The sequence below is a fragment of the Equus quagga genome, unplaced genomic scaffold (genome assembly GCF_021613505.1).
Source record: "Equus quagga isolate Etosha38 unplaced genomic scaffold, UCLA_HA_Equagga_1.0 146_RagTag, whole genome shotgun sequence".
Classification (NCBI taxonomy): domain Eukaryota; kingdom Metazoa; phylum Chordata; class Mammalia; order Perissodactyla; family Equidae; genus Equus; species Equus quagga.
The window spans coordinates 9749906-9894084 of NW_025796728.1; the positions used below are offsets into that span (position 1 = coordinate 9749906).

The window sequence follows — 144179 nt, forward strand, 5'->3', positions numbered from 1 at the left end:
CAGCCTGAGAAAAGTAGAAGCCCAGTCCTTTACATATGCAACCCAGCCAGACAGGCTAAACATATCTAAACGCCTCTACCAAACCCCAACATAACTGATACAATCATTAAACTGGACACCACCAAATAAAATGCGCCAATCTGCTTTCACTGAAATATTAAAAGTGAATCTCAAAGGTGTTCCAAAAAATAATTAAATCTTTCAGTTGTAAACATGTAAAAAATACATTTCATATCACTTATTATCTAGTTCCAATCCCTTTCCGATGCACCAAAGAGGAACTAAAGTAGAAAGACATCATTGATCAAAATGAGGATATTTGAAATACGGTTGCACTGTCTTAAATGGACCGTGACACATTAACTCAATCATTTAAGTTAATGCATAACTTGATACAACTATTGAACAGGAAATGATCTCATTTGGTAGCATCTGGCCAAAAAGATACAGCCGAAATATATATATAGTCAACAATTTCCAATTAGAGCACAAAAATGGATGAGGTCTGCTGACCTCATGCACGTATCCTTACTAGAAGTCTATCTAGTTCATTTTCTGTTTTATCTATAATCTTTAAATGTATTACCACAATGAACACTTACATTGGGGTGGTAAGTTTGTATAAGTGCATGAACCAAATGAAAAATACATAAAGCATTAGCTACCAGGACTCTTGATGAAGTTGTGCCAGATTCACGGGCTAATTTCTGACCTCTAGTGGTAAAGTTGCAATAAGGTCCTCGAATATATCATACTCCACTCTAAATTGCTGCTGACACTGGGGAGAGAATCCATCTATAAAGGACTAAAAGGAAGACAGTCACCCACAATTTCAGAAGGAATTGGTCTCTTTGACCCTGGGTGGTTTGGGACATTAGTGAACTCCTTGGCTGATGTCCACTTAAATGCTGATTTCAAGCCTCATGCAAGCAAGACTTATTCAAGAACTCCAGACAAAGCAAAGCAACAGTACTCGGGTTTGCATTCAGACTCTTCTCTTCCTCTCCCCAACCTCTTCAGAGTGCTAGTGATTAGGAGAAAACTCAAAGCAAGCAAGGAGAGGAAAGAAAGGTGTGGATAATTGGTACCCATACATGAGCTAACAAATGTAGATATATCACTTAATCACACATAATAAAGTATTTCCAAAAACAAAAAGCAATACTGATACATCAAAAGGAATGTAGTGTTTAGATATCAGAAAGTAATCCTTCCATTATCATTTATAACTAGGTACACTTAAAATTTTTAAACCATAAAGTGGATGTAACCAATTCGGACGTTGGCCCCATAAGTCAGAGATTACACCACTAAGGAGAAAGATTGCTAACACAATATTATTTTTAGAATAATAGCAGAGCAAAGATAAAATTCAGGGAGAAATGTGTTTCAAGAAAAACAAAATTATCTTCCCTGATGATGACAGGATTATCATTTTGAGTTGTCTATTTCTGTTAACGTAGGCAATGCAATTGGTAATTCCCCAATCTTAATGAATTACAAGAGCTCCATAGAGATAATGCAGCTTGTAAAGCTCACTGCATCTGGTCCATATCACAGCCTTTTCTATTGTTCTAAATTTTGTTCTTTAGAACTCAGATACACATGCAACATTGCCACACCCACTTTCCATATTTTTATCTACTAGCACTTTCTTGTATTTGTATGTATGTAGGTAGGTATGTGTGTACTTTTATCTTCTTGTTTATCTCTGGCCTCCATCTAGCCCCTCAATCTCAGTTAACTACCTGCTGTTTATCTTTACATAGCCTTCTCCCTGGTCATATAATCATAAATATACACATACACCAGAGTTGCCATTAACTGTTTAATCAGTTAAAACATTTAAGAGTTTGAAAAGGTATATTAATGCATTTCCTGATAGTGCTGGATCATCACAGACATCAGCTAAACTATCTGACTGTAACATTTGATACTAGAAAGTGGCCTAAAGTGAAATATAATAATATATACATAATTTGCACACTAGATAATTCACGCTATCAAGTATGACATTTTTCACTATATTTTAAAATATGCATCTATAATTTAATTATGTCTGTTAAAAAAAATAATATTCGGAAAGCAATGCACACAGTTTTTTAAAAATCTGTCCAGACAATGAAAGTAAAATCTCCCTCTCCTACTTCTGACTCCCCAGGCCGACCCCTAGGGTCAACTGCTCTTCAGAGTTTTTTATAGAACCTTTCAGAAATTCTTCATGTGTAACAGGGACAAAAATGATTACTGTGGGAGTATTCATAGCTTCTTTCCATCCTCCTATCTACTAATAAAAAAATTCTGACATTTGTACCCTTGACCCCTTCCCACCTCCTACCTTCCTACCTCCCACTGCCTCATTATGCAGATAGGACAAATGGCGGAGTGGGGGGGCTTTTAAGGGAAGAAACAAAGAAGCTGAGGTAGGAGATTTATATCCAAAAAGCCCAGGCCTATTCATTATAGGGGAAGAAAAACAGAAATGGAAAGAAAGAGGGAGAGGTGACAGATGAAGCCTGTCACTGGCAGAGGTATCAGGGAGGGTTTTGGTGAAAGGGGGCAAGTAAGAAATATGGTGCCAGAGGTTTTGGGGTATCTACAGAATATGAGAGAGTGGGAGACAGAAAGACTATGTGGGAATGCAGACGTAAAGAGGTGTTCATACAAGTTATGTTTTATATAACTTGTGTTACATAAAATACAAGTGTTTCATATAAGTTCTTTGAGGAATACAAATAAAGAGTAGAATTACTTTTACTGTCTTCTGAACATGATACCCTCTGGGGCTGAGTCATTAGGAACCTGGGATCTATTCTGTCCACTTCATGTGTGGGTTTGCATTCATGTATGTATGTGTGTGGGTGTGTGTACACGTGTGTGCAGAGAAAGAGAGAGACAATATATAAGTGGATCTATCTACATATACCCCTTATAAAAAACACGAATGGGATCATAGTGTAAGTACCCTTTTGCACCCTGCTTTTTTTCCCTTAAACATATAGATTGATTTATATCCTGCCTGCTTCCTAAAAACATTTGAGTTAGTTTACAGTGAAATCTCAGGCACATGACCTAAAATTGTTAACGTGACTCCAAGGATAGGAATCAAGAAATATAATGGCGAAGGGAGAAACTATATTCAGAAATTCTAGTTAATAATTTCATTTCACAAGTGTAATAAAAAATTAATAAGGTATTTTAAAAATAGATTCCTAAGTAACCAAATGCCAGACATTAATTTTGAAGGGAAGAAATTAATTTTACCTAAGAAAAGACAGAACAATGAAAAGAAAAACTTAGCCTAGAGCTTAAAATGACAGTGAGCGCTTCTTACTGTACAGCTCCATCCACTTCAGAATCTTAACAAAGAGATTCAGGAGAGCGCCATCAATTCTCAGTTGTTTATATAAACAGAGAAACTGAGATAATCCAAAATAATGGGTAATTTCTAATGTATATTTCATTGGTTTTCATATATTCAGAGGGGTAAATGAATAGGAAGTGACTTGAACCATAACAGTGAAATCCCACTGCAAAGAATTGTTTCAGAAAGGCCTGAGAAACTGTCCATTTCCCACAATCCTCTCAGCTCCTCCCAATGACTGCATCCATCTCATCCCTCTAGGAGCAAAACAGTAGATTAAGGCAGAATAATCCTTATAAATCTTTCCTCAAAGTGGGACTGTGTTGAGTCAGATCCTATCAGTGTGAAGGATGTGGGACCATGCAAATAAAGAAAACATTTTTTAATTCATCCATATTTTCAGCAGACTGACTTTCAATCTTCCTCTCCACTCCATTACCTATCACCCTCCTGGGCTATATGTACATAAAATGTCTGATCCAGAAATTTTATATCAGTTCTGTGACCTTCTCCACTCTGATCACCATCATCTCCATGCTCAGCCACAAATCAAAGTCTGTTGGGAACAAATATCCACAACCCTAATATCTTGAACTCTGAAATTCTCTCCCTTCCTACAACCTCCTTCCACTTTCCCTCTCCCTCACACTTTCTGAATCTGTTCTTTACCCACACTGTACCTTCACTATTCACCTCCATTTCCCCAGTCTATCAGCCCCCTCTAGATTCCACTTGGCCCCTTATCCAGTCTGTATCTCTGAGTCAACCATTATGTCATGCATACAGCACCATAAATTCCTTCTCCCTTCTTTCCCACACTGATTTTCTTCCATACGTTTGCCAATCACTAACCCAGTTTAACCCAACTGATGTCTCTGTTTCTCATCCCTGACTTCTGAGAATTGCTAGGGAAAAATCACTTAAATGATACAATAAACAAGCGACACAATAACAATAATAACTATAAACAAATTGATATGGTAAACAGGTACAATAAACAAGGTAGAATATACAGATCACAATCTGGAACCTGGTTCTCCTATTCATTAGCTGGGATAGTTTGGGCAAGTGACATAATCTCTCTGAGCATCTGTTTCCTAATCTGTAAAATGGGGTATATGCACTAGGATGCTTTCAACTGTCAGTAACAGAAAATCCAACCAAAAGTAGTTTATTGTCTCTCATAATAAGACAGCTAAACGTCTGTTCCAGGGTTAATTCAGCGGCTCAATGATGTCATCAAGAACAAAAGTTCTTTCCTCTTTATGCGCCACCAATCTTAGCACATTGGCTTGGGCCTTAGGTTTATCTTTTCATTGTTACAACATTGGTGACTAAAATTCCAGGCATCACATACAGACATAAAGTCTTGCTGAAGAAGGGTACACTTCCTCTCACATGCCTCTTTATATTAGTAAGGAAAACCTTTCCTAGAACCCTCCCAGTAGAATTCTCCTCAAGTTCCTTTGGTTTGGTCATATATCCACCTTTTAACCAATCACTGGCAAAGAGAAATGGGATTGTCATGATTGCCTTTTCAACCAATCATAATTCACCCTCTGGGGCTAGAGAGAGGTCAGTCTTTCCTGAGCACATTGCCACCAGATACGAGAACAAACAGAGTTGTTATAATAAGAAGGAAGACTACCTGTCGGGTAAGCCAACAACCTCTGCCATGTGGGCAATAATACCTACCCCAAAGGGTGGTTATAAAGATTATTTTGGATACATTTGCAAAGTACCAAGCGGTACCTGGCATATGGTAGACACAATGGCTTTTAAAGATGTTCACAAATTCTTTGACATTCTTTCCCTTCAAAAGGTAGAGCTAATTCCCCTACCTTTGAATGTGGACTGTACTTAGTGACTTGCTTCTAACAAATAGAATTTGGCAGAAATAATGGTACGAGACTTTCAACACTAGGTCATAAAAGGCATTGCAGCTTCTGTTTTGCTCTCATGGATTGCCCACTCTGGGGAAGGCTGCCATGTTGTAAGGACACTCAAGCAGCCTGTGGAGAGGCCCATATAGGGAGAAATCAAGGATTCCCACTAACAACCTGCACCAACTTACAAGCCATGTGAGCCACCACCCTGGAAGTGAATTCCCCAGCCCCAGTCAAGCCTTCAAATGACTGATGTCCCAGCTGACATCTTGTCAGCAACCTCATGAAAGACTCCATCCCAGAATCCCTCAGCTAGGCCACTCCTAGAATCCTGGGAAACTCTGAGGATAATAAACATTTATTGTTGTTTTAAGCCACTAAGTTTTGGAGTAATTTCTTACACAGCAATAGATAACTAATACAGATTTTGATACCAAAAGGGGGTTCTGCTATAAAAATAACCTAAAAATGTGGGAGTAGCTTTGGGACTTGGCAGTGGACAGAAACTGGAAGGACCATGAGGAGGAAATTAGTGAAAACTTAAAGGGCCTTGAAGAGACTGTTAAGGAAGCCTGATGGGCTTTGGGGAGACTGCCAGTGAGGGCAGTAAGGTTCTTTAGCTTACTATGACAGTCCAGGTAAAATGTTTCATGGTTTTCTCCTGGACAAATTGTAAGTCTGAGCTTCTTGGACCATTGCTGAGAGGTAATACACATCACGGTTAAATCACAGACTATAGAGCTTGATTGCCTTGATTGGAATCCTAGTTCCATCACCTCTTATCTACGTAATCTTAGTCAAGTTGCTTAACCTCTTTGTGCCTCAATTTCCCTCCTTGGATTGTTATGAGGATTAAATAAGTTACTGAGTGTAAACTTAAAGGAGTAAATACTTCTTTCTATCTCCCGTGGCAGAGTGGATTACAGCTGGGGACCTGCAAACCAGGATTGGGGTAGAAGCCAAGGAACGGTACCTTGAATAGCTAAGAAAAGGATAAAGCCTTTGTGGCAGGCTATCTCAATAGGGTAGCATTTCTTAAGGGGTGGCCCCCCTGCATTAGAATCATCTGGGGTATTTATTTAAAATTCAGGGCCGAACCTTCTGAGATTGAATCAGGAAGTCTGAAGGAAGGCAGAAATTTGTATCTTAGCTGAGCATTTGGTGGATGATTCTTGTGTACACTAAAGTTTGAGAACCACTGCTCTGGGGAAAGGCAGTCCAGGTAAACGGCCTGAAGATTAATCTCTTTGAACTCTACTTTATTTTTTATTTATTTTTGAGGAAGATCAGCCCTGAGCTAACATCTGCTGCCAATCCTCCTCTTTTTGGTCAGGAAGACTGGCCCTGAGCTAACATCTGTGCCCATCTTCCTCTACTTTATATGTGGGACACCTACCACAGCATGGCTTGCCAAGCAGTGCCACGTCCATACCCGGGATCCAAACCAGCAAAGCCCAGGCTGCCGAAGCAGAACATGTGAACTTAACCACTGCACCACGGGGCCGGCCCTGAACTTTACTATTTTATCTTAAAAAATAAGGCAAAGTTTTCCATTCTTCTCCACAATTTATTCATTTTTGTTTTAATATGAAATAAAGTATATAAAATAATAATATGCATTATTTGCCATTGAGTACAATTAATGCCCCTGAAACATGCTAAGTTGACCCTGGACTTGTGGTACTCCCTGGCATACCTCTACATACCTCAGTTGACATGCAAGTCTTTTGTGATAAATACATCAACCCATTTTATTTCTAGTGCTTGGTTTGACAAGTACCATGTGTCGTAAATATGGACATTTGATAACTCATCCTCCAGCTCCACTTTTTTCTAATGAAACTTTTTGTATGGTAGAGGCTGGAAAGTTTAAAATTACATTTCTTAGACCTCTCTGGCATGTAAAAATCTGGATATAAAATAGTTTCCACCAATTAGATACACTCTTACGAGATTCAAGAGGCAGAAGCAAGTTAGAGGCCATCTATCTGTTGCAATGTCTCATTTTGCTAAAAAGTCAAGCTATGGAGAGGTTAGGTTTTCTTCAACACTTTCCAGGTGCCTAGTCACCAGCTCTGGGTGTGTAGAGAGTGAGTTGTGGCAATGGTGCCATGGTGGCCTCCTGATTCCTCACCTTTTAATTATGGCAGAGGCGGCAGCTACTACGGCAGGTTTATTCTGCAGTGTTCTGGAAGTCATACCCAGAGCCAAGTCTAGAGTCCACCTCTCCAAGCTTTCTACCCAACTTTTTAAAAATGCTTTCCATTATAGAGTTTTAAATATATTCAGAAGTAGACATTATAGAATAATGAACCTGCAGCTTCAATATTTACCAACTCAGACCAATCTGATTTCCTAAGTAGCCTGACTCACTTCATCTTATTTTCAAGTAAACCCCAGACATCATATCATTCTATGTAAATATTTCAGCATGTATCATTTTCAAAAAGTAAAGACTCTTCTAAAAATATAACCACTGTGAGATAATAGAAAATATATACTGGTCTCAGGCCCTGGTTCCTGGCGCTGGGCTCCTGAAACTCTTGTAATTCCCTAAGTGACAAGAACACTAGGAGCATCTCTCGTTCTAAAATTTGACTTTGACTGCATCCCTGACACAGGGCTCCCAAGTCCCCTGTAAACTCCTCAGTGGTAAGAGCACTCGGAACGTCTTTCATTCTACTCAGGTGACTCTTGATGGGCTCCAAATGGGGGCTAATCACCAGAAAGACCAAGCCATGATTAGAAGATTGGAATTTTCAGCCCTACCCCTCATCCTTAAGAGAAAGGAGAGGGACTGGAAAGAGTAATAATTGATCATGTCCACATGAGGAAATCTCCATAAAATCCCAATAGTATGGGGTTGAGAGAGCTTCCAGGCGGGTGGACACATCCACACTGGGGGGTGATGCACTCCCAACCCTTCACAGGACAGAAGCTCCTATGCCCAGGTTCCTCCGAGACCTCGCTCTAGGTATCTCTTCAGCTGGGTGTTCATTTGTATCCTTTAAGAAACTGGTAAACATAAGTAAGTGTTTCCCTGAGTTCTGTGACTCGCTCTAGCAAATTAATCAAATCTGAGGACAGGGTCATGGAACCTGATTTGTGGCCCAGTTAGACAGAAGTGGTAAGTGGGGATCTACTACTTACGATTGGCATCTGAAGGGGAGGCACAATCTTGTGGGACTGAGTCATTAACCTGTGGAATCTGATGCTATCTCTGAGTAGACAGTGTCAGAATTGAGTTGAATTGTAGGACACCCAGCTGGTATTGTAGAGCATTGCTCAGTGTGATGGGAAAACCTCCACACATTTGGTGACCAGAAGTGTAGGATTCTGTATAAGCGGTAAAGGAGACACAGAGGAAAGAAACACATAGGAGGAAGAAATGGGTTTTTCCCTTTACAGGAGAGAAAGACATAGGAGAAAGACTAGTTTTTCCTAATACAACCAAAATATCACCATCCCTAAAAAAAAAAAGTCTCTTGTCATAAAAGTTTTCTCTTTTTTTTGTTGAACCAGGAAATCAGATCCATAGATTGCAAAGGGCTAATATATTTCTTAAGTCTTAATGTATAGGCTCCCCTTCCGTTTTTGTTTTTTTTTCCCCCTTCATAATTTATTTGAAGAAACTGTGTTGTTAGTTTCCTGCAGTCCATATTGTGGTGATTGCACCCCATATTCCTGTGTCCTCTAATTCCGATCAATTGGCTATTGGATCTACAGGCTCAATCAGATTTAGATTCAATTTGCTTTTGTTTTTGGCAATATAAGCTGATTTTCACTGATTTTTGAGTACCTAATTCTATATATTAGGTACCTTTCTGGGATAGTAGAAGCTATCAGAAAACAAAACAACAAAAACAAAAGCCTAATATTCAGCATTCAATCAGATGAGTCCACATGTAAAGAGTTAACGGGGATAAACAAACTGGCTCATCATTTAGACATCAAGGGCAGGAAATCTTCCCTAACAGTACCATCCAATTTGAGCTTTGTAATCCACTGTACTCTAGAGAGGCAGTATTCCAGGACCCACTTAAAGAGAAGCCAGGTCATTAGCTTACTATGGCAGGCCAGGTAAAATGTCCCTTGGGTCTCTCCTTGATAAATTCTAAGTCTGAGCTTTAGTCTTCTTAGACTGTTGATTTTAGCTTATATAAAGCTGATAATAGGAAACCTCCCAAAGGCCACCTGGATAACAGCTTCCACAACTTTACTAGTCAAAATTATAACATGTGTAACTACACCCAAAAATCTGTTTTCATTGCTGACTGCCATGGCCAAACACAGGTCTCCCAAGAGATATACTTACCCGTCTTCTTTGTTTTCTGGGCAGCATGAAGTTTCCAGTAAGATTTAAATATCTTAAGATCCTGGATAACCTCTTCTCTATTTTATTTCACTTTACTAACCTGAGTAAGAAATTTGTGACCTCGTTGTATTAGCCAGGGTTCAGTTCCGGGAACAACAATTCTAGGTATTTTTCCCAGAAAGAGATCTCAACTACTGTAACCATTGGCTGTACCATGCAGTTTCAGCATTAGCAGATGCCAGTTGATTGGCTCTCCTGAAGCTGGGCAAAGTCAATCCAAAGCAAACTAAGCATCAGTTCCTAGAAAGAAGCAGATTTTGGCTTCCCTCCATCCCTAGCCCACCAAGTTACTTATTTAGCGGATTTCACAGGAAAGGGTTGAATTAATCATCCTCCCTAGTTCATGGCACACTGTCATCATAGGTCTGTGCAAGGTCCCTCTCATTTTATTGATTTATTCCCTTTTTGCTGCATTCCTCATTTTCATATCCTTTCCCTGCCCCAGGCAAGCTTTAAAATATTTTCCATGTGTGTCACTGTTTGTATGTATTGTTGTAAAACATACATTGTCGTTTTGTCTGCACAATTGACAAATAGTACTGTGCTATAGATCTCGTTGTTTTTTCCACACAGCACTGCTTTTAAGACTTATCCATGTTGCTGTGTATACATCATGCCCGTTGCTGCTAACTCCTGCATAGTACTCAATAGTGCGTATCAACCATTTCACACTCCTCCAGTGACGAAGACCTACGTTACCTCCAACGTCCTGCATCATCCCTGTGGACCTACGTAAAAATTTCTTTGGCATATACCCAGCAATAAGATTGCTGAGTCATAGGATATATAAATACTGTTGTGCCTCAGTACGGGGGTGGGAGGGACTGGTTCCAGGACCCCCAAGGATACCAAAATCTGCAGATGCTCATATCTCTTATATAAAATGGCATAGTATTTGCACAGAACCTACATACATCTTCCCACATACTTTAAATCATCTCTAGAGTACTTATAATACTTAACACAATGTAAATGCTATGTAAATAGTTGCTATACTGTACTATTTAGGGAATAATGACTACAAAAGTCTGTACATGTTCCGTACAGATGCAACTGACCTAGGCCTTTCATCCGCCGTTGTCTGAATCCGGGAATGCGGAACCCCCGACTGGGAGGGCCCACTGTATTTAACTAAGTACTGCTCTCCAGGTTTCTCACAAGTTGCTCTCTCACGAGTCTGCACTCCCATTGCTGGTGCATTAAAGTAATGTTTGGCATTATCCAGGTTTCCATTTTGCCAGACTGAGTGTGAGAGAACATCTCATTTTTATTTTAATTTATTTTTCTCATTAGGAATAAATTCTCTTTATTAGCTTGTTGCCTTTTGGAGTCTCCCTTTCTGTAAATTGCTTCATCATATTCTTTGACCATTTTCCTACTGGGATTTAATTTTACAGGAGTTTCTCTTATATTTAGAATTAGCCTCTTGGCATTCAGACATTGCAAATATTTTCTCCTATTTTCGTTCATGATGTTCTTCATTGGGCAAAAAACTTTATGAAATTCACATTTTTGCCTTACGCTTTTGTTTCTGGGGTTTTAAGTTGCTCCCCACCCCCAGGTCAAAAAGATGCTTTCCAAAATTACTTATAATATTTAATGAAATCCCAGATGCCATGTATAAAGATGCATAATGATTTCAGGTGTTTAATTGTGAAAAATACAGCCAATGGCAACTGTAAGAAATAACCTACAGTAAGGACCATCTCGATTTCAGAAATAATACATTGTGAGTCTTAAAGTTGATCACATACACGTACTATTAATTTCATAGCTTCACCTGTCACAACTGTCTTTAATCCTTCTGGAGTCCACCTATGTATACTGTTAGGTAAGCACCCAGATTGACTTTTCTTCCTATATATCCAGTTTCCCAACCTCAGGAGGCAAGATTTCAATAAATTTACCTTTAAGTATGATATTTGTGCTTTAAAAAAATACTGTTTATCAGACTAAAGAAACTCCTTTCTATTTCTAGGTATCTGAGATATTTTATCATTCTAGGCATTATCATTTTAGGTATTAAATTTTATCAAATACTGTTTCTTTATCTATGAAGTTAATCAAATGACTTTTTTTCTCCCCTTCAGTTAAAGTGGTAAATTATATCCTTGTATTCCTGGAATAAACCTACTTGGTTGTGATACCTTATGCTTTTTATATACCACTGGATTTGTTTTTCCAATATTTCGCTTGGATTTTTGCATCTATGGTCACTAAGAAGATAGGATATATCTTTTTATGGTTACGTTTTAATCTATGTTTGAAAACTCCTAATACAGTTTTTTTAGGTCTGTTTCTGCTCTTTTGTCTCTGGTGGTTACCATTCTTGGTGAATTAGATCTTCGTGTGTTTGGTTATTTTTTATTTTAAACTACTTGTTTTCCTTGGAAAACAGTATGTGGGACTTCTTTTTTTAAATCCTCCAAGATGAGGGTGTATTGTCTCTAAGATTTGTATTTGCTTCTGCCAGGCAGCTAATGGTGGCATTAGCAGGCTGTGACTTCTTTAAATTCAATTCATAACCTGATGTTTTTTAGACTGTGTAGGTAATATAATTTTGGCTGCTAATCTGTGAGGGCCACTAGTGATTATAAATTTTACTTTTTTTTTTTTTTTTTTTTTTCTCTCGCTCCGCTCAGTGCCAAAGCAACATTCCTTGAAGTCTTCTGGGAGTGGGAAGGAGGGCAAAATTACTTCTGATCATCCCCACTGAGGATAAAGCCCTTCATCTTTATGGAGTCTCTCTTATTAGTCTCCAGGTATGCTGGCCTCTGTCTTCTGTTGCTGCTCCCCAACAAGACTGAAAACTGAAACCAAGGTGAGTCAGGACCAGAGGCACCTTTTACAAAGGTGCCTCTAAGTCCTTTCACTCAGATTTTTGGCTGAAGCCCTCACTATCTTATAAAATATGCAATGCTATTAGAATGTTTTAAATATTTTCATCTGGAATTTTTAGTCTCCCCCATGTTCCTGGTGGAAGGGTCACTGTGAATATCTAATTAAGAAACATATACACAAATATGAGATAGCTATATCTTATATTAAATAGGTCAGGCTGACGTAGCAACACCAGAAACACGCTTTGACTGAGGTACTTCCTCCCATGACCACTGATTGAGCTAGTCTATGATACTGACTTTCTTTCCTAAGTCTTGAACAGTGCAGACTGATCCTTCCCAAATAAATTTCCCATCTTCCTCTCCTGTTCAGCATGCTGCAAGTATGATTTGTCCCAAATCCAGTGGTTATAGTGATGCTATTAATGGTTTTTGTTTTCCTTAGAGGGCACTCCAGATTTCTCAAAATTTCATAGGACAATATTCTGGAACCTCATTTTTAATAGAACCTCATTTATTATACCACTGGTATAATAAAACACAATCTACGTACTGAAAAGTTAATGTTGCAATCAAATAAAGGTTATCTATGTGTGTTTTCATAGCTCCCGTTTAAAAGGATATTTTCATCTGATGGCTTTCAATCCAGAGAAGGAAACCATATTCAGTATACTGTTTTGTGCTGTCTTGTAAATAAGTGATATTAGCATGCTCCAGTGTGCCCCCACCCACAGGTGAAGGTCTTTCCTTACCAAAGTCAGCCCATAAAGTCTGGAAGAGAAACTGCTTCTTCAAATGTGCAAACACCTATGCAAGGCTACAGGGATCACAAAGAATCAGAGAAACATGGCAGCACTAAAGGAACACAGTAAATTTCCAGTAACTGACCCAAAGAAATGGAGATACATGAATTGCCCAACAAAAATTCAAAATAATTCTTCTAAAGATGCTCAGGGAGCTATAAGAGAACACATAACAAAATCAGGAAAATAATACAAGAACAAAACTGTAAAGAGACAGAAAACATAAAAAAAAACACAAAACAAATTTTGAACCTGAAAGAATACAATGACTGAACTGAAGAATTCAATAGAGAGCTTCAACAGAAGACTGGACCAAACAGAAGAAAGAATCAGTGAGCTCAAAGACAGAGCATTTGAAGTTATTTAGTCAGAGAAGCAAAAAAGAAAAAAGAATGAAAAGAAATGAAGCAAGCTTATGGGACTTAAGGGACACCATTAACAGAAAATCTATGCATCACTGAAGTCCCAGAAGGAGAAGAGAGGGAAAGGGGCAGGAAGTTTATTTAAAGAAATAATGACTGAGAACTTCCCAAACCTGGGGAAAGATTTGGACATCCAACTTCATGAGGCTAACAAGTCACCCCATAATGTCAATCCAAAACAATCTTCTCTAAACCATATAATAAAATGGCCCAAAATCAAAGACAGAGAAAACTTTTAAAGCAACAAGAACAAAAAAAAAATTCTCTCATATAAGGGAATCCCCATAAGGCTATCAGTAGATTTCTCAGCAGAAACCTTGCTGAACAGGAAAGCATAGGATGAAATATTTGAAGTGCTAAAAGAAAAAACTGCTACCTAAGAATACTTTACCCAGCAAAGCAGTCCTTCAGAAATGAATTTGAGATAAAGACTTTCCCCAAAAAGCAAAAGCTGAGGGAGTTAACCCCCATTACACCTGCCTTACAAGAAATGCTGAAAGGGGTCATTCAAGCTGAAACAAAAGGCGCTAATTAGTAACATGAAAACATATGAAAATATAAAACACACTGGTAAAGGCAAGTATATAGTTAGATTCAGAATACTCTAATACTCTAATATGGTGGTGTGTTAAGTACTTAACTCTAGTACAAATGTTAAAGGACAAAAATATTAAAAATAGCTATAGCTACAATAATTTGTTGGTACACAATATAAAAAGACATAAATTGTAACATCAAAAACATAAAATGCGAGGGGATGAGTAAAAGAATAGAGTTTTTGTATGCGATCAAAATTAAATTATCAGCTTAAAATAGACTTATATCTATAAGATATTTTAAGTAAGCCTCAGGGTAACCACAAAACAAAAACCTGTAAGAGACATACACAAGATAAAGAGAAGGGAATCAAAGTATACTATTATGGAAAATCATCAATTCACAAAGGAAGACAGCAAGAGAAGAAGAAAGTTATAAAGGAACCACAAAACAGCCAGAAAACAATTAACAAGATGGCAGTAAGTCCTTACAAAGCAATAATTAAAGTGTAAGTGGATTAAATTCTCTAATCAAAAGGTGGAGAGTGGCTGAAAAGATTACAAAAGATCCAACTATATGATGCCTACATGAGACTCACTTCAGCATAAAGGACACATATAGGCTTAAAATGAAGAGATGGAAAAAGATATTCCACGAAAATAGAAATGAAAAGAATGCAGGGGTAGCTACACTTATATCAGAAAAAACAAACTTTAAGTCAAAAACTGTAACAAGAGACAAAGAAGGTCATTATATAATGATAAAGTGGCCATCAAGAAAATATAACAATTGAAATACATACACATCCAACATCAAAGCTTATAAATATATTAAGCAAATACTAACAGATGTGAAGAGAATAACAGACAATACAATAGTAAGGGACTCCAATTCTCCACTTTCAACAATGGATAAATCATCCAGACAGTAATAATTAAGGAAATATTGGACTTGTACTATAGTTTAGACCAACCAGATGTAACAGACATATATAGAACATACTGTACAAGAGCAGCAGAATATACATTCTTCTCAAGTGCACATGGAAGAACCTCTGGAATAGATATGTTACATCTCAAACAAGTCTCAAAAAGTTTAAAAAGATTGAAATTATACCAAATATCTTTTCCAACTACAATGGCACGAAACTGGAAATCAACAAGAGGAAAATGAGAAAATGCACAAATATGTAGAAATTAAACAACATTATTCCTGAACAACCAATAGGTCAAAGATGAAACCAAAAAATATCTTGAAAGAAAGAAAAATGGAAACACAAGATACCATACTTACGGGATGCAGCAAAAGCAGTGCTAAGAGGGAAGTGCATAACAGTGCATGCCTACATTTAGAAAAAAAAGAAAAGAAAAGAAAGATCTCAACTTTACACCTCAAGGAATTAGAAAAAGAACAAACTAAGCCCAAAGTCAGCAGAAAGAAGCAGATAACAAAGATCAAAGCAGAAATAAGTGAAATATAGAAAAACAATAGAAAAGGTCAATTAAACTAAGAGCTGGTTTTTTGAAAAAATAAATAAAACTGAAAAATCTTCAGCTAGACTTACCAAGAAAGAAAGAGAGAGGACTCAAATAAATAAAAATCTAAATGAGAGAAAAGACTTTACAATTGGTACCGCAGAAATACAAAGGATCATAAGTGACTACTATGAACAATTATACACCAACAAATTGAACAATCTAGAAGAAACGGGTAAATTCTTAGAAACACACAACCTACCAAGTCTGAATCATGAAGAAACAGAAAATCTAAACAGACCAATAACAAGTATGGAGATTGAATCAGTAATCAAAAACCTCCCAAAAAGAAAACCCAGGGCCAGATGGCTTTGTGGGTGAATTCCACCAGACATTTAAAGAATGAACGTCAATTATTCTCAAACTCTGACCAAAAAAAAGAAGAGGAGAGAACTCCCAAACTCATTTTATGAGGCCAGAATTACCCTGATACCAAAACCAGATAAAGATACTACAAGAAAAGAAAACCAAAGGCCAATATCCTTGATGAATATAGACGAAAAATTTGCAACAAAATACTAGCAAACCAAATTCAACAGTACATTAAAAAGATCATATGCCATAATCAAGTGGAATTTATCCCTGGGATGTAAGGATGCTTCAACATACACAAATCAATAAATGTGATAAACCAAATCAATAGACTGAAAGACAAAAATCATATGACCATCTCAATAGATGCAGAAAAGCATTTGACAAAATTCAAAGTCTTTCATAATAAAAACTCTCAACAAAATGGGTATAGAAGGAACATAGCTCAAAAAAGGCCATATATGACAAACCCATGGCTAGCAAAATACTCCACAGTGAAAGGCTGAAAGTTTTTCCTCTAAGACTCAGAACAAGACAAGGGTACACTCCTATTCAACACAGTACTGAAAGTCCTAGTCAGAGCAATTAGGCAAGAAAAAGGAATAAAAGAAATCCAAATCAGAAAGGAAGAAGTTAAACTGTCTCTGTTTACAGATGATATGATTTTATATATAGAAAATCCTAAAAACTCCACCAAAAAACTGTTAGAATAAATAAATTCACTCAAGTTGCAGGATACAAAATCAATATACAAAAATCAGTTGCATTTCTATACACTAGCGATGAACTATCAGAAAAAGAAATTAAGAAAACAATTCCATTTTCAATAGCATCAAAAACAATAAAATACTTAGGAATAAATTTAACCAAGGACTTGAAAAGTATGTACACTGAAAACCTACAAGACAGTGATTAAAAAAACTGAAGACACAAATAAATGAAAGATATCCCATGTTCATGGATTGGAAGAGTTAATATTGTTAAAACTTCCACACTACCCAAAGCCATCTACAGATTTCAAGCAATTCTTATCAAAATTCCAATGGCAGGGGCCGGCCCAGTGGCATAGTGGTTAAGTTCACACATTCCACTTCGGCGGCCCCAGGGTTCACCAGTTCGGATCCCAGGTGTGGACATGGCACTGCTTGGCAAGCCACGCTGTGGCAGGTGTCTCACATATAAAGTAGAGGAAGATGGGCATGGATGTTAGCTCAGGGCCAGTCTTCCTCAGCAAAAAGAAGATTGGCAGCAGATGTTGGCTCATGGCTAATCTTCCTCAAAAAAAAAAAAAATTCCAATGGCATTATTTCACAGAAATAGGAAAAACAATCCTAAAATTCACAGAGAACCACAAAAGACCCCAAATAGCCAAAGCAACCTTGACAAAGAACAAAGCTAGGGGCATCACACCTCCTGATTTCAAACTATATTACAAAGCTACAGTGATCAAAACAGTATGGTATTGGCATAAAAACAGGGACTAACAGAACAGAATCTAGAGCCCAGAAATAAACCCACTAATATTAGACAAGGGAGCCCAGAATACTTAATGGGGAAAGGATAATCTCTTCAATAAACGGTATTGGGAAAACTGAATATTCACATGCAAAAGAATGAAACTGAACCCCTATCTTACACCACTCACAAAAACTGACTCAAAATGGACTAAGGATTTAAACGTAAGACCTGAAACTGTAAAACTTCTAGAGGAAAACAGAGGGGAAGCTGCTTGACATGTCTTAGCAAAGATTTTTTAGATATGACACCAAAAGCACAGGCAAAAAAAGGCAAAAATCAACAAGTAGAACTACATCAAACTAAAAAGCTTCCGCAGAGCAAAGGAAGCCATCAACAAAACGAAATGGAAACCCTGCAGAATGGGAGAAAATATCTGCAAATCATAAAGGGTTAACATCCAAAATACAAGAAACTCATACAACTCAATAGCAAAGAAAGGAGACAGATCCAATTAAAAACTGGACAGAGGCGTTGAATAGACATTTCTCCAAAGACATACGAATGGGCAACAAGTGTGTGAAAAGGTGCTCAACATCTCTAATCATCAAGGAGATGCAAATCAAAATCACAATGAGACATCACTTCCAACCTGTTAGGATGGCTATTATCAAAAAATAAGAAATAACAAATGCCGGCAAAGGTGTGGAGAAAAGGAAACCCTGATATACTGTTGGTAGGAATGTAAATTGGTACAACTACTATGGAACAGTATGGAGATTCCTTTAAAAATTAAAAATAGAACTACCATATGACCCAGCAACCCAACTTTGTTTCAAAGGAAACAAAATCAGTATTTCAAAGTGACATCTGTATTCCTATGTTCATTGCTGCATTATTCACAAAAGCCAAGCATGAAAACAACCTAAGTGTCCATAACAGATGAATGGATAAAGAAAATGTGGTGGAATATTATGCTGACATAAAAAAGAAGGAAATCCCGCCATTTGCAACAATATGAATGAACCTTGAGGGTACTAAGTGAAATAAATCAGACAGAGAAAGGCAAATACTGTATGATCTCAATCTCACTTATATGTGGAATCTAAAAACATTGAACTCATAGAAACAGACAGTAGAATGGTGGTTGCCAGGGGCTGAAGGGTGGGGGAAATGGGACAATGTTGGTCAAATGGTACAAACTTTCAGTTACAAGATGAATAAGTTCTGGGGATCTAAGGTACAATATGGTGACTACAGTTAACATACCATTGTATACTTTAAAGTTTTTATGAGTGTAGAGCTCTAATGTTCTCACCATAAGAACAACAAAAGGGTAATTATGTAAGGTGAAGGATACATTAACCAACCTTTTTGCAGTAAACATTTCACAATATATACACATATCAAATCATCACATTGTGCACCTTAAGCTTACACAATGTTAAACGTCAATTAGATCTCAATAAAGCTGAAAAAAGGGGATAACTCCATCACCTCATTATTTTTTTTAAGATTGGCACCTGAGCTAACATCTGTTGCCAATCTTCTTTTTTTTCCTTCTCCCCAAAGCCCCACCAGTACATAGCTATATATTCTAGTTGTAGGTCCTTCTGGTTGTGCTATGTGGGATGCCACCTCAGCATGGCCTGATGAGTGGTGCTAGGTCCGTGCCCAGGATCCGAACAGGCGAAACCCTGGGCCACTGAAGCAGAGCACTCAAACTTAACCACTCGGCCATGGGGCCAGCCCCCATCACTTCATTCTACATCCTGACCTCAAATCCTGCAGCTGCTCCTATATGAGACCACAAATAGAACTGCTGATTGATCACATTTTCTATTATTTCTCTACCTCCAAATATAGTCATTCCTTGGGTTAAGGAATTAATTTAAATTCTGAAACTTCTTTAAAATTAAAATGCTAACGTTTAATTAGCTATTAAAATTAAATAAATCTCTAGCAAATTAAACTTAAATAAATCAAGATTACCCAGAGGAGTGCTTCAGAACCTATGAAGGGTACAATTGTATGGTTATATATGTACAAATCCATGAATTTGAAGTGTTTAATCTTTTTTCTACAGAAAGTCATTTAAAGATTTCAATCATGAAAGCAAAGCTCAAAGTTACCACCTCCAAAAAGAATTATTCCTCTCCAGTGCTTCCACAGTTCTTTCTTTAAATGCAGTTTCTAGTTCTTAGGACATACACGTTTATATCTCCCTAAAGTTTACTTAGCTTTAAATCACTTGCAACAAGTATTGAGCTTTCAGACATGGATGTGATTAATAAATGTTTAAGAAAACACAAAAGTCAATATGCAAATATATTAACTAAGCAGTATCACTAGAAATGACTTACACACCTAATCTAGGTGCCACCACCAAGTTATCAGATCAAAAGCAATCTCATTAGCAGTTAAGTCATCAACTGAAAGCCCATTCCATCAGCCATGTTGATGACTCATTTGAATATTTAAGTTAAAACATATGCAACTGTGATTTCCTTTTTATTCTTCCTAGCACATAGTAGTCATCAACAAAGATCTCTGGGAGGAATGTATCAAAAATTAATTTTCACATTATGGCATTCAGTGATCAAAAAACATGTAATCTCCTGCAGCTAGATGTGACCATGTGATTAAGTTCTGGCTAATAAGATGTAAGTGGAAGTGTCCTATGGCAGCTTCCAAAAATCTTCTATAAAAGATCACTGGCACTTGCCCATTGCTCCCTTCTTCTTTGTCCTTCCTCCAATAAAATGTAGACAGGATTAGAGCTCTAGCCACCCACCCTGGTCTAGGAAAATGAGGGCCACACTTCAGGTATGGTAGAGTAGTGAGCAAAAAGGATCTTAAATCCCAAAAAACTTCATGGAAAAGAACACATCCATAAGTCCTGGACTCTGTCTCTGGAATTTTATATTGAGAGAAATAAACTTTTATCTTTGCCACTGGGAAAATCCATAATATCAGGTTCCTTTGGATAAAGGAGGAAGGTAGATTTATAAATGGCAGATTTTCATAGACATATATTGTGAAGTCAAATCTCTCTGAGATGGGAATATTAGGATATTCTCTCTTTTTAAGTAATTATTCTTACTCTTATGAGATATGAAGTTGCTCTATACTAGAAGTCAGAGAATCCAGGTTCAAGTCTTACCTCTGCCACTAAGTAACAAATCAATCAAATTCTCTAAGCCTTTGTGTCTTTACTTGTTAAAGTCGGTAGCACCACTTATCTAATAAGATTCTTGTATGACTTAAAATACAACGGGTATGAAAGTGTTCCATAGTATAAATCACTATACACAAAATAGTTGATGAGAATAATTTTTATACCTGTGGATAGAAGTTCTGTCTTACACTGCATCCTCAATAGCAAGTGCTCAATAAATATTTGTTAAATAAATATTTTTAAGTCCTTGTTAAGTGAATGAAATTATTCCGCTTTGGAGTTGAATAAAGTTCAAAGGTCTTTAATATTAACTAAAATACTACTTGAGTCCCTTAGAGAGACAATTCTTAATTTTGATAATAGCTATAAGCTATTTGCTATAGCAAAATAATTTAAACTAGAAGAAAAGATGTGGCACAGAAATGAAATTTTTAGGATCCTTTTCCCTTGAAATTACCATGTAACACATAAAAATATATTTTAATATTTAAACAACTAACCCTACCACATCAAATGAAGGATTTCCTCACATTGGACTGTGGCTAAAGTATTTTATTAAATTAAGCACGTAATTTGCAAATGGTTTCATAAGAAATTTAAAAAGCAAAGCTATAAAACATTTTCAATAAAAAAGTACAGCGTTAACAGCAAAATTACATTTTATTTATAGTACAAATAAAAACAATTCGTTTCTGATACACTGTCTGAAAATTTTATAATATATTCTCCATCTGATAGCTGCAATATTGTATTTTAATGCGAAGTCTCACGGTCAATTCAACCATTTGTTAATAACAGGTTCATCATTTGGACCATGAAAGTCAATTACTCAACTTTAAGGAAAGTAACAAAATTTGTCAACATACAATGTGAAGTTATAAAAGGCTCTTCAGGATGTAGATGTATTCTAGCCTTGTTTCTCTATTAAATTCTGTGAAGAGGCATTAAGTAACACTGTAAACTTGAATTACATTTTAAAAATAAGCACCATTAACATACATTCTACATAAACTTTACTTTTTAAATGACACTTTTTGTTTGGCCACACAAACATTTAAATCTGTTTTCTTTATCATGTAAATAAAAATAAGCAATATTTTAACTATTACACAGAAAGATTATCAAATTTCACCTCATTGCACAATGGAAAAGCACTTAGAAAAAGCACTTGGAAAAAACAGCACACGTTATTTTCGTGTCTTTTTTATACACATTTGTCATTTTCTTACATTGAGAGCAGTTAAACATTGTCAGAGCAATTTCCTGAGTTTTGAAGTTTCCAATTTCCAGCTCAGAAATAACGAATCTTGTTATTATACATGTTCTTTTTTTTAAGCATACAAAATACTTGAGTTCAAAAAGAAAAAGATGAAAATAAAGGCCTGGAAACAATCCAACAGAACTGTTTAGCTTCTCAAAATGTGTTGTAATACACAAGACACTTCAAAGGATGTCAGGATTTCTAATAAGTAATATATCCTATAGGTAAAGGCCACAGAATTGCAAACAGTATGGAAATACTAATACGTTGAAAAACTCTCAACTTGAAAATAATATAGAGATATATTGACAGCCAATAAATGTAAGACAGCATGCTTCCACTTCTCATCTCAAAGTAAGGAAGTGGATGGATTAAAAGTACTGTTAAGAGTCCCCTCCAGGCAACCCCACTTCCCCTGTGAGTGTCCACATTAGTTCTCTTTTTCCCACTGGTAAGACACTACTGAAAGGATATAACTGTCACTAAAACCTTCCAAACTACACAAGTGTTGTACTTTTAAAATATTCAGATGCTAGCAAAGAGCCTTTCTAATGACTCACGTATTAGCACAAATACACCAATACATGAAAACTTTGATAATCTCCACACTATCTTTACCTTTGGTATTTAGGACTTAGAAATGGGTAAAACAAGAAGGAAGAGATTATAAAATTCTCTCTCATAATTATATGTTGCTTAAACTATGCTAGACAGTGGAGTAGAAGGCAGGTTAGGATTAAACAACTTCATAAAAAACACATACGATGCTCAAAATTTGCCTATATATTTATGAATAACGATTAAGAAGAAATACTACGAGATTTACCAAAATAAGGCATAAAATTAAAGTTGATACAGCTTGGAAAACATAGCTTCTTTCATTTTGCTTCTGCTCACAAAATACCTCACCTCTTGTTCTTTTTGACTGCTCCCGATTAATCATAATTACATTAATATTGAAATAAGTCTAGCAGAAGTGCTCAAAAACGGTGATTTTTTAAACTGGGTGAGGAAATACAAAAAACAGAAAAATGAGTATGCAGCTGCATACATTCAAATAAGTCCAGGTTTTAGTATTGTTATTCACATTTCTTGAATCATATTAATTTATACACAGAAATATTTTATTTCATTAACTAACAACTGTAGTTTATAATAAGTTATTGAAAGGAACTGCTTTATTTTTAATGCACACAACTCTTCCAGACATTACAAAAAAAATGTATGTTAAACTGTTGGCATTTTTTCTTTTTTTAACAAACTACTACAAACATAAGAATGTGAATAATACTTCAATGCCAGTCACTAACCATTTCTAAGTAACAAACATATTTTTATTTCTGTGGAAATAAAATTCAGTGATATGGCTCTTCTTTTAAAAGCATGCTTTCATGATGTATAAAAAACATGTTTTTGAGTTTTATTTTCATTAAAATGTTCTTTTGGGGAAATGATGCTATAATTCAGCATTCTTTCAGCTCAATCCTATAATTCCTGATCCAAATGATTTTTTGTATCAAAAAGCAACAAAGTTGTTTGCTAAAATCATATACGTTGAAAATATTCTCCACATCCAAAGTCAAATTTATTTAAACCATTGTCCCATATTGGAAAATTACACTTTACCACATTAAACCTGTATAAAGGAAATAACAACATACTAACAGGACTTTTTAGCTCACCAAAAAACAGAAGTTAATGAGTTTCCTTTTAGAAAGTTGGCTGTTTTTAAAAAAAAGGTAAAAAACCTTTAAATTTTACCGATTTCTTTTATGATTATATCAAAAATGTTTTCTATCTTTGTTTTCAGTTAATAGGATTTTGACCTACTGCAGTTTAGAGATTACATACCTCAAATATAAAACATAACTCTTTAGTACTGTCTTAAATACCACTTACACAGACCATTCTATAAGCAGTTCTATGAGACAGCAACACTTGGTAGATATCTAACAACTTCTTCTTCTCTGAAAACTTTTCTGCCTATGGAAGTACAAAACTGCAACATAATCTCAGAACTCAACTTTCCTCCCGGAAAATGCACACACACACAAGAAAGGAACAAGAAGTAAGAGATCAAGATCGTATAAAAAGCAGAAGAAAGTGCAACAGCATGTCTTCCTTCCTGTGGGATACAGCAAAATGAAATAATTTTATATTTTTACTTCTGAAATCAAAACACATTCAAGCATTTTGCTAGATATCCTTGCTTTTGTTACCACTATTTCTAAGGAGCGATACCACTGCTTTTTCCTCTTTTAACATAAGCCTTTGGAGAGCAGGAACCAAGTCTCAAAGCAATTGAATGCCTCTCAGAGAAGCCTTTAGGACTTTATTCAACGTCAAACAACAATTAATACAAAAGTAACATTTTCTCTCTGAGAAAGAATCAGAGCACTTCAAACTTTAAAACTGCAGCCGATATGTTTCTTCGACATTTGTAATCAATAAAAATTCTCTTTAATATTTTTAACAGACAACATATTTGGCATTTGATTCAGTAAAAAATTAAACTTCTCTTGAATTGTAAAAAACATCATCATAATGTTTTTCTGTTTTATAACTGGACATTATTTCTAATAAAACACGTTTACAGTAAAACTAATTTACTGCAAATAAAACTAATTTCAACCTACAAACCTTCACACTTCTAAGTCAAGGACGTTTATTTTACTTTAGCATGACTTTCAAGCACCCTGGTTTAATTTCAGAGAACCTGCAGAAATGAGAAAAGAGTTATTTTAAAGAGAGAGATTTCAAACTGGTTAAGGAACGTATCTTGTAATCAATTCCAAATGCCTATGTTAAATATAATATTTACTATCAAAGTACTCTCCTTTACTAAGCCACCATCCAGGACCATTATCTATACTTAGGTGTCTTTTAATCTATTGTCTAAATAAATAAAATCCTAAGGGTGAGGGTTACTCCTTAGTAGTTATAATAATTTAAGATTTTTCAAAACTCTGAAGCCTGAATTTGGCCCTCACGAAGAAGAGCCTGATGTATAAAGGAAAAGATGATGTCTGCATTACATTATTTCTGTGCATTAAGTCAGCACCAAGAAGAAATCTCTAATAAAAGAGGTAAGTCTCCTTCATCAGGCTATGAAACGCTTTCAACTCCCTCAGCGTAAAATTTAAAGAAACAGTAGTCTCTAAAATAAATCATTAATCCCAACATGATAGTATTCTGGTCTATTACTCTTTTTGTAAAACTACTCTGAACCGTCATCTGTTTGCATGCTCAGAATTAATGCTACCATTTTCTATAATGTAGTCAAACAACACGTTACATGGCATAAAAAAATATGCCATACTAATTAAACCTAGAAGGAGGTTTTACTTAATGGGGAGGAGGGTACTTAATGATATCCATCCTCAGGGAATCTTTCCAGCAACAGATCTTTATGCTTGGACTTTTCTTTTCATTTTCTGTTATTGAATTATAATCACTTAATGAAAAAGGACATTTCATGTTTGCCAGCTAAGATCATTAATGGCATTTAACTCATGAAGAGGTATAACTTCATACTGACTGGAGCATTTCCACTAAAGTTTAAACACATTCAAATTACAAGCATATTTCAGGAGAAACTCCCAATTCTTTCCAAAATCTACAAGTACATATTTTCTTTCAAAGAAATAATTAAACAGCAACCTTACAGTATGATATGTATAATCTAATTCTCTTAGATAATACATTATCAAAGAAACACAAATATATTTACTTTCTTTTATAATTTTAAATTTATGATAGAAATAGTTTTTATCAGATGATTACTTCAACAACAAACACATTTTTCTTCATTTCTGGATTACTGAATGTCGCAAATCCTGCAGGGAACATTCTATCACAATTTAAGTATAAATTTGCGGCTAAAATCAGATAGCTAAATTTAGTTTACTATTCTAACAAATTGCTCTGAGCATACCATTAGTGTTTACTCTCTATACAGGGCAATTGCCATTATCATAACCGAAATCTATACCCACCTGAAGCTGTGGCTTGTGAGGTATTTAATGACAGCTGGTTTGATGCGAGCAACTCCTCCCTGGCTGTGACTCCCTCTGCCCGTAATCACAGAGAGATAGGGCTTACCACCACTCTGCTCAAATTCTGTTACAGCAGGAATTGGAACAGTTAAAATTTATTTATCTACATTCTCAATAGAAAACAAACTTCAACCACTCAAACACATACAAAATTATTTTCATGGGGATTAGAGATTTATTACCTCAAAAAGCCCCAAAATTAATGTTTTAAAATGTATGTTTCATCTACACTGTAGGTATGGAAGTCTCATAGCAATTCACCCACCTAAGGACTTAAGAGGGGTTTCTTCCCCTGTAGAGAGGGATATTTGTGTGTGCTACCAGAAGTTCTCTCTGAAATAATGATAATGATATAATAATATTTAATAATACCAAGCAATTATTATACGCATGGAATCAGGTATAGCTTTAAGTGACTTGTATTTATTAACTAAGAATCTTCACAACAACCCTATTAATGAAATACTCTGAAGCTGGCCAGCTGGTTCTGATTAGCAGCTCTGCCACTCAATGACTGTGAGATGACCATGGACAAGTTACTTAGCCTATCTGTGCCTGTTTCCTCATCAGTAAAATGGGATATAAAGCAAGTGCTTTCTAGAATATCCCTCCCAGGAATAGCGATTAGCAAATCCACTAATTATAGCACAGACTGCAGTCCTACTATTAAGATAATCAATTGTTAACTTAAGAAACTCTTCTACATAGATGATGCTTAAACATCAAACGAATCTGAGCCTCTTAAAAGCACCTGCTTTGGATATGATTTTCTGAAAATCAAGTACATAAATAAATCCTGAAACTCAATAATAGCTGTAATAGAATAAAAAAACTGTTAATAATGAGCTGATGTAATGAATTTAATAAATACTTGTTCCTCAGTTATAAATAGCAACAAGTTTTGATCTTTAGCATAAAATATATATACACATAATATAAACATTCCATGTTCTGATCATTAAGTTGCCCTAAGACTCCAGCAGATCTACAAACAGATGGCTTTTCAAGTCTCACATCTCCAGGGCAATATTTAGCCTGGAATTTTAAGAGGACATGTTGCTCTTGCATTTCTAATTCCTTCTTTGCTTAAGATCTCCGTTTCTACTCTAAACCATATCCATTCCTTTAAGCAATACGTCATTTAAAATTCAACTCTCCCTAAGTGCTGGCTACACAAGGGTATTCACTTTGTAAAAAGTTTTTAAGCTAAACAACTGTAATTTACGCATTGTACTTTACATATGAGATATTACAAACAAGTTTACTTTAAAAAAACTTAAATCTCTTAACTAACCATAATTTATTCTCATTGCTCTTTCTCTACTGCTCCCCTTGTCAGGTAGGTCAATCCTTTATACCACTTCACCTTTCCATAGTTCATTTATTGCTATGAAATGTCCTCTGTGCGATTCAGATGCCTCAAATAAAGTAGGTGTTCAAAGGATGTTTGTTGAATGAATGTATATGTTTAGGTTCCCAAATTTCAGGCTGTTCCTACCATTTATCACCTTTTAAAAAACTGTTTAACTCATTTTTAAGCATATCCCAGATGTTTTTATCATTTCAACCATAATATTTCAGTATTTCAAAAAGATATGGACTCCTTTAAAAATATATAACCACAATGTCACCATCATTCTTACAAAATTAAAAATAGTCCCTTAATACCATCAGCATCTTAAAATAGCTAAAAATTGCCCCCAATAGTCTCAAAAAAATGTTTTTTACAAAAAAAATTATTTGAATTGGAGTTAAAAATAAGCCCACATGTTGCATTTGGCTGACACATTTCTTAAATACTTTTAATCTAAAGGTTCTTCCTCCCCTTGTGTTTTTCTTTACAATTTGTTGAAAAAATTGGATCATTTATCCTAGATTTTCACAGTGTGTATTTTGCTGATTGTATCCCCATGGTGCCATTTAACATTTTCTTCTATTCCCTGTAAATTACTATAAAGTAATAGTCAGATCTAAAGGATTGATCTGCTTCTGGTTTATTTGGGAGCAAAAAGACTTCATTGGTGGTGGTGGCGTATATTTTAATCACAAGGCACATAGGTTCAGATATATTTTTTTAATTCATCCCCAATTTTGACAATCCTTTCATCTTATAACTAAAAGCAACACAAGGCACAGCTACAGATTTTCCCCTGGAGACATCTGCATTCAACAATACTACCATCTGCTGGTGACTTCCAGTAACTACAGATGGCAGCATACACAACATGGGCCTTGGCTTCTAGAAAGAATTTGTGTCTTGGGTCTGACCAAGGATCACATTACACAAGTTATTTAACTCTTTTTTTTCTTGTAATTTTTTTTATTGAGATAAAATTCACATAACATAAAATTCACGATTTTAAAATGTATAATTCAGTGGTTTTTAGTATTCTACACTGTTGTGCAACCATCATCACTATCTAATTCCAGGACATTCCATCATCTCAAAAAGAGATTCTGCACCTCTTAGCAGTCATTCTTCATTCCCTCCTTTTCCAGGCCCAGCAACCAGCAATGTGCTTTCTGTTTCTATGAATTTGCTAATTCTGGACATTTCATATAAACGGAAATCATACAACATGTCGCCTTTGTATCTGGCTTCTTTCACATAGCATAATGTTTACAAGGTTCATCCATTTGTGGCATCAGTACTTCATTCTATTTCATGGTTGAATAATATTTCATTGTATGGATATACCACATTTTGTTTGTTCATTCTTCAGTTGATTGGACATTTGGGTTTCCACTTTTTAGCTATTATGAACATTCATGTACAAGTTTTCATGTGAAGAAAGCATGTTTTCAATTCTCTTGTGTACATACCTAGGAGCAGAACTGCTGGGTCATATGGTAACTCTATGTTTAACTTTAAAGGAATGCCAACTTTTTCCACAGTGGTTGCACCATTTAACATTCCCACCAGCAATTCCAAGTCTCTACATCCTTACCAACATTTATTATTTTCCATTTTATTAAACTTTTTAAATCATCAGTTTCCTCATCTATAAAACCAGAGGAATACCTACCCTTTATTCAGTCATTTATTCAACTTTTTTGGGTGTTGAATGAAAGGCACTATATACAAAGATGATTTAATAATCATCACTGACTCAATTCTTGGCCAATTAATAATCAATTACACAATAAGCTTTTTATAAAGACTGTGATACCTAGGAAGACTATGAGAGGCTATTAATGGGTAGCCCAACTTAGTGTGGAGGTCAAGAAATGACAGTGTAGCTAAACATACAGATAAGGAAGAGGAGCACAACACAAGATGAGAATGGAGAGGCAGGCCAAGGAACAGATTATGTAGAGATTTTGGAAGTTACGCTACATGCACCATGGCAACCTGTACTTTCTTACCACAACGGAAATTATTTATGTTAACTACTTGTTCACTCTCATCTACTCTACTAGACAGCACACTCCATTAGCAAACTCCATAAAGACAGAGATTATGTGTCTTTTTCACTGCTTTATCCTTGAATCTAGAATACAGAAGATAATCAAATTTTATTGCATAAATGATTAACTCATCCTCTATAGACAGAACGTTCTCTTATAATACTTCTATATGAGAGTTTTTCCTTTCTTCAGATTAAATAATGTATTTAAACTGCTCTTAAATTTTCTCTTTTCTAATCTCTATTCTTATTGTTTTCTAGATTTTCTCCTACATTTCCAAAATTCTATTTAAAAAACTACCGGGGGAGGGGAATCCCCTACTTTATTGAAGAATGCCTGCTAATAAACATAGAATGAATACAAATTATAAAACATCAATATGCAACCACCAATATAATAATTGATTCAGCTAAGGATCATCAATGGATGCTAAAATCATCAGGCAAAATATTGTAGAACAGTTATTCACACAGTCACAAAGTATCAATCACCAAAAATTACTAATTAATTACAAAAAGGTACATTTACATAGAGAAATCTGATAAAGTCCTACCTTAGCTAAGAAATCAAACTTAACATCACCAATATTGGGGCAATCTGACCATGTAAGTCTCTTGATATAGTCACCAAGGGCAACTTAACATTCCCTATGTTGTATTTTTACCAAGAAAATTTTAAACTGAATCTAATCATAAGGAAACAATCAGACAAATTAAAACTGCACAACACACTAGCAAACAACTGGCTTGGAGTCTTCAAAAATGTCGACACAGAAGACAAAAAACAGGGAGAAGAACTATTCTCTATTACAAGAGACTACAGACATGGGGCAATCAACTGAAAATGTGATGTCTGACTGATCCTGGACTGAGGGGGACAAAAAGGCACAGCTATACAAGACATTATCCAAACAACTGGAGAAATTTGAATATGGCCTGCATTTTAGATAATATTATTGTAACAATGTTTAATACATGTCTTAAAAGTGATAATGTTATTGTGATCATGTAGGAGAATAAATTTGCTCCTAAGAGATACATATGCTGAGGTATTTAGAGGTAAAGCACCACAATGTCTAACTACTTATTTTCAAATGGTTCAGCAAATTTCAGAGAGATTAAGCAAATGTGGCCAAATGTTAACAACTATCTAGGTAAAGGATATACGGGTATTTATTCATACAATTCTTTCAGTTTCTCTGTAGGTTTTTGATTTTTCAATATAAAATGTCAGAAAAAAGTGATAAGAATACACATGTTGATATACAAAATAAAGCTCAATGTAATATTACAAGTAAATATCTGTCGACAGAGGAATGGATACATTACGATGCATTCACAGAATACTATACAGCAGTTACAATAAAAGACCAGATCCACCATGATAAGTAGATCTTGAAAACTGTATTGGGTGAAAATAAAATAAGTGACTTGGCTGATGATATAGTGTGATACCATGTACATTCATTTTTTAAAATTCACAAAAGGAGTACTATAGACTTATAGTGGACGAACATACATATAGTAAAGGTATTTTAAAAATTGACCAGGAAGACTGTAGACCAAACTGAAGCATGTTGATTTCCACTAGAAAAGGAGGGAAGAAAGAGAAAAGGATTGGGAAGAATACAAAGAGAAGAGTAAAAAAAAAAAAAGATATGAGGCATATATGGACAAATGCTATTATCACTTGTTACTTGGATTCATGAGTGATTAGTATATCCCTCTGTAACCTCTTCAACATGCTTTTCATGATACATGAATTTTCAACCTTTTATATCAATCATACTTAATCAAATAATTAATTACAAGTGATGATGTGTTGAATTGATAAACCTATATAAAGTATAGTATAAAGCTTTCTAAAATGTATATAAATCAATTAATCAGAACAGTATAGCTATCAATGAGAGCGTGGAGCTATGGAGCTGCAAGGTATAGCTCTGGCATGTACTCTACATCTCCGCAATAAAATGGAAGAGAAAGCCAAGTTGAAAATTCAAAAATACTCTAGTAGTGGTGAAAGGAGATGACTTCTAGTATTAAGAGTCTAGGGTAACTAAAACAGAATGAATTTTTCTAAGTGTTACTATCTGATGATGAAAAGGAAACAAGATGGTAAACCAACAAGATACTTTCATGTATGTGAAGTACAAGATACTGAATGGAAGCATGAGAAAGATCCTCATCCAAAGCCCTGGGAAGAGGCAGAACTTAGACAAGAGGCAGGCAGTGGCCCTTCCTATTGATCTGCAAAGAAAATATAAGCAGAAAGGGAGACGGGAACATCACCATACTGTAAACACTCAGAAATCCTGCCTTTTGTGATAAGTCTGTAAAAATCCTATCACCTTATTTACTTCTGTATTTTATTAAACATCTATTGAACAATTGATATCTAATAAATATCTGTTAGGGTTTTTCTTAATGTTCTTTTTTTTATTATTATTTGTATTTTTCCTTCTTCTCCCCAAAGCCCCCAGTACATAGTTGTGTATTCTGGTTATGGGTCCTTCTAGTTGTGATACGTGGGACGCCGCCTCAGCATGGCCTGATGAGCAGTGCCATGTCCATGCCTAGGATCTGAACTGGCGAAACCCTGGGCTCCCGAAGTGGAGTGTGCGAACTTAACAACTCAGCCACAGGGCCGGCCCCATCTGCTGGCTTTGATAAATGTCTACTGAACAAAGACGTATAATTTCTGAAAGGTCCCATTTATAAGTAAGATGATTCTCAGATTACACCATGCCCTCCCTTTAGTAAATACAACAAAGGAATACAAATGACTGAAACAGGAAAATTTTTTTTAAATGCTAATGGTCATGCTAATGAGAATTCTTTCCCAAGGGATCCCTTGAAGAATGAGCCTAATACAAACATCTATAAATGTGGCACAGATATCCTCAGGCTGCACATTCAGAATTTCCTGAGTTTACAAGTTATATCAACATAAGCAAAGACATATTTTCTATTGAAAATTTGTCATTATCACAGTCCTACCTTCAGTTTTCTGCTGTAAAACTGTCATCAAATGTTCTATAGCTTCATCCACATGCAGCCCATGGAGATCTAAAACATTCTGTGGCAGCAAGGAGGCATTGACCTTCTCAAAGATCTCCACAGCAGCAAGGTGATTGGCTTCTTTCATCTTCTGTTCATGGAGACTACCCTTTAATTATGAACACATCACCAGTAAACACTTTTGATATTTGCTACTTGGTAGGCAATGAGGAAACAAACAGTGCCCCAAACAAAAGACAGAACAAAAGAGGGAACAGTAAGGGCCAGCCTGAAGGCACAGTGGTTAAATTTGCATGTTCTGCTTCAGCAGCCCAGGATTCGCCGGCCTGGATCCAGGGTGTGGACCTATGCACCATTTGGCACAGCCATGCCGTGGCAGGCATCCCACGTATAAAGTAGAGGAAGGTGGGCACAGATGTTAGTTCAGGGCCAGTCTTCCTCAGCAAAAAAGACGAGGATTGGCACCATATGTTAGCTCAGGGCTAATCTTCCTCAAAAAAGAAAATAAATAAATCTAAAACTTTAAATAATGGAATGGGCTAATATGCAAGAATATGCTGAAATTAAGGTGAATTTTGGTGGATTAATAATACAGTTCTTAAACAAGTGAATCATCATTCCTATATATTTTCTGAAGCAAAAATCAAGAAGAGGGAAACTTAAACACCACCCATCTCAAGAAAAAAATCCACTGGTTTATCCTTTGATAATCCTGGGTCTCATCCCTTTCAACACCTTATAGTTACCCCTGAAGCCATCCCTCAAGGTGTGCTGTTAGGGCTCACAGCATTAGAACAGTTTGATACTTTTCTCTGCTCTCTCATGAAAAAGTAAGCCACATGGAACCACAAAAAGTAAATCAGGCAGGTTTCTTGTAATACCATGCCAAACGAGCCCAGGTAGAAATTTTACTTTCCTGAAAGATATTAATGTAATTTTCTGTTTCTCACTATAAAAGTGATACATTACTAAAAATTAAAACCTGATGGAAAGCACAAGTCCCCTGTAATCCCACCATAAGATGGCCAATATTAACATCACGCTGTTTTTCCTCCAGAAAACCTGTATCTGTTTAGAAATAGTACTGAATGATGGAATCTAACTTAAGAGAAAACATGGACTGTCAGAGTAAACTGCAGTTCATGTATGCCATAAAGGCAAAAGCAACCACAGAAATGGGGCATTTCAAAGGAGATGAAATTCTCAGAACCATACATTTCTTATCTATTAGGATACCTTATTTATGTCACTTATATAACTTACATTTCCCAGAATAACTTAATCTTGTCACAATATGAGTTTTATCTGCTTTAAGACTGTTCGGACAATGTGAGTGACAAAGAAATAATAATAATCGGTTTTCTACTTTACCTGCTGGGCATAAAAAGTGGCAACGTTTTTCTTCCCCATCCGATAGGCTTCTTTTGCCTTGCTGTAGCACTCCATCCTCTTCTGCTGGTGCAGGAAAGCCTCCGCCCTGTAGTCATCATACTCTGGGTACTCAAAATCCTGGAAAGATGGTTCACTTGGTACATCTTCAGTCTCTTTCATTTTCTTTGTCTATAAGAAGTTACAAAATAAGTAAAATATGAAGAAAGTAGGAAATACAGGCTTTATCCTCAGAAAATGCATATGAAAATGGGGCAGTACTATTTTTCATCTTTCTTCTCAGAAAACAGATTCTCCTAGTGTCTACGTAGTAAGTCATGCACTCAGCAACTATCATTAACCTTTTCATGCCATACGGGTACCCCTTCTTTAACCACTCTTACCTTAGGAAATGTTGAAAGTTCTCTAAAGCTGCCAAAGTATAATTAGGTCACAAAATCAAGCCAAAACAGAGAATATAAGATTTTCAAAGAATAAAACATTTACCTAATGCAAAATTTTCCAAATTTTAGTTTGAAAATCCATTCAAAGGGTCCAGTCATTGAAAGCAGTAATGGCATATTTCAGTTTATATTTTTAAAAAACCAATCAATAAAATAATTGAATAATATTCTCTTTAAAACAGAAGGGCATGTGGAGTGATCATGCCTGTAGTTAATAAAAATCATAAGTATGTTTATGGACCAGTTTTCAATCAGTTGACTACAAACTATCCACTATGGTAGTGTTGACTATTACATAATTTCAATAAGATTTGTGAAAAGTCATCTATCAAGTAATTGTTACCCAAAATGGATACTTAAATCTCAAAGCAAAAATGACTCTAATTCAAAACATAAGGTAATGAAAATAATTATTATGTAAATTTGCCTCACTGCTCTCCACCAAATAGGAAAATTGCATTTTTCTGAACAAAATTCTTAGTACCTCCAGATGTCTCTAGAATATAAAGTCTATATTAAAAAACAGCAAAATATAATGACTTCTATATCCAATATGGCTTTTCATTTATCCTATTCTCCAAAGTGTTATTTGCAGAAAACTGCTTGCAAACAGCAATCTGGTATGTTTCTTAGCATGTCTTTAGGGGGGAAAAATAGCTACTATGATTTAAGTTGATTTTCTTAAAAGTTTAAAAGAATTTCAGGCATTAGGAGCCATACCAAGTAATTTAATGAACATTTTATAAACATTCAATCCCAAAACTCCCCAAAAATATAAACTTCAATTTTTTTAACAAATCATGCTTTTTTGATATAATTAATTGAAAGTACATTAAATAGTATAGGTTGCTTGTTAAATTTATAAAACCTGAAAATTGTCATTAAGTTGGAAATATTACCAAGGAGTATAACTATAATGTACTCTATAATACCTTTAATAAAATACTGATTTGAACTTTTATATAATATAATATATACTAAAAATTATATGTATATATTTGACAAATAAAAATGGCAAGCAATAGGATATATTGGAGTATATGAGGAAGCCATTTGGTATAAACCTAATTCGGCCTGACTTCTTTTTTTTCCTCCAAAAGGGCCTGACTGGCTATTGAGCACGCACTGCATATCTGCTTAGACATTTCCTATGGCCAGAACAAAGGCCCTTGAGATAAAGATGCAACTTCCCCCCGACATTAGCATTTTTCCTTAGGCTAGGAACTGATTGCTGCACTCACCTCCCAGCTCACCTGTGACCACTCAGCTGGAGACAACAGACTGCCACCCTGCTGTGTTCACCGAGACAGACCTATCTGCTATTTCCATCAATCACTGTGCCGACAGAGTAGTCTCGCGACTATTGTAAAAGGGACATTCCAATCATATGTGAAACATCCTCTTTGAGGGTATATAATGACCCTGTATACCCCCCCACCTCTTGGGAGTGCTCTGTTCCTTTGTGGAAAGACTCTCCCGGGTTATAATCCTCAGATTTAAGCTCAGAATAAACTCAGCCAAATTTTCATTTATAGATTGGATATGGATTATTTTTGTCGACATATTATATATGTATTGCTGACTGATAAAAAATTTTTTTTTCAAATTTCCTGCCCATGAATGGAGTTCAGAAGACAAGAAACACTGGGAAAAACTGATTTAAAATATAGTATTAGTTGGTTGTGTAATTTCTCCACTCATTACATTGTACTTACTTAGCACCTAGAACTTTAGAGGCTTGAAAGAGTTGAAGAAAAGAATAAAATAAAGGCATCACCATACTCCTAACTCATTACCAGAGCCAATTATCTGTAAAACTGAGACTATACAGTCAATTTATCTTTGCAACAAATATCCAGCTTATTTTATGAAAGAACACAAGGCGCTCTCTCATATATGAATATTCATAGAACCTACAACCTTATGTCACTGTAGGCAGCACTTAATCACAAGCTTGTTTCATATTAATGTTTATATTATTCTACGAGTGTATGGTTTGCATCACTGACAAAATCAAAGACTTTCGGAGGAAGGGATAATAAAAAAGCTTTCTATGACCTCTGAAAAGTCCACAGTGCCTAACACCATAAAGATAAATTCATAAACATAAACATAAATTTCTTAACATTAGAGTCTCTGTTGGTGTTCCTACTAAAAAACACAGATGATAGATGTTTCTCTGGGAAGAGATCCTTCACTTCTTATTTTTAAAAAAGAAAAAAACAGTATATAATGAGAAATGCTTTTTCAAAGAGCTACTCTCTTTTAAAATAAAACTAAGATTTATTTTTATATCCATTTCACAGTAATGTGGTTTACTATAACTTCATTAACAGGAGCCAAGTGAAATATTTGCTTCCTAGGAATTCACCTAATTAGTACCACTTATTCTCTTGAAAGCATGATGTACTATATAATACCAAAACCATTTCCGATGTTAACAATCTTACAAATTTTATTAAAGCCTAAAGAAGAAAAGTATTAATAAAACAGTTTGAAATGTCAGTTTCTTGAAAACAGATAAACCAAAATGTTCCTGGTACCATGATACTCCCCTTTAGTATCTGTGGTCCCTTAGGGTCCTGGAATATCAGAGACAGACTATTCTGCTCACACATCTTAGAAGATGTTTATCAGTGTTGTGACACCTGCCTACATTTTGTGAGAAAGGCTAAGAAAAATTTCCAGAGTAACTTAAAGTTTACATTTTGGCCAATGTTTACATAACTCACAAAATCTCCTTTTCTGATGACAGCTTCCAATCATCTCCCACTTTGAGCAAGCCCCTTTCCCCATGACCTCCTCTATCATCGTAATGACCCACCATGCCTTCCTCTATTATCAAGAGAGAGAAAGAATAATCTTCATTCCCAGTTTGACCTTAAAGGACTCATCATCATCTTGTACTCTCTCTATATCTTATAATACCATACCTATCTATCCATGTTGAACACAGGCATCAGTGGTATCACTTGGTTCCTGCCCCATGTATAGCACTAACAGATCACATAAACACCTAAGTCCTATATATCAATCAACAAATTGATGGTGAAATATTCAAAGAAAAAAGGGAGCAGATCAAGCTATTCCTGAGTGGTCTTATTAATAAGTAAGAATAGCAGGATGATAAAGTTCTGTTTAAAAATAATGTGTAAAGCTAATACAAGATTACTATACAAAATCAATTATATTTCTATGTATTTGCAATGTGCAATCTAAAAATAAAATTAAGAAAACAATTCCATTTACAATAGTATCAAAAAAAATTAGAAATAAATTTAACAAAAGACATGCAAAACTTATATTCAAAAATACAACAAACACACTGTTGAAAGAAATTAAGAAGTCCTAAATAAATCAAAAGATACACCATCTTCACAATAGTGTTAAGACAGCAATACTCCTCTAATTGATCTACAGACTCAACACAATCCCTGTGACAACTCCAGATGGCTTGTTTGCAGAAATTAACAAGCTGATCCTAAAATTCACATGGAAATGCCAGGGGCCCCGGAATAGCCAAAACAATCTTGAAAAAAGAAGAACATAGTTGGAAACTCACACTTTTTGACTTCAAAACTTACTACAAAGCTACAGTAATCAACAGAGTTTAGTACTGGCATAATGACAGACATATAAAACAATGAAACAGAACTGAGAGTCTAGCAATAAACCCAAGTCAACTCAGTTTCAACAAGGTTGCTAAGAAAATTCAACAGGGAAAGAATTGTCCTTACGAGTGGTGCTGTAACAACTGATATTCACATGGAAAAGAACGAACTTGGACCCCTATTGCACACCATACACAAAAATTAACTCAAAATGGATTAAAGATCTAAACATAAGCACTACAACTATAAAACTCTTAAAGGAAAACAGGCGTAAATCTATGACCTTGGATTAGGCAATGGTTTCTTAGATATGACACCAAAAGCATAAGCAACAAAGAAAAAAGATAAATTGCACATCATCTAAGTTAAAAACTTTTGTGCTTCAAAGGACACCATCAAAAAAGTGAAAAGATAACCCTCAGAATGGGAGAAAATTCTGCAAATTATATATCTGATAAGGGACTTGTATCTAGAATATAGAAAGAACTTGTACAACTCAAGAGTAAAAAAGAAAAATTTAATGGGCAAAGGATATAAATAACATTTCTTCAAAGAAGATATAAATGGCCAATAAGCACATGAAAAGATGCTCAACAACACCAGCCATCGGGGAAATGCAAATCAAAGCCATGAGACAGCACTTGTGTATTAATCATGTCTTTTATTTCCTGTATTCTGATGCTCTGACATCTGGGGCCTTGCTAACCCCTAGAGAGACAGCCCCCACCACCCCAGGGTTAGCTAATTCCTAGAGACAGCAAACAACTTGCCTGCTAGAGCACCTTAGATAAGCAAACCAACCAATCTAGAGCCTATACCCCCAACTACTTCCTTTATGGGGTTCTCACACTCCAGGCCACCATCCACATACCCTTAATCACCCAGGCCAGGTAGAAGAAAAGTAAGAAGAGTCCCTATGCCCCAGAGCTTGCTGAAATTATTCAAACCATCCAATTCTATGCCTGCTTACCCTGTCTCATCCATTTCTTCCCACAGAAACCACAATAAAGGCTCTTGCCCACATTTTCCCCTACTCTCTCTGCCTCCTGACTGATCCTGGGGCTTCCTCATGTGGCCCTGCGTAGTGGGCCATGCCTGTTTCTAGGGATCTGTGCATATAATGAACTTCTTCCTTTATGACATCTCCATGTCTGTGTGTCTTACCATGCCTGATTAAAACAAATCCCAGGTACCCTTAAAACAACTTCACACCCACTAGGATGGCTATAATAAAAAAGACAGATAATAACAAGTATTAGAGAGGATGTGAAGAAATTGTAACCCTCATACACTGCTGGTGAGAACATAAAGTGGTGCAGCCATTTTGGAAAAAAGTTTGGCAGTTTCTCAAATGGTTAAGCAATTCCGTCCACATATTTACACCATAAAACACATCATATTACCACCCTACTGCTATTCAATTAAACCTCATACTCTACTGTCTAGAGTCTACACAGAAAAATTCACAGAAATTCAAGTGTTTGCCATGCACAATGACATTGAAGAAAAAAACAATCATCTATAAATTCATTATTTTGAGTAAAGATATTCTAAACCAAATTGGTTAAATTTCCGATCTAGTCAAAATGGTAAGAAATAATCATTAAATTATCTCAATGAACCAACTATATTTTCATATATAATTATTTTCCATTATAATAAAAAATGAGTAACTCTATACCTTTTTCTCCTTAGACTTCTGTGCAGTATGAGAAGGGACATTCTCATTTTGGTGAACGAACTCTTGTGCTACAACTGTTTTTACAGGGTCTCCTTCAAGAACACAGTTTAGAAATTGCACTGTGTGTTCTAATGAATAGCTGTAGAGAGTTTAAGTACAAATATAATGTCAGTAAACGAAAGTAAAAGTTATGTGGAAACATTAACATAAGCAATCCTTCAAACATTTTAGAAGAATATGAAAAACTGGCTCACTTTTAAGTTTTAAACATTGAAATTAAATGCTAATTGCATATCTGAAAGACTCAAGAATGAACAGAGGGTAAGTCAAGTATAGATTCTCACCAAACTAATTTTTAGAAGGAATACCAAAAGGTAACATATTGATAATTAATTCATTTTCTGATCTTTTATTCCAGGTAGAATATCCACAACAAAGCTTTCTTTCATCTTATCAGCTATACCTCTTAAGTCCCTTGGTGGATTCACACATGGTTTCAGTTTCCTTCAAACATCAAACACAGACAATAGATCTTTAAACTGACATTTATTGTGCCAAATTTTACTTTTTACTTATACCACGGGGTTCTAGTCAAAGAAATTCTAAGTGCGGATACAGAAAGGACAAAGTAGAACAGTATCTACCTCTCACCCCTACGTTATTCAGGCACATTTTCATGGTGATACTACATTATCTGCAATAGGAAATTCTAAAAATTGACAAATATCTGATACACTCATGTTCTAATATCTAAAAAAACTCACTCCAAAGCAAATTATAAATGATTTTATACTGCTCATTATTTCAGACCATTTAAGCCTCCCGATCTCTCTCAATGGTCAGAAAACGAAGAGGTGACCACAAAGGAATATTTTTGAAATGTAATAATTAGTTATCCAAAGTAGTGTGATATTTTGCTGTTCTTCAGTTTGTTAAAGAGAATCCTTAAAGAGGAACCATTTGGGACTACCATTTCCACTTTAGCCCTCTCACCCCACTCCTCATATATGCTCAACACATAGGGGTTCCTAGGGGCTGGAAGCTACCAGCAATTATCTACATCCTGTCTAGCCCTTAAAATCACCAAGCTTGCTCACTCATGGGGCTAGAAGCCAGTCTCCACCACTGGTGTTGTTTGAGGGAAATTATACCTCAGGCATATACTGCAGTAACCGAATCCAACTACCCTTCTTACCAGGATGAACTTGAAGCTACTGCTAACTGAGAAAATTATCCAGTGGTTGGCAGACAAATGGAGGGAATCAACCACCTACCCTGAGGGTCCTGACCGATCACTCTAGCCATCCCCAGGAAGAACTCACTCAGCCCCCTTACATTACCTAGAGAACCACAATTCTGGGTTATTTCACATCAGGCCCTCTTGCCCTAGGTCCCCATAGAAGAGAGCTGCCATATGCCAGTACCAGCCCCTAACCCCCAGCCCCTGGGGAGATTTTAACACATATTTCGAAGAAAACAGCAAGTTAGTAGCAAAAAGAAATAGGGAAATTATGGATTGCAATTATACCATTAAAAACCTGATTTAAACGATCCAGCCATCCCACTACTGGGTATTTATCCCAAGAGCCTGAAATCAGCAATCCCAAAAGTCCTGTGCACCCCAATGTTTATTGCAGCACTGTTTACAATAGCCAAGACGTGGAAGCAACCTAAGTGCCCATCAACAGATGAATGGATAAAGAAGATGTGGTACATATATACAATGGAATACTACTCAGCTGCAAAACAGAACAAAATCATTCCATTTGCAATAACATGGATGGACCCTGAGAGAATTATGTTAAGTGAAATAAGCCAGCGAGAGAAAGATAATCTGTGTATGACTCCACTCATATGACGAATTTAAAACTATGGACCAAGAACAGTTTAGTGGATACCAGGGGAAAGGTGGGGTGGGGGGTGGGCACAAAGGGTGAAGTGGTGCACCTACAACATGACTGACAAACATTAATGTACAATTGAAATTTCACAAGATTGTAAGCTATCAATAACTCAATAAAAAAAAAAAACCTGATTTAAGTGACATATTTATTTATTACTGCTGAGTATGCAGAGTTCTATGTTTTTCAAAAGCACTTTCACGAAATATTTATAAAAACTGATCATGTATTAAACCACAAAGAAAAACTCAAATTCCAAAAAGAACTCTTACAGGTCACATTCTTATACCCCAATACAACAAAACAAAATAAGCAAAAGTCCTCCTCCCTCCCCGCCCCGCCTCCACCATCAAAGCCATCAAACCACTTAGAAAATTTAAAACTCTTGGGTAAATGAAAAATCAAACTGAATTAGAGATTATTTAGAAAATAATGAAAACGAATGTACTATATGTCAAAATCAAAACATTATACAGAGAAAAATTCATACTCTTAAAAGTATTTGTTACTAAAGACTGAAAGGAAACAAACTAAGCAAAGAGTTGAAAACATATCAACAAATTTCAAGCAAAAAGAACCATCAAAAATAGAAAAGAATCATCAAAAATAAAAACAAAATTAAGTGATTAGGGAACATTAAAACAACAGACTTTGATCAATAAACCAAAAGCTTGTTCTTTAAAAGGGCCAATCTAATAAAGAGTAAAAACAGAGAGAAAACAGAAAAGAAATTAGGAAAAAGAAAAGGGATGTGATCAAATACAAAATAATGTTTTTAATTATAAAAGAATATTATATACAATTTGACAATAATAAACTTGAAAACCAAGGTAAAACTGATGATTTTCTGGAAGACTACCAGAAAAGCCTCGTGAAAAAAGCAAACGTGAATAAAGTAATAAGCTTAAAAGGTTCTAAAGATCCCCTCCTTGAAGAGGCACAAGCCCAGAACCTTCAAGATACTAAGTCATTAAGCTTTCCAGAGCATAGAGAAGAACGGCAGTCTTGCCAGTTTATTTTATGAAGCCTAATACTAAATAAAACCCTCAAACCAAAATCTGACAAAGATAGAACAGGAACAGAAAAATCACAGACCAATCTCATTTAATTACTGTTACAAAAATCCCAAAATCAATTCCTACACTGCATTGAAGGAAAAAAACAAACAAAAACATAAAGGCAGGATCCAATGTCAAGACGGCAGCATAGTTGGACTCTGAACTCACCTCTTCCCACGGACAGGACAAATTTACAACTATTCTTGGAAAAATTACCCCTGAGAGAGAACGGAAAACTAGACAAAAAGAACCTCCCAAACAAGGACAGTGCTGACCGAGGTGGAGGAGACAGAAATTCCTTTCTGGAGAGGGAAAGCCATGTTCTGGCTGCGGCACTTCATGGCTGGCCAGGAGCAACCTTGAGGTACGAATACTTCCCTGGAGGAGTTAGGGATCTGAGCGGCAGAGTGTTACCACAATAAGCAGCTTCTGGACTCAGCACAACCGAGACAAATGTCATAATATCTAGCTTTGCCGGCTATTAACAACAATGGGGATTAGCCCCAGAAAAGCTATCAGGCATAAACGGAAAAAAACCTGCTCTTAAAGGGGCCACGCACAAATTCACCCATTTCAGAAAGCAACCTAAAATTACCAGAAAGGTGTACAGTCCTTTTGAGAAAAGAGACTCACATGATAGGTTCTAGGTACACCTTAGCAAGAGGTGAAACCGCCCCAGGCTGGGACCCCCTCCCCAGGGACTCAGATATTGGTGGCAGCCATTATTGTGACCTAGTACAGGCATGCTGACACAGATGTTTGCAGATGCCACTGGAGCTCTTAGCCCAGGAGTCTGACCCACCACCAGAGCACAGATTTAATCCAGCTCAGCCAGGGCAGGCAGCCTGCCTTAGGTACAGGCCCCACCAAAAAGCAAGTCCTGGGGCAACGCATGGGCCCACAGAGGTGGGGTGTCTAGAACCTCTGCAGCCAGGTGAGTGAGTCCACCTCTGTGGGGCAGGGCATGCATAAAGGAGTGGGCTTGCATTAGTGGTGTGTGTAGGGCCTCCGCAGTGGGGTGACTGAGTGTGCTTCAGTGTGTCAGTGTGTGTGCACGGAGCAGGACTGTATTGATGCAGTGTGTGGCCCTGCAGGCAGTGGGGCTAGTCAGCTACAGAAGACTTGTATTTCTCAAACAGCCACATGGTGCTCCCACGCCTAGGGCTGGCCCTACTCAGCTGCACTCCTTAGAGAGCTGACAAAAGCCTTGCAAGGCAGAGGCCCACAGTAATTGTAAGCCCCTGAGCCTAACAACCAGCCACGCTGGGGGCCTACTCACTTAAGAGAAAAACTGCAACAGAAATGTGCTATTCGACCTTGGGGCCAACTGTGCTGGAGCTCCCCATGTACAGTAAGTGACTGAAGGGACTGCAGCAGCCACACACAGCTAAGCATTACAACCAGCTTGCCATAGGGACAGCCTCGCCTCCCCAGGCACCTGCAGCAAGAACAACACTGCCACAACAGAAAGACACAAGTAGGCCACACAGCGGTCACTCCTAGAACATTTGGTGATGAGAGGGAAGCACACTGCTGGGCCTCCTAAGGCATCTCTTACATAAGGCCACTCCTCCAAGAGTGGGAAATATAGCTAATCTACCTAATACACAGATATAAGCACAGAGAAGAGACAAAAAGAGGAGACATAGGAATACATTCCAAATAAGAGAACAGGACAAATCCTCAGAAAAAAGAACTAAACAAAACAGAGATAAACAATCTACCTGACAAAGAGTAGAAACTAATAGTCATAAGAATGCTCACTGCTCTTGGGAGAAAAATGGATGAACTCAGTGAGAATGTCAACCAAGAACTGGGAAATATAAAAAAGAACCAATCAGAAATGAAGAATATTATACTGGAAATGAGAAATTCACTAGAAGGACTCAACAGCAGAGTAGGTGATACAAAAGAATGGATCAGCGAGCTAGACAAAAGACTGGAGGAAATCACCCAAGTTGAACATAAAAAGAATTTAAAAGAACAAGGACAGGGGCCAGCTCCATGGCCAAGTGGTTAAGTTTGCGCGCTCTGCTGCGGTGGCCCAGGGTTCAGATCCTAGGCGCGGACATGGCACCGCTTGTCAGGCCACGTTGAGGTGGCGTCCCACATCCCACAACTAGAAGGACCTGCAACTAAGATATACAACTGTGTACAGGGGGGGTTTGGGGAGATAAAGCAGAAAAAAAAAAAAAAAAAGAATGAGGACAGTCTAAGAGACATCTGGGGCAACATCAAACACACTAACATCCATATTATAGGTGTCCCAGAAGGAGATGAGAGAGAGAAAGGGACAGAGAATCATTTGAAGAAATAGCTGAAAACTTTCCTAATCTAAGGAAGGAAACAGACATCCAGGAACAGGATACACAGAGAGCACCAAGCAAGATAAACCCAAAGAGGCCCACACCAAGACACATTATAATTAAAAAGCAAGAATTAAAGATAAAGAGAGAAACTTAAAAGCTGCAAGAGAAAGGCAACAAGTTATATAAAAAGGAAACCCCATAAGGCTATCAGATGACTTCACAGCAGAAACCTTACAGGCTAGAAGGGAGTGGCATGATATATTTAAAGTGTTGAAGAGAAAATATCTACAGCCAAGAATACTCTACCCAGGGACTGGGTACAGTGATCAAGTTCACACATTCCGATTCTCAGCAGCCGGGGGTTCACCAGTTCGGATCCTGGGTGCGGACATGGCACCGTTTGGCAAAAGCCACGCTGTGGTAGGCGTCCCACATATAAAGTAGAGGAAGATGGGCATGGATGTTAGCTCAGGGCCAGTTTTCCTCAGCAAAAAGAGGAGGATTGGCAGTAGTTAGCTCAGGGCTAATCTTCCTCCAAAAAAAAAAAAAGAATATTGTACCCAGCAAGGTTATCATTCAGAATGAAAGGAGAGATAAAGAGTTTCCCAGACTGGCAAAAACTAAAGGAGTTTATCACCAAGAAACCAGCCTTACAAGAAATGCTAAAGGGACTTGTTTAAATGTAAAAGAAAAGATGACAAATAGGAATAAGAAAATTATGGCAAAAAAACAAAAACAGGGGCCAGCCCTGTGGCCGACTGGTTAAAGTTCTGCGTGCTCTGCTTCGGTGGCTCAGGTTCACAGGTTCAGAGCCCAGGTACAGACCTACTCCACTCATCAGCCACACTGTGGGGGCATCCCACATACAAAGTAGAGGAATACTGGGCGCAGATGTTAGCTCAGGACCAATCTTCCTCAAGCAAAAAAAAGAGGAACATTGGCCAACGGATGCTAGCTCAGGGTGAATCTTCCTCACACACACAAAAAAGCACAATAAAGTCACTGGTAAAGGCAAATATACAGCAAAGGTAGCAGATCAACCACCTATGAAGCTAATATGAAAGTCAAAAGATAAAAGTACTAAAATTATCTATTTCCATGGTAAGAGGGTAACAGATACGTATGCACAAAAAAGAGGTTAGATATGATATCAAAAACATAAAATGTGGGAGGAGGGGAGTGAAAGAGTAGAGCTTTCAGCAAGAGGTCAAACTTAAGGGACCATCAACTTAATATAGATTGCTATACATGTAGTTATTATATACAGATCTAATGGTAATCACAAACCAGAAACCTATCATAAATACACAAAAAATTAAGAGAAAGGAGCCCAAACATAATACTAAAGAAAACCATCAAACCACAAGGGAAGAGAGCAAGAGAAGAAGAAAGGAACAGAGAACAAACTACTAAAACACTCAGAAAAAAAATAACAAAATGGCAATAAGTAATTCTTATCAATAGCTCCTTTAAATGTCAATGGACTAAATGCTCCAATTGAAAGGCATATGGCGGCCAAGTGGATAAAAAACAAGACCCATATATATGCTGCATACAAGAGACACACTTCAGACCTAAAGACACTCACAAACTGAAAGTGTAAGAAAAAGATACTCCACACAAAAGGCAGTGAAGAGAAAGCTGGGTAGCAAGACTTAACATCACACAAAATAGACTTTAAAACAAAAGCTGTAACAAGAGACAAAGAAGGGCACTACATAATGATAAAGAGAACAACCCAACAAGAGGATATAACACTTGGAAATAACATAGGAGCACCTAAATATATGAAGTAATCATTAGCAGACATAAAAGGAGAAATAGACAGCAACACAACAATAGTAGGGGACTTTAACACTCCACTTACACCAATGGATAGATCATCCAAACAGAGGCTCAACAAGGAAACATTGGCCTTAAATAACACATTACACCAGATGGACTTAGTAGATATATACAGAATATTCCATCCAAAAACCACAGAATACACATTATTTTCAATCGCACATGGCACATTCTCCAGGATAGATAATATATTAGGCCAGAAAACAAGTCTCAATAAATATAAGAAGACTGAAATAATACTAAGCATCTTTTCTGACCATCACAGTACGAAACTAGAAATCAACTACAGGAAGAAAACCAGAAAAGCCACAAATATGTGGAGATTAAACAAAATGCTGCTGAACAATGATTGGGTCAATGAAGAAGTCAAAGGAGACATCTAAAAATACCTGGAGAAATATGATAATGAAAATATGATGTGTCAAAATTTATAGGATACAGGGAAAGTGGTTCTAGGAGGGAAGTTTATAGCAAAGCAGGCCTACCTCAACAAACGAGAAAAATCCCAAATAAACAAGCTAACAGTGCACCTAAAGGAACTAGAAAAAGAAGAACAAACAAAGCCCAAAATCAGCAGAAGGAAGGAAATAATAAAAATTAGAACAGAAATAAGTGAAACAGAAACTAAGAAAAAAATAGAAAAAAATCAATGAAACTAAGAGCTAGCTGTTTGAAAAGATAAACAAAATTGGCAAACCTTTAGCTAGACTCACCAAGAAAAAAGAGAGAAGGCTCAAATAAAATCAGAAATGAAAGAGGAGAAATTACAATGCATACCTAAGAAATACAAAAGACTATAAGAGAATACCACAAAAAGCTATACACCAAAAAATTGGATAATCTAGAAGAAATGGATTAATTCTTAGAATCATACAACCTTCCAAAACTGAATCAAGAAGAAATAGAGAATCTGAATAGACCAATCACCAGTAAAAAGATCGAAACAGTAATCAAAAACCTCCCAAAAAATAAAAGTCCAGACCAGACACTTCCCTGGTAAATGCTATGAAACAAAGAAGACTTAATACCTATCCTTCTCAAACTCTTCTAAAAAATTGAAGAAGAGGGGAAGCTTCCTAGCCCATTCTACAAAGCCAACATTACCCTGATACCAAAAACAGACAAGGACAACATAAAAAAAAGAAAATTACAGGCCAATATCACTAATGATCATTGATGCAAAAATCCTTAACAAAATACTAGCAAACTGAATACAACAATACATTAAAAAGATCACACACCATGATCAAGTGGGATTTATTTCAGGGATGCAGGGATGGTTCAACGCCTGCAAATCAATCAACATGATACACCACATTAACAAAATGAAGAATAAAAATCATATGATCATCTCAATAGATGCAGATAAAGTACTTGACAAGATACAGCATCCATTTATGATAAAAACTCTGAATAAAATGGGTATAGAAGGAAAGCACCTCAACATAATAAAGGCCATATATGACAAACCCACAACAAATATCATTCTCAGTGGAGAAAAACCGAAAGCTGTTCCTCTAAGAACAGTAACCAGACAAGGATGCCCATTTTCATGACTCTTATTTAACATCGTATTGGAAGTCCTGGCCAGAGCAATCAGGCAAGAAAAAGACATAAAACGGACCCAAATTGCAAAGGAAGAAGTGAAACTGCCAATACTTGCAGACAATATGATTTTATATAGAGAAAACTCTAAAGAATCCTCAAAAAAACTCTTAGAAACAATAAATGAATATGGTAAAGTTGCAGGATACAAAATCAACATACAAAACTGTTGCATTTCTATACACTAACAACGAAGTAGAAGAATGAGAAATTAAGAATATGATCCCACTTACAATTCAACAAAAAGAATAAAATACCTAGGAATAAACTAGACCAAAGATGTGAAAGATCTGTACACTGAAAACTATAAAACATTGTTGAAATAAATTGAAGAAGACACAAAGAAACGGAAAGATACTCTGTGCTCTCAGATTGGAAGAATTAACATAGTTAAAATGTCCATACTTCCTAAAGCAATCTACAGATTTGATCCAATTCCTATCAAAGTTCCAACGATATTTTTCACAGAAATAGAAAAAGAATCCTAAAATTTGTATGGAACAACAAAAGACCCCAAATAGCCAAGGGAATCCTGAGAAAAAAGAACAGAGCTGGAGGTATTACACTCCCTGACTTCAAAATATGCTACATACTGATAGTAATCAAAACAACATGGCACTCGCACAAAAACAGACACACAGATCAAAGGAACAGAATCGAGAGCCAAGAAATAAACTCACACATGTATGGACAGCTAATTTTCAACAAGGGAGCCAAGAATATACAACAGAGAAAGTAAAGTCTCTTCAATAAATGGTGTTGGGAAAACTGGATAGCCACATGCAAAAGAATAAAAGTAGACCATTATCTTGCATCATACACAAAAATTAACTCAAAATGGATTAAAGACTTGAATGTAAGACCTGAAACCATGAAACTTCTGGAAGAAAACATATGTAGTATCCTCTTTGACGTTGGTCTTAGCAGCATATTGTCAAGTACCAAGTCTGACTGGGCAAGGGAAATAACAGAAAAAATAAACAAATGGGACTAGATCAAACTAAAAAGCCTTAGTTTTAGTTGCACAGCAAAGGAAACCATCAACAAAACGAAAAGATAACCTAACAATTGGGAGAAGATATTTGCAAACCATATATCTGATAAGCAGTTAATATCCAAAATATATAAAGAACTCATACATCTCAACAACGAGAAAACAAACAACCCCATTAAAAAAATGGGCAAAAGATCTGAAGAGACATTTTTCCAAAGATATACAGATGGCAACAGGCACATGAAATGATGTTCAACATCACTAATTATTAGAGAAATGCAAATCAAAACTACAATGAGATACCACCTCTCTCCTGTCAGAATGGCCACAATTAAGAAGACAAGAAATAAAAGCGTTGGAGAGGATATGGAGAAAAGGATACTCTGGTACACTACCAATAGGAGTGTAAACTGGTAAACCACTATGGAAAAAGAGTATGGAGATGCCTCAAAAAATTAAGACTAGAACTATCACACAATCCAGTTATTTCACTGCTGGGTATTTATCCAAAGAACATGAAAATACGAATGCATAAAGATATATGCACCCTTATGTTCACTGCAGCATTATTCACAATAGCCAAGACTTGGAAGCAACCTAGGTGCCCATTGAGGGACGAATGGATAAAGAAGATGTGGTATATGTACACAATGGAATACTACTCAGCAATAAAAAAGGATGAAATCTTGCCATTTGTGACAACAAGGATGGACTTTGAGGGTATTATGCTAAGTGAAATAAGTCAGAGGGAGAAAGTCAAATACCATATGATCTCACTCATAAATAGAAGACAAGAACAACAAACAAACAAACACATAGAGAAAGAGATCAGATTAGTGGTTAGCAGAGGGGAAGCAGGGAGAAAGGAGGGCACAAGGGATGCTTAGGCACATGTGTATAGTAATGGATTATAATTAGCCTTTGGGTAGTGAACATGATGTAATCTACACAGAAATCAAAATACAATGATGTAATACCTGAAATTTATATAATGTTATAAACCAATGTTACCACAATAAAATAAAAGCAAATAAATAAATAAATAAGAAAAACATTATTTTGGCATCAAAATACCCAAAAAAGTTAATTATATTTACTGTAAAAAAATATCTAAAGGTAAAGTAGGTTTTATTCCAGAAATCTATTACTGTGACTGACACAAAATATACTAATAAACTAAAGAAAAAAATTCATATGCGAATTCTCAAAAGATTCTAAAAAGGCAGCTATTTAAAGTAACTCTTACTAAAATAAGAATTTAAGAAAAAGATAAGATCAAAAGTATATGTATGTTATTCAAACTAGAAGCACTCTTAACATATCAAACATCAAAGCACACAATAACACAGTAATTAAAACAATATGGTAGAAACTCAGGACCAAACAAATAGCTCAATAAAATCAAAGAGTCTTTAAAAGAAAATGTATATTTGGGAATGTGGTAAATATTAGTGGTTATATTTTGTATCAGTGGGTAAAGACGATCTCTTCATCCAGTTAGTTATTTGGAAAAACAATTAAGTTAAATCTCTACCTCATAATATACACATAAAAATGCCAGATAAATTAAACACTTTTTAACTATTAAAAATACTGAAGAAATATTTTTATAATATTGGGGTAGGACTTCCTAAATGAGACATCAAATTCAGAAACAACAAAGAAAAAAGATTTTATGGTAAAGTATATGAATTAAAACATGTATATGACCAAAGAAATGATACCAGGTTAAGAGATAAGTATCACGACAGGAAAAAATAATTATAATCTATATTAATAAAGATTACTATAGATAATATACAAAGAACTTTCGCAAATCTAGAAATAGAAACAACCAAAAAGAAAACAGGCAAAAAGTAAGCAACTAACAGAAAGAGAAATAAATGAAAAAAGCTCAACCTTACTAGTAATCAGAAAAATAAGAATTTAAACAACAGAATATCATTTTTCCCATCAGCTTGACAAAAATTTTAAAGATTGTTAATACGCAGAGTCAGTTACACTATCAGTGCATACAACCAATAGAGAAAGCCTTTATCAAATGAAATTGGGCATTAGGTATAAAATTTTAAATGCACTCTGACCTAGCAATTTCACTTTTAAGGAACAAGCCTATAATAGCATTCACCCATGTACACAAAGATGTATGTTCAAGAATGCTTGGTGCAATAGGGTTTTCAATTTTTCTTACAGTCAAAAAATCCATAAGCATGTTTAAATAAACTATAGTACTTTAAGAAATCATTGTAAGAAAACTATAGAATATTCTGTAGACTTTAAAAAGAGAAGAGCAGATCACTAAATACAGACAGGAAAACTAAATACCAACAAAACTACAACAGCACATAAAACACAACCTCTTTTTTGGTGAAATATATATTTATATATATACACAAAAACAAATAGGCACATGCGTTAGCATACATATGAGAAAAAAATTGAGGAAGAATATAAACCAATTGCCAGAAACTGCTTTCTATAGTACATTTAAATAGTTTATAATATACCTATATTGCTTTTATCAGAAAAATAAAAATAAGAGATTAAAATGTATGATATATGCTTTCAATGACATCACAGTAGAAACTACAGGCAATCCTTCCAGCACTCACTTGTGGTCCTTGAAAATGTCCACCAGAAAATTTTGGTTAATGGCAGGAAATATCTTAAAGAGTTGCTTCTCCTTTAGTTTAGTGGCACAATCTTTTTCAAACATAAGCGACTCCCTTTTCTAAAGAAAAAAAAAATAGAAAAGGCAAAAATCACCCTTAAAAATGGAATCTATAATACTAATTATGCTGATCCAAAAGCATAGCTATTTTGTTGCAAAGACTATTAATGTAAAAGCAATCACAGATTTTCTTCACTGATTAAAGGCAGAAATTAGTAATATAAGTATTCTTGCACTATTTATTTATATCCCATTTTTTTGCAAAGCACTTGAAGCTGCTCAAAATATACACACACACACAATTATACTTCTACATATATGTATGTGTGTGCGTGTGCATATAAATACATACATACATACATACATACTCATATATACACAGTCAACACATTCAAGCATATTATATAAAAAAGGATGAAGATATACATATATATATACATATAAGTAAACAGGATATAAATAAATGAAGTCAGAGAGTAAAGAAAATAAAGGTAAGAATATGGGATATAGCTAGCAAGTAAAATTAGTATATAAATGCATGCCATGAAATCCTGTACAATTGCTAAAGGTGGGCCACAAATTGAGTTCTGAGCTTCTTCGTGGCCAAAGCAAAGGGGGAAACAGAGATTCTCAGTGTCCATAAAATATAAACAAACCAGTTGCTCAGGAGAAGTACAGCTTTTTCTGGTACTGAGACCTGAGAGAAATTTCTCCCATGGGTCTTCATAAAAGGGACACTGTGTGATGCTGTGAACAACGTCCTCAAAAACATATTCTCCTCAATGGGCAGAAACTACAATTAACAAATAAGTTGCAAATTCAGGTTGACAGAAAATCTTAAAAGTCACAATTTAAAAAATTTTCACAAACATATTTACTCCAAAATAACTGTATGAGAATTGTTACTAATTGTTCTTTTTTCACAAGTCATATTTGGATCTGTTCAAATTCCCACACCAAAGGAACTCTCCTAAAGTTTATTTTAATTCTAACCTAGGATTATAGTATACATTGTTAAAGTGATTTCTAACCCTAAGACAATTTGTTGACATTGTGATGTAAATAAATAATATTTTTATTTGCTACAAAGATCCTAACGTCTGAAAAATAACTTCCTACCAAATTTCAAAGGTGACTCTGAAAATTCTTAAACATAAAAATTACAATAATCTAGGACAATCCTAGAATAGTTATTGGTTTTGAAGCCTAACCATACTTAGGCCATTTATAACACCAAACAATAATAGAAGAGGAACCACAATAGGTGACAATCTGACCAGTACAACGGACTGGTAAAGCTGAACACATCACAAGAATGATGGAAACAAGCCACTTCACTTCAAGAATTAAAAATATCTCATGTTTTATTAAGATATGCATTATACTCTGAACCTACTAAAAAATTCAGTGATCGGATTTACTAGCAATCTACCAGGTCATGGAGTTTCTAAACTCTAAATTCTAAGGTCTCATCAATAAACTGAAAACTCATGACCTTAAACATCTTAGTTAATTACTCTAGTCATACATTATGCCTAAAGTATATTTTATATTTTTTGCTTTAAAAAAATGCGAAGTGTATTTCCCCTTTGGGGACAAAGAGTGAGGAGAAGGCATCAAGAAATTCACTGAGGTTCTAACTAAGGCGGAGTCCTGGGGACCAAAAGAGTACAGCTTCTATTACCCAAACCACAGAAAGACAAGCAAAAATCACTGACAGAAAAAAATGCATTAAATTGGGAAGTTAAAGATGCTTATTTGTTCATTGTTATACTGAGAAATTAAAAGGTAGGTTAGAACCATAAAGATAAGTTTAAGTAGTGGAAAATGACATTTCAACAAAAATTGTGACACTATTTGGGCATAAGTTCTAGGCTTTCCTTATTTTTCAAGAAAATCCATTTGTCCAATTTACTACACACATAAACTGAAGAGGATATTTGAAACAACAGTAAATTACAAGATGCTACTGAAGAGACTGGTCCTTGGATTATATGAACACACAAAGATGGGAATGGCAGCATATTCGCAACTTAATTAACAAGGTAACAGGGGAAAATAAATACGAAGGTGGTGGAATCCCATCATTCTTCCTATGCCCCAGTTGTACATATTTCTGCCAAAAATAAAAGTGCTCCTTCGAGCAGACAAATGAGCAGGAAAAAAGTAAAAATGTTTTTAAGATCACCGTCTAAGAATTCCGGTTTTTTCCTTGAGAATTGAACTAAATAACCTCTAAGATCTTTTCCCTTTTGATTTTGAAATTCTCTAATACTAATTTTCAGAATTCCGAAAAAGGCTAAGAAGAAGAAATGCAAAGGAAACCAAATTCTCTAATGGCTTCATATAGTTAGATATGTTGAACAAGGAACAAAAATAAATAGAGCTCAAAGTGAAGTTTCTGTTTGAACTTGTTTAATTGAAAAGTTAGAAGAAAAAGAGTATTTAATTTTTTAATTCAAATTCTTAAGTTTCTAAAATTTTCTCTAAAAAATTTTGTTTCAAAAATGGACACCTCTTACTAGCAGGACATTTTTTATTACTAATTTATGAATGAAATTGTCTTTAAATAAAAGATTTTTGTCATGTTTCTAGAATTAAAAAATTACAGAAGTAAATGTCAAAAACTAAGAAACATGCAGCTCAATCACCTGCAAAATTAAATCTAAAACAGATTTAACATAGGTTGGCTTATTGTTATAGAATATCAACTAATTTCCCAGAGGCAAAAACCTCCAGCTTTAAACTATATGTAAAACAATTTTCAATTTTAACATTAACTTCAATCAGATTAAATACAGATTGCAGACTAGGAAACAGAATCAAACAAAAATCACAAAGTAAACACACATAATCAACCTAGAGTCAGAGACAAAGGCTTAATATTTATACTAACTCATACCAAATTGTGTTTTTCCTGTAAGGCAATTTCTTCTGACATTATTTCTCTGAGTGATACTTTTTTAGTTTGAGTATTCCAATGATCCAACAGGGGTAGCATTTCAGGTGCTGCTAAAGTCTTCAGTAATCTTTTGCCTGTTCTCTGAGATGATTTTTGTTCAGGATTATCAAGACCAATATGCCCAACCATGGAAGGATCTACAAAAGCAGTATAAACAGTGTCAGAGCCTCAACAACAAATGTACAAAACAAGCGTAATTCAATCTGTGACATCTACCTCAGAGAGACCCAGGAGACACGGTTTTTTACCTTTAGCTCATAAATATAATGCAACTCTGAAGTTTCAAAATACATCTTCACCTAATTGCAAGCAAGAAATGATACGTGTAAATGCAGGACTATTTCAAATGAGCTATGATCTGGGTATCACTGTAAATCGACTCACTGCTTCCCACTCTTTTTCGTATCACAACAACACACAGAAAACAGTAACACATGTATACGCTGGTAAACAAAGCAAGCTGCAGCCAGCCAGAGCAGCTCCGGTCAGCTCTGCCCAGTCACTCCAAGGACGGAAGGATCAATATTTTGACAAACCTGTAACCCACTGAAGGCACACAATAAACATTGAGCAAATGACATTCAACATAAGGAAGGAACTGAACATTCTAAGAAGTTCACAATAACAAGTTTTAATGTGCAACCTTTCAGCATCTCTAATGGATATCAACACATTCTGATACAGTCCTTTGCTGGAGAGTGAAGAAACAGCAAATATTGCCTTCGCACAACTCTGATATTTGGGCACCTCCAGCTCTCAAACAGCTTTAGCTCTTGAAGCTACAACACAAGCACAGATCTGAACTAAAGTTCATCCTAAGAATCTTCAACCTGGAGTCCCAGTGTGGAGTGGACAAAAGAGGTATATGAAGGAACTCATGCACAAAAGGAGGACCCTTACTAACAGGTCTGCCACCCTGCACTAATCACTGAGGACAATGCTATCTAAGAGAACTCTTCTGGAATCAAATATTTTCAATTTGGCAGATGAATCAAAAAAATAACTGATTTTTGCACTCTACTAATATAAACATCAATAAAAATTTTGAATAACCAAGTAGTATTTCAATGATGTTCTCAAACCAGAATAGTTTTCTTTCATTCAGAGCAAAATCTTAACAGGGAACACCTTGACTACATGGATTAGAGCAACCTTAGGTGTTTCACAGCACCCATGAAAGCTAAATAATATTATAGGGGCTTTTTTCTTCTTTAAGTTTTATTTTATATCAATAATAAATGTTAAGTGTTTTTAAAGAACTTTTATTTGCAAATCAAAATTCTGGGATAACATATTTTGTGGAAGTATATTTAAAACGAGTTAAAATCCATACATGCACACCAAGTGTCAACATCGAGACAAGAACGTTAGAAGTAAAACTATGAGCTTTACCTCGCATAACCTTGCCACAGGATACCTCTTCTTGTCTTTGTCGCTCCTAAACATAAAAGCAGAAAATGGGATTGGCAAAGGAGAATGCATTAGAAAACAAGATTATTATAAACCAAAAAAGAAAATGAGATTATATTATTTTTCTCTAGCAATCATTTCTCCTTGTAAAACTATCAATTGTTCTTGCTAAATCTAAGTAAAACAATAAACTTAGATAAATAAAATTATAAAGTATGACTACATCTATATATTTTTTTCCACTTAAAGAGCTCTTACGCTGTATTTTCTTAAACACTGTTCTTGAAATTTAATCAATCAGCACTGCAAGTCTTTAATTTAGGGAGTAAAAAACTATTATTTTTTTCTCTTAAAAAAAAAAAAATCAACAATCATACTGAGCTCCATCATTAATTATATCATTTAGCCAGTCTGGAAATAATCTAAAATACTAGAAAGAGACAAAAAAATCAGTAATCTGTTAAGTGGTAAAGCTCATTCTCTCTCAAAGTCAAAATTCAATAGAAGCCTTTTGTGTAACATAGAAGATTTTATTGAAGAGCAAAGGTGACAAAATGGACACAAACGGAGCTCTTTATAAAAAGAAGCCTACCAACCATTACAGATTCTTTCCATTTCTCATGAATCACTTTAGCCAGGTTCAGATCTATATGAACCACACAATCCTCAACTGTTAGAGACCCTTGTGAGGGGGAAAAAAGAAAAGAAAATATAATCATTACTCATTATACATTTGCAGAAAACGTACTCAACCACCTTATGCATCATAAAACTAATCTGTATTATTAATTACTAACCTGTTTCTAGTTATTAATCTCTTGGAACATTTTTGTGTATGTAATATGTCATTGTTATCACACTTTTTGGCTGCTGCCATTATACAGTACTTCATGTATTTAAGTTATTCATGTCCATTAATCTAAATATATTTAATTTATTCATTTCCATTAGTTGAGAGTTTTCAACAAGTGTGTTCTAAGAAATTAATCTTGCCTTAAATGTATCTGGAGAAGCACCAAATGATTCAAAAAGGCTCATCTGTGCAAATAAGTATGAGGTAAATACTAGAGAAAACTTTCAATATATATGCACCGAATGAACAAACTCCATATAAATACTCTCTATTTCTTCAAATTACTTTTTTTTTTATTGAGGAAGATTAGCCCTGAGTTGACATCCACCACTAACCCTCCTCTTTTTGCTGAGGAAGACTGGCCCTGAGCTAACATCTGTGCTCATCTTCCTCTACTTTATTATATGTGAGACACCTGCCACAGCATGGCTTGATAAGCAGTGCATAGGTCCACACCCAGGATCGAAACCTACAAACCCTGGGCCTCTGAAGCAGAGCACACGAACTTAACCACTATGGCACTGGGTCAGCCCCTCAAATTACATTTTTTAAAATCCTCTACAAACACGTTGTGTCAAAAATACAGCAAGTAATACAAATTACTTTTACATTTTGGTTAACATATGAAATAATTTTTTAATTGAAATAGAACCTTCTATCTATATTCTATTCACACAAAGACACACATATAGGTAATTTACTTTTCCCTTACCTGAATCAATACCAACAGGGCCAAATAATTCACTGAGCTGAAAAGCCAGTTCAGGGGGTAATGCCAATTCCAGACAGTCTATGGTCAGAGATTTGGCCGTCACTGGCATTGGATTCAACATCTCAGTTTTATCTTCTTCACCTACTCCAGCTGACAAAGTACTCCCTGCCATTAGAATTTTTTCCATTTCCCGTTCATCTTCATTCATAAATTCTTCTGTGTTTGGAAATTTCAAATAATCCTTTGGAAGATTTTCATTTTTCTTTATTTCAAAAGAGTCAGTAAAATAAAATTCTTCATTTAATTCAAGATTTGAAGTGTTCGATACAGAGTTTACAACATCAGACAAATTCAAAGAACGTATACTGTCTCCAATCTCTGTGACTTCTAGATTCTTCTCCATTTCACTCTCATCTGGAGTGGTAGTGACTTTTAGAGTACCTGGAAAAGACTGCTTACTGTTATATAAACCCGAAAGTTCTGCCTGACTATTAGGAAGCACTTCATTAGTATTCTTTAGATCTACAGTAGTAGTAGGAAATATATTTGTTATTAATCCAGGTTTTTCAGTAGTTGTAATTCTTATTTCTGCCTGCTCTGAGTTTCCCTTTTCTGAATCACAGGTAGACTGCATATTAATGCTACTGATACCACTTCCATGGCTAAATTCTGGCACAGAAAAATCAGAATCCTCTAAAGGTCCTCTTTGGCTAATAATTTCCTTCAAATTCAATCCCAGAGAAAATGGCCCAATTTGTGCTTCATCATATGATTTTTCGATATTCTCAAATTCAGTATCCTCACACAATTTAGTTTCAGAATCCAACAAAAGGCTTGTGGCCCAAATAATATCTTTGTTACACCTCTCATATAAGTCTTTTAGGGCTTCTAATGAAAAGGATCCAAATAGTTTACAAAGAATGTTAAGATTTTCAGATTCATCAGCACTGGTAAGCTCACTTTCTTCAACATACGTGCTTTTATCATACATTACCCTATACGGAATTGTTTCTTGAACATCTAATTTTCTGTTCATATTCAAAGCTTTTGGTTTAAATCCATCTAATCTTCCTGTTAATACTCTCAAAGAATCGGAAACACTAATTTTATTTTTTTCTATTTTCCATAAGAGAGCAAAATCCTGTGGTTCAGTCTGAGTACACACACCTACTTCTACTCCAGGGACTTCTTTAAGCTTTCCTTCTTGAAATTCAGCTAAAGTCTGTGGTCCTACCGTTCCAGGAATAGTTGGCGTACTATCAGTAAAAGTAAGAGACAATGTGTGCTGCCCATGGATCTTTTCACTTGGACAAGTCTTATCTTCGCAGGTCATTTCACTGGACAGCATTTCAGAACCTCCTAGAGAGGCGCTACCCAATGTTTTTAGTTCTTCAGGGCTTGTGCCCCAACAGGCCTCACGTGCCGTGTATAAGGATATTTCATTCATATTGTCATTAGTTCCAAATTCTAGGTTGGGTTCTTTCAAACCAGCCTTTGGCATTCTTGTTCTGTGCTCTCTCTGAGCTAAAGAATCAGATGAAGGCCAGTCGCCCACAATGTTAAACGAGTTTTTTTCAGTATTTTTATAAGTATCATACATACTGCTATTGAAGGATTCTGAAGTATCATCACACTGTGACTTCTTGTTAGCCTCTACACTTTCATGTGGAGATCCTCGTTGCTGGATACAATCTATATTCCCAGACAGACTATTATCTAATACTTTCTGTGATGGAGGGCAATTATACTTTTTGTCACTTTGTACAGAGGAAGCTTTTTCAGTTTTTCGGTTCCTTTTCATTCTCTGACCAATAGTCTTATCAACTGGCCAGTCACCAACAAAATTTGATAGCTCCTGTCTCTGGAACTTTTCCAAAGCTGATTTGCTTTTTTGTTTTCCAAAGGCTTTTTTCTTTACCATTGCTCTTTCTTCCAATACTTCATTAGCTGAAGACTTTTCATTTTGAAATGGCACAGTATTTGAAAGATCACAGTCTTCTTGATTATTTTCACCATAGCAAATACTCGGTGACACTCTGTCTACAAAACTATCTACATTGGTTTTACTATACTCTTGTTCAGAAGCCATTTCTTCTTGCTCTTCTTTTTCACTTTTGTCTGTTACTCGTAGTCTGCTTTCAAAATCAGAAAAACCCATGTCGGGAACTTCCTGAATGAAAGTACTCTCAACTTTAGGATTCATACCACTTGTTTCTTTTCTTCCTTTGTTTAAATCTGCATTAGGGAGATAAGTAACATTCTCAAGTAACATAGTTGCTTTGGTTACTTCAAGTTTCTTCTCTTCAATTAACTCTAGGTGCTTCAAAGATGAGGATAAAATATTTTCTTCTTTTTCAGAGGTAATATCTTCATTGTCTCTCGGGCTGTAAGATTTTTTTAAAAGTATTATAAGGAAATCTCTTAATGTTACTATTAATATCGTGATTTAAATTAAAGAAGGACTCAACTGAAAGACAGGGCACTTAACATTTATTTATTCTAAAAATTCTAGAAATAAACTACATTAAAATTACAAAAGCTAACCTTGATCTTTCTTTAACGCACTATGAACACATCCCTTTGTTGTAATCCCAATACCCAGCACAATGCTTGACATATAGGAAGCACTCAATTTTTTTTAAATTGCATAATAAACATGAGATTTTCAGTTAAGGTGCTGATTATGCATGAAATATTAAAGTTTAGGTTCTAAATTTGCTCCTAGAAGAAGACATCACCCCCCTGGCTTCTTTCTGACCTATTTAAGCTTAACGTATTCATGAAACCAGGTCTGCCTCTATACCACCTATCTGTCTTTGCTACAGAGGAAAACACTTAAGCTTCATTTATTAACAAAGTCCTAAAGAGTCAACAAACACGATTTGCACTATTAAGAAAAATGAAAGAAAGGGAGGAGAGCTCTCATTTGAGACGTCACTTGTCAAATTTTTAAAAACCATCCTCCATGTTAATTTCAGACTCAGAGCACTTTTGCCTAATCATTACACTTTGAACTTCAGTGCTTTTCCTTATTCAATTTGTCAACTCATCTTCCTTCCTTTCTTTCTTTCTTTCTTTATTCCAGGACCTCTCAAAGCCCCAACTCTCCCTTGAAGCCTTCCTAAGTGAAATCACATCTAACATTAAGTTTGCTATGGGCCAGATGCTATTCTAAGTCCTTTACAAGTGTTAATCATAATTCTTATAAGATCCTTATGAGCAAAGTGTTATGATTGCCATTTTAGAAATGAAGAGCTGAAGTAAATGCTCAATAAAAGAACATTTATCAATTTTCTCTTCCTAACTCTCAACTCCTTTTTAACAGAGTCTTTCCATATCTTAGCATCATAAAATACAGGCAATTCAGACCTCTATATGTATTTAAGGTTCTTCTTTACTCACTTATTTATTCAATTGTTTATATGTCCTAAATGTTTTGTTTTTTTTTAGGAAAGTTAGCCCTGAGCCAACATTTGCCACCAATCCCCCTCTTTTTGCTGAGGAATACTGGCCCTGACCTAACATCCATGCCCATCTTTCTCTGCTTTCTATATGGGATGCCTACCACACCATGGCTTACCAAGTGGTGCCATGTCCACACCCAGGATCCAAACCGGTGAACCCCGGGCCACTGAAGCAGAACATGTGAACTTAACCGCTGCGCCACCAGGCCAGCCCCAGTATATGTCCTAAATTTTTAACAGAATCAGTACTATCCCGAATTGCAAACTTTCAAAAGGCTCTAACTTGTATTACTTAGTAAAAGTTTACCATTAATAATTAATTTTTATGATATCAGCTTGAAAGAATATTTTTACTAATACCTAAGGAAATTAAGAAGTGATGTGACTATAGTAATAACAGAAAGGCAATAATATAACAGATAAATACTGGAATAGCAGGAAGTTACATAAAGAAGGCAGACGTATTCGTAGTATAAACATGGACTCACAAAACCCTGAGGACAATGAATAAACTCCCATTTCATTGCATATATAAACTTTTACTCCTCTTACTAACCATATACATTCTTCTTCAGATAAGACTATATCTAAACCCTACAAATAACAAATATCTACCTTATTTTTAAAGTTATTTGGCAGTGATTTCACAGTATTTTAAAAATCATATTTTTTAAAATTATGTTTCAAATTGAATTTTTGTACATAGGGATTTTAACCTACCTAGTACTTCTGTCCTCAGAAGAATATGCACACAACTCAATACGTTCAATTTTCTCGGGAACTGAAGAATTCATGATTATTGGCACTGAAACAAAACGTTGATAGTTTTCCAACATTCTTGTTATTTTTTCTTTGCTTATCCCATGAATATTGCGCCTAAAAATTCCAGGGAAGAAAAGGGTAGAAGTAATATTGGTAATTAATTTTTTAATCAAAACATATAATATCAAGAAAAACAATGATATGTTTCTGATATATTTCTAGTACATAAAAATATCAAAGCTGGTTTATTATGACATAATATATACTACTTGACTCTAATTTTCATTTTATTCAGGATTTCTTAAATTACCATTTTCTTAATCATTCCATACAATCTTTTCCAAACATCTTTTATCAACCTGGAAAAAACTAGCAGATCCTAATAACTTTAAAAGAAGTTATTCTCAGGCTGCAAAAAAATCTCATAAGAATATGACTAGCATTTCAAGGCTTTAATTAATTATTAACTAGTGAGTAAAACATTCCTCTACAAATGCTTCCATTTATGCCATTATGGCAGACTAGATGTCCCAAAGGGCCCTCCTGGTACAATAAAAGTGGACCCCAAGTGAATTAAATCAAACATACATTTTAAGTTCAAGCAAAGAAAAAAAATTTCCAGTATTTGAAGTCTCTAGATGACTAAATATGAAATTATATTTGTACTTTCAATCATGGTGGCTTATTTCTTTGTGTGGTTTTGTTTAGGAGCTCATATTTAGTTGAACCTAATATATGGGAATTCTCAGGCTTTAAACTGGGAGTGCTTTCATTCCTACAGCATCTGGATTTGCATCTGCCAGAAGGCCAGATGGTATGTGTTAGTCCCTCAAGGGTCTTGTCTCAATGAAAACATCTCAGTTGCAACTTTTCTATCTTGGGTTGGATCCAAGGCTTAGTGTCTGGATCCCAGGGCTAATATTAGCATTTGCCACCTGGGCAAATCTGGCTTTCATATTTACCTACCTCGATCTTGACTGGTTTCAGATCACAGAGAAGCAAAGAGATAGAAAATACGAAAGAGAGGTTAAGAGACATAGACACAGAAGACAGAGCAAAAAGGTCTACTATACATCTAATCCAAGTCCCAGAAAGAGAAAAGAGAGTACATGGGACAGAAGCAATTTAAAGAAAAATGGCTGAGAATTTTTCAGAACTGATAAAAGACATCAATTCCCTGATCTCAGAAGCCCAGCAAATCCCAAATAAGATAAATAATAAGAAATCCAGAACTAGAAACATAGTACTAAAAATGTCATTCACCAAAGATAAAGGGATGATATTAAAAGCAACCAGAAACTTAAAAATAAAAAAACTATTCATCTACAAAGGAACCAACTATTAGAATTACAGCTGACTTAACAATAATAATGGAAGTCAGAAAAGAGTTAAATGTTATCTTCAATAACAGAAATGTCAATCTAGAAAATACACAATACCTAGCAAATACATCTTAGGAGAATGGGATATAAAAGGATTTTCCAACTAAAAATAAAAAAGAGTTTGACATGAAGCAGGCCTACACTGTAAAAAAAAAATCCTAAAAGATGAATGCAGGCAGAAGGAAGTTCCCAGATGAGAGGTTTATGACGAAAGAAAAATTAAGCACAAAGCAGCAACTTCATGAGTGAAAACAAACACTGTCTGTACATTCTAGACAATCATAGCATGTATGTTGGTAAGTATCAGAGTCAAAATATTTGAAAGTCCTTGTATTTGTGAGGAGGAAGGCTAAGAAAATGGTTTAACTTTAAATTTAAAGTTAAATTTAATGTAACTGCATGGTAAAATTTTTAATGTAACCATTAAAAGAAAAATACTGTATATAATTTCCAAATTAGTAGAAAAGGAGAAAATAAGAAAACCTGCATTCAATCAAAAAAAAAATCCAAAATAAGGCATGACAAGAGAAAAAGAATTCAAATACATAATATCTGTGATAGGAGAAAAACTATTGACAGAAAAGGTGAGATAAATAGAAAGCACATAGAGTATAACGGTAAGAAACAAGACCAATTATATGAATAACCAAAATAACTGTAAAAGAACTGAGCTTATCAGTAAAAAGGCAAAGATGGACAGAGCGGATTTTTTTAAAACCCAGCCAATACTAGTTACAAGAGAGACATCTAAACATAAAGATACTGAAAGATCAAAAGTAAAAGTATGGAAAAAGATATAACACTCAAACACTGACTAAAAGGAAGCTGGTGTAGTTCTATTAATGTTAGACAAATTAGACTTTACAACAAAAATTAATATTAAGGATAAAAGAAAATCACTAGATAAGGATAAAAGGTTCAATTAATTAGTGATATAAAAATCTTAAGCTTATATGCACTTCAAAAAATATCCTCAGAATATATAAAACAAAAATAGGTAGGATTATAAGGAGAAACTGATATATTGAACATAACAGGGAGATTTTAACATACATGTCTCACGGTAGATTTCCTCATCCCTCTCTTAAACATTAATCCATCAAGCAAATTTTTTTAAAAAGTAAAGCTATAGGAGATGTGAGCAACAGAATAAATATGCATAATTTAATGATATATTAATACGCTATAACCAGTATACATTCTTATCAAGCAAACATGAAACACTGATAAAAAACTGATAATGAACTATGTCATAAAACTTGTCTTAAAAAAAAATCAGACTTAGTTATCACATAAACCGTGATCTTACCTACTGCAGTTAAGTTGAAAATCCATTTTTTTAAGAAGATAAATTTAAAAACCATCTGCTCAGAAAGTTTAAAACATAGCTCTCAATAATTCAAGGGTTAAAGAATAAAATCAATCATAATGCGAATTAGAAAATAAATGATAAAAAGAAAGTATTATATATTAAAATTCTGGCAGCAGCTAACATAGGACCCGGCGAAATTTACAGCCTCAAATGCTCATGTTAGAAAATGACCTAAACTTTCAGGTAAAGACTTCTAAAAAAACAGAAAAAAACAAAGCAAAATAGACTTTTAAAAAGCAAAGAAAGTAGAAGAGATGAATTAAACATAAAACAAATTTACAATACAAAGATCAATCAAGCAGACATGTTTATTTGAAAAGGCTAATAAAAAAATCTGATCTCTGGTGAGACTAAGCAAGAAAAAAAAGAAGGAAGATACACATAAACCTATTTGGATTGAAAATGGGAACTTGAGTATAGATGCTGCAGAGATGTAAACAGAGAATAACTACTTTAATAAAGTCTTAAGAAATTTGAAAACTCTGGTGTAATGGACAAATTCCAACTGAACCTTCTCACAAAGAAAACATCAGATCCAAACAGTTTCGTACGTTAATTCTATCAAACATTCAAACTTACATAAACTCAGAAAAAGAAGAAATACTTCCCAACTAAATCTGTAAAACTAAAACCATGATACCAAAGCCAGTCAAAGCAGGGCAAGGAAGAGAAAACTGTAGATCGATCTCACTCATTTATACTGATGCAGAAATCCTAAACGAAATATTAGAAAACCAAATCTAGTAATGTATCGAAAGGAGAATAAAAAGGAATGAACTACTGATAATATGCTACGACATGGATGAACCCTGAAACATGCTAAGTGAAAGATGCCAGACAAAAACGCCACATATTGTATGATTCCATTTATATGCAATGTCCAGAATAGGCAAGTCCGCAGAAACAGAGAAGCAGATTAGTGACTGCCAAAGGGAGAACTGGGAGTGACTTATAGCAGATATGGGGTTTCTTTTGGAGGTGATGGTTGCACCACATTGTGAATATACTAAAATTAGGTTGTCCTTTAGTTAGTATAGAAATCACTTAAAATTACCTCTTAAGAAAAAAATACCCTGACCAGAATTAAGTTAGGGCTAACTCTAAGGGAATCCATAGCATGAAGCAAAATACATTTTATGTCCATGATCTGAGTAACATTTTTATTCAAGTCAAACAATCAAACAAATAAAAACGTTTAACCTTGGGGGAAAAAAGGTGGGGGGGCGGGGAGTGAAATATCTCAACAGCTGGACATTTGCTACCTTTTCCATCTATACATCCTCACCTCCTTCCTGTATTCCAAGTCACTAGGCGGCCACAAGAATTTGTTCCTCCCAGGAGTACGTGGTTCAGGTATGCCAAACCCTAGAGTCTGTTCTACTTTCAGATATTGCCATTATAAGTAATAAAGTTCTGACTATATAAGACAATTGGGATTTTTCTGTTAACTCAACTTTAGGAACAAAAAGATACAAACTCTTCATAAACTGAAAAAGAAAAGTCTATAGGCAATACAAAATTTGTTAACAATTTTTAAGTGACAAAGCTGCAATCTAATCCATTTTGTTTCCTTCATTATTTATAAGGGGAAAAAATCTAGATGGACTTTCTATCACTGTCATGAAATAAAAAATATGTTAGATAGCCTTCAAGTGTTACCTTGCAAGTTCCTTTGGTTTGAACTTCCACCAGGTGTCTGGTTCCCGAAAAAGAACTTTATATTTATATTTTTGCGACTACATGCAAAAAAGACAAAAACATTTAAAAATAATTACTTCCATGAAATTAAATTCACTGTATTCAAATTCAAAGCATGTTAAAACTGGAAGAACCTAAAAGATTATCTAATCTTGATGAGTTTGTTAAACTGGTAAAACGCAATGTCTTTGACCCAGCAATTAACTTCCAGAAACTCAAGCTACTGATAAATACTTACGTAAGAGTGCAAAGATATATACACCAGGATATCCAGTTCACCATTATTTGTAACAGCCAAAAAATGCAAACAACTCAGTGGCTTTTAATATGGAACTGGCTAAATAAGTGAAGGTACAACCAAACAATGAAAATATTATACAGTAATTTTTTAAATTCTATATGTATTAACAATTAGAAAAGGTCCTTAGTATAAATTATTAAGAAAGATACAGAATTTTCTCTAGGGTAAAAAAGGATTATTCACATATTTATACATGTATAGAAAACTTCTGGAAAGATTCTCAAAAATAATATTGAAAGCATCTACTCAAGGGAGTAGGACTTCAGGTGTTCTTTCTTATGGTTTGAATAATTATCATATATATGCATGACTTCTATAATTTTAAAACTACTTCAAATAACAGCTCACTCCATTTTTCAAAACTCTAATATGACTATAACCTGAAAACCAAGCCCTACACTTGTGCACTAGATCCATCTCCTCTCTCCATCCCCAGGATAACTGGGTTCAGCAATTTCTCCCTCCCTCCTGAATCAATCCCATCACATTCTGTTTCTTCTCCCATCTTACTCTTAACCCTACTTCCCCTGCCAACTATCTCCCCATTCTCCTGCTCCTCTTTGCAGGAAGATGTCTAAAAATAATTACTGTATTCTCTGTCTCCAGCTCCTCTCTTCTAGCCTCTCTTAAACCCACTCCAATTGTCTACTCTACTGAAACTGGGGGCACTGAGACCATGAATTACTGCCACATTGAAAACTGCTATGTTGAATTCTCAGTCCTCTCTTACTTGACCTTTAGCAGCATTTGTCACAGTTCATCATTCTCTTCTCCTTAGACTTTTCTTCCTTACACACTATTGTTTTTCCTCCTACCCCACTGGGTAAGTGTTCTCAGTCTTTTTGCTAGTCCTTCCTTTTCACTCAGATGTCTCACAATGGAATGCCCCAAACTTAGTCCTAGATCCTCTACTCTTGATGTATACTCACTTCTTAGGTAATATCACTCCCTTCCTTGGCTTTAAATATCATGCATATGGTAATGACTCTCAAATACATATCTTTAGCCCAGAATTCGCTTCTGAACTCCAAAGTCATAGATCCAATTACCTATTCAACAAATTTAACATATCCAAACCCAGACTTCAGAAATCCATTACGCCACCCCCACCTCAAAACTATGCTATCAGAATCCTTCTCCATCTCAGCTGATAACAGTCTCCGGTTGGATAGGCCAAAAACCAACCTTGATGTCATACTTGACTCCTCCTTTCCTTTCACTTCCACATCAATCCAACGAGAAATTCAGTCGGCTCTACTTTCAAAATATATCCAGAATCTAATTACTATTGTCACCTTCACTGCTACCATGCCTTGGTGTGAGCCACATGATCTCTTACTTTAATTACTGCTATAGCCCTCTAACAAGTCTCCCTGTTTCCACGCTTGTCCTCCCAAGTCTATTCTCAACACTACACTAAAGTGATCCTATTAATAAATAGTTGGATCATGCCACCACTCTGCTTAAAACCCTCTGCTTTGGATTGATGTTTGTGTCTCCTCAAACCCCATATGTTGAAACCCCATTCCTGTCATGTGACTATATTTGAAGATAGGGCCTTAACTATGGAAGTAATTAAGATTAAATGAGGGCATAAGGTGGGGCCTTGATTCGATAGGATTAGTGTCCTTATAAGAAGAGACACCACAGAACTCACTCTCTACACCATGTGAGAATACAGCAAGAACATGGCCATCTGCAAGCCAGCAAGAGAACTCTTACCAGAAACTGACCCTGCTGGACCTTGATCCAGGACTTCGAGCCTCCAGAACTGTGAGAAAATCAATTTTCTGTTGTTTAAGCCACCCAGTCTATAATATTTTGTTATGGCGGCCCAAGCAGACTAATACATCTTACACGCCACTCAAGGTAAAACCCAAGGTCCTTACAGTGATCTGTGAGCCCTCACACAATCTCTCCAACCACCACTACATCTCTGACTTCACCTCCTCTCTCACTACGATCCCCTCAGTTTTATGACAAGATGCCCAAAGTGGTCACTACTATAATCTGTCATTACTGACAGAAAAGCCCAAAAGTCAACCCAGACGCCAAGGTAGAAAGTGACATAACAACCTGTAATGAGCCTAGTCACTTCCATCTCCTCACTACAGCACCAAATTTCATCCAACTTATTCAGGGCCTGATAACAGCCCAGGTCTTTAATTACCTAAAGGAGTGTCATGTAGCTCTTAGGATCAAATTCATTTTAAATGCACACACACACAGAGAAAAACAGAGACTATGAATTTAAAGACTTTTTCAACTCCCCTATCAATATGTAAACCTTAATAATATGTTATATCACTTGAGAGGATTCTGATTTACTTACGTCACGCTATATGATAGCTCACAAGGGAAGATATATATATTTATATTTTTATATATAGATACATATTTAAAGTAAAGTAATAAGTTTTGCCAGTTGCCACTAAGATATCTGACTGTCCCTTATTTATTCTCAATTTACTACTTAGCTACTTTTGTAAATGACAGTCAAAACAGTAATAGACAGTTATCTCCAATCTATTCAACTCCTCCAGAGCTCTTATTATCTTGCTACTAAAAGAAGCAAAAAGTGACTCTCCTTCTCTATAGTAATTCCTATATCTACTTTATGAAGAAAAAACTAGTTTGCCACTCTACAATAATTATGACTCCTTTATATTTCTGAGTTGAGAAGAGCCAAGGAATCAATAATGGAAAAATAGCTTTATATTTTCAATTATTATATAAGAAAAAACGGAAAGGAAAACATTATAGAAGCCTGAAGCAAAATGAAAATCAGAAAGAGTAATTCGAGGCCTTCTTTATTCTCTACACAGGAAAATAAAGTGTCAAAGAACTTTCTAAGATGACAGCAGGAAGCTAAGGAAAACCTACAGAGAAGTCAAGTAAGGTTAAGGGGGAAAGCATGCCACCCATGGTAAACATATTCACCTAGAAATTAGGAACTCCTAAAGCCAGAAAGCAAACCGAATTCCAGCTCCCAAAATACAGTAAAATCGTGTCTTTGTTTCCTCTACTGACACTGCACAGAAGTAAAATCTCATTTGCTTTCAAAAGACACAATTTTCTTCAGAAGGTGAAGCATCACACCATCAAAACAGTACAAGTGCACTAGGCACAGCAAAGGAGGTAGAGGCTGGACGTATCAAGGACATAGAAGAGGAAGTACCACATTCATTCACTAAGGCAAAAATTGAGGTCCCATGTCCAGGCATGTGCTAATCTTTGGGGAATAAACCAAACAATACCCAAAACTTACAAAAGCTTCATTCGTCAATTTACTCAATGAATATACATTTAATACATGTCAAGCATAGAGCTATACCCTGGAGATTTGATGACAAATAAAACAACAGTTTTACCTCAAGAATATATAGATGGCCTAGAGCCAAATTCAGCCAGTATTGGGATAGCCTAGCAGCTAAAGATAGTTTTTATGTCTTTAAAGAATCGTTTGAAAAAAGAGAAAAAAAAGAATATGCAAGAGAGACTGTACGTGGCCCACAAAACCTCAAATATTTACTATCTGGCATTTTACAGAAAAAAGTTAGCCAACCCTACTTGATAAAAACAGTATGCTTGTGGCCGGCCCGGTGGTGCAGCGGTTAAGTGCGCGTGTTCCGCTTCAGCGGCATGGGGTTCACCAGTTCGGATCCCGGGTGTGGACATGGCACTGCTTGACAAGCCACGCTGTGGTAGGTATCTCACATATAAAGTGAAGGAAGATGGGCACGAATGTTAGCTCAGGGCCAGTCTTTCTCAGCAAAAAGAGGAGGATTGGCAGCAGATGTTTGCTCAGGGCAAATCTTCCTCAAAAAAAGGAAAAAATCAAAAAAACAGTACGCTTAATGCTATGACAGAATAAAGCCAGGGTGCCATAAAAGTAGAAAGAGTACTCAACTCAGCTTTTTAGTAAGTTAATGAATGCTAACTTTCTGAAAATGGTGACATCAAAGCTGTGCAAAAAAGGACTGTGACAAGTCTGGAGAACTGAAAATAGTTGAGTTTACAGAATTCTGAATTTCTCAGAATAGCAAAATTTCAAAAGAAACTTGAGGAATAACAAAGAATCAACAAATTGTGATTCTGCCAAATAAGAACAATAAGAAAAAGAATCATATATATATATACACACACAAACATAAAATTATTATATACACACAAACAGAATTATAATTTAATACCACTATTTTTTCATAAAAGACATCAAAAAACAAAAATAATCTTAGAATTTAAAAACTGAATCTCAGAATTTGAAAACTGAATAAATTTAGCTTTATGGAAAAAACTATTTTTATTTTTCTCATTTAGCTAAAGACCAGAGAAAATTCAGTTACAGACAGTCCAGGGACTGTTTGCTTGAGATTCACTTGTGTAAATAACACCTTCCAATAATTTTACGCCCTCTATTATAGACTTACGACAACTTATGGTACAAACCAAAGCAACATATGGCTTCATTTCCCATGCCTGTAGGTTTGTATTATCTATTATTATAGGAGATATCTTCTTCTCAAAGGCTTCTTTTGCTGAAAAACACACACAGAAAATGACAAATCATTTTTAATAACAATATTAAGCATTATCTTGATATTTTAAAAATCTGATCTTGTTTTCATAATTTGAAAATCATAAATGTGCTAATTTTTTCACAGCCCTACTTCTAAATATCACTTTTGTGTACATGAAAAATTAAAGTACAGGTAAATGTTGAATAATAAATACTAAATAAACAAATACTAAGGTTATAATCAGAGAAAAGTATTAACTAAAACTATCTGATCTAAGTTTTGCATGTGTGTTACAAGCATAAACAGCATAAATTTTTAAAAAGCTATCACTAAAAACAATATCATGCTGGGACCAGCCCAAGTAGCATAGCAGTTAAGTTCATATGTTCCACTGCAGCGGCTCCAGGTTCGCCAGTTCAGATCCTGGGTGCGGACCTATGCACCACCTATCAAGCCATGCTGTGGCAGCCGTCCCACGTATAAAGTAGAGGAAGATGGGCATGGATGTTAGCTCAGGGCCAATCTTCCTCAAAAAAAAAAAAAGAAAAAAAGAAAAACAATATCATGCTAAAAGCAACATGGTATCCTGGATAAGACTCTGGAACAGAAAAGGACTTTAGTAAAACAACTAAAATCCAAATAAAGTCTGGAGTTAGGTAATCGTAAGGTACCAGTGGTAATTTCTTAGTCTTGACAAATGTACCATGGTTATATAACATGTTAAGATTACGGGAAATTGGGCAACGGATATACAGAAACTCTACATTGCCTTTGCACCCTTCCCATAAATCTAAAATTATTCCAAAATAAAGCTTAAAAACAAACAAAAAATATGGACAAACACCAAAAAATATATATATAATGATTTGAAATAAAGAAAATATTATATACTTTGTGCAGGAGAGTTTCTTATAAAACTACCTTTTTCCCCCAAGGAATTAGACCATTCAGGAAATTAATGATAAACCACAATAAATAAGCTTTACAAGGAAATTATTTGGAAGTTTTAAAAGTTCTGTCTACTCTCTTACAACTCAGTAATAAAAAGGCAAATGATCCAATTTAAAAATGGCAGAAGACTTGAATAGACAGCTCTCCAAAGATAAACAAATAGCCAAAAAGCCAAAAACATGTTCAACACCATTAGCCATTAGGGGAATGCAAATCAAAGCCACGCACACCAGGATAACTATAGTCAAAAGACAGATAATAACAAAGTGTTGGTGACAATGCAGAGATGTTGGAAAGGTCATAAAGTACTAGTGGGAATGTAAAGTGGTGCAGTTGCCTTGGAAAACAGCTTGGCAGTTCCTAAAAAGGTTAGACTTAGGTGTGTATATTCATAGCAACATTATTCATAACAGCCAAAAAGTGGAAACAAGCCAAATGTCCATCAACTAATGAAAGGATAAATAAAATGTAACATATCTATGCTATGGAATATTATTCGGCCATGAGAAAGGAATGAAGTATTGATGCATGCTACAACATGGATGAGCTTTGAAAACATTATGCTGAGTGAAAAAAAATTCACAAAAGACCACATATTATATGATTCCATTTATATGAAATGTCCAAATAGGCAAACCTATAGATAGAAAGTAGGTTAGTAGTTGCCTAAGGCTAGGAGTGGTTGGGGAGAAATGAGTGAATGATAATGGGTACAGGAAATTTTTGGAGTGATAAAAATGTTCTAAATTGTTGTACAACTCTGAGTATGCTAAAAACCATGTGAAATATCTCTCAATTAATCTGTTTAAAAAAGATTTAATACTATTATTTAATATTATTATTGCTGTGGTTGTTGCTGTAGTAAGGGCATGTTGAACCATTCCTAAGCACTTCTCCTTCTCATTTTTAACCTTTACAACAATCCTGGGGGTTAAGCATTATTATGTCCTTTTACAGATGAAGACACTGGGCCTTGGAGAGTATAAATACAGTCATCCGTTGTTTAACGATGGGGATACACTCTGAGAAAGGCACTGTCGGGTGATTTCATCACTGTGCGAACATCATAGAGTATACTTAAACAAACCTAGATGGTGTAGCCTACTAGACATCTAGGCTATATGGTACCAATCTCACAAGACCACCGGCATTTATGTGGTCTGAAATGTTGTTATGTGGTGCATGACTGAAACTTGCACAAGATCACACAGCTAGTAACTGACAAACCCAAGATTGCTCTTCACCACATCATACTGTTTCTTTTATTTTTAGCTGTGTTGGTATTTTCATATTCCTGAGTTCTCACTTTAACATTTAGTTCAAGAAAGAATATTTAAAAATTTAACAATGTCTGAAGACAGCAAACTCAAGAATCATCCTGACAGTGCATTTATCATAAAAGAAAGGCTAAGTAAAATATTGTCTATAGTCTTCATAAGAATTCTCCATATAAAATTCAAACTATTCATATAACTAAACATTTCATGATAAAACCATCTTAAGTAAACAAACAGTTGCACTAATAAAGAAATTAAGATTTTTACCTATGATCTTCCCACAGATTCAGTTTGAGAGCCTTTTTTTTTTTTTAAAGATTTTATTTTTCCTTTTTTCTCCCCAAAGCCCCCCAGTACATAGTTGTATATTTTCAGTTGTGGGTCCTTCTAGTTGTGCTATGTGGGATGCTGCCTCAGCATGGCTCGATGAGCGGTGCCATGTCCGCACCCAGGATCCAAACCGGAGAAACCTTGGGCCACTGAAGCAGAGAGCACGAACTTAACCACTTGGCCACGGGGCCAGCCCCCAATGAGAGTCATTTTTACTCTCCCATTATCCTCCATAAAAATTAAAATTAAACCAACCTAGGGAAGACTAGTGGTTAATGATGCAAATTCCATTTTAGGAAACAGGAACCAGAGAATACCAGACAACTGTAACCATCTTAAGCTACGCTGTGACCCAAGTAGAAAATCTTATTTGCTTCTGACGACATTGATTAAATGAAACTTAAACATGCCATGCAATGATCTAAGCATTTTACAAAAATTAACTCATTTAATCCTCACAACAACTCTATGAGATAAGGTTACCTCTTACTATATAACATAAAGATTGTCATAGTTATAATTTTACATATATAATAGTTATAATATAGAGTTAAAGTTAATTATAACTTTTTTAAAAGTTATATGTCTCAAAATACAAATATTAAGCAGATTTTTTCTTTACATTACTCTTTTTTTTTTTCTCCCCAGAGCCCCAGTACATAGTTGTATATCCTAGTTGTAGGTCATTCTAGTTCTTCTACGTGGGATGCTGCCACAGCATGGCCTGATGAGCGCTGCATAGGTCCACGCCTAGGATCTAAACCAGTGAACCCCAGGCCGCTGAGGCGGAGTGCACAGTTTACCACTCGGCCACATGGCTGGCCCCCTCTTTACACTACTCTTAATATTATTCCAGAATCCGATGTCTATTCTTACCACGATTCTGGTTCCACTCATGTGCTTCTCCTAAGTACTTTACATCAAACTGGTACTGTCCATTTATGTAAAAATAATCATCAGTACTAAGAATGACTCCATTCGGATTATCCTCTTGCAAAGTCCTGTGAAAGATAAATGGAATTATTTTCATAAACTTTTCTTCAAATTTTCTCTCCTAATTTTTACAAGGTCATAATCCAAATAGAAAATTCAAGTATTATTATTTAAAAGAGCGAGAATATTGTAATATTCAAATGAATCATATTGCAAATCCTCTAAGCAAAAGTTTGACTCCCAAGAAAACTGACCTAAGACAAGTCTATTTTGCTTTATGTAAATTATTATTTCAGACACTTGTTTAATGTTATAAAGTCCTTTATCCTTAACTACAAAGGTTTGAAGATTAACAAATTTTTTTAGTTATCAAGAAAACCTGGTAACTGAAAATGCTTCAGAACTCCTGTCAGTCACAGGTTCCCCCTCACCTGGTCATTTGATACACAGTGACCTACTTCACCCACTCTAAGTGGAAGGTCACTTCAAGGTAGGCAAGTAGCTTGATATTCAACAGATCTCCAAAAGCAGATAAAGCTCTACTGCTATAAATTTAGTGAGTACGCCAAAAACATCCAACAATATAATGTTAATAGACTATTAATCTGTTAAACTATACACAGTTAAGATAGTTTTGGGGGGGGGGGTTGACACCTCTCTTTCCTGATTCTGGAATTTATCTTCTACATAATTGAGATACATGTAACGACTAAGCAAATAGAATCCACAGAGACATAATGCTACCATTCTTGACCATTTGTAAAATATCACCATTTATTGTCTCCTCCTAAAATAGGTATAAGTGTATCTAAAGATAAAATACATCTCTTGAATGTAATTTTTATTAGCATCTACTAAGTGCCAGGCACTGTTTTAAGCACTGAGCACACAGCAGTGAATAAAAAAGACAAAAATTCTTGCACTCATGGAGCTTACCTTCTAGTGAATGCTCACTTGATGCCACCTTCTATCCTCTATTTATCCTCGTCTCCTTTATCTCTTACATTTCCCCTTCTCTGACACTTCCTCTTTTCTCTTTAAACATGGATGCATCTCATCTATCTTTAAAAATTTTCACCATGCTGTAAGGACCCCTTTCAACTCTTACCCAGCTTCTCTCCTTCCCTTAGCCGCTTTGTTATCAACGCTTCATTAACCCTTTGTCTTCTACCTTCACCGTGCAACAAAGTTGTTTTTAAGATATCCACTCATGACTTTCTTTCCAATAAATCCAAAAGCCTTTTTTCATGCCTTATTTTCCTTAGGCTTGCACACTAGTTTAATACTATGGACCATTCTAAGAAAACTCAGCTTCTATGTCTCTGCACTTCCCAGTTATTTCTCTCTACTCATTCAAAAAATATTACTAAGTTCCTACCTAATGACAAGCACTTCTTTCTCTTCCTATTCTCTAACTGCAGCTGCCTCTGGCTCCATGGCCCCTGAAACCTAGTTCTTCAAACCTGTGTCACAGCTCTATTACGTTTTAAGGTACCACCTTTCATTCCAATCTCTTTCACAAACTACAATATCATGAAGGATTGTAATATCCATAACATTAAATTAAAATGGTTCATTATTGTTGTTATTAAATCAATGAGAAAGTCTACAGAAGAATATGTTTATAACTGAATGAGCAGAAAATGTGGAAATTTACTGGAAAATAAACCCAAAGAAAGCATATCAGAAAACTGAGAATGAGCTCATCAAAGACATTCCCAAGTATATATGCATATTCACTAATATGCATATTCACTAAGACTAGACATACCCATGATCAAATAAAAAAGACCCAGCTAAGAAGAGAAGAAAGCAAAAACTTAAAATTTGGAAGGAAAAGGAAAAAAAAGAACTGGTAAATAAATATATTAGATGTAGACCTTCTGGAATTTAAAGAATAAGTGGGGTAGGAGAGACTCTGAAAATAATACTCTTTAACATGTGCTACTGAAAACACAACAAAGCTGCTCCCAAGCCTGACTCTAGTCTCCCAGACAAAGCCACCCACAACATACCGTAACTACAAAAGGGACACAGATGGACATATGAGACAAAATAATTGAGAGTATCATATTTTGTAGCAAATAAATCAGTGAAAACTTAAAGTTCTCTGACTACCAGTGACTCATCCTATGCTGTCTTCCTTCAAATCACACATTTTTAAAAGCATTATTTAACAACATGCTACAATTACAAATTTCCAACTAGCAGTAGAATTCTTGTATTTAAGACTTCCTTGAATTCAAAATCGATTATGGCCCTTTAACTCTATAATCAAAGATGAACTCATCTTTCTCCCAAATTAGTTTTCCTCTACATAAAGCTATTTCTGTTGATTTCACAAGCTCACAATCTTGAAATTATCTTTAATTTCTTTCTCTACTTGTCTCTTAAAATAATAATCTAAGATGAAAGAATTCAATAAAAACTGGAGAAAAGAGTGCTATTAGCTACAAAGTTAGAAAAAATTAGTAAAAAGAAAACATTTTAGGGGTTATTAACATCTCTATTAAGCAAAAGCATTTCACATATTCATACTATTACAAATGTACAGGTTCATGAATTATACTCTTTTTTTAAAACTGAATTAAACCTCATACCTTGCCAAAAAAGATTTTCCTGATCCCGGAAGCCCTCTGAGAAGAACAAGAACTAGTCCAACATAAGATGATGTCTTCTTTCTTACAACCTGCGAAACTGGAGTTTCTTGTACTTGATAAGCACTTGTTCCCTCTTTATTTCTCCATACCTTTGTTGGGGAAGTGTGAGAAATACCTGGGGGTGGAAACGTATAGTTGACAGGTCTCCAGTGTGCAGCTGTGGTTACAACAGGAGCTACAAAGCCATGGTTTCCTTGAAAGAGGTCAAAAGTAGGAACCATTGGATTCCACATTGGTGGAGGTGGAGGCGGCGGCAGGAGTAGAGGAAGAGGGGTGAGTATTGGGCAGTAATTCACATCCTTCCCCTTTGGCGGCAGTTCAGTATGTTTGTGTGACTTGAAACTGAATTCTTCAGAAGGTACAAACATATCAGGTACAGAAGTAGATTTCTGATTCTCACCTCTACCTAGCAAACCAAGCCCTGGATTTTCCACAGTGAGGTTTAAAGGAGCCTGAGATTCACTGACATCCAAATCTACAGGAGCTTGAGAGAACTGAGCCTGAAGACACCCCGATTCTAAGAGCTCTTTCTGTCTTTGATTGAGATTGCTACAACCCCCCCTGGTGTCACCTGCTACATGTAAAGAACTACTGAGCAGAGAATCTTCCAGTGCCAATGTGTTATTCCTTATAACACTTTTGGACTCATTCGAAACTGAATACGAAGTTAAGGAGTTTGAATTTAATGTAGAGGCGGAATTGTCTAAATTTTCACTGTTCAAATCCATATTTTGTGTAGAAAGAATGGGAGCCATACTATTTGAATCTGAACTTATAAATTCACTCGGGTCACTAAAACTACTAACATCTTGCAAAGGCAAAAATGAGTATACTTGGTCACTGGGAGAAGAGTTCAATTTCTCAAAAGCATTCTGTATTAAGGAATCCAAGTCTTCAGTTAGCTGCATGTCCAAAAATGAATCCATTTTTGAATCTTCACTCTCTCCTTCAGGAGGACACTTTTCCATTATTTCATGTCCCGCTGCACTTACTTGGTTCTCAGAAGCAATGAAGCTTTTTGAAGATGATTCTTCTATCTTGGCATCAGTGTCAGATAATTCTAATAGACAATCCATGGCATTTTCAACTGTACAATAACAAGAACAACAGTAACACCAACAAAAAAAATATATATATATGTACTGAAAATAGTAAAATATGATTTGATTAAAATCTACTATAATCATACTAGATTCTGCATTGTAGAGAAATTTATAAATATTCAAGTCATTTTTTTAAAGTAATATTTTACTAACATACCAGTCTGTATCAGTAAAAGTTCTGAATGAATGATGGAGACATCCAATGTTGTTACTTTCAGACAAACAGTAATAAACTAGACTAATGAACTGCCATCAAGTAGATATTCTCTGATAAATTTATTAAGTGGAAAAATATCTGTAATTGCATGCTATTAATAAAGATCCTAACTGGTTGATTTATTCAACAAATACTTACCTACTGCATGTTCTTTAAGGATTAAGTATTTAGTAAACCTAATTTGTTTATATGGTCCATGCTATTAATTTCACTTAATACAAAAAATATGTATGAGCATGTACTATATATCACATATCCTTTGTACACAGATGAATAAGACATTGTTTTACTATACTCAAAGAATTTCTGCAGTCTAATGGAGGCTATTAAAGATCTTTACATTAGAAGACAATACATTATAATATAATATAGATTAAACAATGTACACTTTTAATAATCTATAAATGCTATAAGCAGCCTTATAGGAGAGCAAGGGAAGATTTCACATAAGGTGATACATGAACTGGGACTTGAAGATTAAAAAGAAACTTGTAAGACAGAGGGGAAAGGCAAAGCCAGTCTTGAAAACACAAAGCATGTTTACGGGATTAAGAGAAGCTGGTTCGAGCGTGGGAACACAGTAGTACGGCAGATAAGAAAAGACGAAACTGGAAAGGGGGATGACGTGAAATCTGGAAGGGTCCTACACGTCATGGTAAGAAATATCAATTTCATTTTCTAAGGGAATTTGAAGGGAAATTACCTGTCATAGCATTTAGGGTAGAGACTTTACAGATATCACCTCACTGAATCCTTAAATAATACTGTGAGGTACACAAAGTATTCCCAGCAAATAGATGATGAAAATGAAGCTCAAAAAGTACATAACTTTGGGGGCTGGCCCCGTGGCCGAGTGGTTAAGTTTGCGTGCTCCACTGCAGGGGGCCCAGTGTTTCGTTGGTTCGAATCCTGGGCGTGGACATGGCACTGCTCATCAAACTACACTGAGGCAGCATCCCACATGCCACAACTAGAAGGACCCACAATGAAGAATATACAACTATGTACTGGGGGGCTTTGGGGAGAAAAAGGAAAAAAAATAAAATCTTTAAAAAAAAAATACATAACTTTGGGGGAGGGTGAAAAGGGTAAAGGGGCACACATGTATGGTGACAGATAAAAACTAGACTACTGGTGGTGAACACGGTGCAATCTATACAGAAACTGACATATAAAAATGTACACCTGAAATTTACACAATGTTATAAGCCAATATGACCTCAATGAAAAAAATAAAAAATAAAAAAGTATATAACTTGGCCCAAGTCACACAGATAATAAGTGACAGACCCAGGACTGGTATGTCTGACTCCAAAGCTGAGCTCTTTCCATTATAAGACAAATAAGGAACCATTAGAATTGTTAAGCATTTCAAATTGGGGGCTTTTTTGTTTTATCTTGTTTTGTTTTATGGAAGATAAATATGGAAACAGCACAGCACAGTTGGTAACAGCTCTGGTATAGAGTCAGAAACCAGCATTTAAATCCCTACTTGCTGGCTATGACACTTTGAACAAGTTACTTAACTTTCCTAAGCCTTGATTTTCTCATTTGCAATATGGGGATAATAAAAATACCTACCTCATAGGGTTGTTCTGAGGATTAAATGAGATAATCCATGAAAAAATGCTGTGCACAAGGACTGGCACCTAGTAAGCACCCAATTAATGTTCCCTTAAGAAGAAAAACAAAGAGGGATTGGAGGGGGCAAACCTAGCAGAGACCAGTTAGGTGATTATAGCAATACTACAAAACCAGATGCCCTAAATGTGGAAAAAGGGGAAAAAAAAAAAAAAAGAAACAAAGAAACAAAGCAAATACAAGAGGCATTCTTATGAAAAAAACTCTACACAACAGAAAAACCACAAAAGAAAAGATCAACCAAAAAAATTAACATGTATATAATGAAAAACAGTATTAAGTAAAAGTAAGTAAAAGATCAAGACACATATTACACAAAAGAAGAGTCCTTACAGAGTTTTGGAAAAAGTTAAAACAATGGTATAAAACAACAAAAAACACATGAATGAACAAGTCACACGAGAATACAAGAATTAATGAACAATCATACACAAAAATGTATTCCTCTTTATTTTAAAAAAATTCAACATTCCTCTCTATTTTAAGAAAACACAAATTAAGAAAAGGTGTCATTTAATTCCTATTAAAACCTTAAAAATAATACTACACAATGCTGAAAAGGCTGTGGTGAAACCACTAGACTAATACTGTGCTGGTGGTATTACAAATTGGCACACCTCTTTGGTAGGCAATTTAGCAGTATTGTTTCCAAGAGCTGAAAACTGTTCTCACCCTGTGACACAAGAAAATAAAACTTTGGGACTAAGAAAAAAGTCAAAAGAAGGAAAAGGTTATTTATACCAAGATGTTTTCTGCAATATTAACTATTCATGAAGAACTCAGACATAATTAAAGCACAACAACTTAGCGGAATATTAGAAAGCTATTAAAAATAAATATGAAGATTGCAGCAACACTGAAAAAATGCTTATGTTAACTTAAGTTTAAAAAGTAGAATATACAATCTCATCAATGCTATTATTCAAACTAATCAAAATATCAGTATTTATGAACAAGGTGTAGAGAAGATCCTGGAAAAGAGAAATATATTTTTTGTTAGTATGTGAAGGTAATATATTTTTCTTGTAATTCCTCATGGCTGTGTTAGTGAATGCGAAACAAATAAATTTTAAAGACATCAAAATTAGGAAAAAAATGTTGAACTCACACTTACAAAATTCTACACACTATCATTTCTGAGCATCAAGTGGACTACTGAAAACTGGTTTACTGCATACATATCATAACAGAATAAAGGTATGCTCACATCACAGACCACATAATGAATAAAAATGGAAGGTTATCATGCATTATCAAAACTTCCCAAATCTAGAATAATTTTATCCTACACTAACATGGCCAATAGCAATACTAAGCATCAACATTTAATTTACTCATCCAGTCAACTTTGATAGTTTCCCTTCTGTCTACAAACATATTTCTAAACAATTTATTACAAGTTATAAATAACATACTATACTGAAGACTTTACCAAAAACAAAACAAAACAAACCACCTCAAACCTTATGAAAAAAGTCCCATGAGGTACATACTATTATTTTTCTCATTAATAGATTAAAAAATTGAGACCTAGAGAGCTTAAGTGGCAGAGCTAGAAATCCAACCTAGGTTTCTTGACTCCAAAGTCAATGTTTTAAAACCATACTACTCTACTAGCCTCAACTCTCAATCAGCTCTCAGTCCCACAATTATAATTACCTCTTCAATCAATAAATATTTACTGAGGTCCTGCTATGAGTCATTTGCTATTTTAGGGACTGGGGATACAGCAGTAAAACAAAACTGTTTTTAAAATTCATCTTTATGGAGCTTACATCTAGGACTGTGGTTCTCAAGCAGAGATGATTTTGCCCCCTAGGGGACATACGACAATATATGGAGGCATTTTTAATTGTCACAATTTGGTGGGAAGAGTGCTACTGGCACCTAGTGGGTACAGGCCAGGGATGCTGCTGAACATCCTACAACAAACAGGAGAGCCACTCACAACAAAGAACTATGCAGTCCAAAATGTCAAGAGTGCCAACCTGTTCTAGAGGGAAGGTAAAAAAAAATAATAAAACATAGAATATGATATCTAGACATACATCTTATATCTAGAATTATATATTTCTTGAAAGCAGAAACTATGTTTTATTCTTCTTCAGATCCCTCACAATACCAAACTTAGTAGTTGCCCACGCAGATGCTCCATAAGTGATGAACAAAATAGAAACCAGGCAGTCATTTTTCTATATTACTACTGGTCAGGGCATAGTACATGAAGTCTTCTTATAAGATGCAAAGGGTTCAAACTAAACTTTTTCTCACCTTTAAAATCACATTCAGAAAGCATCAAATACACTACATCAGGATCCAGATCAGAAAACATCTCTGAGATAACGGTGAAGAGTTCTTCCTGATCAACTTTTGTCTCACACATGGAAGGAAGAGTAGTGGTTGGCTCCTCATGACTAGCAACACTGGATACGACAACTTCCTTAGAGTTTGCAGTCTTCCGAAAAGGATTTCCCCCAAGATTTTTCCTTCTCCTTGGCATTCTGACTTCCAAAACTAAAATGTTTCCCTTTTCTTACTTAAGATGTTTGATATTTAAGTCATACCTCAAAGAAAACAGGGTTAAGTATCTTGCACAATCCAGCAGTAAAAGGACCTAAAATAGAAAGCAAGTAGAAACACTCAGACTATATAGTTCTATTTCCATTTCTAAAATCGGAATGACATCTTTATTTAACTCTAAGAAAGTACTATCAACTCTGGCGGCAAAGCCAAGAAGCAGTCAGACAATTTCTCTTTCTCCAAAATATTCAAGTTTTGCCAGGATTGAACATGTTAAAAATTAAGATATTAACAAATGCAACATATTTTCAGAACAGTGAGTACACTGTTTTAATATCATTTTTCATAATTAGAATGCCTACTGAACACCTTCATGTGGATGTCTAATAGGCATCACAAACTTAACATGTCCAAAACCGAGCTGCTGCTCCTCCCTTCACAGTCTTACCCATCTCAGCTAAGGCAGCTCTGTCCCTCCAACGGCTCAGGTCAAAAATCTTGGAGTCATTCTTCACTCCTCTCATCCCACATCCAATCAGTAAGCCAATTTTGTCAGTATAACCCTTAAAATGTATCCAAATAGGATCGGTCCTCACCATCTCCACTGCTGCCACAGCCTTTTGCCTGGATTACTGTAACAGTCTTGTAAAGAATCTCCCTGCTTCCACCCTTGCCCCTTCGGTCTATTTAGCACAGCAATTAGAGTGATTCAGCTAAACTGTAGGTCAGATCACCCCTCCTTCTGCTAATCTAACCACCAGCTTCCCATCTCACTCAGGGTAAAAAGAAGAGCCCTTAAAACGGCCTATAACCCAGACATTTCTGTTACCTCAGTCCTGTCATCCCTAATCCTCTTTCCCTTGCTCACGTCACTCCAACCACACTTCGCCTCCTTGCTCTTCCTCAAACACACCAACCATGCTCCCACCTGGGAACCTTTACATCCTGGTTCCCTCTACCTGAACTACTATTCTCCCAGGTATCCATAAAGTTTTATTTCCTCACCAGTTTCCTATCATTACTCAAATGTTACCTTCTCAGGAAGTCAGTCCCCCAACACCACTTATCCTTCTTCCCTTACTTGAATTTTCTCCATAAGACTTATCTTCTAACATAGTATATGTTTTATTTATTTGTTTTACTTACTTATTTATTTATTATATTTACTACTGATATTCCAGTAAAATGTAAGCTCCACAAGGGCAGGGACTCGTATATATGGAGAACTCCAGACAGTCTATGCTTGTCTATTAAATATTTCAAACTTAACATATCTAAAACTAAGTGTCTGATATTTTGCCCAAAATCTGCCCTAACCATTTGGGTTGGCTACCATCATCTTTCACCTTATTCCTGTCTCCCTGCTTCCAACCCTTGCCCACTATAGTCTATTTTCAACACATGAGTCAGAACGATCTACATACAGCACTAATCAGAATGAATTAGGGTCTCCTCTAAATCCTCAAGTGGTTGGTTCTCCATGTCACTCAGAGCAAAACCTAAAGTCCTTACAATGGACCACCTCCCTGCTGGCCTGTAACATACTCTCCCCAAGATATCTGCACTGCTAACTCTTTCATTCTTTCAAATCTTTGTTCAAGTGGCACATTCAGTGATTTCTTCCTTGATTACCCAATTTAAAATCATATCCTCCACTCCCTCTGCCCCAATTTCCCTCTCCTGTTAACCACTCATTGCCCTTAACACATTCTAACATACTATAAAATTTGCCTTTTAAAAAAATTTACTGTGTCATAGCTCTATCTTCCAGAACTGCACTATCAATATGGCAGCCGCTGGCCACATGTGCCTATTTAAGTTAATTAAAATTATATTTTTTATATATTAATATGAGATAAAGTAGAATTTAGAGAAAGAAAATTATCAGAGACAGAGAGGAACATTATACAATCATAAAGGATCAGTCCACCAAGAAGACAGAGCAGCCCTAAATGTGTATACACCAAAAAACAGAGCCACCAAATAAGCGATGCAAAAACCGATAGACTGAAAGGAGAAACAGACAAATCCACAATTATAGTTAGAGACTTCAATACCCCTCTCTCAACAATTGATAGAATAACTAGACAGAAGATCAGAAAGGATACAGAAGCACTCAATAACACCATCAATTAAGGATCTAACGAACATTTATATAACATTCCAGCAAACAACAGCAGAATATACATTCCTTTCAAGTGCCCACAGAACATATACCAAGAGCGACCATATGCTAGGCTATAAAACAAACCTCAACAAATTTAAAATAACTGAAATCATACAAAGTATGTTCTCTCACCACAACGGAATCAAACTAGAAATGAGTAACAAAAAGATAACAGGAAAATCTCCACAAACACTTGGAACCTGAGCAATACACTAAATAACCGGTGGATCAAAAAGGAAGTCTCAAGGAAAACTAAAAAATACATTGAAGTAAATGAAACTGAACATATACCATATCAAAATTTGTAGGACACAGCTAAAGCAGCAATGTCAGAAAATTATAGCACTACATGCATACATTAGAAAAGAGGAAAGTCTCAAATCAATAATCTAAGCCCCCACCACAACAGTCCAGAAAAAGAGCAAAATAAACCCAAAGCCAGTAAAAGGAAGGTAATAAAAAAGCTAAGAGCAGAAATGAATGAAATTGAAAACAGAAAAACAGAGAAAAATCAGTGAAACAAATTGATGGCTCCTTGAAAAGATCCATAAAATTGACAAGCTTCTACCACAAATGACAAAGAAAAAAAGAGAGCAGACACAAATTACCAATATCAGGAAGAAACAAGGGGTATCACAACAGACCCTGCAGACATCAAAAGACTAACAAGGGAATACTGTGAACAACTGTACACACACAAGTTTGACAACTCATATGAAACGGACCAGTTTTCTCAACAACCACAAATAACCACAATTCACTCAACAGGAAACAGACAAAAGCTCTATGAAATTTAATTCACAATTTTAAAACTCCCAAAAAAGAAATTCCAGGCCCAAATGGCTTCCACGGAGAATTCTAAGAAAGATTTTTAAGAATTAACACTAACTTTATATAATCTCTTCCCAAAATAGAAGAGAGAACACTTCCCCACTCATTTTATGAGGTTAGTATTATCCCAATACCAAAATCAGACAACGCCAGTATAAAAAAACTATAAACCAATATTCTTCATGAATACAGACACAAAAATCCTTGACAAAATATTATCAAATAGAATTCAGCAAATTATAAAAAATATGAGGGATGCAAGGCTGATTCAATATTCAAAAATCAGTGTAACCCACCATATTAACAGGCTAAAGAAGAAAAATCACAATCATATCAATGAATGAAGAAAAAATACTGACAAAATTCAACACCTATTCATGACATAAATCTCCAGAAAAACAGAAATAGAGGAGAACTTCCTCAACTCGATTAACAGCAACTACAAAACCTCTATAGCTAACATTATATTTGATATTAAAAAACTAAATGCCTTCCTCCAAAGACTGGGAACAAGGCAAGGACGTCCACTCTTAGCACTCTTATTCCCTTAATGCTGGAAGTTCTAGCCTGTGAAGTAAGGCAAGAAAAGGAAATAAAAGGCATACAGATCAGAAAGGAAGAAATAAAACTGTCCCTATTTGCAGATGACATAGTTCTCTACATTGAAAATCTCAAGGAATCTACAAAATGTCCAACAAATAAGTGAATTCAGCAAAGCGCAGGATACAAAATAACTGTATTCACATTTTCTCTTTCATGAGATTGCCATTGATTGGAACTGCATTTCTGGTAGGTCAATATCAATGTAAGAATGTGCATAGAGGTAGTAAAAGCAGCAAGAGGTAAAATCTCAGAGGAGTTCTTATCACAATTGTAAAAAATAAATAGGAGTGATATCAGCATCACAACGGAGTGAGTTCTCCTGACAATCTCTCCCCTCCATGATACAATGAAAAAGACATTCACGCTCCAACAGAGGACATCCACACAACACAAAAGACATCTGAGAGACCCATGCAGCCACACGTCAGAGGGTGGAGAGGCTGAAGCCCCCCTCAGAGGAGGTGGAAGCAGGTAAGAGAAAACCTCACTGCCTCCCCAAAAGACTGCTGTCTGGGACTGCAGGCAGCTTCCGAGATGGAAGGAAGGGGGCAGGGGACACCCATTCTTGAGAACATCAAAGATCCCCAAGGTCCCTTGCAGCCTAGAGGAAGCCCCCAACCAGGGTGAAAGCTATCATAGGGGGTGACCTCATCAAGCCAACACCCCAGGAGAGTAGATAGCAAGAGCAGAGCGAGTAAGCCCACAAGAGCACACAGAAGAAAATGCCCCTCCCCTCAACCTGCCCAGCACTGGCTCCAGTGCCTGGGATCTCGGCAGAAGGCAGAGGGCTCAGAATACGCAGTTCTTGACCCCAACCCAGTGGCAATACATGGTAACTGCAACCAAATAATACCAGGATGTGAAAGAACAAAGCCACGCCCTCTAGCAGTATCAAAAATTATATTAGATCCCCAGACCACAGTGAAAATGACAAGTAACCAGAAATCAGTCCTGAAAACACAGAAACATGTAATCTAAATGACAGAGAATTCAAAATAGCTATCATCGAAAAACTCAACAAGTTAAAAGAGAATGTAGAGAAACAATTCAAGGAGTTCAGGAGCTACCTCACAAAAGGGACTGAAACTATAAAGAAAGTTCAATAAGAAATATTGGAGATGAAAGGCACAATCAATGAAATAAAACAAAATATGGATTCCCTGAATGCTCCAGCAGACATCATAGAGGAGGAAATCAGCATAATCGAGGATAAACATGTTGAAATGCTCCAGATAGAGAAGAGACAACTAAGACTAGAAAGAAATGAACAAAGTCTCTGAGAAATATCCAACTCGATTAGGAAATGCAACATGAGAATTATAGGTATTCCAGAGGGAGAAGAGAAGGAAAAAGGAGCAGAAAGTCTGCTCAAAGAAATAATAGCAGAGAAGTTCCCAAACCTGGGAAAGGAAGTGGAAAACCATGTGGAAGAAGCTATCAGATCTCCCAAATATGTCAGTGTAAAAAGACCTACTGCAAGGCATATAGTAGTCAAACTGGCAAAAGTAAAAATACCAAGGGCAGCAAGGCAGAAGAAAATAATCTGCAAAGGAACCCTTATCAGGCTTTCAGTGGCTTTCTCTGGAGAAACGTTACAAGCTAGGAGAGACTGGAAGGACATATTCAAATCTTTGAAGGACAAGAACTTTCAGCCAAGAATACTCCATCCAGTGAAAATATCCTTCAGATATGATGGAGAAATAAAAGCTTTCCCAGATAAACAAAAGCTAAGGGAGTTAGTAGCTATGAACCCCCGCTACAAGAAAGGCTCAATAAGGTCTGCATACCTAAGAAAAAAGGGGGAGGAGAAAAGGGTTACAAAGCATGGAGTAAGGAGATAAATAGGTAGACAAAAATCAGAAAATTGTAGCTATACATCAGAGCAGGTTAGCAAATACTCAAGAATAACATTAAATATAAAGGGAAGGAAAACATCAAAAACAAAGACAATCTTGTCCTTTTAACCACAAATTCACAAGACAAGATGGAACTAAGATGTGAGAAAAACAACTTAGGAGGGGAAGAGGGTAAGGAATGAATCAGTTTAGTCTGAGAAATAAGAGCCCATCAGAAAATGGACTATCTTATCTACAAGATTTTGAATACAAACCTCATAGTAACCACTAAACAAAAATGCAGAACAGAGACACAAAAAATAAATAAGGAGGACCAGCCCGGTGGCACAGCAGTTAAGTGTGCATGTTCCGCTTCGGCGGCCCAGGGTTCACCGGTTTGGATCCCCAGTGCGGATATGGCACCACTTAGCAAGCCATGCTGTGGTAGGTATCCCACATATAAAGTAGAGGAAGATGGGCATGAATGTTAGCTCAGGGCCAGCCTTCCTCAGCAAAGAGGAGGATTGGCAGCAGTTAGCTCAGGGCTAATCTTCCTCAAAAAATAAATTAATTAAATAAATAAACAAATAAGGAGAGAACAAAGAAACACAACATAAAAAACTACATAACTCAATTGGTAGACCGAAACACATGGGACAAGAAACAAAGGAAATGCAGGAGAACTGGAAAACAAGTGATAAAATGGCAGCATTAAGCCCTCATATATTGATAATCACCCTAAATATAAATGGATTGAATTCTCCAATAAAAAGACATAAATGGGTGAGATGAATTAAAGAATAAGACTCAACAATATGGTGGCTCCAGGAAACACATCTCAGCTTCAACAACAAACACAGGCTCAGAGTGAAGGGATGGAAGACAATACTCCAAGGTAATGGCAAACAAAAGAAAGCAAGTGTCACAATACTTCTATCAGACAAGGGAGACTTCAAGATAAGACAGGTAAAGAAAGACAAAGAGGGGCAGTATATAATAATCAAAGGAATACTCCACCAAGAACACATAACACTTATAAATATCTACGCACCCAACACAGGAGCACCAAAGTACATAAAGCAACTATTAACAAACCTAAAAGGAGATATTAATAATAACACAACAATAGTAGGGAACTTCAACACGCCACTCACATCAATGGATAGATCATCCAGACAGAAAGTCAACAAAGAAACAGTGGAATTAAATGAAAAGCTAGAACAGTTGGACTTAATAGACATATATATAGAACACTCCATCCAAAAACAGCAGAATACACATTCTTCTCAAGTGTGTACAGAACATTCTCAAGGATAGACCATGTGTTGGGAAACAAGGCAAGCCTCAATAAATTTAAGAAGATTGAAATAATAACAAGCATCTTTTCCAATCACAATGCTATGAAGCTAGAAATTAATTACAAGAAAAAAGCTGAGAAAGGGACAAAGATGTGGAGACCAAACAACATGCTATTGAGCAACCAATGGATCACTGAGGAAATTAAAGGAGAAACCAAAAAATATCTGGAGACATGTGAAAATGAAAACATACCATACCAACTCACATGGGATGCAGCAAAAGTGGTACTAAGAGAGAAATTCATTGCAATACAGGCTCACCTTAACAAACAAGAAAAATCCCAAATAAGCAATCTCAAACTACACCTAATTGAATTAGAAAAAGAAAAACAAACAAAGCCCAAAGTCAGCAGAAGGCGAGAGATAATAAAAATCAGAGCAGAAATAAATACAATTGAAACAAAAAGGCAGTAGAAGAAAGGATTAATGAAATAAAGAGCTGCTTCTTTAAGAAGATAAACAAAATTGACAAACTCCTAGCCAGACTTACAAAGAAAAAAAGAGAGAAAGCCCAAATAAATAAAATTAGAAATGACAGAGAAGAAATAACAACAGATACCACAGAAATACAAAGGATTATAAGAGAATAATATGAAAAGCTATATGCCAACAAAATGGACAATCTAGAAGAAATGAATAAATTCTTAGACTCTTAACAACCTCTCAAAGCTGAATCAAGAAGAAATAGAGAATCTGAATAGACCAATCACAAGTAAAGATGTCGAAACAGTAATCAAAAGCATCCCCAAAAATAAAAGCCCAGCACCAGACAGCTTCCTGGGAGAATTCTATGAAACTTTCAGAGAGGATATACTGCCTATCCTTCTCAAGTTATTCCAAAAAATTAGGGAAGACAGAATGCTTCCTAATACATTCTACAAGGCCAACATCACTCTGATATCAAAGCGTGACGAGGACAACACAAAAAAGGAAAACTACAGTCCAATATCGCTGATGAACATAGATGCAAAAATCCTCAACAAAATATTCACAACCCAAATACAACAGTACACCAAAAAGATCATACACCATGATCAAATGGGATTTATACCAGGGACACAAGGATGGTTCAACATCCGCAAATCAATCAATGTGATACACCACATTAACAAAATGAGGAATAAAAACCAGATGATCATCTCAATAGACACAGAGAAAGCATTTGACAAGATCCAACAGCCATTTATGATAAAAACTCTTAACAAAATGGGGAGAGAAGGAAATTACCTCAACATAATAAAGGCCATATATGACAAACCCACAGCCAACATCACACTCAATGGGGAAAAACTGAACGCCATCCCTCTGACAACAGGAACAAGAGAAGGATGCCCACTATCACCACTCTTATTCAACATAGTACTGGAGGTTTGGCCAGAGCAATTAGGCAAGAGAAAGGAATAAAAGGAATCCAAATAGGGAGTGAAGAAGTGAAACTCTCACTGTTTGCAGGCAACATGATCATAAATAGAAAACCCTAAAGAATTCATGGGAAAACTATTAGAAATAATTAACAATTACAGCAGAGTTGCAGGGTACAAAATCAACTTACAAAAATCAGTTGCATTTTCTATCATAACATTAATAAAAAAAAATCAGCTGCATTTCTATACTCTGATAACCAATTTACAGAAAGAGAACTCAAGAATACAATTCCACTTACAATCACAACAAAAAGAATAAAATATCTAGGAATAAATTTAACCAAGGAAGTGAAAGAGTTATACAATGAAAACTATCAGACATTATTGAAAGAAACAGATGATGACATAAAGAAACACAAAGAGATTCCATGCACATGGATCAGAAAATAAATGTTAAAATGTCCATACTACCCAAAGCAATCTATACATTTAATGCAATCCCAATGACATTCTTCATGGAAATAGAGCTAAGAATCCTAAAATTCATATGGAGCAACAAAAAACCCCAAATTGCTAAAGCAATCCTGAGAAAAAAGAACAAAGTTGGAGGCATCACAATCCCTGACTTCAAAACGTACTACAAAGCCACTGTAATCAAAATAGCATGGTACTGGTACAAAAATAGGCACACAGATCCATGGAACAGAACTGAAAGCCCAGAAATAAAACCACACATCTATAGAGAGCTAATCTTTGACAAAGGTGCCAGGAACATACAATGGAGAAAAGATAGTCTCTTCAATAAATAGTGTTGGGAACTCTAGAAAACCACTTTCAAAAGAGTGAAAGTAGACCATTATCTCACGCCATACACGAAAACAAACTCAAAATGGATCAAAGACTTGAAGATAAGTCCTGAAACCACAAAACTCCTAGAAGATAATACAGGTGGTACACTCTTTAACCTCTAACTCAAAAGGATCTTTTCAAATACCATGATATCATGTCTTCTCACACAAGAGAAACAAAAGAAAAAGAAAAAAACAAGTGGGAATTCATCAGACTAAAGATCTTCTGCAAGGCAAAAGCAACTAGGATCAAAACAAAAAGACAACTGACCAACTGGGAGAAAATATTTGCAAATTATATATCCAACCAGGGGTTAATGTCCATAACATATAAGGAACTCACACAACTGAACAATAAAAAAACAAACAGCCCAATCAAAACAGAGGTAGAGGAGATGAGTAGACATTTTTCCAAAGAAGATATACAGATGGCCAATAAACATGAAAAGATGTTCAACATCACTAGTTATCAGGGCAATGCAAATCAAAACTACACTACGCTACCACCTAACACCTGTTAAAAATGACTATAATCACTAAGACTAAAAATAAAAAATGTTGGAGAGGGTGTGGAGAGAAGGGAACCCTCATACACTGATGGTGGGAATGCAAACTGGTGCAGCCACTATGGAAAACAGTATGGAGATTCCTCAAAAAGCTAAAAATACAACTACCACATGAGCCAGCTATCCCACTACTGGGTATCTACCCAAACAACTTGAAACCAACAATCCCAAGTAACATATGTACCCCTATGTTCACAGCAGCACTATTCACAATAGCCAAGACATGGAAGCAATCCAAGTGCCCATCAACCGATAACTGGATAAAGAAGATGTGGTATATACATGCAACAGAATACTATTCAGCCAGAAAAAAAAGACAAATTCATCCCATTTGCAACAACATGGATGGATCTAGAGGGTATTATGCTAAGTGAAATAAGCCAGACTGAGAAAGAATCACACCAGATTTCACTCATATGTGGAATATAAACAAACACATGGACAAAGAAAACAGTTCAGTGGTTACCAGGGGAAGGGAGGCAGAGGGTGGGCACAGGAGGTGAAGGGGAGCACGTATTTGGTGATGGACAAGAAATAATGTACAACTGAAATTTCACAAAGACGTAAACTATTATGAACTAAATAAAAAAATAAAGAGAAAAATAAATTGTATGTCTGATTCTCTAGTTTTCAGTTTCTTCTACCTTTATGTCTCTATAACATTTTTCTTTTTAACCTTTTAAAATCTTGAGTTGTTTAAAGACAAGCAAATATGTTACATTGGAATGTACCATATTATTTATTTATGATAAAGCCACTGTTTTTATATATTTTACCAATATATTTATATATTCTACCAATGAACACATGGACACTATATTTATATATTCTAGCCACTGCATTTATATATTCTACCAATGAACTGTATTTATATTTAAGTATATAAATTTAAATAGCCACTGTATTTTTATATTCTGTATTTCTATAGCCACTGTATTTATATATTCTACCAATGAACACATGGACACTGTAATTAAAAATACAGTATCATTCACAAACACACAAAAAAATGAAATACTTAGGTATAAATCTAACAAAACATATACAGGACTTGTATGGTGAAAACTACAAAACACTGATGAAAGAAATCAAAGATCTAAACAAATAGAAAGACAGCATGTTCATGAACTGAAACACTCAGCATAGTGAAGATGTCAATTCTCCCCAAATTGATGGACAGATTTAACATAATTCCTATCAAAATCCTAGCAAAATTTTCTGTGGATATGGACAAGATTATTCTAAAATTAAATGGGAAGATGAAGAAACTAGAATAGCTATAACAATTTTGAAAAAGAGTAGAGTGGGAGAAATCAGTCAACTCAATTTTAAGACTTGTTATATAGCCACATTAATCGAGGCTGTGTGGTATCAATGGAAGGACAAACACATGATCAGATAACAGATTATAGATTTGGAAACAGAAGAGAGAACCCAGAAATAGATCAACATAAATATGTCCAACTAACTTTTGACAAAAGCATAAAGCAACTCAATGGAGGAAGAATAGCCTTTTCAACAAATGGTACTGGAGCAAGTGGACAGCCATAGATAAAAAATAAACCTTGACCTCAGTCTCACACTTCATAGAAAAATTAACTCAAAATCGATCATGGACTTAAATCCATAAAACTATAAAACTTTACAAAAAAAAAAACAGGAGAAAATTTTCAGGATCTAGGGTTAGGTAAAAACACCAAAAGTATGATCCATAAAAGGAAAAACTGATGAAGAATATAAGATTGCTTTAATATTTGAAAGTTAATCAATGCAATTCCTGACTAAGAAAATAAAGAAGAAAAATCACATAACTCAATATATGCAGAAAAACCATGTGAAAAAGTCAATATCCACTCATGATAAAAACTCTGTTCCAACTAGAAATAGAAGGGAACTGATAAAGGCATTTACAAAAAAAAAAACAACAAGCCACCACCAGCATCACCTCGTACTTAATGGTGAAATGCTGAAGGCTTTCCCTCTGCAATCAGAAATGAGACCAGGATGACCGCTATCACCACTTCTATCCTACATTGCTCCATTGTACCAGAGGTCACAGCCAGTACATTAAGACTTGAAAAGAAAATAAAAGTTCTAAGATTGGAAAAGAAGAAATAAAACTATCATTACTCAGACAATACAATTGAGTGCATATAAAATCGAAAAGAATCTAAAGATTATCTGTTGGATTACCAAGATAATTTGGCAAGGTTGCTGGATTGTTTTTCTCTAAACCAGCAAAAATTAGAAAATAAAATAAAACCTAATGGTCTAGACCTATCAGCAGCATCTACACAGGGGATAATCCCTCCTCAGGAGAACACCCTTAGGACATTCAGTATCTTCTCCTAAGGAAAGTACCACTTTTAGGATTTTCTTTAGGATTTCAACCTGGAAACAGTGGAGTGCTCGAGGGCTTGGCCCCGGGATCTCTTCCTTTCCCTGATTTACCAGCTCCTTTGGTGATCTCACTCAGTCTCATGGCTTTAAACACTAACAAAATGCCAACAAATTTCTCTCTCCAACCTGCACCTCTTCCCTGATTCCAGAACCACATCAAACTACCCACTGAACATCTCCACTTTGTGTATCTAGTACACATCTCACACCAGGTGGGTCTAAAAGTGATCTCCTGATCCTCCTGTGCAGACCTGCCCTAACTACAGTCCTCTCAGTCTCAGCTACTGGCAACTTCCAGTTGCTGAGGCCAAAAAACTAAGGGCCATTTTTGCCTCCTCTTTCCCTCACACTCATGTCTATCATTCAGCAAATCTTGCCAGTTTTAAATTAAAAATATATTCAGGTCATATAATAATTCTGTTACCTGTAAGGAACTGCCAGAATGTTTCCCAAACTGGCTGTACCATTTTAATTTCCACCAGCAATTTCACCCATTTCTCTACATTCTTACCTGTTATTGTCTGTCTTTCTAATTATGACCATCCTAATGATATCACGTTGTGGTTTTGACTTGCATTTCCCTAATGACTAACGTTGTTGACCATCATTACATGTACTTATTGATATTTGTATATCTTCTTTGAAGAAATGTCTATTCAGATCCTTTGCTCATTTTTAAATTTAAGGGTTACTTGTCTGTGTTATTGAGCTGTAAGAGTTCTTTATACATTCTGAATACAAGTCCTTTATCAAATATTTCCTCCCATTCTGTGGGTTGTCTTTTCACTTTCTTCATAGTGTCCTTTGAAGCACAAATATTTTTTATCTTGATGAATTTATTTTTCTTTTGTCACTTACACTTTTATGTCCTATCTAAGTAACCGTTGCCTAAATCAAGGTCACAAAGATTTACACCTGTTTTCTTCTAAGAGTTTTATAGTTTTAGCTCTTACATTTAGGTCTTTAATCCATTTTGAGTTAATTTTTGTATATGGTGTGAGATTGGGGTCCAAGTTAATTCTTTTTCATGTGCATGTCCAATTGTCCCAGCACCATTTGTTGAAAAGACTATTTTTCCCCCATTGAATGGTCTTGGCACCCCTGTCAAAAATCAACTGACCATTAAGTCTAAGAGTTTATTGCTGGACTCTCAATTCTGTTTCATTGACCTACATGTTTATTCTTATGCCAGTATCAGAGTGTCTTGATTACTGTAGCTTTAGTAAGTTTTAAAATTAGGAAATGTGAGTCTTCCAATTTTGTTCTTTTCTAAGACTGTTTTGACTATTCTGGGCCCCCTGCATTTCCATGTGAAATTTAGAATCGGCTTATCAATTTCTGCAAAGAAGCCAGATGGAATGTTGACACGGACTGCATTAAACCAGCAGATCATAAGTCAAATCAGTCCACTCCTTTGCTTTAAAACCTCCAATAGCTCTGCATCTCATGCAGAGTAAAAGCCCAAGTTCTTAAAATGGCCTCGTTAAGATCCTAAACAGTCTGGTTCCATAATAACTCTCTCAAATCATTTTTTGATACTCTTTCTCTTGCTCTTTCTTAAACTCACCCAGTATTCTGCTTCACTGCCTTTATACTTGATTCTTAGCCTGAAATGCACTTTCCCCAGATATCTACCTGACTCACTCCTGACTTATAAAACTTTACTCATGGTGCGCTTGTAGTGAGGCTTTCCCTAACGGCTCTATGTAAAATTGCACAGACACACATTCTCTCCATCTCCCCTTCATTATTTTTTTCCTCCAAAGCAGTTATCACTCCATAATTTAGATGTTTATTTTGTTTAATGTCTATATACCCTGACACTAGAAAGTAAGCTCTTTGAAGGCAAATGTTTTTGTCAATTCTGCTCACTCATGTAATACCATCACTAAACTAAATAATAAGTACCAAAACTAAATACCAATACTAAAACAAGGCCTAGCACATAATTAGCACTCAATGAATTTCTGCTGGATGAATGAAGGATTAAGGTAGGGAATAAGAACCAAGAAGAACAGGAAAGCAATAGGTCAGAATTCTAAGAAGAAATAGAAATACTCAATAAACACTAAAAAGTTTAATTCATTAATAAAGAGAATTGAAAGAGAATATTATGTTGCCTATTAAATAAAAAATAATAATTTTTAAAGTAATAATAGCCAGTGTTGGCAAGGCTATAGCAAAACAGGAATTCTCATACACTGTAAAGAGTATAAAATGGTATAACCTTTCTGGAAAGCAAAGCACCACTACATATCAAGAAATTTTAGATTACATATATTCTAAGTATATTAAAATGAATTCCAGGAATTCATCATAAAAAATAATCACAAACTTACAGAAACATTTATATAGAGACATTCAAAATACAGTGATTTTTCTACAAAGAAAAACTGAAAAATATTTGGTGAGAAAGGAATGATAAAATAATTTCTGGTGACAAGTATAATTTATTAAATACTTAATGCACGCCAGCTAGAATGCTAAGATTATGACTTTATGTAATTCTTAAAACAGTAAGTAATATTATGCCTATACTATAAATAAGAAAACTAAGGGGGCCACCCCCGTGACGCAGAGGCTGGGCCTGCACGTTCTACTTAGGTGGCCACGGGTTCGCCAGTTTGGATCCCGGGTGCGGACATGGCACCACTTGGCAAGCCATGCTGTAGTAGGTGTCCAAGATGTAAGAAGTAGAGGAAGATAGGCACAGATGTTAGCACAGGGCCAGTCTTCCTCAGCAAAAAGAGGAGAATTGGCAGCAGATGTTAGCTGAGGGCTAATCTTCCTCAAAAAAAAAAAAGAAAACTAAGGACTAGAAAAAGTAATTATCAGGCTTAAGGCTCTTAAGTAGCAAAACTGGGATCTGAACCCAGATTTGTTAGACTCCACTAAGTACCATATCCCTACAGATTCATAAAATGGAATTTTATACAGCCATTAAAGACTATATTTTGGGTAACATTTAATTGGAATTTTTTAAAACAATGTTAGAAAAGAAAGCAAGACATAAAACTAAACATAATTTACATAGATACTCAAATGGGACTGGACTAGATTAGACTAGGATATTAGACTGGAAAGGAAACCTCTGGGTAATGAGATTAAAAGTAACTTTTTTTTTTGAGGAAGATTAGCCCTGAGCTAACATCTGCTGCCAATCCTCCTCTTTTTTGCTGAGGAAGACTGGCCCTGAGCTAACATCCGTACCCATCTTCCTCTACTTTATATGTGGGATGCCTATCACAGCATGGCTTGCCAAGCAGTGCCATGTCCACACCTGGGATCCGAACCTGTGAACCGAGGGCCACTGAAACGGAACGTGTGCACTTAACCACTGCGCCACCAGGCCTGCTCCAAAAGTAACTTTATTTTTAACATACAATTTTTTATATATATTACTTTTGTATTTTCCAAATAATGTATAATGTACACATTTTTTTCACAATCAGGGAAAAAACAACAATCACTATTATCAATTAAAGCTGAATCTTGGACTTCCCTCTATACTTCTTCCAGCTTATAAACTATATATTCCTTCTACTCTCTTTAAGTATTGTGTCTACTTTTATGGAAAAACATCTAAATATACAGGCAGTTTGAGTGTCCGACCAATAATTAGTACAGTGAAGAAACTCTTACGTATAAAAACATACATAGTTGACACTACCTTCCAATTATCAGTTTTACTTTGTATATCCAGTTTATTTCAATCCCATTTATTCACTTATGTTCACGTTTAACTCTTAACACCTGATTTTACGTATCTTCCTTTTTCCATAGACAGTCTTATTAACATACTAGTTTAAACAAGCTTGTATAACTTCTTCACATACATACCTGACCTAAATAGAGTGTATTCTAAAAACATATGGGCAATAAGGATGGGTAAGTAAGGTCTGATGTATTATGGAGAAATGTGAAAGGACTGGCTCAAATGAAGAACCTAAAAACAAATAATATAAATTTTTATTAATAGTGATACCATGAATACATAAATTTCATACACATATTTTCCAAGCTCTTCTACCTCTTTTATTCAATTTTAACCTGCTAGAGAACCTTATACATACTTGCTCACTAATTATCATCAAAATATTCCAGCATAGTAAACAGAGGTCTTACCAACTCCAGTTTTTTTAAACATAAAAGGACATATTTTCTTTTAACCATTAAAAAAAATTCAGGTTGAACATGAAATCTATAAATACTAGTAGAGTGAACACAAACTCAAACAGTCATATGGCAATGGTCAGTACTACCATTCAAGTGGATAAATCAATAAACACCACATCAAAAAAACCATCCTACTGAAAACTAAATCATTAACCCAACACTAAAAAAATTCCCCATATCATTTTATGAATAAATCTGTTATATGTACATATTATAAGGAGTTTTATATAAAATAATTTTAAATTACTTACCTTTATGGAAAAATATCCAAAAAATAATAAATTTCTATAACAATCAAGAAAGATATTCTATTTAATACTCAATATTAACCATCTAGGAAGAATAGGCCTAAGAAAACTGATACTAACAATAAAACATACTAATAATAATTTACTTCTTTAAAACCATCAAAAAAAGGAACAAAAACAAACAAACAAAAAAAAATAAGGAACATACAGGGAAGTTACAGGACCCAAACTGGCATGATTCCAGACAAGACCAGAAAATATCTCCCTCTGAAACAAACACTACCAAGAATAGTACAATCAATCTTCACTGGGGTTTAAGTTGCCTACAAGATGATTTTAAGTGTACCGCTGTGATAAGGGTAAGGTAGATACTAAATCTCATCAAGGTACCAAAGGGTATGTAATTAAAAAGACAGGATTTATAGAAAATGTAACCCAATTAACAAATAATCTTAAATGTAACTCTCTGTCATAAGAATTATTATAATTGATAATTGAAGACATCCTAAATATTGGATGGACAAGAGTATGGTTAATAAATTATTGCAAAAAAAGAGAAAATCCTACTTTGGAATACTATGCAGCTATTAAAAAGTTTAAGGTGGAATGTAGAAACCAGAAAGAACTCTGAGACATATTCTTAAGGGGAAAAGCCAGTTGCTGAACATTATATAGCTTTTGGCCAGAGTAGGGCAGAAAGATGTATTTCCTCTATAATTCTTGAACATTTTCTACAATCTTTCATTACTTACTGCCAGTACTAGACTTGCTTAGTTATGTTAGAGCCTCACATTGTTGGTTTTACTGACATAATTTCATCCACATATGTTTATTTCCCCAATTAGCTATGTTCCTCGGGAACATAGATTATGACACATACTCCAATTTGGCACTTAGCCATAGTCCTATACATAAAATAGGTGCACAAATAATATTTGTGGATGGCTAACTATATGTTAGCAAGAAGTAGCATTTTAGCAGCAGAGAAATTAAAACACACATTAAATGGGAAAACTAGGACCACGATATAGTTCTTTAGACTTCCTGGATCAACATATGTATGCAACCACAAGCTCTTGGAGAAATTCTAGTAAGAAAATCTGTGATAACATTTTCCTTCTCATGAGAGATTTTTTAAACACTCAAATATGTAAATAAAAGCTTAAAAACCTATGTGAAAAATATTCATACTCTATGACTTAAATAATACTTACCATCTGTCTGGCAGTGATACTCAGGTCCATAATACAAGGTCTCTCTTTCTCACAAAGTACCTAGGAAAATAAATTTGTAATCAGAAAGGTGGTTAAGAATCATAATGAATATTCTCTGTGTCTGCCGAGAGCTCCCTCTTCTCCTCCCCTACCCTACCAGGGCTCTGTTTTCTACTAAGGGACCCCTGGCCATATAAGTGAGCACATCACATGACCTAGGCTGAACTAAGCATTGTACCTCATCCCCTCAGCTGCAGAAAGTGATCAAGGAATGGGCATGTGACCAAATCTATCTAGAGCCTCTGACATGAGGCTCTAAGTAGACAAGCCTGTGCTTCCAGGAACCAGGTCCCAACATGTAAGGAAGCATATCCACAGTAGGAGAAATGATGCCAGTATGCATAGACTGAAGTATAGGAAAGGCCCAACTATGGGCAAGTTAAGCCTTAGCTCCTTATGGATATGCATCTCTATGCCTGCAATTTCTGTTATATGGTTATTGGTATAACCAGCAACTGGTACATACCACTACATACTGGTATAACCAGTACCTTTTCTCTCCACAGGCTATTTCAAACTGTATGTCTGTTACCCGCAATCCAAAAAGTTCTAACTAATACACAGAAAAACTGAACAGATGGAAATTATACATCAAAAGATATATTTCACTCAAGATATAAAAGGGCCTACCAAGTATGCCTTTGCTGACTTAGAAAACTTTCACCTATCAGATGTAATGTCTCTTTCCCCTTTTTACTGGTAAACCCCAAAATTACTATTTAATTCTCCTTTTAGTATACTCTGTGCAAATCACACCTTTTTTTTTTTTGCACCAAGGAAGATTCACCCTGAGTTAACATCCATTGCCAGTCTTCCTCTTTTTTGCTTGAGGAAGATTCGCCCTGAGCTAACATCTGTGCCAATCTTCCTCTGTTTTGTGTGTGGGTCACCGCCATAGCATGGCCACCAACAAGTGGTGTAGGTCCATGCCCAGGAACTGAACCTGGACTGTTGAAGCAGAGCACACCAAACTTAACCACTAGGCCACTGGGCTGGCCCGTCATATCATTTTTTAAGACAGCCAATTTACCTTTTCCCTTTATTACATCCTAACCAGTACATGGTAAGATGACAAACAAGTAAAGCAATTCCAATGTGATAAGATGATATAGAATGCTAAGGAAACAAACAGAAGGTGTATGTAAGCCAGCCTTGAGGTATCAAGGAAGACTTCCCCATAGAGGTGTCACCTCAACTGAGACCTGAAAGACAACTCTGAGTTAATGAAACCAAAGGGGAGGGAAGCAAGGAAGTAGAGAAGGCATTCCAGACAGAGGGAAGCTTCTCTACTCAGGCTTAGATTTAACAAACTTGGCATCTTAAAGAAGAAATGCAAGTGACTGAATGACTAGCATATTGAGGGCAAAGGGAGAAAGTAACACGGAGGATGAAGATGAAGAAGTAAACAGAAGTCAGATCACGAAGACCCCGAAAGCCAAATTAAGAAGTTCAGACTTCATGCTGAAGGCAATGAAAAGCCACAAAAAAGGTTTTTAGCAGGGGAGTTACACATTCAAATGTGCTAGACAGATTACTCTGGCTACAGTGGGAAAAACAGATTGGAAGGCAAGACTGGAAGCAGGGATAACCACTTAGGAGGCTACTGAAGCAAGCCAGGTGAGAGATGATGCTAACCACGGAGTAAGCTGGTACCCCTGGGGATAGAGAAAAGGCCCAGACTCAAGAGATATTAAGGAGGAAAATTCCAACAGGGCTCAGTGATCAACCAGAATGTCGGGGAAAAAAGAAGAGGACGAGGAATAGGTCATGTTTCTGTCAAGTTTTTAGCAGGGTCTACTATTTACTGAATTCTTACCACACATACGTTATCTCATTTAATCTTCCTCTAGAAAGAAGACAGAAAAGCAGCAGTTTGTTTCAGATTTTTGGTTTGAGGTTGGGAGAGGGACGGGACGGGTGATAACGACTACAGTTTGGGATCTGCTCGGTTTGAGGTACTATGGGAGCACACAAATGGACATGTCACGCATACAGATGACACACGAGTTCAGCTACCAGGAAAGAGCTTTGAGTTGGAAATTAGAGAACTACCAGCGAACAAATGGCAACTGGGAAAAATATTTTTAAAAGTAAAATATCTCCTTTATTCATGCCAATATTTATTTAATACCTACATACCCAGTGTTGGGACCAGTGTTAGGCGATTTTAAAAGTGAGTAAGCTTCAGTTACTAGAGGGAGGAGGCAGCTCAACACAGCAATCAGTGTATAATGGAAATACATCAAAGGCTCAGAGGTGACACAAAGAGTGAGCGATTATCTCTGCTGCGGGGTGGAAGGAACACTTCACAACAAATACCACCTAAATCTTGAAGTAGGTTAGCAGACAGTTTAGGGAGGAGAGCAGGGGGAACAGTAAAGACACTCCAGACAGAAGAAGCAATAAATTCAAAGACACAAAGGAATTTTTTAAAAAAAGATGCCCTGCTTCAGAACAGAGAAATTAAATATTATTCATGCCAGTCTCCCAAATTAATTCTTAAATTTAATGAATAGAGAGGATGTATAAAAAATTTTTTCTTAAAAAAGACAAGGGGGAGGGGCTGGCCCCGTGGCCGAGTGGTTAAGTTCGCGTGCTCCGCTGCAGGCGGCCCAGTGTTTCGTTAGTTTGAATCCTGGGCGCGGACATGGCACTGCTCATCAGACCACGCTGAGGCAGCGTCCCACATGCCACAACTAGAAGAACCCACAACGAAGAATACACAACTATGTACCGGGGGGGCTTTGGGGAGAAAAAGGAAAAAATAAAATCTTTAAAAAAAAAAAAAAAAAGACAAGGGGGAAATTCACTTTACTTAAATATCAGAGCCTATTATGAAAGCAACATAATAAAATTAAATAGTACAGCTACAAAAATCCAGTGAAAGACTGAAGAACTGGGGCCGGCCCAGTGGCGCAGTGGTTAAGTTCACACACTTTGCTTCAGTGGCCCAGGGTTCGCAGGTTCAGATCCCTGAAGCAGACCTAGCCCCGCTCGTCAAGCCAGACTGTGGCAGCATCCCACATAAAATAGAGGAAGACTGGCACAGATGTTAGCTCAGCTACAATCTTCCCTCACACACAGAAATAATAATAATAATAAAAACCATTTAAAAAAAAATTGAAGAACTATTATGAGAAGTCAAGAGACCAGAAATAATCCTAACTATACCTCTAAATTTATATGTAATAACATAGGCTTTCTAAAACAAGAAAGACAGAATTTTTTAATAGAATTAACATGATTTAATAGTAATTTAAACAATTAAGGTGGTGTCACATTTTATACTAAAATAAATTCTGATTATAGAGTTTATTTTAGAAATATTGGGGAAAAACTTATTATCACATCTATAAAACAATGAAATTTCTTAATTTGGAAGTATGAAGCAATGACAAAGGAAAAGAATGACTGATTTCATATATGAACATTTTAAACTTCTGACAATTAAAAGTAACCAAAAGTGAAAAGAAACCTAGAGAAAAATATTTTCCAGGAAAAAAGACACTAATATGTTTGGGTCTTTCTCAAAGTTTTAAGAAAAACAGACCCAACAGATGATCAAAGGATATGAACACACAATCCACATTCAGAAAAATACAGTGTCCACCATGAGTCTGGTGAGGTTTGGTGAAATTGGGACACTCAGAGGCAGTGCTCAGGCAAGTGTAACACATGGATTCTTCGATCCTGTAATTCTACTGACTAATAGTCATAAAAATCTAGCTGGCTTAGCCAGTTTATTCCTCCATGGAAATTAATAAAATGCTCTTTTAATTTTTGTATATGAGTTTGGACAGCACAAATTGATTAAACTCAATCTAGATGTACCAAAAAAATAACTTCTGGAGGACAATGTTGAGATTTTTCCAACAGCCTGCCCATCGAGGCATATTTTAAGACTTTCGTCCAGTGGGTAGGAAAGTACTTAAAAGCAAACTCAATAAACCAAAATTCCAAGTAATGTTAAAATCTGTACAAGATTTAATATAAACAAATTGAATTATTTATTGTAACATAGAGGGAAAAATGTTCAGATGACAAACCAATATATCCTATTTCATCAATTTTAAGGCGTGTTTACATTTCTGCAGTAAGGATACCTCCTAAACTCAATGACACGTCACAGTTTACTTGGAGCGTTTTTGGGGTTTTTTTTTAATTTTGTAGAGGTACATAAAATAATAGTTCATCTCACAACTGATGGGATGAACGGTAGTTATTTGGAAATGTAATCATTTACTTGATATCAAAGGTTTTGTTTCAGAGGGCCATGGAAAGAATGTGCTAAGAGTCAACTTTTGGGTCACAAAGATCCAGGCTTGACTGAATCCTTTTCTGCCAAATACTAGTTGGGTGACTTTGGGCAACTTTCTTCACATTTCTCAGATTTTCTGTTTCCTCACCTGTACAATACTACAACCGATAATAGTACAAATCTCATAGAATTCTGAGAATTAAATACACTAGTGCTGGGGCCGGCCCCGTGGCTGAGTAGTTAAGTTCACGCACTGCGCTATGGCGGCCCAGGTTTTTCGCCAGTTCGAATCCTGGGCGCGGACAAGGCACCGCTCATCAGGCCACGCTGAGGCGGCGTCCCACATGCCACAACCGGAGGGACCCACAACTAAGAATGTACACCTGTGTACGGCGGGGCTTTGGGGAGAAAAAGGAAAAAATTTTTAAAAATACAATAATGCTTAAAACAGTGCCTGGCATTTATATTACTATGAGGATGAGAGTGATGAAGATGATAACAACATTTGTTTTACTCATTGCCTGGCATGGTAAATATCAAAAAAGTTCAATCTTTTCTTAATTCCTAATAAAACTACTTCTAAAGGCATTTAATAGTGATCTGATCATGATTACATGGGGATGTAATGTACAGCACGTTGAATACTCCAGTCAATAATGTTGTATTAACTTTGTAAGGCAACAATTACTAGATTTACTGTGGTGACCATTTCGCAATGCATACAAATGTCATATCACTATCCTGTACATCTGAAACTAATATAATACTGCATATCAATTATACCTCAATTTTTTAAAAAAGTTATCTAAGATTAGATGTTTGACTTGACATACTGAGATTCTCCCCAAGACTTACAACGTGAGTTTGCAATAAAAAGCCAAGGAGAAGGGAGGCAAAAATTCACATTGGCTAATAAATGGTTCCTGCTTTGCATATCACAAGACATGCATAACCATGGATAATCATAAAGGAAAAGAAGATTTTTAAAAAAGGGAAATCCTCGGTGTTAAAATAACATGCACTTACACGGATAATATTTATTTTAGCCTCTATCGTGTACAAGATACTATGCCTACTTTAATAAAGAAAAAAAATTCCTCTACCATAACTTAAGCCCACTTTTTCTTTGAAATCCAGTACTCAGGTCCTCTTTACTCTCCCCTTCAAAGGAACTGAAGTCAACAGGTACACAAATTTATATTCCTAAGTACTGTATGCTGATTTGCACTGGGTTTTTTTTAATTCTTTCATACGTCAGTCTTTTTTCATGAACGAAATTGTAGCCTCCTTGCAGAAAAGGAGCCACTGCTTTCCTATTCTTCCCACCACCTCCACCACTGCAGACCCCCATCCCAAGACAGCCACTTTAATAAAGGCTCTGACACAGGAACTAAAAATTGTTGATTTAATTTCTGACCTTTAAAAACGGACAACGTAAGAAAATGGAACCATGCTGATTATCAAAACACACGATGTTAACATTTCTTAACACGGGTAAGGATTCTTTCATTGAAAATTGAAGGAGGCGAGTTAAAACGAGTTAGAAAAGAGAGCCGGGTGTTTGAGAGGAAAAAAGCAATGAAAATAATAAAATCGGAACGAAAAAGCTGATGTTGGGATGAAAAGATAACATTTTTTTTAAGTGAGAGAAGAGAGGCAGCTGCAAATCAGTCGTTGTTTTCAGAGAGGCCAGGTTGATCTTGAGGATTTTCTTCTCTGAGCTCAACCAATCCCCACCTTTTCTGAGTTAAGCAGTCTCCAGGCAAGCAGCGCTTCTTGATTGGCTTAAAGATGTCGAGTAGAAAAACCAGCCAATCCTGCCTTCAAGTCAGAACTGCGCTATGGAGACATTACAACCACTGCATGGCGAGAATGTGTACAAACGTGTCGGTGCCAAATATCAGATCCCAAGACTGCTGCCGAGAGGAAGATCCTTTAAAGCCAACACTGAGCGTAATCTGGCACCTACACTTTTTTTTTTTAATTACTCTAGCTCTCTTTCTGAGGGAAAAAGCTGTTTTAACCAAAAGAGCCTAAGGAATAAACTGTGCCACCGGTCAGATGACTCACTATCAAACACCGATTTCCAAACGCACACCTCCGAGAGGGTCTGGATGGCAGCAGGGTTTGGGGAGGGTCCCAGCGAGGCTCGAAGTTGCGGTGGGGGCGGGGAGTGCGGACGCGGGTCAAAGAGGGACAGAGATCAAAGACAGGGCACGTCCCCGCAGTATCCAAAATCGGCATATGGGGAGTGAGAGGCTGTTTGGGTTTGAACAAGTGAGTAAATAAATGGCTCTGCTAGGACTACGTGCTCGGGAGGGTGGCCCGAAGTTCCAAGAAGGCTCCGCCTGGGAAACGCCAAAGGCGCTCACAGGGGCGCGAGGTCAATCCCGGCGGGAACCGACAGGGAGGGCGCCCCGGGGGGCGAGAGGGGTGTGCCTGGGGCCTGGAGGCCGAGGAAGCGGCCGCGGCCCCCGCCTTCGGCCGGCGCGCCAGGGCCCGCCCCTCGCCGACGCCTCACTTCCCTTCCGTCGGGGCGGCCCGGCCTCCGGGCCGGACAGCGCGGGCCCCCCACCTGCGGGGTTTGGGTTTCGGTCGCAGCGCCGCCCTCCGCCTGGGCTCGGGGCCCCGGGCCCCCTTTCCCCAGGACCCTCACCCGCCCCGCGGCCCCAGCTCCCACCCGCCGCCTTTACCTGCTCCCGGAACGCGCCGAGGGCGTCGAGGCCGGCGCCGCGTCGTCGAGTGCGCGCCGCGGGTCCGCAGCCTTTCCCGCCGCCGCCGCTGCGCTCTCTGGCGCGGCGCTGGGCTGGCGACCAGCAGCCCGGGGTGGGGGGGGGGCGCGGTGAGCGCCCGGCGGGGAGACACTGCCGCTCTCCGTCCGGCCACGGAAGAGCAGCCGCGCAGCAGCCAGCCGCGAGAGGGCGGGTGGGCGGCCGAATGGGGAGGGGTCTCAGGGAGGTGGGAATGGCTGCCACGTCGCCTAGGTGGGTCGCCGCCCTCCGCCTCCCCCACCCCCGCCGGCTCCCCGCCGCGACCTCTGCTTCGTCCCCGAACTCCGCCGTGGCGCGTCGGCTCGCCCCGCAGGGCCGACCTGGCGACCCGGGCCCGCGGGCGCCCCCGCCCCTCCCTGCCCCTGGAGAGCGAGTCCTGGCCTGGCCGGTTCGGCGGCTTTGGATCCGTTCCTCTCGCCACCACCTCCCCCCCAAGATAGCTCGCCCACAAGCCTGACGTGTTTACCCCTTCCCTTGTCGGGGCGGGGGCGGGGGTCGCATGGAGGAGCAGGCAAGCCCTTCCAGTGTGTCGGGTTCGGGGGGATGGCGGGAGCCGGTTGGTGCCGGTGAACGTAGCGATAAGGGGCCCGAAATTTCTCTTCAAATAAACGGCGCGGTTCCTAACCCCCTTCGCGCTCTCCCAAGCCCAAGAAGCAAAACAGAAACACAAGGCCGTCCTCGTGGTCGAGGCGGGGGAGGAACCGCGAGCGGGGGCCGGCCGGCCAGCGCGCGGGTCCCGGCTGCAAGTTAGGAAGGAGCGCGGGCCGCGCCAGACGGCCTCGGCGGGGCCTCACTGGGCTGCGGAGCCCGGGCGGGCAGGGCCGCGGTGGGCGGGCGGGCGCGCCAACCCCGCCTCCGTGCGCGCCGCGCTGCCCGCGGAGGTTTCCAGGCGCGCGGCCCGCGGCCCCTCCGCGCGCTCGGGCCGGGGACGCGGCGCGGCCGCTTCGGAGCCGGGGAGACAAAGGGACCCGCGGCGGCCGCGGCCCGGACGGAGACTGCCTGATGCAACCCGCGCTGCCAACGTGCAGAGTGAACACGCTTGCGGAAGCACAAAAACGTGTGCAAGTTCGCGTGTAGCGCCGGCGGCACCGACCTTTGCTCCCCTTGGAGCTGCAGTTTTCAGGTGCCAAGAGAAAGCAACGAGGTTTTCTACCCTTTTGCGATCACTGTTATGATTAGCCTGTCCCCCAAGCCTGCTCCATTTTTTCTCCCTTCTAAACTCTGCTTTCCTTGGTTTCCTTCTTCTGTGCTTTGACGTGAAATATTCAGTGCTGTCAGGTACACGACTTTTTTACGCTTGCTTTCTGCTGGTGGTGGTGGTTTGGCTTATCGGTTTTTCCCTCCCTCTGTTCCCCTCCCTTTGGAATGACTTTTTATTCCACTTCCATTGTTTTTCATGAGAAATGAAACAGCATCCTGACAATATTCCTTTGCATCAAAGAGACAGACTGTCAATGATGTTATAATAATTGCTTTAACCTGAGTAGAAATTTGGGAAAAATGCAAGTGGATTTTTATCTTCGCTAGTCTAATTGAAAACATCCTAGTGTTTTGGGGTTTTTTCTTTCAGAAACCAGAAATATTTAAGCAGAGAGCTCGGGATGGTAAATTTTCTAATGAAACCAACCACATAGAAAAATACAAAAGGAAAAAACCTTTTGTATGATTTTTTGTATTTTTAGAGATCCATTGAGTCCCAACGTTAAGAAATTACAATAAAAACACCTTTATTAATGCTTTTATTAAATTTCAAAACACAAAAATTTTAATGATGTACCCAGAATCTCAAGATATAAATATCTATTGCTGAGAACCTAGCATTAACTCTGCCTCTGAACAGCCATTAAGAGACTAATAACAGTGATATATGCCACTTTAGAAATGAAAGAACCCTAGTAATTATAAACTTCAAACAAATCTAGCAAGTTAATATTAATTTTGTTCATAGGAAATAGGTTCACCATGATAATAAAAACTGGCATTTAAATTCTTGAGTTTCCTTTGACCATTGTTAAGGATTCATCACATCTTAAGTCTGAACAATAAAAAATAAAGTGTTCTTAACACTGGAAAATATATTTCAAGCCACCAAGACATCACCCAGGCTGAGTGTTTTTTAAAAAGAGTGCTTACTAAACCGATAAAAGAAAAACATCAATACTATAAAGTTCTGAAAGTCAGACTCAAATGAACAAAGCAATCTTTACTCAACATTCACAATGCCAGCCTTCCTTTGTGAATATTTATAAAGATTTCCTCCTTCCTTATTGGTTTAAGTTCTAAGCCAATGGGAAAAGTACAACACATCTTTTAAAGGGTGAGACATCAGCATTAGGTTAAAATGTTGGAAAAATGGATTATCATGCCCATTCTCATTCAAGATCATGTGTCTTAATTTCAAAGAAGAAATTTAAGAATCTGAATTATTAAGTATCTGGATATACCTTAAATGCCAAAGTGCTATTCCTGATCACACTCCGCTCTCTGTAATCTTTAATTGGTTACATTACAGTTGATTATGTTACAATATTTAATTCTCTAAAATGCCAGATGAATCTGAAGAATGGCAAAATGCCTATTACTTAACACTTTAAATAAGATGAACCCTGACATTTCTTTAGATGAAAGATTGGCCTTTAAGGAAATAATAAAGTTTATGTTTTGGGAAATGTCTTGGATTTTTATAAATAAAATGGCCAGTGCATCATAAGTAAATCTTTCATAGTTGTCTAAACCCAACTTTGGTCTATTTAAAGGCCAAATTCTAAACATGCTTGTTAATGTTTATGTTCATGTTTAGAACAAAGGATGATTTCCTCCAAATCAAAAATAATCTGTGCCACCTTTTCGTTCCTATACTTTGATTTTGACTTGGAGCATTGTGCTTAATTATTTTCATATTTATAATTTCCCTTAGTAGATCATCAATTCCTTGAAGGCAGATTGTTTCCTGTTCAGCCTTGTATTCCTGACTGCCAAACTCAGAGCCTTGTACAAAATAAGCACTCCATGAATATTTGCTGAGTGAAAGAATGAGCGAGCATCACTCGATGACACAGTAGATGAGAAATCAAAAGAAAATCTCTCAGGATTTTTTCCTCCTCTACATAATAGGTGATAAATACTTCTTTTCATTCCCAATTAAACTTAGAATAGTACTGTTGCAAAAACTTTACTGAAAGAAAATAGGACCAATATATGCTGGAACTCCTGTGTTTTTCTATTTTAAATGTGGTGGAAACTGGATAGTGGGTAATATTGCTTTTATCTAAAGTAAATAAGTATCAATGGGCTTATCCTTTTAAAGATTGCTTTACCACACTCAACAGGAGCTGCAAGCTCTGTGGCCTTGGGAAAATTAAGCCTTCTAAAACTCAGTTTTCTCATCTCTCAAATGCATTCATTATATCTAGTACTTTCTGATTAATTAAAATAATGAAAGCATGTAAAAGTAGAGGCTCAATAGAAGGTAGTTATTGTTACTTGCAGATATTAGTGGACTCAATCATGAAGAAAAAGTAATTTTCTTTATGCAGCTATTTATTTATAAAAAGGCAGGCTTAAAATGCTGTTTCAAAAAAAAAAAATGAGGCAGCCACCCCTGATGACCTATTGGTTAAAGTTCAGTGTGCTCCGCTTTGGGGTCTGGGTTCAATTCTGGGGGCCGAACCACACCACTCGTCTGTCAGTGGCCATGCTATGTTGGTGGCTCACGTAGAAGAACTAGAAGGACTTACAACTATATACTACCGTGTACTGGGGCTCGGCGTGGGGGTTGGGGGGTAGAAAAAGGAGGAAGATTGGCAACAGATGTTACTTAGAATGAATCTTACCCTACAAAAAAACCGGTTAATTAAAAAAAAAAATGAGCAAACAAATATCCCGAGGGAAGGAATAGGACACTCAGAACATCTACCAAGAGGAGAAAACTTTTAAGAATGGAAATTTGCGAGGCCGGCCCTATGGCCGAGTGGTGAAGTTCCTGCGCTCCGCTGCGGCGGCCTAGGGTTCGGAACCTGGGCACGGACATGGCGCTGCTCGTCAGGCCATGTTGAGGCAGCGTCCCATATGCCACAACTAGAAAGACCTGCAGCTAAGATATACAACTGTGTACCGTGGCGATTTGGGGAGATAAAGCAGAAAAAAAAAAAAAAAATGGCCACAGTTGTTAGCTCAGGTACCGATCTTTAAGAAAAAAAAAAAAAGAATTGAAATTTGCTAAGAGAATAGATCTTAAGTGTTCTCAACACACACACACACACACACACACACACACACACGGTAGCTAGTGAGGTGATGGATGTGTTAATTAACTTAGCTGTGTTAATCATTTCACAAAGTATATCAAATCATCACATTGTAAGTTTTAATTATATACAGTTTTGTCAATTATACCTCAATAAAGCTAGAGAGAAAAATTAAGGAAAAAAAGTCAATCTGCTATTGTAAAACCAAACAAAAATAACAAAAAATAAACAAGCAGATGAAAAAAAGCAAACTAAAACAACAAGAAAAAAATTAAGGAGAACAATGGCGTTCCAGACTGAGTGAAAACTTCACAAAAAAACAAACCTGACTGTGCCTCTCTCAGAAACTTTACAGCTCCCCACTATTTATATTAGCTTTTCTCAAAATTGTAATAAGAATTATATGAGAAAATACATAAATGAGGGGTGAAGAAGTTATACATTTAAATTAGAGGGCTTCTCATTGCACTCTGCTTTTGAATAAATTCTCAAGGCTTTTCAGATGACAATGTGCATTATAATCTCTAACAGAGGGATGTAGTATTAAATATTTCCAAACTTACTTGACCAAAAATCCTTTATTCATGAGAATATCTCAGGATATATGATTTTATCTCACACTTTGGGAGGAAACACTGTTCTATATGTTTAAAGATAAAATCCAAACCCCTCAACCCATGCTTGCAAATCCTGCCACTCTTCCTACAGAAATGGACTTCCAATAGAACTCAAGCCTAGGTCCACTGAGGCACACTCCTGAGAAATCTAGCTTTGTTTTACCCGGTTTCTCCATAAATGAAAGAGCAGGCATGAGGCAGTCTCCAAACTTGACAGGGAACAGTGGAAATAGGATCAGCAAAAAGAATACTAAATGGGCTAGCCCCATGGCCAAGTGGTTGAGTTCACACGCTCCGCTTCGGCAGCCCAGGGTTTCACCAGGTGGGATCCTGGGCACAGGCATGGCGCCACTTGTCAGGCCATGCTGAGACGGTGTCCCACATAGCACAACCAGAAGGACCTGCAACTAGAATATACAACTAGGTACTGGGGGGCTTTGGGGAGAAGAAGGGGGAAAAAAAGATTGGCAACAGATGTTAGCTCAGGTGCCCATCTTTAAAAAAAAAAGAGTATTAAAAAAAATTCCCTAAAAGAACTAGAACTGCAGAATGACAAGGATAGCTTCCTTGGACTTGGGATAATCCTTCTGTGAATACGATAGCAACCACAGGTCTGTGTCTTTGTGAGGAATTTTTACAGGAAGCCATATTTCAGTCCAGAAGCATATTGTGGTAGCTTCAGCTTTATGTAACTATAAGATTTCATATCATTTGCCAATAAGGAAATGTTACATCCTGTAACCATACATCAGTCACGTTACTCTTACATTTGTGACAATCACACACTTTCCAATACATCCTGCTTCCAATGATGATGAGCCACTGGCCAACCTAGTCATTCATTTTCACTTACCTGTGTCTTTACAAACCCAACTCAAATGCCCTTTTTCCTGTAAAGTTTTCCCAGATGCTTCAAACATAATGAACTGCTTCTTCCTCTATGCCCACAGCAATTTTATATACCTTTCTTACTCAGTTGGAATGGTGACTATTTGTTGGTGTGTATCTTCACTAAAACTGTGAGCTCTTTTCCCCCAGACAAAGAGATATATCCCCAGTGACTAGAAAACATTCTCTATACATTGAAATGTAGTAAACCTCTTTTAGGGTACCTCCTAGCTCACAATTTCCCCTTTAGTTTTTTGTTTGTTTGTTTCTTTTGGTGAGGAAGATTGGCCCTGAGCTAACATCTGTTGCCAATCTTCTTCTTTTTGCTTGAAAAAGATCGTCCCTGAACTAATAGCTGTGGTAATCTTCCTCTACTTTGTATGTGAGACACCGCCACAGCATGGCTTGATGAGCAGTGTGTAGGTCCACACCTGGCATCCAAACCCGTGAACCCCAGGCTGCTGAAGCAGAGTGCATGAACATAATCACTACACCACTGGCCTGGCCACTCCCCTTTAGTTTTACTCACCCTCATTCTATAGTGTGGACTCCAGGGTATTAAAAAATGACTCCATTTCCTTGGCCACAGTTAATTAACCAAGGTCTTTATATAATTAGCCCCTTCATGGAAAATTTTAGAATTGGGACAAAGACAAAAAGCCCAATTGGTAAAATCAAAAGACAAGTGATAAACAAGAAAAAAGTGCAATTCATATCAGAGACAAAGGCCTGATTTCTCTAATATACAAACTCCTAGAAATCAATAAGAAAAAGACCAACAACTCAGTAGAAACAAATTGACAAAGTATAAAAAAGACTGCTCACAGAAAAAGAAATATAAATTACTCAAAAACTTTATATATATATATATATATATATATATATATCTTTTTCCCTATTTTTTAAATTGCAGCAGCCCTATTTGTAATGGAAAAAAATTGAAAAAATCTAAATGTTTATCGATAGGGAACTGGTTAAATATAGCATGTTACATCAAAACGTGGAATTCTATAATATAAAAGAAAGATAGCACTCTCTAAGCACTGATACTGTACAATCTCCAGGATAAATTGCTCAGTGAAAATGTGTGTCTGGTATACTGCCATTAGTATAAAAAGAATGGGGAGAGCAGAATATCTGGATAGACAGACAGATGTATTTTTTCATGTATACATGATGGGACATCAGAATTTCTCATTGTTTGCTTTAATGGATTGCTGCAAAAAACCTGTTCTAAATCAGAAGTTAATCATGATTTGTAGGATGATGTCAATGAGTTTCCTCATTTTTCTTTTGTCTAATTCCAAAATATAGAAGGATTTGATCTGCATGGAGAATGGAAAAGAGAAGTTAGGGGCCAGCCCCATGGCTGAATGGTTAAGTTCACGCACTCCGATGCAGGCAGCAGAGTGTTTCGTTGGTTCGAATCCTGGGCACGGACATGGCACAGCTCATCAAACCACGCTGAGGCAGCGTCCCACATGCCACAACTAGAAGGACCCACAACAAAGAATATACAACTATGTACCGGGGGGCTTTGGGGAGAAAAAGGAAAAAAATAAAAAAATAAAGTCTTTAAAAAAAAGAGAAGAGAAGTTAAAAGTATTTTTGCAGAGATTGACCAGCATTGATCAGGGTAGCACTGCTCAGCACACAAATTCCCCAATCTCCTTCAGTTCAATTCAGTAAATATATATTCCTGTGATTTGTGTTGGGGTCTTGAGGGAGCCCAGTAAATAGCATTGCTCTTCTCTGCCCAAATTGAGAATAAAGGGCAAGGGTAAGGTAAATGACAGATCCAATATCACCTTGAACTGATAAGGGCTAAGTGGAGGATGTAACTCATGAGAACCAACTGGCCTGTCACCTGAACCCCAGAATTAGATAGAGTTCCCGTCCCGGTCCCACAGGCAGCACAGGACCCCAGTGTGTTTTGCTTGGGGCCATAGGCACTTCTGCCTTCCCTTCCTCCATAAAAAAAAATATATATTTAAAATTATATTTTATGACTGCACTGATATAAATTACAACATATTAATATTGTATATTAAAACATTTTCTTTGACCTATAAGTTCATTTTTTTTTTCTGATTCTAAATTAAAACAAAACATTTTCAGGGCCCTGAAAGTATCCTGGGCCCTAGGCACTCTGCCCGCTGTGCCTAATGGTGAAGTTGGCTCTGGGCAACACAATGGACCAAGTCAGTCCTAGATCCTGGAAGATGTGTATACTCTCTGAGAGCAGCCTTACTCAAGAAAGAGAAAAGAAAAGAAATGAGGCAAGATGCCTACGTCATTCTTCTTGAATTTACCAATCAGATGTGACTCTTCTCTGGGATGGGTAAAGGGATAGTGAGAAACTAGGAGTTACATCCTTCTAGCTTAATCCACATAAAAGAAAATGTCCGTTGAGATAAACAACCCTCTCTCAGCAAGACTGTTCTTACTACTGACATGGTTGCGTTCCGTTATAATAATTTGATAATCCTGGCCTTTAAGATTACCTATCTAACGCTTCTTGCGCCAGATTCCTGTTTACCAGAAAATGTTCGGATTATAACTATATGGCTTCCCATAGAGATTTACCAAGAGAGAGTGCATCGAGCAGCCAATAAGACATACAATCTGCTCTCTGGTTACTTTATCATTGTAAATTAATAAATTAGTATTCTAGTTTACATATTATTCTTACCAGAAATCGGTTGGTATGAGAATCCATGGATTCGTTCAATTCATTTAACTGACTTGACCATGTTAGTGAACCAGAAAAGCTGAGGTTCAAAATCTCAACCATTGATGGCTTAATCTAAGGGACTACAACCCCAGAGGACTCCACTTCAGTGGTCAGGAGGTTTTTACTAGCTGCAGTTCAATTTTCCCATTCTCTAACCACAATATACCCCTCTGCCCTCACACAGCTTCTTTTTTTTTTTTTTTTTGAGGAAGATTAGCCCTGAGCTAACTACTGCCAGTCCTCTTCTTTTCCTGAGGAAGACTGGCCCTGAGCTAACATCCATTCCCATCTTCCTCTGCATTAGATGTGGGACGCCTACCACAGCATGGCTTTTGCCAAGCGGTGCCATGTCCACACCCAGGATCCGAGCCGGCGAACCCTGGGCCACTGAAGCGGAACGTGCGAACTTAACCACTGTGCCACCTGGCCCGCCCCCAAAACTAATCCTAGACCGCGTCAACCACAGACTCTCACACTGCTTCTAATAATAGCGTGTCCTTAAATTAGATGGTGGGGGGCAGGAAGAAACACTCTGGCAAAATCTTTTCACAACTATTATTTTCTTCCAGTTGTATCCAACGTCAGGGGATTAAGAATACATGACTTTTTTCCATGGCTCATAATTAGGGAAGAATTAATCATTATCAGTTAGTTCTGTGTAAAACAAATCATATCCTTTACAACAAATTATCTATTGGAAATTTTCACTTGGTCTTAAGTACTTCCATGGCCAGACAAGATGTCATCTTGGATCAAGATAGGAAAGAACTTGGGGCCGGCCCGGGGCCAGTGGGTAAATTCGTGCGCTCTGCTTCAGTGGCCCAGGGTTTCACGGGTTGGGATCCTGGGCACGGACAAGGCACTGCTCATCAGGCCACACTGAAGTGGCATCCCACATGCCACAACTAGAAGGACCCACAACTAAAATATACAACTATGTGCTGGGGGGATTTGGGGAGAAAAAGCAGAAAAAAATTGATAAAGAACTGGTGAGACAACAAAGTTAGTGGAACATGTCCACAGTTATATTCTTTCTTTAAACATATATTGAGAGCCAATGATGTGCCGGTCAGTATGTGCCTAACATAATTGGAGACTGGGAAGTATTATCTAACTGTATGTCCAGGAAGAAAAGGAAACAGATTTTGGTGAATATATATTAATTTCTGACTCAACAACTGGGATTATTATCCCAGTTTCAGAGGAAACAGAGGAAGGAGTAAGTAACTTGCCTGTCATATCTAGAAATCATGACATAATCATGATGTAGTCACGACTCAAACCCAAGCCTGTTTGGTTTAATAAACGTCTATCGAGTCCCTACTCTATGGCAGGCCCTGAGGTGGGCATTAAAGGTGCAGCCACAGGAACCAGCCCAGTGGCACAGCGGTTAAGTTCGCACGTTCTGCTTCGGCAGCCCGGGGTTCGCAGGTTCAGATTTGGGGTGCGGACATGGCACCGCTCGGCAAGCTATGCTGTAGTAGGCATCCCACATATAAAGTAGAGGAAGATGGGCACGGATATTAGCTCAGGGCCAGTCTTCCTCAGCAAAAAGAGGAGAATTGGCAGCAGATGTTAGCTCAGGGCTAATCTTCCTCAAAAAACAAAAAGGTGCAGCCACAGTCTTCCCTTGAAGAACTCCATCAGCTTCCTGCCAACAAGCCAGCAACCTACTTGCATGACCACTCATGCTTCCTACCCCTCCCTTGGTTCCATGGGAGAGGCAAAGCTTTCCCTAACAAGGCTGCTTTTTCCCCTGTGCTCTAGATCTCACCCCTCACTTTTATTTTTCAACTTTTTGTTTTGAAATGGTTTCAGACTTACAGAAAAGTTACAAAAATAGTACAGAATTCATGTATATCCTTCACCCCAGCTTCCTCTAATATTAACAATTTGTATAACCAAGCACAGTGATCAAAACCAAGAAGGTAACATTGCTACAATACTGTTAACCAAGCTCTAGCCCTTATTCAGATTTTACTGATTTTTTTCCCTAATGTCCTTTTTCTGTCCCAGGATCCTATACCACATTTAGTTGTTGTGTTTCCTTAGTCTCCTCCAAACTACGACAGTTCCTCAGTCTTTCTTTGTCTTTCAAGATCATGACACTTTTTATGAATATTGGTAGTCATTTTGTAGAATGTCTCTCAATTTGGTTTCTCTGATATTTTCTATGAATTAGATTGAAGTTATGCATTTTTGGCAAAAATGCCACAGAAGTGATACTGTGTTCTCAATGCATTGTATTAGAGGGTACATGATGTCATTACATCTTAGTACTGGTGGTATTAATCTTTCTTTTTTCCCTAAAGATTGGCACCTGAGCTAACAACTGTTGCCAATCACCTTTTTCTTCTTCTTCTTTTTCTTCTTCCCCCGAAAGCATCCCAGTACATAGTTGTATATTCTAGTTCTGAGTGCCTCTGGTTGTGCTGGTGGTATTAATCTTGATCACTTAGTTAAACTGATATCTACCAGGTAGTAAAGTTACTATTTTTTTTCCTTTGTATTGATAAATATCTTGACACAGTTACTTTGAGACTAAGCAAAAATCCTGTTTCTCCTCAAACTTTCACCTACTGATTTTACCACCCATCAGCAGATCTTACGTGGAACAATCATTACTCTTGTATTTGCCTAATAGAGATTGTCTATTTCCCTCGTTTATTCTACACCTATTAATTGGAATTTTTCTGTAAGGAATAGATGTTCCTTCTCTCTAATTTACTTGTTTAATTATATTTATGTCAGTGTGGACTCATGGATATTTATTTTATTCGGTGGGTTATAATTCAATATTATTGTTATTTATTTTGTTTCTCAAATGGTTCAACTTTGATCATTGGGAGCTCCTCCAGGCTAGTTTCTGTGTCCTTTTGACGTGTCCACTTCTGTTTTTAAGCACTTCCTTATTCTCTGGTACCACGAGATGTTCCAGGCTCATTCTGCCCCAGCCCTGGAATCAGCCACTTCTCCAAGGAGGCCCTGGTTCCTTTTATTGAAGAATGGCATTTAGGAACCAATCTGGATGCTAGACGCGCTCATTGCTCCTAGGCCCTCTTAGTGAACAGAGCTAAGGAATTACATGTGTATGTTAATGCATGCATGCACACACGTTTATATTTATTTCTGTCTGTCTGTATATATATCAAAAGCCAGGAGTTTATTCTGACACCACTCTTCCCAATCCAACACCACAAGGTTTATTCTAGCCTTTTCCCTTCCCTTATTTGTAATTTCTTTCTCCAACAGTGAAAAACCTGGCTCTCATTATCTACAATATATTCACTCATTTGTTCAATACTAGTATACACATAAGGTAATTTGAGAATGCTAACCTATACCAATGTGAGAAACAGATTTCCTAAATAGAGTACAGTATTCTTTTTGTCTTTAGTCTTACAGTATCTAGTCCATATACTGTTCACTTATATTTTTTATATATTTTTATTGCCTTTTCTTTTTTTTAAAGATTTTATTTTTCCTTTTTCTCCCAAAACCCCCCAGGACATAGTTGTGTATTTTTAGTTGTGGGTCCTTCTAGTTGTGGCATGTGGGACGCCTCCTCAAGTGGCCTGATGAGCAGTGCCAGATCTGCACCCAGGATTCAAACCAGCAAAACCCTGGGCCACCGAAGCAGAGCGCGTGAACTTAACCACTTGGCCAAGCACCCCGCCCTATTGTCTTTTCTTATCAGCATTGAAAGACCTCAGTCCTCTCCCATATGAAAAACACTGTTCTCTCATCCCACATTCTCCTTCCACTACAACCCTAGTTCTGAAAGCACTTGAATATTTCTATATTCACTATCCCCAATTCCTCCTCTTATATTGACTATTGAATTCATTGCACTCTGACTTCCATTTTCACTACTCCCCAGAAACTCCTCTTACTAAGATCACGTCTAATCTCTACGTTCCTGTAATCAGCAAATATGTTTTTGCTTGACCTCTCAAAAATGTAGTTCACACTGTTGAGCTCTCTCTTCCTTTGACATTTATGGTTTGGACCCTCCCAGTTTTCCGGCTGCCTCTCTGGCTGATCCTTTTTGTTCCTTCCAAGTTCCTCTTCTTATCTCTTAAACATTGACGCCTCCCTCATTCTTTCAGCACCATTTTCCATGCTTACTGTCTAGCTCCCTGAATAATCTCAATTTGTCTAATGATTTTTAATTACCAACTGCATGAAAATGACTCCAAAATCTAGAACTACAATTTAGATATTTCCAATGGGCTCCAGAATCATATATCCAAATGCCTTTTAGTCAATCTTCATTTGGATTCTCAAAGGAAGTTCAGACTCAACATGTTCCATTATCAACCTGACATCAGACCTGGTTCTCCTCAATAAGCCTATTTTCAAACACTTTTTATGTTTTTCTTTTAATTAACTGATTTTTTTTTTTTTTTGAGGAAGATCAGCCCTGAGCTAACTGCTGCCAATCTTCCTCTTTTTGCTGAGGAAGACTGGCCCTGAGCTAACATCCATGCCCATTTTCCTCTATTTTATATGTGGGACGCCTACCATAGCATGACTTTTACCAAGCAGTGCCATGTCCACACCCAGAATCTGAACCAGCGAACCCCAGGCCGCTGAGAAGCGGAATGTGCAAACTTAACCGCTGCACCACCAGACCGACCCTCAAACACTTTTTCAAACTTTTTCAGGGCCAGCCCGGTGGCTCGGCAGTTAAGTGCACACGTTCCACTTTGGTGGCCTGGGGCCGGCCGGTTCAGATTCTGGGTGCGGACATGGCACCGCTCATCAAGCCATGCTGTGGTAGGCGTCCCACATATAAAGTAGAGGAAGATGGGCATGGATGTTAGCTCAGGGCCAGGCTTCCTCAGCAAAAAGAGCAGGATTGGCAGATGTTAGCTCAGGGCTGATCTTCCTCAAAAAAAAAAATCTTTTTCCCTTCACTTAGTCTAAGACTTAAAACATAAATGAATTAATCATTTTTCATGCTTTGTTTCATACTCCAGTGATAATTCTGAAATGTGACACATATTGCTAAAAACAACTCTCCTTCTAGTATTCGAATCATATTTGTCTAAAATCAAATAGAAATTAACATTATACTGGGGCCTGCACAGTGGCGCAGCAGTTAAGTTCGCACATTCTGCTTATCGGCGGCCCGGGGTTCGCCAGTTCGGATCCCGGGTGCCGACACGGCACTGCTTGGCAAAAGCCATGCTGTGGTAGGCGTCCCACGTATAGAGGAAGATGGGCACGGATGTTAGCTCAGGGCCAGCCTTCCTCATCAAAAAGAGAAGGTTTGGCAGCAGTTAGCTCAGGGCTAATCTTCCTCAAAATATAAAAAATAAAAAAATAAAAAAATAAAAATAAAATAATGAAGTTTATACGTTTAAAGTACCAGCAAAGGAGGAAAATCCATTCTGGTGTTCCTTTAATTACACTTCACTGTAATTAATGTGTCCTGAAGTTTCCAAAGCCAAAGATACCTGGGCTTCACTCAGGATTTTTCTCTCTTTATTACAGCCTTTGTACACCTCATTAACAGGCAATCAATTTCCAAGTCCCAGACATTCCAACTCCTACCAAACCCAATTTCTCTGTGTTCTTGTACTACTGCTCAATTCCAGGCTACCTTTCTCTTCCTTAGGTCACTGCAAATGACTCCAAACTGGTTTCACTTCTCCAGTCTCGCTCACCCACATGCTATTAACTATACTGCAGAGTATCCTTTCTAAAGTGCAAATCTGGTTAGGTCACTTTCCTATTAAAACTCTCCCTTTTGGGGCCAGCCCAGTGGTGCAGTAGTTAAGTTCATGTGCTCTGCTTTGGTGGCCCTGGATTCGAGGGTGTAGACCTGCATGCCATCAAGCCATGCTGTGGTGGTGTCCCACACATAAAATAGAGGAAGACTGGCACAGATATGCCTATCTTCCTCACATACAAAAAAACTCTCCCTTTTGTGCTTCAAAAGACACAACTGAGAAAGTGAAACAACAATCCACAGAATAGGAGAAATTTTTTGCAAATCATATATCTGATAAGAGACTTGTAGTTAGAATATATGAAGAACTATTGTAACTCAATAGTAAAAAGATAAATAACCCAATTTTAAAATAGGCAAAGGAAGTGAGCAGACACTTCTCCAAAGAAGGTATATAAATGGCCAATAAGCACATGAAAAGATACTCAACATCATTATCCATCAGGAGAATTGTATTAACCACATGTTTCTGATGCCTTGACATTTTGGGGCCTTGCTGACCTTGAAGCACCTGCCACTCCCAGGGCTAGCCAATTCTTAAGGATAGTAAAGGACATGCCTGCAAGCATACCTTTCATATGCAAACCAACCAATCTAGAGCCCGGACCCTCAATCACCTCCTTTATCAGGCTGTTATGTTCCAGCCTGCTATTTCCCTACCCTAATTGCTCCAAGGCCAGGTACCAGACAACTAGGAGCAGTCCCTATGCCCCAGAGCCTGTGGAAATTATCCCTCCTAGCCAATCCTAAACCTGCTTACCCCGCCTTGCCTGTTCCTTCCCACAGAAACCACAGTAAAAGCTCTTTTTTTTTTTTTGAGGAAGATTAGCCCTGAGCTAACTACTGCCAAGCCGCCTCTTTTTGCTGAGGACGACTGGCCCTGAGCTAACATCCATGCCCATCTTCCTCTACTTTATATGTGGGACACCTGCCACAGCATGGCTTTTGCCAAGCGGTGCCATGTCCGCACCTGGGATCTGAACCAGCGAGCCCCAGGCCGCTGAGAAGAAGAATGTGCAAACTTAACTGTTGCGCCACTGGGCCAGCCCATACAGTAAAAGCTCTTGCCCACGCTCCCCACCCCTCTTGACTGAACTTGGTTCTTCCCCCTTGTGGCTCCCTCTGCCATGACATGGCATACCCCCTCCTCTTGGGATCTATGGCTCTCTTTTCAAGGGCAATCTGATCTTTTCAGCTTGTCATACCTGAATAATAACAAGATCTACATTTAAAACAGAAATACAAATTAAAAACATATGAGCTGCCACATCACACCCACTAGGACAGCTTTATCAAAAAGACCAACAATAACAAGTGTTGCTAGGGCTGTGAAGAAATTGGAACCCTCATACATTGCAAGCAGGAATGTAAAACGGTGCAGCTGACTGGAAAACAGTCCGCAGTTCCTCAAAAAGTAAAACATATGGTTCATATGACCCAGCAATTCCACTCCTCGATATATACGCCCAAGAGAAATGAAAACATGTCCACAAAAAAACTTGAACATGAGTGTTTACGCAACATTATTCATAATAGCCAAAAAGTGGAAGCAACCCAAATGTCTATCAACTGATATACGGATAAAATTTGGTATGTCCATGCCATGGAATATTATTCAGCCATCAAAAGGAATGAAGTACTGATACATGCTATAATATGGATGAAACTTGAAAACATGGTAAGTGAAAGAAGCCAGTCACAAAGGACCACATATTATGAGTCCATGTATGTGAAAGAAAAAGGGAAGTCTATAAACACAAAAAGTAGATTAGTGGTTGCCCAGGGACAAGATGGGTAACAACTCAGGGTACAAGTTCCTTTTTAGGATAATGAAAATGTTCTAAAACTGATTGTGGTGGTAAATGCACAATTCTGTGAATATATACTAAAAGCCATTGAACTCAATACTTTAAATAGGTGAATTGTATGGTTTATGAATTGTATCTCAATAAGGCTGCTTAAAAAAAACACAACTCTTCAATGGATTCCCACTGCCCTTAAAATAAAACTAAATCTAAGATTAATAGGGCAACAAGAAATCTGGCTCCAGCTAATTTTTCCAGCATCATCACTCACCAGTCTTCTCTTTGTTTTGGTTTTTTTTTTTCGAGGAAGATCAGCCCTGAGCTAACTGCTGCCAATCCTCCTCTTTTTTGCTGAGGAAGCCTGGCCCTGAGCTAACATCTTCCTCTACTTTATACGTGGGACGCCTACCACAGCATGGCATGCCAAGCAGTGCCATGTCCACACCCGGGATCCGAACCAGCGAACCCCCAGCTGCCGAAGTGGAACGTGTGCATTTAACCGCTGTGCCACTGGGCCGGCCCCCTCACCAGTCTTCTCTTCATCAGTCATCACCCTCCTCCTTTCACTCTAATTCTAGCCACGGTGAATTCTGCTTGTCATTTCCTTGAACAAATGTGGTGGTTTTAAAATGTTTACAAAATCTTTTTACACCTACTTTCAAAAATTTGAAGCTTAATTTTCCTGTTCTTAAGTACGGAGTAGATTTAATGACTTATTTCTAATGAATAGAATGTGGTAGAAGTGATGTTGCTTGACTTCTAAGACTAGGTTATAAAAGGCATTGTGGCCTCCTTGTTCTCTCTTGGTTCACGTGCTCTTGGGGAAGCTGCCATATTTCAAAGATACTCAAGCAGTCCTATGGAGGCACTCATGTGATAAGGAACTGAGGCCTCCTGCCAACAGCCATGTGAGGGAGCCATCTTGGGAGCAGATCCTCCAGTTAAGCTTTGTCAAGTGTCCAGATGACTGATATCTTGATGGCAACCTCATCAGAGACCCTGAGCCACAAGCTCCCCATTAAGTCATTTCCAAATTCCTGACCACAGAAACTGTGAGATAATAAAAACTTGTTTCTTAAGCCACTAAATTTTGGGACTTAAAAAAGAGATAACTGGGGCCAGCCCTGTGGCCGAGTGGTTAAGTTCGCGCGCTCCACTTCGTTAGCCCAGGGTTTCACGAGTTTGGATCCTAGGCACAGACATGGCACCGCTCATCAAGCCATGCTGAGGCAGCATCCCACATAGCACAACCAGAGGCACTCACAACTAGAATATACAACTATGTACTGGGGAGCTTTGGAGAGAAGAATGAAAAAAAAAAATAGATTGGCAACAGATGTTACCTCAGGTGCCAATCTTAAAAAAAAAAAAAAAGAGATAACTGACACAATATGACATGTGACCCATCATCTCTAAGCTAAAGATCATAAGATGTTTACCTCACTAACCTCCAGTTATCCTTATCCTTATCAGTTTCAAAATCATTTTTTCCAGGCTTCCTTAACTACTGATTAGATCCCCTTGCAGCTTGCTACCATAGCACATAGCACATACCCATGTAATTGAATTATTTGTATATCCCAATAGACTCTAAGTTCACTGAGGTCCCATATAGGATCTCTCTTGCCAACACTGTGTCCTTAGCACCTGCCACAGTGCCTGACATATGTTAACCTATAAATAAATATTTGGGGAATGAAGAGTTAAATGAATGAATGATTGAACTTGGGAGTTATAAGGAGAGAATCTAAATGTAATGAGATGAAGAACCCATGAGTGCAGAGGCTGCCATGAGAACACAGAGGAATAGTATTTGATTCCATCTGTGTCACTCCCTTACTGTGTGACTTTTGGCAAGTTACTTAATATCTCTGTCTCTCACTTTCTCTAAGGGACAGCTTCCTTGTGCATAAAATTAGAATAATAGTTCCTAACCCATAGGGTTGTTGAATTAACTAGCTAATACCTAGTAGAAAAAAATAACATCTGAGGATTTAGAGAAGAGCTCCATGAGAAATGAATGCCTGGGTAGAGTCTCAAAGCATGAGTAAAAATTAGGCAAGGAAAGGTGGGGAAAAAATCTAGGCAGAGAGAAAATCAAAAACAAGTTTAGAGGTTAGAGCTAGCAAAAGTGCATGCAGAAAACTTCATGCACTTCGGTATCACCAGATCATAAAGTATAAGAAAGAAAAGTGGCAACACGAGACTAGAGAAAGAGGTAGGGATAGTAACATGAAAGGCATCCTATGTTATATTACACCTTTGGAATTTATTCTGAAACAAAATTGGTACCATTGAAAGGGGGAGTAAGTTGGTCATATTTGCGTTTTGGACATATTATTCTGATTGACTTAAAAGCCAGTAATTGTCACACCCACTAAGATGGCTATAATTAAAAAGATGGACAATAACGAGTGTTAGCAAGGATGTAGAAAAATTGGAACCCTCATACATTGCTGTTGGGAATGTAAAATAATGCAGCTGCTTTGGAAAATAGTCTGGTAGTTCCTCAAAAAGTTAAACATAGAGTTACCATATGATCCAGTAATTCCACTCCCAGGTATACATCCAAGAGAAATGAAAACACAATTTGTCTTCGCAAAAACATGTGCATGAACATTCATAGCAGCCTTATTCATAACAGACAAAAAGTGGAAACAACCCAATGTCCATCAATTGACGAATAGATAGGTAAAATGTGGTATAGCCATAGAATGGAACCACAAAATTTGGCCATAAAAATGAATGAAATATTGATTCATGCTACAACATAAATGAACCTTGAAAACAGTCTGCTGGGGGCCGGCCCCATGACTGAGTGGTTAAGTTCACTCACTCCACTTCGGCAGCCCAGGGTTTTGCTGGTTCGGATCCTAGGCGCAAACATGGCACCACTCATCAGGCCATGCTGAGGTAGTGTCCCACATGCCACAACTAGAAGGACCTACAACTAAAATATACATCTATGTACTGGGAGGATTTGGGGAGAAAAAGCAGAAAAAAAAAAAAGATCGGCAACAGTTGTTAGGTCAGGTGCCAATCTTAAAAAAAAAAAAGTGTTAGGTGTAAAAAAAGAAAGAAAACATTCTGCTAAGTGAAAGAACCCAGACACAAAAGGCCACATATTGTTTAATTCCATTTATATGTAAAGTCTAGAATAGGCAAATCTGTAGAAATAGAATGTACATTAGTGATTGCCTTGGACTAGGGCAGGGTAGAATAGGGAGTGACTGTTAATGGGCAAGGAGTTTCTTTTTCGTGGTTTTTTTGGTTTTTTGCTGAGGAAGATTCACCCTGAGCTAACATCTGTTGCCAATCTTCCTCTTTTTGCTTGAGGAAGATTTGCCCTGCGCTGACATCTGTGACAGTCCTCCTCTATTTTGTATGCGGGTTGCCACCACAGCATGGCCGCTGACAAGTGGTGTAGGTCTGCACCCAGGAACTGAACCCAGGCTGCCAAAGCGGAGCAAGCTGAACTTAACTACTAGGCCAAGGGCTGGCCCCAAGGAGCTTCTTTTTTAGAACATGAAAATGTTCCAAACGTACATTATGGTGATGGTTGCACAACTCTGTGAATATACTAAAACCACTGTACACCTGAAATGGGTGAATTTTTTGGTATGTGAATGACATCTCAAAAATATGTTTGTTTTTTCTTAAAAAGTCAATATTCTTTCAAATAGACTACCGTGTTGCATGGTTATTACTGTTATTATTATTATTATTATTATTTTATAGGTTTCTCTTAAATACATGTGACATAACATACATGCCATAAAAGGGTTATACATTTTGATTTACAATACTCCCTTTTGTAATATTAAATTTCTACTTCTTTACTCATTTTAACATAAAATTTCTGAAACAGAAAATAGTTTTAAAAGTTCCCGATCTAGTTACATCCTTATTTTAGTATTATTTCCATTATGCTGAAATAGTGACATTTCTCAGGGCACACTGCAACTATAATATAAGGAACAATGGAGACAGATTTTTGTCATTCAGTTGGTACTATAAACCAAACTTAAAATATATAAATTTTTGATTTCTAGAAACAAAAGAAATATGATCTGAAAAGAATATAAATATATGATATTGTTTTGAGTAGAGAAAAAACATAAGATAATGTTTGTGTGCAAGATGCCCATTGCTACAAAAAAATTGTTTTCTTGCTCTCAAAGTGTTACAATATAATTTCATTTGATTTTAGACAAAGATGATTTAAATACCAAAAAGCGTATCGCTTTTATCAATATGTGTCATGTTTCAGAAATATCATTAAATAAATATGAAGAAGGATTAATTCATTTATATCTGAAATCTCAACCTAACCCAAGGAAAAAGACTTGTAAAAAGTGTTTAAAAGTGGTGTTTCCCTGCTCATAGAAAACACTGAAAAATATATGTAACTCTTGAAATGATACCAAATAAGTAATATGACATTTACTTAATTTTTAAGTGGGTCAAACCAACCTACTTCCTTTTATTTCTCCCCTAGAACAGCCTGATTTCAGCTTAGTGAGACCGTGAGCAGAGGACCCAGGTAACCCAGGCTAGACCTCTGACTCACAGAAACCGAGATAATAAATGTGTGTTGTTTTAAACTCTAAGTTTGTGATAAGTTTGTGATAATTTTTTACACAGCAAAAATAACTAATACAGAAGAGATGGGACAAGCCAGCTTCCCTTAGATTCTCTCTTTTTTTACTGTGGTAAAAAAAAACACATAACATAAAACTCACCATCTTACCCATTTTGAAGATTGCTGTTCAGTAGTGTTGTTTATTTACATTGCTGTGAAACAGATCTCCAGAACTTTTTCATCTTGCAAATCTGAAACTCTATACCCATTAAACAACAACTCCCTTTTTCCCCTTCCCTCAGCCCCTAGTAACCATCGTTCTACCTTCTGTTTCTATAAATTTGACTACTTTAGATGCCTCATATAAATGGAATCATATAATATTTGTCTTTTTGTGACTAGCTTATTTCATTTAGCATAATGTCGTCAAGTTTCATCTATGTTGTAACATATGACAAGATTTGCTTCCTTTTAAAGACTGAATATTTCATTGTTTGATATTGGATAAACATTTAGTTTATCCATTCATCTGTTGATGTACGTTTAGGTTGCTTCCACCTCCTGGCTATTGTGAATAATGCTGCAATGAACATGGGCATGCAAATATCTCTTTGACATCCCATTTTCAATTCTTTGGGATATATACCGAGAAGTAGGATTGCTGTATTATATGGTAGTTCTATTTTTAATTTTGTGAGAAACTGCCATACTGTTTTCCACAGTGGTTACACCATTTTACATTCCCACCAACAGTACACAAGGGTTCCAATTTCTCCACATTTTTGTCAACACTTATGATTTTCTGGGGTTTTTGATAGTGGCCATTCTAACGAGTGTGAGGTGTTATCTCATTGTGGTTTTTATTTCTATTTCCCTAGTGATTAGTGGTGTTGAGAATGTTTTCATATGTGTGTTGGCCATTTGTATATCACCTTTGGAGAAATGTCTATTCAAATCTTTTGCCCATTTTTTAATCAGGTTATTTGATTTTTTTTATTGTTGAGTTGTAGGAGTTCTTTATATATTCTGGATGTTAACTCATCAGATATATCAGACATATGATTTTCAAATATATCTCCCATTTGGTAGGCTGCCTTTTCACTCTGTTGACTGTGTCCTTTGATACACAAAATTTTAGTTTGAAGTAGTCCCAATTGTCTATCTTTGCCTTTGTTGCCAGTGCTTTATGATGTCATATCCAAGAGACCACTGCCAAGCCCAATGTCTTGAAGCCTTTGACTCTTTTTCAAATCCCAAGAATGCTCTCCAGATCCAGATTTTCCAAATTATCTATAATGAAAGCCCAGCTTTTTTCTTTCCAATCCATTGCCAACTAATATTTTGCAAAATGCAATAAAAATTAATCACTAGAAAATGAATTAGGGGTCGGTCCTGTGGACAAGTGGTTGAGTTCACGTGCTCTGTTTCAGCAGCCCAGGGTTTTGCCAGTTCAGATCCTGGGCGCAGACCTAGCACCACTCATCAAGCCGAGCTGAGGAGGCATCCCACATGCCACAACTAGAAGGACCCACAACTAAAATACACAACTATGTACTAGGGGGCTTTGGGGAGAAGAAGGAAAAATTTAAAAATAAATAAATAAATAAAATCTTAAAAAAAAAGAAAGTGAATTTAAAAACCAAAGACATCAAAAATACAAGCTGACATTTTTATTATTAAATTTAACAGACATTAGCTATTCTGTCAAATTGCTATAAAAGTTTCTAAATGCTTGTTCTCAATTTTCATGATTATCTGGACACAGACAGGTAATACTAGTTCAAGAACTAACTCCAGTCTGCAGTGCTCACTCTGAGACTCTCAGTAGCCACCTTCTACATCTTTCTCAAGGGTGTGATATGGCAAGAAAGATGAGGTAACCACTGTGTCTTTATTCAGCCATGAGTATGGCTGACAGACAGCATCTCAAAATAGTTAAGATTTCCTGTAAACATACAAGAACTGAGAATGCCTTCAACGTGACTGCTCTTCACTGTGGCAGTGCACAGTGTACACTTAGTTAAAATAAGAACTCAAAAGAATTAAAAAAAATCACTTTCATTGCATCATAGTGCCCTGTGGCAGCAAAAACCTACCTTCCTCTCTCATTTCCCACTTAGCCAACAAAAATTTTGTAGTTATCAAGAAAGGATCTTTTTCTGACACTGCCCATGTATAATAGAGAGTGCAGAAATACTCAAAGAATTTTTACTTTTTACTTCTTTTCAGGTTTTTAGCAGAAAAACCAACACCAGAATAATTTAGAGGAAATGATTCTGATTCTGTTAATGTCACATCATCTTAGCAAGAAAAGCTGTGGACCTGATTATTATGGCAGTGCCACACCTGTCCTTTTACCTTTTGCAACGTGTATCAATAAAGCTCTGGCAACTCAATTATACTGGGAGGAACTCACTTTGACCCAGTGTTATATTTCCTAGAAGAGACCAGCTCTTGCTATCAACAGAGAAGACTCAGAAGCTCTGAGGAAGGCAAAGTGATTGGAAGGGTGACTGTGGGATTTGTCTTGAAGCTGAAAGTTTGCATAGTAAGCAGGCTGCCTTTACTAAGATTGTATGTTTATATGTAGTGGTTTATGGGGGCGGGTAGCTGATGAAGAATGAGATACTCCCCAGGGCCGGGATTAGGGTGAAGCAAGTCAGTCACTCAACTAGGGTGTAAAATGAAGGGGTGCCAAAAAACTCAGTAATCAAGATAAATAATATTTTGATGCAACATTTTAAAAAACCAAAATTGATGCAAAAACCCCCATAATGAGCAAAATATCAAAACTTTAAATAAAGATAGGATCAGTATTACCAATTTTCTCTTTTGTCTCAGGCTCCAATATTGCTAGGCACAGCACTGCTTGGCACTGCCACTGGGCAAAGATTACAGGCGAAGAGAACTGCTTTCAGAATACTCTTGTATTTTTTTTCAAGTAAGTTTGGATAGTGATGATCAAAGCAAATGCTAGGATGTTACCTCCACAACTTCCAGAATTAAGATGGCTGAGCATTGACCTTTCTAACCTCTTCTTTTGAAATCTCCTCCAAACACAATCAGAATGAGAAACAGAAGCAACACACCCTATCTTCAACAAAACTAGGAAATATCTGTATTCCCAAACCCACAACACATGAAGACAAAAAGCAGGCGGAGGAATGGTAACTAAATTAGCAGAGCAGAGGAAGGCCAAACTTTGTTGGAGAAAACCCTCAAGAAGCAAGACAACTCACCCAGGAAGAGTTAGGTATTGAAGCCTGTACCCTGGAAGGCAGTGGTAGGAATGAGCACTGAAAGCAATGAGGGGTGTCTGAAAAGGAAGCAGTTAGTCCTATGAGCCCCTCCCCAACCCTCATCAGTCAGGCAACCACCCCTCCCCCACTCCCACAAGTACTTAATCTGGGGAGAAACAACCTGAGAGGCTTCTGGGGAGCACCCGGCAGGAAGAGGGCAGGAGTGAGGATTTAATGAAAGTCTGCATGCTGAACTGGGAGATTCATCAGTCTCTTACCTCACCCTGGGCTGTAGCGCCAACAGCCAGGCTTATCCTTCACAGGCAGTAGATCAGAGGCTCTTTCTCTAGATAAACTAAATTGCTACAGAGAAAATACCTACCCTACTGACATTTGGGGGACCACACCCACACCCACACCCACAAGCTGGCTGACTCCCTCCTCAAACTATAAATAAGCCCACAAGCCGACAAGACCTGCGTGCTCACACAGAGCTTCCAGTCAGCCTTGCAGCGATTCATTTAAAAATCTCAACAAACAGCCAAGGATCACCAGATCTTTGAGGAAAGCTTCCAACAGTAAAGAAAGAGACCAAAACAAACTCAGAGGAAACAGATAATGCAGATGGTAGAGAAAAATTTCGAAAAGTAAATTAATATTCTCAGGGAGATAAGATTTTACATGCATAAAATAAGACTGAAATTCTCTCAGGAAGAAGGAAAGAGAGAGAGAAATGAAAGGGATAAGGGAGAAAAATTAGAGGACAAAAGTTGCTTTTGGAAATTAAAAATGAGAGTGAAGTGAAAAAAGATAGGAAAATTAAAGGATCCATCCAGGAGGTTCAACATCTAACTGAAAGAGTTCCCCGAAGAGAGAACAGTGGAAACAAAATTAGCAAGGAAATAACAGAAGAATATTTCTCAGAAATAAAGGCCAATCTCCAGTTTAAAAGAGCATATTGAATATAGAAATATAAAATCATTATGTTGTACACATGAAACTAATATAATGTTTTTGTGGGATTTTTTTTTTGAGGAAGATTAGCCCTGAGCTAACATCTGCCACCAATCCTCCTCGTTTTTGCTGAGGAAGACTGGCCCTGAGCTAACATCCGTACCCATCTTCCTCTACTTTATATGTGGGACACCTGCCACAGCATGGCTTGCCAAGTGGTGCCATGTCCACACTGGGGATCCAACCAGGTGAACCCTGGGCCGCCAAAGCAGAACGTGTGAACTTAACCTCTGCACCACTGGGCCCCAGCCCCAAAACTAACATAATGTTAAATGTCAGTTATACCTCAACAACAACAAAAAATAGGGGCCAGCCCAGTGGCATAGTGGTTAAGTTCAGGCACTGCTTGGGAGCCCTTGGATTCATCGGGTGGGATCCCAGGCAAGGACCTATGCACTGCTTATCAAGCCATGCTGTGGCAGGTATCCCACATATAAAATAGAAGAAGATGGGCACAGATGTTAGCTCAGGGCTAATCTTCCTCAAAAAGTGAAAAATTGGGGCCGTTCTTGTGGCCAAGTGGTTAAGTTCACGTACTCCACTTCCATGGCCCAGGGTTTCACCAGTTCAGATCCTGGGCACGGACCTAGCACCACTCATGAAGCCATGCTGAGGTGGCATCCCACCTCTAATTCTAGTAGAACCAGAAGGATCTATAACTAGAATATACATATGTACTGCGGGGCTTTGGGGAGAAGAACAAAAAAACTAAAAGAAAGAAAGAACATATTGAGTGCCCAATATAATACATTTAAAAAAGAGCAACATCAAGACATATCAACTTGAAATTTCAGAATGCCAGAAAAGAGATGATTCTAGAAGCTTTCAAAGAAAAAAAAAATACAGGAGACTGGGAGTTAGAATACTACTGAATTTCTCAGTAACACTGGATGCTAGAAGACAATGGATTATTGCCCTTAAAATTCAGAATTTAAAAAATGATTTTAACTTAGATATATTTAGACACACAAAGTATCAAAACGTTTATCTTCTTCACACCCTTTGTCAGGATGCTATTGGAGGATGCACTCCAGCAAAATAAAAGAGTAAACCAAGAAAGAGTTGTCATTAGATCCAGGAAACTGAGTAGTCCAAGAATAACAGCTGTTCAGTAGGTCCTGAAAGAAATCTGTAGAGACCCGAGTAGGAGGACAGACACCTCCAGGAGGGAAGTCTCCATGGGGAGGAAATGGCAATGATAGTGTGAAAAATGGAATTCACAGGCATTTTACAGGAGGAGGATGTGGGAGGAGGTTCTTTGAACCTGGTCAGAGGTTCGAAGAAAACTAAGCAGAGGAAATAAAAAAGGGTGGGGGAGGAGGGTTAATATCATTATTCTACACGTTTAGGCCCAGCAGTAAACAGTTTACATGCTAGTGGTGTTGAAAACTGGAAATTTGAGGAGGAGTCCCAAATTTTGCTAAATATAGGAAAACTTTTATGCTTAAAGATATTAAAATAATTAATTATAAAATCAAGTATTGAAAACAATCTAAAAGTCCAACAAGAGGGAGACCTGTTAAATAAATTATGATGTATCACTTGATGGAATTCAATTTAATAACATGACATTCTTTTCTGCACACCAAGGACTCATTACAGAACCTGCCTTGAGAGCAGCTTGTTAAATTGAAAGGAGGGATTGAGAAGAGGAGGATGAAAGTTGCTTGTGTGTTACTATTGTGGGAAACTATAACTAAATGCCTTGGAGAAATATCAGTCAATCAAGTAAATCCAAAAACAGGCACCTCAGAGCCCCGTGTTGTTAGTATTTAGTATCGTCAGTATGAAGTAGGAAACAGTAGGTAAATGTTTTGGTAAACCTGCATCTGATGGCTTTGGAAAAAAGACACACGGATCAGTAGTACCATGACCTCAAAGTGGTACAGACTGGAAAGAGATGGAATATTGGGGTAATGCTGACCTACCTAAAGAGTGAGCTGATTCACTGTGCAGTAGGAGACAAGTGGGGAAAGATCTTGGAGATAGCCAAGAACAGAGAGCTCACATTCCCCTGTTCCTAGGATAAGATCCTCAGCCACAGAAGCTACACTTTGAAAAGAGATTTTCGCATATTGAGGTATTTGGGGTAACTATTCGAGTTCAAAACTGATTCGGCTTGAACTAGAAAACCTGTCAAACATACATTGTACATCTGCTTATCCATTAAAGTAAGGAATCTCTCTTGAGATAAAGAATGCATGCTTGCCCTCCTATGCCCTATTGGTAACAACACCCTATTGGTAACACCCGGATTAGTCCCTTTCCTGGCATCTTGGTCATGTTGACCTGCTAATTTGCAACTGACTACCTCTTTGAAAATGAACCCTGGGTGTGTTTAATGTGTCTTCTTTGTTCTAAAAAGATATAAGACTGTACTGCAACTGCTTCTCTGGAAGGCCTTCTAAGGCCTTCCTGGGTTGTAATCCTCACTTCGGCTGATAATAAACTCACCCCAATTTTGATTTATAGGTTGGTGGTGGATAATTTGCATGGGCATTTCTTGGTGTAGTTGCGGCAGGATTTCAGAGAAACCCACTAGAGACTACCTGGAATCTACACTGAACCAGCATTCAGTACCAATAGGGGCCCACTGAGCCTCCCTGGGTCACTGCATTCTTCAGGTGACCTTGGTGAGTTCTTCCGAAATCCGGACCTCTTTATTTTTAAGTCGACAGTCCAGAGTTTATATGAGCTGTTTCAAACCTTAAAACTAGGTGTCGGGGGCCTGCTCCGTGGCCGAGTGGTTAAGTTCCCGCACTCCGCTGCGGCGGCCCAGGTTTCGGATCCTGGGCGCAAACATGACACCGCTCGTCAGGCCACGTTGAGGCGGCGTCCCACATCCCACAGCTCGAAGGACCTACAACTGAGATATGTAACTATGTACTGGGGGGGCGGGGGGGGGGAGGTGTTTGGGAAATAAAGCAGAAAAATAAATAAAAAAAGATTGGCAACAGTTGTTAGCCTAGGTGCCAATCTTTAAAAAGAAAAAAAAAGCCTAGGTGTTTTAGGGGGTACCAGTACATACGGTAGGTAAGAGGAAACTAGGGGCAATTCCTAGGACTGAGGAACCTAGGGGGAATTTCCTAGGCCAGGGGAGCCTAGAGGGAACTTTAGAGTGAGTGGGGAGGGCTGACCTTTTTTTTTAATTTGGCTTTAAATTGTAAAGAATTGCCTTTATATGAAGTCTGAACAAACTGCTTGATAGAGAAATGAGAAACTGATGTGTTCAGCTCTGAAGAAAAGGGACCTTGCTCCTCCTGGCTGAAAGGCATTCTCAGGTGACTGAGGACCTTAGCAGGAGTGTTGGAGGGTCAAATCCTCACGACATGCAGTGGTCCCATAGGGAACTCTGCTATCATTCACGTTAGTTAATTAAAGTCTTGTCCAGGGAAGCTCTTGAGGGTTGTTCACCCGAACTCTGAGCCCCCACAGTGGTTTCAGGCTGCAAAGACGAGCTCGCCAACTTCCAGCACAATTGCTCAAAAACTAAAGGTTCTGGGAGCTGTAAATATTTACAAAGAACAGCAAAAAAATATTTTCCCAAGCTTGTTTCATGACCTGAGGGCTTGGCTTAATAATCATCAGGTTAGAGGTCCCGAAATATGGTCAGACAAAATGCGCTGCACCCCATTTTGCAGTCAGAGATAGTCAGAGAGAAATGTAGGTTGCACTCCATTCATGGCTAAGGGTCCTACCGGGCTGCTGCCAGCCTCAGGAGAATCACATTGGCCGTTAGAAGGAACTTTCTGATTAGATAAGATCATTTAAAAAGTGTACTTAAAAAGCACAAACTTCAACATTCTGAAATAATCTTATTGAAAGTTTCGTTGCAAAAAGCTAATAGAAAATTAAGTTATAAATAGTAATTAAAGGAATATATTAGGCCATGACTTTATAGACACCCCCACAATCTACAAGTTAATAAGACTGTGAGAGATTTTCTGGGAAACTGCTACACTAACGTTTACTGGAACTGTCAATACCACCAGGTAGTTACAGTTTGTCCCGGCTGAAACCAACAAGGTATTTGAAAGGATTTGAGCAACTTAGGCTCAGAAGCTTGGCCAAACTAGAAGCTGATATTCAGAGTCTGAAAGGAATTTTCTTTCCAGGCCTTCTTCCCTGAATTAAATTAAAACTAAGCACCCAGAGGGGAAAAAAAAAAAGCAAATTAGGGTGATGGGGTTGGACAGGTGTCCTCAACTTACAAATCCCTGTAAGACTCGAAAGGCAGTTCTACAGGCAGTTCAGATTCCACCCAGATCCTTTATCTTAGAAAGGATTATGGCCTCGCCTCTGGGAACTGTTATCTAGCTTATCACCAATTCCTAAAACTGAAGAAAAAAAAGGAAAAAGGCCAGAAAAACAGCCATAAGAGCAGCCTTGCCCAAAATCTAGCATCTTTAGTGTCTTCTCTACAAATATTAGTAAAAAGCCTTAAAACAAATTTTGGACTCATAATTAGTGAGGCTTGTACCTGATTCATGGCAGTAATTTTAAAACAATAGCTGTGCAGTCTCTGTATGTCTGTATGTATGTTATATATGTGTGATATTTTTACCTCCGAATGGTATGGCCAAAAATTAAGAGTTCTGTTTACTTGGCTTAAAGTAAGCCCTTACCTAAATTCTTTCTTTTTTTTTTTTTTCTGAGGAAGATTGGCCCTGAGCTAACATCCATGCCCATCTTCCTCTATTTTATATGTGGGACACCTACCACAGCATGGCTTTTGCCAAGCAGTGCCACGTCCATACCCGGGATCCCAACCAGCGAACCCCGGGCCACCAAAGCAGAACTTGCACACTCAACCGCTGCGCCACCAGGCCAGCCCCACCTAAATTATTTCTAAATGGAAAAGAAGTTAACACAAATGTCTTTAAGTTAACGTGATATAAAATTAATCTTTGGTAATTGAAAGCTTATTTAAGATCGTTGTTTTGATTGAAGTAAGCATGTCCTTAAAATTGTCAGTATTTGGATATGATGCAAACATGTCTGGGTTTATTGGTCAAATAAGCTGATGTTATCTCTATTACAAAACTGGTTAGCAAAAATCATAACTTAAAATGATGGCTAATTTTGTCTAATGTCTCATGAAGTTTTATAGGTAATCTAAATAATTATTGGTAATGAGTAAACTAAATAAATGTGAAAGAGATAAAAGTGTTGGGTAAACTTTGTAAAATAATTGTCTTATGACATGTATATTTAAAATAACTGCCAAAACCTTTCTAGGAACTTGAAACTTTGAAGTGTTGCTAGGTAAAATTGAGTAATGAAAAACCTCACTGAACATCTGGGTCATTTTTCAAATAAGATGAAATACTGAAACATTATCATTAGACATATCTAGATTTGTCTACTTTTGGCTCCTTATTACAAAGAAACTAAAAGGATTTTGGGTCTATTAGTAAACGTGTCTTGTATTTTATTAAGATTGTACCATGAAGTAGCATGTTTCTAGAAATTACAAAAAGTATTTATAAATTTGCCAAGCCATAGTATGCTAATGTAAAAGACAGCTCATAATTACTTAGTTTTCAGTTTTTACTAGAGACTGTAAGGGTTAAAAATTCTAATTAATATATGTAATTAAAGCTACTAGAAATTAATAAGGAAAACAGCTCTGTATATAAGGAAATTTAAATGTCTGTTTTCAGTAAAGAAGATATAAAGAATGGAAGTATTTTTGTTTGTTGGGTTAAGAAAGATAAATTTGTCCTAAAGTACTAGAAGGGAAGAAAGAAAGCATGGGACAAATTCTGAATGTAAAAAAGTTATGGAAGATTGTGAAGGAGAAATTCTGAAGGGAGATTTATGCCTGGTCAAGTTGGCTAAGATTAAAGTAAATCCAATTAAGTAAATGAGTTTTAATGTTAAAAAATGAGCTGGTGCAAAAAATTAAAATTTACTTTTCTCTCTCAAAAGGATAATTTTCTTGAACTTTTGGTCTGCTCTTGATAGGCTATAAAAGATTTTTCTTTAAGTCTACGTAAAAGACAGAAAATCTGTTTTTTAAAATAATTTCCTATATTCAGAAAGACTGAAGTCTCTCTATTAAGATTTTTTTGGCTGTTTTAACTGTTTGCCCTTGACTGTTTTATTGTCACTTTGATTGAATAGTGTGTGTTGTTTCCTATTTGACCTAGTGTTTTAAAACCTTTTGATATTTTTGACAAGCTCCCCCTGACCAAAATACTCAAATCCTGAATAAAGGCTTTCTTTTGACCTGGAAGAAGGAAGAGAATTTCTCTAAGGATTTTCAGAGGGCCCCCGAGACCTCTCAGAGAAATTTCTTCTCCTTTCCTATAAAGGGGGGATACTAATTAGGCTTGTTTGGTATGCTAAAGTGCATGGGAAGCATTGTCAAGTAAACAATGATAAACCTCCTTGGGTTATATTGTGTAGGTAAAGATCATTCGCTATTTTTAACCTTGATACCTTGCTTCCAACATCACACTGGGAGACCATGACTGCATTCTATTATTTAATTGGTTTACAGATAGGTCTTACTTAAACTATAAGCAAGGATGTTATCAAGCTGGATATGCTACCCAGCCTCAAGAATGCCTGCTATTTTCTATTACCTTTACTAACCCACTAAAAGGTTTCCTTCTACAGGCTCAAGAAATCACCATGAAATAAATAAATAAATAAATAAATAAATCACCATGAAAGAAAGAAAGGTGGCAACAAAGGGGAGAAAACAATACTTTTGGAAACTTTCTCCCACAGCAGCTCATAAAGCCTATACTCATTGTGCTACATGCCCAAAATATAATCTAGGGAAACTATTTCATGAGACACAAGGCCGCTTTCCCTTCCTAAGGGACCCTTTGAGGTATGACAATTGGACTTTGTCCAAATGCCACTGTGGGGGCCTGGAATTGGCCACCCCAAGATATGTCTCTTTGGCATGAGGATTGTTTGGGGCTGGTTACTTTTAATAAAAGGAGGCTCTGAGGAATAGAACTTGCTTGCCCTTTGTTAGGAGACATTTACATTGTAAAGGAAATCTCCATCTGTAAAGATGTCTCCCTCTCTGTACCAGGAAGAAGGGAGGATGACCTTATCTCTAGAAACTCTTAATCAATGCCAAAGGCAAGGACTTAAATCTGCATTTGTTTACTGTACTAGTATGGTAATCTCCCATGATCCACTCCCCCTCCACCCCCAACACCACCATCTCAAGGATAAATATCTTGTAATGATCTGTGTGTCCTCATGTCGGGTTGAGCCCTTTCCTTCAGAAGAGCAATGGCTTTAGGTAAATTATTATTGAAAAGGATAATTCTTGCTTGAGGAATTCCTACTGAGTTACATGGTGACCAGGACCTCATTTGATCAGACAAATAATTAAATCTATTTGTAACATTGGGCCAATAATGCAGTATTTCTACTGCACTTACTATCCCTGATCCTCAGGATTGGTGGAAAGGACTAACAGCATAATCAAAACTTCATTGGCAAAACTTTCAGAAGCATTTAATCTCTCATGGCCAAAAGCTCTTCAATCTTAGATCTACACCCTTTGGTAAGCATTGACTGTCTCCTTTGGAGATGATAACTGGACGGCCTGTGCAATTAGATGAGGAAATACAGGAACCAACTTTGCTTAAGGAAGATATTACATTGTTAGCAGGGTCCCATTGAGATGCTTAAATGAAAGGTTGGTAGCTGATTCTTTTCACAGAGCTCCCAGACCTGAAGGATCATGTCCTATAACCTGGAGAATTTATTTCTCAGAAGAGGCATCAAATGAAAGACTCTTTGCAGCCTGTTGGAAAGGACCATAGCAGGATGAGAAGAAGATGGCATTTGTTGTAGACAGCTCTCCCAAGATTCCGGACCAGGCCTGTATTTCCAACCTTGTGACTCCACATAAACCTTTGTTATGCCTAAACAGTATACCTATTTTATAATTGTTCGATTTAAGATTTTAAAATGCTATCATACTTAAAGAAAGTAACTGATTTGGAACAGACCAGTCCTGAAGGCCAGGCATTTATCGGGTGGCTCATAATGGAACTCAATGGTTATGTGGAACAAATTTCTGTCCTTGGCTTCTGCCTAGATGGCAAAACACTGCACCCTGAGTTTCTCTTGGATGCAGGGAAGGATTCAGACTGAGCTAGCATCTGGTGCTAATCTCCCTTTCTTTAAGGCCAGATGAGTCCATTCAGTGTTCCACTGGTATGACCACTGAGAAGGTAGGTTTAGTCGTTCCTCCTTTGGGGCTAGAGGATGTCATATCACATATAGAAGTCATTAACAGCAGTCAAGCAGGAATAGCCTTATTAGATACTGAAATGTCTTTAGTGAGAAAGGCTGTCCTTCAAATTAGAATGGCCTTAGCTATTCTTACAGCATCCCAAGGTGGTACATATAAATCATTCAAACTGAATGCTGTGTTTTTATGCCTGAGGAATCATCCAATGTGTCATCTCTGCTAAAGCACATACACACACACACAAAAGCAGGTGAATGCCTTAAGCAATCTTATACCTGGTCTTGATTTGTTTAGTTGGCTCCCTTCCTGTATTGGCTTCCATTTGTGACCTGGATTGCAATTCCTATTTCTATTACTCCTTGGAATTCTTGTATTGGTCATAATATTCAAACTAATTACTGTTTTCTCAGTGTTGTATGACTGGCATGCAAGCTAGAGTAATGATTGTTCAGCAACTTGAGATGGTTAATGGATCCTACAATCCTGAATGAATCCCCTTTTATTAAGGCTATGCCTAGGAATTCACATTTAAGCTAATCATTTCAAGTATTAGATTACCTGTTCTATGATTGTTATAAACAATGTAACTCTAAGTCATGTAAAAGCACATGTGCAGTGTTTGTGCGATAATCTAAAAATAATTGACAAGTTACAAAGCCTATGAAACACCTCCCCTGTTAATAGATACCTCTGTGCTTGTCCACTGTATCTGACTATTTCCCCCCAATGTGGATAACTGGGCAAATCAATGAAATAAAAGCCTAGCACTGAGGGACATGATGGACCCAGGGCAGGCAGCAACCACCTTGGCACTGAGGGACAATATTTTGATAATCAGTGCTTTCTGTTGAAAGATTATTAATCAAAAGGGGAAAATGGCAAGAGATTTTCACATATTGAGGCAAATGGGGTAACTATTCCAGTTCAAAACTGATTCGGCTTGAACTAGAAAACCTGTCAAACATACATTATACATCTGCTTATCCATTAAAGTAAGGAATCTCTCTTGAGATAAAGAATGCATGCTTGCCCTCCTATGCACTATTGGTAACAACACCCTATTGGTAACACCCGGATTAGTCCCTTTCCTGGCATCCTGGTCCTGTTGACCTGCTAATCTGCAACTGAATGCCTCTTTGAAAATGTACCCTGGGTGTGTTTAATGTATCTTCTTTGTTCTAAAAAGATATAAGACTGTATTGAAACTCATGCTTGTCTGGAAGGCCTTCCTGAGTTGTGATCTTCACTTTGGCTCATAATAAACTCACCCCAATTTTGATTTATAGGTTGGTTATGGGTTATTTGCGTCAACACCTTCTACCCCAACATCTCCAGCCACGAAGTCCTGGCTACTTCTGAACAGAGCCAGTGAAGCAAGGAGGCAGGGATCCTTCGAAAACCTGCTGGTGACTCCAAGCCCCAGAGGCTCCAAAGTCATCTGCCAGATCTCTGCGCCTTATGCAATAGGGCTGTTAGATGGTTTCAACAGAAATACCTGAAATGCTTGAAAAACTGATCAACTGTGGCTCTGTAACATCCCCAACCCCCAAAACAAGACAAATAAAAACACAATACAAGAAGTACAAGAGTCTACATTACATTTCTTGTTTTATTTATTTTTTTTTTTTGAGGAAGATTAGCCCTGAGCTAACTGCTGCCAATCTTCCTCTTTTTTGCTGAGAAAGACTGGCCCTGAGCTAACATCCGTGCCCATCTTCCTCTACTTTATATGTGGGACACCTACCACAGCATGGCTTGCCACGCAGTGCCACATCCACACCCGGGATCCAAACTGGCGAACCCTGGGCCACCAAAGAGAACGTGTGACCTTAACCACTGCACCACTGGGCCGGCCTCACATTTCTTGTTTTAGTTAAGACTATTTTGAACCAGAAACTGCTTCAACTTTCTTCAGCCAAAAAAGAAAATTCACTGTATGACGTGGGGTCAGTGAGCCGAGGAGTCGAAAGAAAGATTTCTTGGACTCTCAAGGTCTGGCAGTAGTGCTCTTTTATTTAGAGAATAGTGTGGAATATCATGGGGACAGGACCCATGGGCAGTCAGAGCTGCTGCTGGCATGGGGAGCTGCTGCTGCTGCTGCAAAACATGGGTGGAGAATAAGACTAAATTTAAGGCATAGGTATGTGAGTTATCTCTTTACAAGACAAAGGAAAGAATATGTAAAAAAGTTGTTAAAATGACATCAGTGCAGGTGGAGTCTGGCTATTGGGTGGTCCTATAACTTTTAGATAAGAATCAAATAGGATTAAGTAAATGCCGGAAGCCACCACCCTAAACACTATCTTCAGCTAAAGACAAAGGAGGATGTTGTGTGTGGGGCGGTTAGTTACATGCAGTTGCCAGACAGTAACCAACTTAAGTCCTTGCCTTCCCCATTAAGAGTTTCCAGAGATAAGGCCATCCCGCCTTCCTCCTGGTGCAGAGAGGCTGGCATCTTTACAGATGGAGATTTCCCTTACAAACGTAAATGTTTCCCAGCAAAGGGCAAACAAGCGCTGAGGGCAAGCTCCTCAGAGTTGCTTTTATTAAAAGTAACCAGCCCCCTTCTCATCTGCAGTTTTAAAAGTAACTAGCCTAAAATAATCCACATCATATAGATACAGGGGAATCTCTCTAACCCATGGGTTAGAAACACAGCCAGGGAACCAGGAAGAGAAAGCTGTCACAAACCAGAGTAAATGCTCCCTTAGTCTCTAGTGTCTCTCTCCCTCTCCCTCCCTTCCTTCTTCCTACCTTCCTCCAACTCTCCCTTCCCCGTCTCCCTTTCCGCACTCCCCTCATGGACTTTCCCTCTATTCTTTCTTGGGTCTGCCTCATTCTTTTCCCTCTCCCACCCACTGGCAAACCTTGGGAAGTATTTTGTCTCCTGCTCAGACTGCTTTTACTTAAGAGAAACATACCCCTCCCACAATCCCTCCCCAATAAAACTCCTCCTGAATAAAATTCTGTGATTTATCAACCACTTTTGACCAACATTTTGAACTCACTGGCTCAATTGTCCTTCTCTGGCACCAGTTTGGAAAAAATCCCAGCCCTGGATCAATCCAATGGTTTGTATTATCTGTATGTGTACCTGTGCTGCTGTGGAAGTCTGGAGAAAACTGTATGGGTATGATTGGGACCACTATGAATTCAGGGTCTCCAATCTCCACTGGACCCTTAACACGGCCCAGGAATTCTTTGACTCCTCTATTTTGTTCACACAACCATTCTTCATAGACTTTCTCCACTCTTCTCACATCTCCCATCCTACTGCCTTTCCCTCACTAGTATCAAATTCCCTCATCTCTTACTTTAGAAAGAAAAGGAGGGGGCCGGCCCCGTGGCATAGTGGTTA

At 37.1% G+C, this 144179-nt stretch overlaps 2 protein-coding genes across 8 annotated transcripts; one reads left to right on the plus strand and one right to left on the minus strand.

Annotated features, from left to right (window-relative positions):
- Nucleotides 1–21243: 21243 nt before the first annotated feature.
- LOC124232943 (NEDD4-binding protein 2-like) lies at nucleotides 21244–107767 on the minus strand. 7 transcript variants are annotated; one of them, XM_046649892.1, is made up of 20 exons: nucleotides 107648–107767; nucleotides 100637–100696; nucleotides 98839–98944; nucleotides 82778–83120; nucleotides 77486–78632; nucleotides 74829–74953; nucleotides 71324–71412; nucleotides 66535–66611; nucleotides 62080–62235; nucleotides 57896–60279; nucleotides 56927–57012; nucleotides 56313–56358; nucleotides 54861–55057; nucleotides 51900–52018; nucleotides 39576–39714; nucleotides 33823–34011; nucleotides 32431–32599; nucleotides 25964–26087; nucleotides 24609–24684; nucleotides 21244–24093 (listed from the first exon to the last, which is right to left on the minus strand). In XM_046649892.1, exons 4-19 carry the CDS (start codon nucleotides 83004–83006, stop codon nucleotides 24639–24641), a joined length of 5322 nt encoding a protein of 1773 aa, XP_046505848.1. In that variant the 5' UTR covers nucleotides 83007–83120; nucleotides 98839–98944; nucleotides 100637–100696; nucleotides 107648–107767; the 3' UTR covers nucleotides 21244–24093; nucleotides 24609–24638. The 7 variants fall into 7 exon arrangements, with proteins under 7 accessions (XP_046505848.1, XP_046505850.1, XP_046505847.1 ...); XM_046649894.1 differs by having other exon boundaries at nucleotides 21244–24684; nucleotides 83071–83120; XM_046649891.1 differs by having other exon boundaries at nucleotides 21244–24684.
- On the plus strand, nucleotides 107244–108182 carry LOC124232917 (basic proline-rich protein-like). The gene has a single exon (XM_046649828.1). The coding sequence runs from the start codon at nucleotides 107244–107246 to the stop codon at nucleotides 108180–108182; it is 939 nt and encodes a 312-aa protein (XP_046505784.1).
- The last annotated feature ends 35997 nt before the right edge of the window (nucleotides 108183–144179 follow it).

Coding starts and splice junctions, on each gene's coding strand:
- LOC124232943 (XM_046649892.1), bottom strand. CDS start 83,006: ATGCCAAGGAGAAGGAAAAATCTTGGGGGAAATCCTTTTCGGAAGACT. Junction 62,236..66,534: donor AAACCAAAGGAACTTGCAAG/GTAACACTTGAA, acceptor TGGAATTTTTAG/GCGCAATATTCATGGGATAA. Junction 52,019..54,860: donor TACAGGAAAAACACAATTTG/GTATGAGTTAGT, acceptor TTTTTTCTTTAG/AAAAGGGAGTCGCTTATGTT.
- LOC124232917 (XM_046649828.1), top strand. CDS start 107,244: ATGGCTCTGCTAGGACTACGTGCTCGGGAGGGTGGCCCGAAGTTCCAA.